The 125,521-nt window shown below is 24.7% G+C and overlaps 12 protein-coding genes across 20 annotated transcripts; 7 read left to right on the forward strand and 5 right to left on the reverse strand.

Annotated features, from left to right (window-relative positions):
* The first annotated feature begins 22,785 nt into the window (after positions 1-22,785).
* On the forward strand, positions 22,786-38,751 carry LOC113554188 (myosuppressin). The gene is made up of 3 exons (XM_026957919.1): positions 22,786-22,924; positions 36,667-36,901; positions 38,214-38,751. Exons 2-3 carry the CDS (start codon positions 36,676-36,678, stop codon positions 38,312-38,314), a joined length of 327 nt encoding a protein of 108 aa, XP_026813720.1. The 5' UTR covers positions 22,786-22,924; positions 36,667-36,675; the 3' UTR covers positions 38,315-38,751.
* Positions 38,752-47,568: 8,817 nt separating this feature from the next.
* LOC113553244 (C2 domain-containing protein 5) lies at positions 47,569-57,736 on the reverse strand. 4 transcript variants are annotated; one of them, XM_026956468.1, is made up of 21 exons: positions 57,564-57,736; positions 56,615-56,825; positions 56,350-56,545; positions 56,134-56,277; positions 55,855-56,068; positions 54,862-54,990; positions 52,874-52,965; positions 51,168-51,329; positions 50,907-51,075; positions 50,700-50,844; positions 50,366-50,508; positions 50,067-50,301; positions 49,809-50,015; positions 49,652-49,750; positions 49,366-49,584; positions 49,198-49,300; positions 48,654-48,749; positions 48,407-48,510; positions 48,147-48,272; positions 47,931-48,077; positions 47,569-47,746 (listed from the first exon to the last, which is right to left on the reverse strand). In XM_026956468.1, the coding sequence occupies exons 2-21, from the start codon at positions 56,789-56,791 to the stop codon at positions 47,684-47,686; spliced, it is 2,970 nt and encodes a 989-aa protein (XP_026812269.1). In that variant the 5' UTR covers positions 56,792-56,825; positions 57,564-57,736; the 3' UTR covers positions 47,569-47,683. The 4 variants fall into 4 exon arrangements, with proteins under 4 accessions (XP_026812269.1, XP_026812268.1, XP_026812267.1 ...); XM_026956467.1 differs by having other exon boundaries at positions 52,874-53,148; XM_026956466.1 differs by having other exon boundaries at positions 52,874-53,154.
* A 1,115-nt stretch (positions 57,737-58,851) lies between these two features.
* Positions 58,852-61,086, forward strand: LOC113551032 (superoxide dismutase [Cu-Zn]). Of its 2 annotated transcripts, XM_026953035.1 has the most exons (5): positions 58,881-59,007; positions 59,092-59,272; positions 59,339-59,435; positions 60,134-60,321; positions 60,657-61,086. In XM_026953035.1, the coding sequence occupies exons 2-5, from the start codon at positions 59,207-59,209 to the stop codon at positions 60,762-60,764; spliced, it is 459 nt and encodes a 152-aa protein (XP_026808836.1). In that variant the 5' UTR covers positions 58,881-59,007; positions 59,092-59,206; the 3' UTR covers positions 60,765-61,086. The 2 variants fall into 2 exon arrangements, with proteins under 2 accessions (XP_026808835.1, XP_026808836.1); XM_026953034.1 differs by having other exon boundaries at positions 58,852-59,272.
* Positions 61,087-62,982: 1,896 nt separating this feature from the next.
* On the reverse strand, positions 62,983-63,723 carry LOC113553353 (guanine nucleotide-binding protein subunit gamma-1-like). Its single transcript, XM_026956652.1, has one exon. The coding sequence runs from the start codon at positions 63,436-63,438 to the stop codon at positions 63,226-63,228; it is 213 nt and encodes a 70-aa protein (XP_026812453.1). The 5' UTR covers positions 63,439-63,723; the 3' UTR covers positions 62,983-63,225.
* Positions 63,724-65,495: 1,772 nt separating this feature from the next.
* LOC113553308 lies at positions 65,496-68,968 on the forward strand. Its single transcript, XM_026956574.1, has 9 exons — positions 65,496-65,858; positions 65,936-66,051; positions 66,242-66,310; positions 66,487-66,525; positions 67,670-67,777; positions 67,841-67,947; positions 68,017-68,075; positions 68,160-68,263; positions 68,327-68,968. Exons 2-9 carry the CDS (start codon positions 65,950-65,952, stop codon positions 68,525-68,527), a joined length of 789 nt encoding a protein of 262 aa, XP_026812375.1. The 5' UTR covers positions 65,496-65,858; positions 65,936-65,949; the 3' UTR covers positions 68,528-68,968.
* Positions 68,969-70,647: 1,679 nt separating this feature from the next.
* LOC113552756 (probable elongator complex protein 2) lies at positions 70,648-76,612 on the forward strand. Its single transcript, XM_026955665.1, has 12 exons — positions 70,648-70,966; positions 71,089-71,278; positions 71,502-71,618; positions 71,758-71,985; positions 72,132-72,389; positions 73,155-73,360; positions 73,428-73,601; positions 74,625-74,802; positions 74,965-75,111; positions 75,471-75,636; positions 75,759-76,271; positions 76,372-76,612. The coding sequence occupies exons 1-12, from the start codon at positions 70,826-70,828 to the stop codon at positions 76,523-76,525; spliced, it is 2,472 nt and encodes an 823-aa protein (XP_026811466.1). The 5' UTR covers positions 70,648-70,825; the 3' UTR covers positions 76,526-76,612.
* Positions 76,613-77,796: 1,184 nt separating this feature from the next.
* Positions 77,797-81,028, forward strand: LOC113553658. 4 transcript variants are annotated; one of them, XM_026957109.1, is made up of 6 exons: positions 77,797-78,730; positions 79,035-79,210; positions 79,927-80,017; positions 80,094-80,349; positions 80,430-80,630; positions 80,772-81,028. In XM_026957109.1, the coding sequence occupies exons 3-6, from the start codon at positions 79,934-79,936 to the stop codon at positions 81,026-81,028; spliced, it is 798 nt and encodes a 265-aa protein (XP_026812910.1). In that variant the 5' UTR covers positions 77,797-78,730; positions 79,035-79,210; positions 79,927-79,933. The 4 variants fall into 4 exon arrangements, with proteins under 4 accessions (XP_026812910.1, XP_026812912.1, XP_026812911.1 ...); XM_026957111.1 differs by having other exon boundaries at positions 78,713-78,730; positions 79,096-79,210; XM_026957110.1 differs by lacking the exon at positions 77,797-78,730 and adding an exon at positions 78,898-78,994 and having other exon boundaries at positions 79,096-79,210.
* Positions 81,029-81,775: 747 nt separating this feature from the next.
* On the reverse strand, positions 81,776-84,533 carry LOC113554505 (syntaxin-10). The gene is made up of 4 exons (XM_026958386.1): positions 84,054-84,533; positions 83,293-83,498; positions 83,040-83,134; positions 81,776-81,922 (listed from the first exon to the last, which is right to left on the reverse strand). Exons 1-4 carry the CDS (start codon positions 84,114-84,116, stop codon positions 81,846-81,848), a joined length of 441 nt encoding a protein of 146 aa, XP_026814187.1. The 5' UTR covers positions 84,117-84,533; the 3' UTR covers positions 81,776-81,845.
* Positions 84,534-84,662: 129 nt separating this feature from the next.
* Positions 84,663-91,400, forward strand: LOC113554504 (DENN domain-containing protein 2A-like). Its single transcript, XM_026958385.1, has 10 exons — positions 84,663-86,207; positions 86,330-86,458; positions 86,554-86,671; positions 88,029-88,222; positions 88,311-88,532; positions 88,645-88,787; positions 89,420-89,575; positions 89,977-90,172; positions 90,241-90,477; positions 91,018-91,400. Exons 1-10 carry the CDS (start codon positions 85,236-85,238, stop codon positions 91,261-91,263), a joined length of 2,613 nt encoding a protein of 870 aa, XP_026814186.1. The 5' UTR covers positions 84,663-85,235; the 3' UTR covers positions 91,264-91,400.
* A 5,028-nt stretch (positions 91,401-96,428) lies between these two features.
* LOC113555203 (anoctamin-8-like) lies at positions 96,429-112,728 on the forward strand. 2 transcript variants are annotated; one of them, XM_026959585.1, is made up of 16 exons: positions 96,429-96,616; positions 96,775-96,900; positions 96,965-97,045; positions 104,452-104,537; positions 105,026-105,192; positions 105,252-105,475; positions 105,572-105,795; positions 105,880-106,068; positions 106,138-106,290; positions 106,373-106,508; positions 106,697-106,752; positions 106,899-106,973; positions 107,061-107,258; positions 108,368-108,565; positions 108,738-108,869; positions 110,833-112,728. In XM_026959585.1, the coding sequence occupies exons 1-16, from the start codon at positions 96,523-96,525 to the stop codon at positions 110,956-110,958; spliced, it is 2,265 nt and encodes a 754-aa protein (XP_026815386.1). In that variant the 5' UTR covers positions 96,429-96,522; the 3' UTR covers positions 110,959-112,728. The 2 variants fall into 2 exon arrangements, with proteins under 2 accessions (XP_026815386.1, XP_026815387.1); XM_026959586.1 differs by having other exon boundaries at positions 96,965-97,039.
* On the reverse strand, positions 99,923-101,842 carry LOC113555204 (HIG1 domain family member 1C-like). Its single transcript, XM_026959587.1, has 3 exons — positions 101,638-101,842; positions 100,329-100,423; positions 99,923-100,261 (listed from the first exon to the last, which is right to left on the reverse strand). Exons 2-3 carry the CDS (start codon positions 100,396-100,398, stop codon positions 100,083-100,085), a joined length of 249 nt encoding a protein of 82 aa, XP_026815388.1. The 5' UTR covers positions 100,399-100,423; positions 101,638-101,842; the 3' UTR covers positions 99,923-100,082.
* A 1,629-nt stretch (positions 112,729-114,357) lies between the features above and the next one.
* Positions 114,358-123,421, reverse strand: LOC113553495 (roquin-2). Its single transcript, XM_026956852.1, has 16 exons — positions 121,944-123,421; positions 121,707-121,870; positions 120,142-120,337; positions 119,648-120,057; positions 119,038-119,371; positions 118,729-118,975; positions 118,534-118,673; positions 118,343-118,466; positions 118,179-118,266; positions 118,001-118,105; positions 117,816-117,916; positions 115,917-116,390; positions 115,765-115,834; positions 115,584-115,682; positions 115,235-115,324; positions 114,358-115,079 (listed from the first exon to the last, which is right to left on the reverse strand). The coding sequence occupies exons 2-16, from the start codon at positions 121,866-121,868 to the stop codon at positions 114,984-114,986; spliced, it is 2,736 nt and encodes a 911-aa protein (XP_026812653.1). The 5' UTR covers positions 121,869-121,870; positions 121,944-123,421; the 3' UTR covers positions 114,358-114,983.
* Between the last annotated feature and the right edge of the window lie 2,100 nt (positions 123,422-125,521).

The following is a 125,521-nucleotide window of genomic DNA, read 5'->3' on the forward strand; positions in this document are numbered from 1 at the left end:
GTAGCTTTAGGATCTAACTACGCTATAATATAGGTTCTCCATTGTACAGTTACAAAATGTATTTTAACTTCTATAATTTGCATTGCCACATAAGATAAACCATTTTGTCTATTTTAAATAAATTACTTTCATATCCCCAATAACCCGTATGTGTGTATGACAAATATTATATAATTATTTTAATATCTTTTTTTCATATTCGTTTATAAAAGGTTAAAATTTTAATAGTACTAAAATATTTATTTATATTTTATATTTATATATTAAAAGAATATTTAATACATTTATTTAATATTTTACTAGACTTTAAAACTATTCAAGTCATAAGTCATAACATTCATAACCAACAAATAGTGTAATAATAAATTCTAAAAATATCATTTATTTTATATTAAATTTTTAAATACAATAAAATAAAGGTTAATTTTAATAGCATCATACTTATATAATATTGATATTAGAAAACTTTGGGTTTTAAGATAATTTTCTAGTTTATATGGTATTGATTTTCTACCCATTATAAAAATGTACAGTATGTTTGAGCGTTTCGGTGTATGTTTTAAACATAATATTTACTCACAGTTCATACAAAGTAAGTTTGAAAAGACAAATGTTTTATTAAAAAAACATTCTTAATATTATTTTTGTATAATTAATGAATAATATGTTTTTCCAACTTCCCAAGTTTTTTCAATAGATAATATTATAGTTATATGAGTTGGATGTTTTGTTTTCCGACCATATTCGATACATAAAATTATAAAATTTATATTTCCCAAATACTTAAAAGTACCTATACATTATCGTGATATAATAATATAATAGCCGATGGCGCCTATTTTACTTGAAATTATTAACTTTTTTCAATTTTTTCTTAAACATTGACTGATGGGAACGTCTCATGCTAAATGCGCATATAAAGGCTATACATCAGGATATAATGGTTTTTTTTTTATTTTAGGCGAAAATGTCCATAACCCTAAGGTCAACTCTTTATTATGGGTGTTATACGTATAAAATATAATTGTTCAAAATTATTGTTAAAATTTCAAACAAAAATATTGTATTGTAAGTTCGGTATATATTATTCTATGTTATTATTAGTTTGTTATGTATTAAAAATGTTTAATACATTGTGATCTTATTTTTGATTGCACCAAAAAACATTTTAAAAATATTTTCTAATATTCAACAATATGTACCTAATAAAATACGATTTTAACTTTCAAAAATTGATTTAAAATTGGTTAGTATGCTTTCTAAAATTTGTTTTACAAATAAGTCATGATTTCGGCAAAAACAAAAATATCATTATTATAATATTGATTTGTGTGTATAATCTTTTAAATTGATATATTACAAAACATTATTTTGTACTAATTTATTTTAAAAGATCGTTTCTTCATGTAACTATGTTTATTGAAAATATATTGCTTATTATTTTTTATTCGTGCAAAATTGATACCTATAGGACCACATCGAATATTTTCTCATTAAAAACTGCATCAATGAACTATAATAATATACGGTATTATTAAGAGCGTTCATTAGCCCGAACGTGATGTTTATTCCGGCACGGAGTTTACGAAGAAACAATTTTCATTCTCGTTGCCGGAAACTCGTTGGTGGTTAATTCTATTTAACAGTATTCAATATATTTTCTTAACACTTCCATTCATGCAAACAATGCAAAATAGAAATAAAAATATGCATTAGGTATTTTGTTTAAAAAACTTTCTCATATTAACTATAATAAACTAATATATAATATAAATATATTATAGTATTAAAGTTATGCATTTTAAATGTACACAGTTACATAACATTGATATTAAAAGTATTTATTTATAAAGAAAGTGCCTCAAAAATACCTTCTTTTATCGATTTATGCCAATTGAATATTTTTTTGTATTCAGCCAAAAAGCATGACAATTCATCTCAAGGGTTCCTATTTCCTCGTGAGTTGTTTTAACAGCTGTTAAAAGATGACGAAAAAACATTGTAAACAACTTGAAAAACAAACATTCCACTATCACTAATATTATCATATTCCATATACACGAATTACATTTTTTCAATATTTATACTTCCTAATTTTAAGTTATTTACCTATTCTACGGTTTACGAACCTTTTCACATTGTTCTATAGTACATCGGTATTGAATTATAAGTTATATGTGATATTTTTAGCAATTTTTAAGTATTACATGTTGTTTTATAGACTTTTATACTATACAAATAAACACCTCAATTTCAAAAAATAATATCGGGTGATTCTTTTAATGATATTGTTTATTATCACATAAGTATTAACGTTTTTGAAAATGAAAAAAAATCAAAAAAGTGTATTTAAAACTGTTGATAGGAGAAAAATTAATAAACTAATACCTAATATAAATTATGAGAATATAATGAATTGGATACATAATATAAAACAGAAATGGAGACAAATAATAACTGTCAGTGTTGTTATTGATTGCTTCTGAATATATTTTTTTGAGAATTGTGTATAACATGGAGAAGTCTTAAAAGAGTTTATCTCAATGAAATATCTTGAGATGTTTTGATAGTTTTACTACTCATATAGTCATATGTAATATAATTAAGAAATAATTTTAAAATTATATTGTAAAATTATTTTTCAATTATTATAAATTGATTCAGCATTTAAAATACACACATTTTATATACCATAAATATATTAGCAAATTATTAATGATAGTGACATGAATATTTACAATGTATATTAATTTAAAAATACATATGCATTATTACAGCGAAGTAATAAGAATACCTATTATGTAAAAAAATTTATGATTGTAATATGGTCTAAGTGTTTTTGAAAAAAAAGGCCACGTATATCATCATTATTTCTAAGCAATATTTATTGTCCACTTTAAAAAATTAGTTTTTTTAAAACGCCACCAAATTCTCAAACACATGTGTACAAAATGACTAAAAACATGTTTATTGTTATTAAAATTGACATTTTTTTATACTGATTGGATCGTTTATTATATATAACATAAGAACTTATGAAAAATGTAAATTAAAACATCACTGCACTATATGGTAGTTATTTTTCAACAATAATATTTTTATTATTATGTGTGTTGTAGAATGTTCACATTATGATGATAAAAAACCTTTATTTATATTTAAACGCTCGCTAAGCAAGCTTATCCCTATTTTTTTTTATAATAATACATTTATTCAAATTTTGGTTTTTGAAATTTCTAGGTACATTGTACATACAAGACTATATTTTTAAATACTTTTAAAATATTTTCATATCGTTTGAGGAATGTTATATCGTATAAATATATATTATAATAATTAAATATTAATAATAAAATAAATGAACCTTTTTGAGGAAAATTAAATCAACCTAATTGAATGAACATAAACACCAGAAAAATAACTCGTCAGATATAAATTCAACGATTACAATAAATAATTATAAAATAATAGAAAACGCCTAAATCATAAAAGTAATTAATTCACTAAAAACAACAAAGCTTCTGGTTATGGCAAAACAACACCTTGAATACTAAAAAAATCGTTATCATATATAATTTCTTCTATTTCCTAAGCAATATAACTTAATGTATAAAAACTGCCCAAATCTATCCAATTTTTTTTTTTTATAAGAACACGCTTAGTGTGGAAAATTATAGACCAACATCATTTGTATAAAATGTTACAAAGGTGTTTGAGAAAATAATAAAATCAAATTTTCATAATCGTCTTGAATCTTAAAATCGCCTGTCTCCCAAACTATATGGTTTGATTTAGACCGTAACGAGGCACTAACTAATCAATCGACAAAGTAGCTGATTCAATTTATACTACAGTTTATACTTATCTATAGTGTAGTCACTACACTATAGATAAAAAAAAATGTGCTACAATATATTTAGACCTGGCAAAAGCTTTTGACACTGCCGAAAATAAATGGTATTATTATCAAAACTAAAAAACATCGGGATAAGAAATTTAGTCTTACAATTGACTGATTCTTACTTATTTCATAGAACTTGTAAATATAAATGGGACAGTAATCCCAGATAAATATATCACATGTGACTTCCACAAGGCACTGTACTATCTCCGCTACAATTTAATGTGCATATAAACGACAACACATCACTTACACTAAACGGATAATTCGTTTGCTGTGAAGATGACACAGTTTTAATCGTAACCAGGTTCGGGTGACACTTCGGAAGAATTTTTCAAAAAATCTAGACTAATATTAAATATATACATTTGTGGCTATTAAAAAAATAGTTTTTTTTTTTAAATATAATTAAAAGAATATTTATTTTACAATACTACCTAATCAACAAAGATTTTACAAATATTTACCACATATCATTACATTCAATTGATTGGTATTACAACCTCAAACTAGTCAAACGTATGACCCTGCAATAAATAAATTACAAATTAATTTCTATATTATAAGATAGAAATGTGACATTATCTAAAACGAACAAAGCACATCAATTCTTTGTCTACAAAAATAAGGAAACTCTCTAACGTCTTAAAAAACTTAGATATCTTTAAAAAAAAAACCAAAATAAAACTGTATACAAGGTACTAGTAGAATCAGCACTGACTTATGGTATAATTGCATAGGGTTAAGAAAACAAAAGTAATTTTAATAAATTAACAAATTACGCAAAATAATATGCTAAAAATCAAATTGAACAAAAACCGTGATTTTCATGTTAAAAATCTGTATGAGGAATTAAATACTCTAACAGTAAAAACTATTTTACAAAACAGCAGTTACTTTCTTAGTTAAAAATAACTTATTTAATCTCATTTCTCATCATTTTTGCACCTGACGGAAATTGAAAAATATTATTACACCTTGAGTGCAAAAATTCACCATTCAATCTTTTTTTCTTTATATTGGTCCAAATATATATAAGACCTACTTTATGATTATACAAATTATGTTATATTCAAATTAATAAATTTAATAAATTGCCTCTTACAACAAACTGCTGATTATTCATCTTAATTATAAATTGTATAATCTAATTTCTTATCAACAATATTTTAACCTTTTTATATTTTTAAGAGCTAAATACCTTAAGTATAGTCTAAATTAACGATTGTATAAATAAAACCTATATTACTATAGTTAAGGCTTATGAACCCCAATACGACCTTACTCAGTGGTGCCCATTATACTACAATGTATTATATTTTATTATATGTAATAATTCGTCAATAAATAATTATAATAATAATTACCTACCGTAATATAAATAGTAAAATAACTTTAATATCAATATAAAAAAACATGCCATGAAATATACTTAGTGATATTATAACCTATAGGTTGACAAACCATCTACGATCGGAATCATTTTTCGTATACAATGATATATCATTTAATTCAAAAATTTAACACATCCATTACAGCAATGATTCATTCGATACCTACTGTACTATAAAGCGATACCCACTTATCCGCCTTTTTTAATTATAAATTTATAAACGTATTAGTCTGGTAAATGTATAATCATAAATATATTTGTATATTTTGATCTACTCTAACCAATATAATATAATACTAACATATAAGATAAAGTGTACACAATTTTTAATCATTACAACATTTTAATTCAAAACTATGATGCATGATATATTTTTTAAATTTCTTTTTCAAAATTATTCAGTACCTAACTGAGAATATAAACTAGTTCAGTGTTTTTCAACACAATATATACAATATACTGCATTGCTGATAAATAATAATTGTTTTAATATAAGTACATGTCCTCACTATACCCTGTAATTAGAAGACAATGTTATAATAAATTGCGGAAATATGTGTTATTATTTGTATTACAACCAATTAAATTAATTTACTATAAAAGTATATTTATTATAAAACACTTGCGGGTATCTAGGTATCAGATACTAGGTATACCTATACCTAATCAATAAAACTTATAACCTATGTATACTTCAAAACAATACTTTAAGAAAGTTTTCAACTTTAAAATTCATCAACAAAATTAAACTAAGTAAAAACTAATAATACCAATGTATTTATGAGGTTTCAGTTACTTTTGTAATTAAGATTTTAATTAAATTTCATAACATAGGTACCAGTTTTTAAACCAAATTAATGATTTTTCTTTATTATCAATTTACAAATAAACAAAAAAAATTTACAATAAATATAAGTAAATGTTTAAACAAAAGAAGATATGATTAAAAAAAAAAATATATTTGACATACAAAAAAAAAAATAAAGGAAATTAAATCGTCTGGATATAGAAAACGGATGGTATAAGCACTTGTCACGTTTCGCTTTACGACTAAATATACTTATGAAAGAAAATATATTACAGTATAATGTAGGGACTGAATGGTGTAGGTATTTAATATTATATATACCTACGATTTGGAAGTATTTCGATTTTCTCAAAAAATTTAGATGTCTAGTCATTGTTTATCGTATAAGCTATAAAAGCCCCCTCATGTCCAAACTTGACATGATATTTAATTGATATAAATGTTGGCCAAAGATTGTGATACAACGCGATCTTATTAACCCCGAAGGTCCGATTTCGGCTACGGAATACCAAACAGAACAGTTAGAAATCAATTGCTTTATTTATTTTTTTACACGAATTCGTTCATTTATTTTTTGGGTTTTATTAGTATATATCATTGTATTTACGTAACTTCAAATTCTCATTAAAATTGTCCACTTGGGAATGTATTTTATATATTATCTTGTTTTTACTTATTTTGATTTTTCAGTAGAATATTGTCAGTTATTTAAAAAAAATAAATATTTCTGTTTCGTAATCAATATAAAATATGAATGTTACTTTTTAAATCTTGATTATAATAAAAACTTTAAAATAAACAGTTTGAAATAATATTTATAACTTATTACTTATTTGAAATTTTATTCCAGTTTAAATGAGTTAGTAAACACTGCTTTATAATAACAACAGTTTAGAACTTATTATTCATTTAGAATTGTATTTCGGTTTAAATTAGTTAGTAAATACTGTTTTATAATAACAATTAAGACAAAATATTCATTTTACAAGTAGGTATCTTATATTAATATAATTTAATTTTAAATACCAATTAACTTATATTTTCATGAGATCTATATTTTCTCACGAATTGCATACTTTATATAAGCTATTTACAATAGCAATAGAAACTACTTTTTATAAATATATTATTAAAATAATAGAACAATTAATTTTATGATAGTGCAGGTATAGTTGAGGGATAAGATGTTCGTTAGTAAGTTTTATTCTAATCCAGTGATATATAAAAAATTTTAATGTAAAACTAAAAAGACATTATTTGTATATTTGTAATATTTAATAAGAACTAGCTCAATGCAATATATCATAAATTTATTAAATTTTAGATATTAAACTCGCAGAAAAATATTTAGAATCTATCTAAGTATAAATAATAATACGCAAAGATAATTATATACGTTTTTAGGATTTAAAATCTAATTAAACCTTTTAAAGTTAGAAATAAATATTAATCATATAAATTTAATTGGTAAAGACAATGAGCAAATCTAAATATAATATAATTTATCTATTCAAATTGACAATGTATATTAACTTGGTACCGTTAAGACTACGAGGCTCGAGGGATTGAAACGAAAATTGATAGAATTAAAAAAAAAGAGAGAGAATGTCAATGACAAGAGGTTTTTTGCACCACATCTATAATAAGTAAACCTTAAAATCCAGAATTGTTGACGAATTTTTAAATTTCTATGTATAGTCTCTCACATTAGCTCTTTAAAATAATCCAACGAATCCTGATTTCTAAGAAGGGATTTTATTTACACGCTCCACGTCCCACCCTATGACTAAATTATAAAAATCTATAAAGATCTCCATAACTACATAATATTGAGTTTATAATACCTATATCATTATATTTTTATTACATAATATGGTTTGAATTCGATATTATGTATTACATTGTATTTATATTTATGTTTCTTGTTATAAATGTAATTGTTACACAAGTTATTGTTTTTTGTCTTGTTTATAATTTTACAAAATATCTATAAATTATAAAAGGACATTGGTGGTACTATAAACGTATTATTATTATAATGGATTATTCACGTTCTTGTCTCTCGAAATCACATAGGTTTAGTTATTATACAAGTTTATATATTATTGCCATATTATTTAAATTTTTTTTTTTTATATAGATAATATAAATGATAATATATTTTATTTATTTGTATTGAATCCTTAATAGGTAGTTATATAATATTAAATTATTAACTATGCATACTCAATGCTCAGTGCCACTTTTTCTTTTAACTATGCATTTATTCAAATTATGATTTTTATATACTTATATTTTTAAGTAACAATATTAAAAAAAAAAAACAACTTTTATATTACTTAGATTTGTTATGCAATTAGTGTCCTGTGACAGTACAAACTTATTTTCTCAAATGCAAACCACCCATTTTACCGAATAGCACATAGATAATATGTGTAAAACATATGAGGGCTGTGATACGTTTAACAATGTATTAGTTTATAAATCAAATAACATTTTATAAATTGTTAAACGTTATGTGAGTATAGTAAGTACTTGTCAAAATATTATGTAATATATTTTATATATTGTATGAAACCGTTATTAAGGAATATTATTCTTAATGCATACATTAAGTAATATATAATAATTACTCCTAAAAATTAAGATTTAAATACGTAATTAACATTATCTAAAAAAAATTCAATAATTTACAGTAAAAAAAGGAAGCAACACTATTTAAAAAAAAAAGTTTATGTCGACACAAGAGTTACGGTTTAAATATGGTTTAAAAGAATAACAACTTGAAAGTATGGTTAAGTTAAGTAAATGGTCCTTTTTAGTATACATAAAATGTTCAAAAATTATAACTTGAATAAATGCAGTATTAATGGGTAAAAGAAGGGTAAGCATGCTTGGTAATTCATTACATACCTATACCTATATTTTGAATAATGATTTAAAAGAAAAATATAAAACTATTTTATCTTATTATTTATTCCAAAATATTATTTAGTAATTTCCCACAAAAATATTACTAAATCAGAGTAAAAATCTTTATTAAGTTTTTGGTTATTGAATTTCAATCAGAGCACTTATAAACTTATTGAGCCGTACGAAGACTAGGTACTATAAATATTAAAAGTTCAATTATTCTTGTGTTATACTTAAACTGCCTTACCAAAATATAAATATAAAACTCAAACTCTAATATTTAATGCAAACATTGGCGAAAACAAACATTTAATATCGTGTAAACAGAATATAAGTAAATTGATACTTTTAAGTTTTAATATACAACAATAAAAATCTTTTCTTTATTAAAAGAAAATAAATGACACACTTTTAGTGAATTATAGTAATACTTACTAACATTTTAAAATACAAATATCATTCTATTTGCATACAACTACGTAAAATAGTATCAGATACATTGCATAGATACATTGATTAATAACTACATGTATTAATATTATTATAATATTTTAAATAATTTTTATTATTGTTATTAATTAAATATTAATAATCAGTTAAATTATTTACAAATTACATAGATGTGAACATAATTTTTTAAGAACAGTTATTTAAAAAATTTAAAAATAACATGATATATAGCTATAATAGTAACATCTAAGTTAAATTTACAAACTTTTGGACCATTTATTCAATGCAAACATTTTTTACTAAAAAAATAATGCAGAAAAAACACACTTAGTATAAAACCAATACATTCTTCACTCAGCACAAAATCAAATAATACGCGAATATCTTTTACACGACATTTAACGCCAGTGTTTCGGGTATGTCAAAAGGATGGGTGTGTTATTATATTAAACTTGAAAGTGAAAGCTGTCGCATTTGAAAGATATTTCTAAAACGAGACAAGGCGTTCCATTTATGAAGTTTTTCAACAAACATTTATACGAAAAAAGACAGTCAAATATATTTTTTTAGTCTGTTACAACTTAAAATTATTAAAAAAATTAATTATATTTTTATATTTTTTAATTTCTTATAGTTTAATTACTAAAAAATGTATTACATGTTAGTTCCATAACTTATTAATACTAGTAATATTATATTTTAGTAGGTATAATTTATAAGTATTTTGAATTTGTTTTAATGTTTTAATTCATAACGATATGTACCTAGGTATTATATCACTATACCAGCGATTCCCAAGCTGTGCACCACGATGCACTAGAGGCACTGCAGTTTACAGATCATAATAAATAAATAAGTATTTTTTTTTTATCTTTCATGATATTCATAGCAGGGCACCGTGGCTGAATTTTGTCTAAAAAAGAGACCCATGGAAAAAAGTTTGGATGTATTATACTATCATTATGCTTATTTTAATAATTATATAAACGTAAATATTATGTTATTATTATGTATTATTATCTGGAGGTTTTTTATGTTTAAAACTAAAAATATTAATTTAACTTCTTAGATATATAAATATATATATATATATTCCTATTTTTCCATCGAAATTTCAAAAATCTCGACTGATAAAGTGACAACTATTCTAACAATTATTAAAAATATTCGTAATAAACAATTTAATATGTATAATCTATTGTGTAAACTGTAAAATGGTGTAGGAAAATGTTCCAATACCTTGTCTTTAAAAGTTTAAAGTATAGCTTAAATGAAGTATATTTATACAATGTATGTGCATCATATGTATTTTTACATTAAATTTGTAAATTTTTTTCAAAAACGTGTATCTACTAATAACGTTATGACAATGATAAGTATTTTTTACTTTTTATGTAACCTTTTTAAAATAGAAATCTGAAATATACATTAAGTTTATAATTTAAAATATAAGATTCTTTCAACGTCAGCACGTAATCAACGTCAGCAATTCAATTCTGGTTTATTTTGCTAAAGGTCAAAGAAAATATTGAGGGACCAGCAAAGATAATATAATCATCTTCATCATATACAAAAAAAAAGGAAAATAAATTGAATTACAAGTAGTGGTGTACAAGCCTTTGGCACATTTCATCTGTCATTATCAGGTTTTTTCTTCACATTTTCTTTGACTCCGCTATTTTAAAATAATAATAGAAACATGAAAATAATAATATAATACATTTTATTCAATATATGACTGTAATAAAAGACAAAACCATTGAAACATTAAAATCATTAAAGTACTTTTGATTAATGCATCTTACAGGTGGAAAATTCTTTTAACTTGTTGGTGTTAACAACATTTTAATAACGAAACTTATCAAAGAACGAAAAAGTAAAAGGCTATAATATGTACGTTATAAAAAAAATCTTTAGTTTCATAAAATGTAATCCTCGAATAGTGGTTTTATAATGCGATGTTCTATGATTACTATGTATAATTAATTTAACTTTGTATAATATAATATTAAAAAAGTGGATTATAGTCGACTCCAAAAATTAATGAATGTAATTTTATTATAAATTTAAACTCTTTAAATCAGTTCTTTATATGAAAAGCATAATATAAAAGCTTAATATATGGTTTAGTTAAGTAGCTTCGTAACAGCAAAAGTATTGAAATTCAAAATAAAAGTATTCATACAATTATTTAAGTTTTGGATTTATAAGTTTATAACTTACAAATACAAACTGTAAGTAATTATAATTTTTTATTTATGTATATCAACATTTTATAGAAAAAATAAAACAATTACAAAATTACAAATGTTTATAAATAGCTTGAAATTAATTTAAATATTTTGAAATGTAATTGTACATAGAAAGTGAGAGTTAAAGTATAAGTGGAATATTTCGAGTTCCTACATGAATATTTTTTGAACTATTTCGAAATAACAAAAGATTTTTGTAAACAAATTTGCAATGTTATACGTTTGAATATTCAATGTTCTAGACATTTTTATTTCATTGGTCAATGCTCATTAAGATGTATTTGGCTTTACGTTAAACCATTTTTTTTTTAACTATACTAATAAATAATTACGAGAAAAAATTGTATCAAATGTTAAGGCTTTAAGCGTTAAAAAAAAATTATGAATTTAATACAACATAATTCGTATATTTTCATAAAAAAAAACACTTTATTGTAAAACCAATGCATTATCATCGCTCCGTTCATAATGTCAAAAGTATAAAATTTGGTATTTATTTAGAAATTGAAGTTTTCTTTGTGAAACTAATCTATTCTTATATATATATATATATATATATATATTTATTTATTAATCATAATATATAAGTGGTCATTTGGATATTTTTATTTACAAAATATTTTAATTACATTATTCCTTTTTTATCAAATACATGCATGATTTAAAATTATATTATGTACATATTTTATTATTGTTTATATTTCCTTACTAAATTTTTATAAAATTAGATTAATTTAAGGGTTTTTAGGTACCTATAATTTTGCATAAACCCATACGGTCCTTTTTTACTGACAATGGATTATTAATTTATTTAACGGTACCGAAATATTTGAATTATATCAATAAATAATTTTCTATAGTTTTCATTGATGTTATTTCAATTGTTTTTTAAAATTAATATTTTCAGTTAATTGTATACAACTTAACATTTAACAATCATACTTCAAGGAATTAATATATGATGAAAAAAAAATACGTAAACGGTAAATTTAATTATAATCTAAATTTGATTTCAATTTATAAATAAAATATGTAGGTACTTGTACCAGTTTATCTTTCAAATTAATAAAAACTAAATTATTTTTACCTATATATTCATTATTGTTTAATTCATTTTTGGGAAGACATTTTCGATGTAAGATTTGTAAATATTACATCATATGTTATATTACAATATAATTTACATAAGCCTACTAATTAAAATCTTGTACATAATTTTTAAAATTTTTTGTTGGCTGAAAAATAACAATTCAGTAACGGTATACAATTTAAAATGTGCCCTATTATTGCACCTAACGACCTAACCTTGCATTCCTGGCTGTTTGCCATCTTATCTCAAGTTGTCAAAATTGGCACGTACCTTATATTCGTATATAATTATATATTGAGTTGTATCTGTAAAAAGGATTGTTTTCCTAATAAAAAAGAGATACCGTTTTTCTTTACTGTTCATTTTCCTCTAAAAATTAAAAATATTTTTTATCTTTTCCTCCACAAATTCTTGGACATTTAAATATTTTTACATGTCTTTTTTCACCAAATATTAAAATAATATATTGATTTTTGAATTATTAAATTTGTTTGTTTTATGAATTAAATTATTATGCAAATTATTTGATTTAAGTTCTTATATGTGTACATTTATTTATAACACTTATAATATTAATAATGTATCATTTTTTTATTCAAAATTTGACGAAAATTTGTATAATATATATTTTAATATTTTGACCTTATTATTATTTAGTTCTAAATTATTATTTATTATATTTTGATTATAATGATGGAATATTTGATGTTTTTATCCTTATGTAAAAATATATAGAACAATATTCTTGGTTGAGAATGATTGGCACTTGTTCAGATTAATAAAAGGGTGAAAATTGAAGAAAATTAATAGTGGAAAAATATGAAATCTCATTTTTGGAAGAAAATGATTACGGTCGTATCAGCCATATCTAAATATCTTCCGAAATACGACTGGTTATACAAGCCTTTTATAATATTTGTATGTATAATAATATATATAGTAATAATAATATAATATATATATAGTTTTCTTGTAACATTAAATAATAGATAGATGAGATTCTGATTATTTAGATTTAGAGATTTATTAAGAATAAATTATAATAAAGATACGTATTGCTTAATATTACATGGTTAATTGTTATATACTACATTAAAACTATGTGTCTATATGTTTGATTAGTATCCACGTCAAAATAATGAGGTCATACAGAAACATATATAGTTTATTCGAATTTGTTTTATATTATGTGCAATTTTTTTTTTTTTGTTTTACAAAGAAATCGATTTAATGTTATGGTTCAATAATGCATAAGTAATCTTATAGTAATTAACTATACATATATGCTTCAAAATATATTTCAATACTACAGTCTGAATGTGTATTAATTACTGGGTTATATAAGTACTTATTAATTATTATATATACTCAAATGTTAAAAATTATCTGACCCTCTTTCTTTCACAATTGACCTTCTACTGTAGATTTTATTATATTTGTATAGTATATTATGGTTCTAATATAAATAATAATAGATTCAAGTTCCGAATATCTAATATTGTCTCTTTATTTTACATCCACAACTTTTTTTTTTCTTTTGCGAATTATTTGCAATGCTACTAATCTCGATTTTTATTACGTTATATATTTATTAGCACGGCCATTTTGATGGACGAAGAAGTATTCAGGTGGCATCAACAACGACGAACCCCTATATTTTCTCATTTCAATATATCGTGAAACAGTAACGGATACTTATCTGAAACTGTTATTGCTGATAAGATTTAAAGTATTAAAGACAATTGTTATTTACTCTTTCCATATCCATTTGAATTATATAAGCTGCACAGTCGTGGCTTAGAATTAATAACGATAAACAATAATGATTGCGGATATACTTTTGCTTTTAGTATTAGGTACTTTTCTAGAAAATTACAATGAAAGTGCTTTAATTCAAACAACTAATATTTTCTTTGAACCATTAAAATGTCTAAATTATATATATCATTATACTTAACAGTTGAATACAAGAGGTGATTCCTTTAAAGGTATACACTATCATTATCTGGAAAGTATTAAATGTTTTGAAAATATTTTATTTTTACGTAATTTGAAGTAATTACAAAGCAACAATTTTTTTTTATTATTTACCTATAATAAAAATAATAAATTAATTTTGTTCATTAAATATTATAATATAAAGTCTATAAAGTTTATAGACAATATTAATAAAATACAACGCTTTTTTAAATTACATTAAAACAGCATAATATAAAGTTAATTAAATTTTTTATAAAATAATAACATTTTTTGATTAATTATAAACAAATTATAATATACATTATAACTACTTACATAACATTTACTGAAGAATTATTAATATGACGTTCAGAATTTTCTAATGGATAAATTCACGGATAAATCTAAAAACAAGTGACGAATGTTGATTTAAAAATATACGTATAGGATATAATATTTAGGTATTTATTATTTAGTACTATATTATGTATTATAGGTATAAATTCAATTATAATTTAATACATGTATTTATATTATAAATTATATTTTATACGTAAATAAAATGCATAGTTCACCATGTTTGCCTATATATAAAGATTTTTTTGTAACGTACGACATTATATATACTATTCCTTCCACAACATATATTAAAATTTCAGAAATATTATTTCTCTTGATTTAAAGTTAAAAAATTATACTTTTATCGTTATCATTTTCCATGTTTTTAACTTTTAATGGCATTAAGTAATTTTCATTTTTTATTATGTATTCCTAAGCAAAATATTATTTAGAGTATTTCGATATATTTAAATCAATTTATATTTAAAAATTAATATTAGTTATATAATAGTATTTACAATTTTAACTAACTAACAATTAATTCAAAATCAAATTTTTTGACATCGGAATACTACATAAACATTGTTGTTCAAAATATGAAATAAAAAATGTATTCTCATAAAAAAAAATTAAAAACTTAAATAATATAACGAGAATGATAAAAACACTAAAAATCTAATACCAAAATATTTAGTGTCTTATGTTAAAAAAATAATTCTGTTTATTATATATATATATTCTGATCTACCAGACTGCAACTGTCTACTCTTCAAAATGTAGATTATTATTTGAATACTTAATGGACTTAATTCAACTTTTAAAATATTAACATAAATTACCTATCTCAGATTTTTAAGTATTTCTTAATTAATTTTTATATTAAAATAAATAGAGTTATTATTAATATAAGTAATAGCTGCTACTTATCAATCGTTATTTTCAGTGTATATTTTAAAAATATAACTAAAAAAAAAAAATCGAAACATATTGAGACACTTATTTGTACACAACAGTATGATTCTTTTAGTTATACTGTAAGCTCATTACTTCAGTTTTTTTAGATAGTTTAGTATCTACATAATTATATCACTTTTCCCCAATATTTTCAACGGTGGTTTTTCAAGTTTTTTTTTAAATTTTTAATTTTATCATTCTGTGTATACCTATACTACAACAATTGGGAAACTGTTGCAAGCGTTAAGGTATATGAAATGGCGTTATTCATGAAAAATCTAAATACTTTATACACTAACTAATTTAAGGTTATAAATAGAGCTGGGAATGTAATGCCCTAAAAATTCTAAATAATGCACGAAAATATGCAGGTAAATTGTTTTTATTTTTAATAAATTTAGTATAAATTTTAAATAATATTTGATTAAATTAATTAATAAAAATATAACTTGTAATGAAAACGATATCATCATCAGATGTCAGTATCGTTTTTATTTCTATGACAAATTATTAAACAGATTAATATATTGTTATAGTAATTCTAAATTACTTTGCTACGCTGTTGCCAATCGTAAACTCATTATCTAAGATTTCCTATTTTAATGTTTATTAAAAACAAAAAAATTAACAAATTTATAAAAAATTCGCGTTAGTGTGTAAAATCTCAAAATACAATTTTAAGTTTGAATTTTGGACCCAAAAACTCCAATAATGTCCTAAAAAAAATGAAAAAATAGCGTTAAAATTAAAATTTGTCAAAAAATTCAAAATAAATTTTCTTATTCTCATTCAAAAGTACAAGTTACGGATTTATGACCAGGCGAGCATCGTAAAGCAACCTCTGGAAAATAATGAAAAGTTCATCAAAATCCCAACCCTAGTTATAAACCATATAATTTATAATTTAACTAGATATTTTTTGAATTCCTGCGATTGTTCATCTATTATATTATTTATAATATTATACTTTATAGAATTACACTTCTACGCATACCAATTACTTATCACATATTCACATGTTGTTTAAAATTTTTAATCATTTTATAATAATAAATAGTATAAATATTTCCAGTTTCATTTACAGGCAGATAATAAATTAACATATTTGATAAACTATTGTAAAAAATGTATATTATACATATGAATTGTATATACGTATTATTGTTTATATTTTAATGTATTTATACTAAACCGAATATTTTTATTTTTCACCCAAATTTCCATTTGGTTCTATATGTGGTATATGTGAAAAATATTTCAAATATACAATAAATTATATTTCTAAAAGTAATCGATATTTTTTAATATCAAAACAAAATAATTTAATATCAATAAATATACTTTAAATATTTTCATTTTAGGATTGTATAAATTACAAGCTTTACAAATATATAAATGCATATAACAGCAGTAATTAAGTTATAAGTTTGGAATTTATTGTTCATACTTCATTGGTGTTATAAATAGAAATTGTATTGACTAAATTAAAATTTAAAAAGCTTTTACCAATAGATTACAATAATTAAAGAAAATCATCATTTCAAAATGTATAAAATTATATCTCTCAGTGATGCTATTATTTCACACTATAATATACTAGTAATTTGTAGATGACACCATAGTAAAAAGTTTCTAATTTCTCCTAAAATATGAATATGCAAATAAAGTAGTAAGTACCTATGTTGTTATTAAAAGAAACTAACAAACGAACTTAGTAACATATAATATGTTAATATATATAAATAAGAAATACTTATAAGTAGGTAATATTAATTGAATAATATGATAATTTACGGTTATTATGTGTAATTTATTAAAATATTTATACATGAGTTATATAATAATAATAATTACAGTTATAATATAGTCATAAGATAAAATAATTTAATTATACCCTACACAATATTTTTTTAGGCTATAATTAAAATGCATTTATAGTTTTCATTGATTTCAATGTCTCTTTAACTAATATTATAAGGATCCGAGGCCAAACTATTGCAAAACCATGACGTGTCACGCCATTTTTTGATAATTTTGAACGGGAAAACCACGTGAGAGAAAAAATTTCATTCGTATTCGTATACCTTCAATGTTGGTGATTCGGAGGTCATTTTAGGCACTAAATGTTTTACGAATTTTCTGTAATTTATGTATCTTTCTGACATATCTATAATAGTTGCAGATTATTATACAATATATAATATAAATAAAACATTATATTAATATACTTTGTCATTTATATATTATTTTTATACAATAACTATATTAAAAAACATTTAAAATGTTTTATTTATTTAGTATATAATCATTAATCATTTTGTCTGAAAAAAAATTGAAACCGGTTAAACTTCGGACAAATAAAAATCGAATGGCGAAAATATGATTTTTCCTGTTGGTTCATTGGATTGTAATTATTTTTTTTACTTGTATAATAAATACGCCAAAATAGCAATAATATTTATGTTATAAGCAATTAGTTGTTTGATAAAAATTGAATATCTTAAATGTTGTCGTATATTTAATTATTAAATAACGCAAAAAATCTTATGTAAGTATAAACATGCAGTATAGTTCATATACACAACTTATACCATTATGCTATTACACCTATAAATATTGTGTCATAATAATTACAACGCACTAAAATTGTCATAAATAAATCTATTATTCATTGCACCATTATTATATTATTATATTATAGTATCATAAATTGTTATTGTAATTTCTATTGACTAATATATACGTTGAGAATTTTAGTATAATACTACGGTAATTTTAATTTATAACCTGCCTAAGTGTAACTATACAGTACCTATATGCGCGTCGTACAACGCTATTTATTTTGTATCTTTGGGACAATGAATAGATAATTAAAGGATCGTATCAAATGATTATTGTTTACCACCACGGTAGTTTATAATTACAATTCTGGTTCACTCGGTCAATTTTGGTGATGTCATTATACCTATGTAATAATTTATCAATCAAAACAACGACGCACGATATACTCAATGTTTATACGATTAGATTATATAATATTATATAATATTAGGTACATATGGTAATTTACGTTCCCAAATTCATCATCTGGATTCTGTAATCCCATGTTATATGTATTTGGAATTTGATGAAAAACCGATTTTCGAAATGCATAAACAATAAACATATGTACATTAACTATTACCATGTACCGTATAATACATATTCATTTAGAATTTCATATTTTTAAAAATATCATATTAAACGTGTGTATCTATTACTTATATATGATACTCATATCAATAATAGTCAAAATAATTTTGTTCACGATTGATATTAATGAAGTTAAATATGCTCTATGCTTGTAATATAATTAATATGATTTATTAGTACCTATGTTATTATAAATTTAATAAATAGATACATTTTAACGGTATACAGTAATTGAGATAATTCAAGTATGTATGTTATTATAATTATAAAATATTTCATATCCATTCATTACATGATTAGGTTAGGCTAGGTTATGTTAGACAATCTTTGCTCGGAATTGTTTTTCGTCATATCCAGTTGATTAAAATTGAATTCAAATTTAACAAAATCCATTTTAGTAATTTACTCAATAATGATTTAGATTTATACTCGGCACCTAATGTATAGCAGAGCGGTATCCATCTATTGCTTACTTTTTTTAAAATTTACTATGACTAAGAAATTATTTACAAAATGTTATACAATGCAATACAATACAATTTGTCAATTTTACATTTAAAATAATTTTAGTATTTTCGTTGTAAATAATGTTGACGAATAAGGAATAACCGTAAAAATCTGTAATATTATAAAGTTTGTATAAATTGTATTTCTGGTGGTAATCGATTTTTTTCGCTGTTATTCTCATTGACGGATACCTTCCGGATACTTATTCACGTTACTATGGAATTATTGTGTTACATATTTTATGACGTAATTAAACCGTCCTGGGGTTCTCGAGTATTGGACGATATTTTACTTGTTTGAAAAAAAATTAAAATATTTTCATAAAAAGATCTTTTTATTATTATTATCATTATATTACTGTTATTTTTATACTTGTATACATATTTTATTCAATAAATAATTTCAATATATATTCTCTCTAATCATATTATTTTAATTGAGTACTAAATACATCATCTAATTTAAATATAATATTCTATGTATATTTATGCAGGTCGTAAATATTTCTAAATAAACATAAGTGTATTTTTCAAAAGATTTTTTTAAATAATCAGTCACGTAAAATACTAACGATTAAAAAATTAAGAAAATATTTAAATAAGAATAAAATAAATAATACAGTTGAACATTGAAGATATTTTATATAATATATGATCATATTATATTGGTAGTTAATAAAATAGAAAACACCTATATTATTATGTCAATACATGAATAATGTAAAAAAACTTATGTAATTACGTAAACAAAAATTTAGATTACTAAACTTCTGAGTTCTGACTTAATTAAAATGAATCAAGCAAAACTTAAAAATATACTTCGATAGCTCGATTTAAACTTCATGTAATAAATTTACATAAAATTTGTTTTAGTTTTATAAACAAAAATCAAGTAATAATTGCCCCTAAAATATTATGTTTAAAAAAGATTTGCTTGTTGATCTATATTATCTAAAATTAAGTTTCAAATGTAAGGCACTATAGAAAGGTACTGAGTGGCACCGTATTTAAAAGTTAAATATATATTCTGCAATACCATAAGATTTTTCAGTGAAATGCCTGAGGTAATAGTATTTTATTTTGATTCCAAAAACCAAAACTCTAAAAATAATATTAATTAAAAAGGAACTAAAGTAAAAAAAATAAATAAAAGCACACATAATTTCTCTACTTTTATTAAAATTATTCCGATTATGGTTGCAAGCCATAATGTCAATCAAACATATTAATAATGTATTAATATGATATAATTATACAAATAAATTATCTAATTTGGTTTATCAATTTTAATAATCTTTGTTTTACTGTTTTTGTGCGTTCTAGCAGCTATCACTAACCAAATTATGAACGATAAAATTTCTATTCGAAATTCATAAATAGAATAAATTGAATCGGATACAGTTACTAGTGTACTGGACACTTGTCTTGTTGAGGTTATCTCTGTGCAGAATAGCAGAATAATGGTTTTTTAAAAATATTAAATTTAAAAAGTACGATAATTCATTACTTTTCTTTGCATCAAAAATTTGAAAAAAAAATTCAAAAAATATTGTTACACTATTTTTTAACAGCCTAATATATTATATAATATATTTATGTTAATAATGTAAAATCTTCAAATTTACAATGGTATTGGAGTTTTTTCCCGTCGTAAGGAATTAGGTCCAAATTTAAAAATGGCCACTAAAAGTAATTTACAATTGACTAACACAATAATTTGATTACTATGGTTAAACATTTAGTTTCAAACTATTGATTTTATAAAACCAAAACTATAAAATATATAACTAGTATAGGTATCAATGTATCATGTGCTTTTATTCAATTTTAATATGTCAACTAAAACTTACTCGTATTCCCGTATGACTGTATAGGTACCCAATTATAATATAAAATATAATAAAATAGACAGATAGACAGACATATCTCATAAATCCATATCACTTAAGAACTATGTTAACATTCAAGTAACTTAAACATTATTTTGGGTTTTAAAATTATTTAACATATTTTATTGTTTGCTATTAGTTAAATTGCTTAATTCACAATTATACAATATACCTCATTAATGAATTAATAATAAAGCTCATAAATTAATCAAAAAATGATACTTAAATACATAAAATATTTAAATATCCCCTGTCATCAGAGGGTATAATATTAGTATCATGTCTACCTATTAAAAAATAAATTAATACTAGGAAATAGTTTTGTTTTCTCAAAGTGACAAAGTCTAATGATATGTGTAAACATAAGTATAATAATATGTAAAAAATAGAATAAAACTGATTATAATAATATCATCTCCTTATAAAACACAAAAATCTGATATTGTTATCATTTATGTTATCGTGGTTAAAATAAAAATGTTTTATTAGATAGGTTTATTCTTTATTCACAAAATCACACTCGTCAGTTATTGTTTTATGTGCATTTATTACATTGTTATTAGTTTATTACATATTGTAATTATTGTATGACGTTTAAAAATTAAAATCATATATTAAAGATCATATCTATACACGTTCTTAGGTAAAAATTATTACTCCCGGTATAGATTTATCAATTATAATATATTAAATAATTAGTTTCAATTAAATTTCACTTTATTTTTAGATTGAGTTTTAGTAGTCGGAAGACAGGAAAGTTATAACATTTATTACATATTGATTATTGAATGATTTGACAAAGACAATCTTCAATAGTGAGGATTAAACCTGTCCGACATCGGCCTCGACCTCAAAAGACAAAAATGCATGTACATGATTTGAAATAATTTTAAGTGTCCCAACATGGCGCAAGCTCTACATTTATTATAGTTATATTATTAATAACAGTTTTTTTATTTTTTTTTTAATTCATCAAAATTTACGTATATGACAGTTAAATATTTTTCGTGCGTCATTATTTGTGAATTCATTGTGAGTGTAATAGCTTGTATTTTGTAGTACCACCGATTGGCCGGCCGGAAATATTTGGGGTATGCGCGTCCCAATAAAATAAGCGAACAAGCGCTCAACAAGTGCCGCGGAGCGTGCGTGAGTAGGTGTTAGTTCCGGAGCTATAAGAGACTGCATTCGGATATCCCGTCGTCTTTTACCATCTCGCACTTCGACTACTCGCGTTCGTTACAAGCTCGATCGTTGTTGATCAACACTAAACCAAAGGTAAGTGAACTTTTATTTTATACATACACATTAAAGATTCGTAAATAAATTTCTGTATGGTGCATATACATAAAATATTTAATACATTTTTTTCTCTGTGTGAAAGACAATAGACTATGATATTTATTAATATTTATTTTAATATTGTACATTCGTGTTTGATCATTAAAAAATAAAAATTTTAATTTATCGTTCAAATAAAACATATTTTTTTTTTATAAGCATTTACCCAAAATATTTTCTATAGTCATTTTTTTTAACGAATATAATCCAAGTGTTTAATTTTAAATAATATGCATTTTTACACATTTTTTACACTTTTGACAATTGATTTTAAATAGTTTAATTTAAAAACAAATCTGATAAAAATGTCCTTTTTTCGTTATGAAAAATTTTAAAAATACTACCTAAATGTAATAATTCCAGTATCCTTTGCGACTATTGATAATACGTTTTCCATATAAATATACTATTCTGTTACTGCTTATTATTAGTTTATTCAATCTGGAGAAATAATTAGTTTTCTATAATTTTATAACTACTTATTTATTACATAAAATACTATATTATTCATTCATGTTTTATTGTATCTATTTTAAAATCATGTATGGTGTATCATATTATGATTATTTACTAAAAATAATTAGTATTTTAATATATGTATTTTAGAATGTAGGTTTATAGAAAGATTAAAAGTAATACAAGATTTATTTGATTTGAGTAATGTAGATATGTAATTGTCATTATCAAAGTTCAAAGTTCAAAAATATATTTTTTTTTGAAAAAATATGTATAAAATTGTTGTTGAAAAAAAAATACGATTTAATAATTACTAATATATAAATTAATTTTAATAAGTCATGTTTTTTAATAATAATCTATAAATCTATAATCAAACTGATAATACAAAATTAATACGATAATACAAAATATTAAATTTAATTATCTTTATTATTATTTTTTTTTCAATGAATAGAACACAATAAGAGTAAACTTTAATATATATCAAAATCAGTAACGTATGTCTTACTTTTTAAACATAAACATTTTTAATGTTTAAATCCAAAATAGTGTTTAATTTGGATTAAATTTAAATTAGAGATTTGTGAATTTCGATATTTAGGTCGATAACAATAGTATTCTAGTAAAGTATTATGAAGTCAGATAGCTGTAAAACCCGCATGAGACAGGTGGCATAATATCGTAGCGTCATACGTATATAGCAATAAGCCCGTGTAATTTACTGTAAAACTAAACTTATAAACAACTATACAAAATCATTATATTATCATATTGCTTAAATTAAAAAAAAAACATTGTTAGGTATACACAATATTTTTTTACTAACAGTAGTAATAATTAAAAATGTATGAAAATAGTTTTCTTAAATTAGAAAATTTATTTTACCTTATTATACAATGTTTTTTTGTGTGTACGGAATTTGAACGATAAAACGTTGCTTACTTTCTCCGATTCTTGCGTCATTATTAACCATGTCTATCCGAATTTTAATTCAAACTTCATTCAATGTTGAAGTTAGACTTAAAATTATTCCTAAGTAATATTTATACTCAGAATATCGAATTATCGATTGTTATAAAACCAATTATAACAATATGTCTTTGAAGATTTCAATGGTTTAAGATAGTTGGCCTAGTTTCATGTGTGTTTATGAAACGGCTCTAGTCAAGGGCGCCCGCAGGAAATATTTCTAGGGAAATAACTGGAAAGACGAAGGACGATGATTTGTTTATTATTCAAAGAATTTTATGTATGGATGTGATGAATGAATGACCTTTACCTTTATCTTATTAACAAGAATGATGCGTGTCAAAAATATGTTTTGTATTTTCCCCAACTCTTAAAATCAGAAGGTACGTTTTTATCTTAAATAAACTATTGCATAAAATAATTTTAAAATGTTTTAATGATTTATTTAATAATTATTATTTATTTCTAATTAAATTCAAAAACTGCATTTTATTTTAAATATTACCATGATATTATTTCATTTATGCATTTTAATATGCATGTTACCTTAAACATCCAAAACAAAAATATTTGACATTAACTTAAGTTTAACAAATTTTAACATTTTATACATTGTATTAGAAGTAATACATTTTATAGACTTGAATCAAAAATACAGTTATAACTATATATATTATATATTTATATACAGTTAAATATTATTCAAGTATAGCTTTTATTGAAATTTAATAAATTGATAATACTTATGCATTTTAATAGTTTTTTGTTTAAATATATAGATGGTTATGAAATAAAAGTTACGATAACAATCTTAAATTAATTATGTATTTGATTTTATTACACTTTTTTAGAATTCCCATTATTAAAGTCTATAAATCGATCTTTAAAAATAATTTTATGATAATTATTTATAACACAAACAATTTTTTAAATAATATGTATTTCTAAAAATAATTAAACTAAACTTACTACATTTGCTTTAGAATAAAATTAAAAGTGAGCATCTATTCTTAATCCATACATTATCAAAAAAATAAAATGATATGTTTTTAGGATCCAATCATTTTATAGATTGTTTGATACATAAATTCATTTTACCTCAAATATTTAAATTTTTTTAATAATAGCTTTGTCGATTGCCGTTCAGAGTATTTAACATTCAACATAAATATTTAATGTTTAATATAACAATGCATTTTTCGAAGTGTTGTTTTGTTATTATCTAAAACGGTTGTCAGTGTCACTTACTAAAATTGACTATAAATAATAAAAATAATAAAAAGATCGAAACACGTTTAACTATAAGAATTTAATAAAAATCTAGTTGACATATAAACGCAGCCAATGTCTGAAAAATAATCTAGTAGCCAGCTAGCTTTTTAAAGTCGGCGTATATTTTTTATGTATTATATATTATATTATTATATGTTAGCACATAGTAGGATTTTTAGAAGATTTTACGAAAATCTATCTTTACAAAAATATTGATTTAAATTGTTATTAAATTGTTATTCGTTTATTACTCAATAGTCAATATATTATATAGTATGTATTATGTATCTACCACACAATATATTATTGAAAATAGATTAAAAACATAGTGTGTATATATTACACTATGTAATACAAAAATGTATTTTGTTTAAAAATTACAGAATCAAATAAAATGTAAATTTATCATTGCAATTTATAATTACCCTTGAAGTAATACTAAATTTTTTAAATATAGGTAAAAGAGTGTACTACATAATAATACTGATTTCACATACAATCATTCAAATATTTAATTAAAAAATAGATATAAAGATAAAAACATGGTCAAATTACAATAGTTCAAATTAATTTAAATAAAATATAAAAGACTACAATTACTTTTTAAAAATAATATTTATAATTATTTTTGTTTTGATCTAGAATTTTTAATCAATGTCACACAGTTGTAATAAAAACTTGTTGAAGGTTTTAAAAATAAATATCGACATATGATTTACATGAGAACTATAAAATAGAGTTTTCACTTTAAATATTACAAACCCATTACTAAACTTCAAAAGTAATATATTAAACTTAGAGAAACATCATGTTGGTGCGTAGTTAAAGTTTAAAAGCGTTCTTATTTTCACACTTCGTAGCTATATAAACGTTACTGATTATTTTTCAAAAGTATTGCAAATATATGATGGTCGATTTTCATGTTTAAACGGAAAATTTATTCACTATATGTAACGATATGATGTAGGTATATTATGTAAAAAATAATAGTAAATATAAAAATATGTTAAGTGAGTTGTTTTTTATTGATATTGTGAAAGTGTTGAGTTAAATAATACACACCTACTATACTTAAGTATTAATAATATTAAAACCATCTAAATGCCCAAAACTTTAAATTCTGTTTTTAATAATTTTCAACTAAGAAAATATATTTTATAAAATATCTAGCTTTTGCTACTTGTAATCGCTAAATATCAGATTTTATTTGTATTATTAAATTCATTTACATTTGTAATATGAAAAATAAATTCAATACTGTATTATTTTTTGTTAATATAAAATTCCAAAATTACTTTTTATGAGTTCTTTTTAATACTTAACTATATATCTACCTAATTTGTTTACTAGATCGCATAGGTCACAATAAATACATTTTTGAACTACCTATATAAAGTAATCATTTGTCGATTCGATTCTATCAAAATTAAGTCATACGATACATAACGACAGTTGACTATTGACAAGTAAATATGTATAGGTTTTAGGTACAATACACATACTTTAACATTGTTTTATCGATATTAAATGAAGACATAATTTTTATTCGTACATGTTATAGTATATTGTATTTTGTATATAATATTTACTATCAGTCAACATCAATCAGTTAACCATTATTTTTTAAAAGTCATTTAGATATTTTTTCCATTTCACTATAATATCTATTTAAATATAACTAGTAAGATTAAGTGATAAAATATTAATTAGTGGTTAAATTTAAATGAATTTACTCAAAATAACCTATGAAAATTAATAGCAGAAACTGAGTTGGCTTTTAAACCCTAGTGTGTGCTTTTCAGATACATATATATTAATTTATAAGAATATAACTTAAAACCAAAAAAAATTGAAATATATAAACGTTCTTATTTTATACTATAGCCAACGTAGGTTTTCCTCCTTTTCATTGTTATTCATAATTTATGTACGATCAATAATATTATATTACAGTATAATCATTATCCATTGATAATACAAATAAAGTTGTAATGTTTTAAATATGTTCATACATAGTATGCTTTTATAATAGTTCCCGCGGGTAACCAATAAGTTAAAGAATTTAAAGCTTTAAGTTCACTCTACCTATCTAGTTAACGTTGAATTTTATTTTGCTAAAGACTATTTTACTTAATCGTTTTATATTATTTTCATATTTATGGTCAATTATTTCGGCTTCGTGTATTTTATTCTTCTTATATGAAACATTTTAAAGTATATTGTTCGAGTATGGCCGTGTGATTTTTAATTTTTTAACATGTAATTCATTATTTATTTTTCTATGCGATTCAAGTACTCGCATTATTTTATTTCCATTTAAAATCTAATGATTTTATTAAGCCTTTCAAGTATGAATTATGTTTTTTCTCTAACCAATTTTAAATATAAATGGATAACAAAAAATTATAATTTGATGTATTTGATTGATTTTAATCATGAAGACCGTGTCATGTTTGTAAAATTAAACAATGTTCTACGTTCCACATACTTTGCCTTTTAATTGTTGAACAAGTTAATCTACATAACATGTATACATTTCATCTCCCATTTTACATAAAAAAAAAAAGAGAAAGACTTAATCCTTTAATCTCTAATCTCATCAAAAATTATAAAATATAAAATGCATTCAGAAAAATAATTTGATTTGATGTGTTATGCAGTTTACAAAAAATAAAAATATAACATCTATATAAACAAATTCAAACGTGTATGCTTTTATTATGTATGAATGTATGATAAAGTTTTAAAATATGTTTAAGTTAGCCCCCCCCCTTATATTATTTAATCTAAAAGATTTACTTAATATATTTTTCGTTAAATTTATTTATAGATATATCAAAACTTATATCATTTAAACTACAATAGATTTTTATTTTGTTTTCACTTACTGTTGTGTGTTATGTATGATATATACAACAATATTTACTCCTAAAGTTCTAGTCTTATAATAATATGGTTACATAATACAATTGTTAATCGTGCTCTATAATTTTATTGTTTACACTAAATAATTTAATATTTAAATGATATGGTCATTAGGAAAATTATTATGATACAAATATTGTTAATTATTTGTTAATAATAGACTTGTGTTTTTTCTTTGTGAATGAACATCGTTATATTATATAATGGTAAATAACATATTGTACTAAAGTTTAGTAACTAAACTGACTAGTGACTATGTAACATTCATTCTAGTACATATTACCATTGAACATAAACTCTAGAATTTATTATAAACATTATTAATTATATGATAGATACATTAATTAAATTTATGTTTTATTTTATTTCATATCCTATTAAAACTGTTATTTCACTTGATTTAGTAAAATACTTTGAGTTTTTTTTTATTATTATTAAAACATTAATTCCACAACATCTAATTAAAATATGTACAAATCACAAACAAACTAAAAATACCTTTTAAGTGAACCACTGGAGTACCTAGTTAATTAAGCTTATTTAAGCTTCTGGATTAAGTTTTTTTTTTAAGTAACATATGTAAGCAGATCATATTTCTTAGTAAAAGCAATATTTCAATCAAAAGTTTTTACTTTGTAGTTTGTATATTATATAAATTAATTATGTTACAAAATACAAACTGATAAAAAAAAATATTTTGAAATAGTTTTAATATATATTACGTTATATGATATTATAAGCATACATTAGATTAATCTTATTAATATATCTTATATAATAAATTATCGAGATATTTTATTTAAAATAAATCTAGGTATACATTTCGGTTACTAAAACATCAGTACTTATATAAATTTTTATTTTCACTTTTAGCACATTTTCTTAAAAGGTTTTACATGAATATAATTTCATAAAATAATAAATTTTCATAATATTCAGTTAATTAAATTTAATTCTGATATTAGAAAATTTAATTTACAACAAATAATATTTACTTATGTACAATGTATACATCATACCTTAATTAAAGCTTTTATATTGAACGACATCTTAAATTCTTAAAAATGATAAAAACGATATTGTTTAATATCGTATTTTATACATTATGAAAATTTTTCTTATATTTAACGTTTAATTGTTTGATAATATTTACTTTAAAACAATGGAAATTTAAAAATAAATCACGTTTAAGACATTAATTAAGTTAATTAAAAAACTACATACTTATTTATAACATTCATAGGATTATAAAATTGTAGTGTTTAGTACATTTTATATAAAATAGTAAAGATAACAAAATAATTATAGTTGTATTATTATATTAATATTTTAAAAATAAAGTAGGTATATAAATTAAATACATTAAATATTAAATGTTTCCTAAAAAATGTAAATAGGCAATAAATAATTTAAAAACATGAACATGTAATAAAAAAATAGTTAGATTATAATAATTTTAATCTTCGACATTAACTTAATGCTCACACTTTAAAATCAATACTTAAAATATTAGATATGTACTTTTATTTCTTAATATTATTAAGTATTATTCTAATAAACGGTTATTATTTTATCATCATTAACTTATGGTATAGTTTATGAATTTTTGTTTAGAATAAAAATGTATATTATTAATATTTTGTAGTGCTTATGTTATTCTAATTAAAATGGTAAATTACATTGTAATTTATTATTAAATAAAAAATAATCTGACAATTTGTTTAGCTTCAAGTGATAATTATAATTGTAATATGATGTATAGTGCTTATGTTTAATATTTTCAAAAGTTTTCTTTGATAAAAGCCATTCAATTAATCTGACACTCATTCCGTGTTCTTAAATTTCAATTACAATGTGTTGTTTTTTATTATCAAGTGTGTTTCTTCTTCAAGTATTAACTATATTAAATATTTAATTTCATGATTACAAATTTTCGAAGCACATTTATTTAAAAAACGTATAACTCAATATCATGTTAAATCCTTGGTTTTTTATTTCTATATTGTCTTTAATTTATTAAAACTATGTGCATTTTAATGTTTTATTTTGAGTATGAAAAATCTTTTTAAACATTATTATCTGAAATATTACTAAATGCAATACAGATGTTTTCATATAATAACAAAATCACTATGTAGGTATTAGGTTGTAAAATGTAATTCCATTTTATAATTTTCGAACAATTTACCATATAAATAATTAATTATAAGTTTAACTAGTAATAAAGTTATAAAAATGAAATAAAATACTGAATTGATCATACAGTTATAGTTTTAATTAACCATCGACATAATTTACAGTTAAATTATATATTAAGACATTAGTTAGATATAATGAATATTAAATATAAAGGTTATAATACATTATTTTTACAATTTACAACATTTCAAATAAAAAAAAATTAATATTTATCTTTAACAACAATTTTATTTGATTGATTCTTATAAAAATGTTTCTCTTTTTATGTTTTAAAAAAGTTAAAAGTTTTAGACGTTAAGTATATATATTATATCAATACTTTTAAATATGAAAATTATACACTTATAATACTATTTAAAATTTAAATTGCTTTAAATAAAGTTGCAATCATGATTCATGATAATAATAATATTACAGATACATATTAAGATGAGAGAGAAGATTTATTTTTTTAAATTATTTTATGATCATACCTCTCAGAAAATAAAAATATACGCACGACTGTACTTGAACGATTTTGTTGCTTTTCTGTCGTAACCGTACTTTCACGATCAATCATCTAACCAATTTTCAGCTGAAAGAAATTCCACCAACGTTCTTTACAATGTTATTTTTTTTATTATTTACATCAAAACGAACAGACAAATTTAAATTATTTCGGTTATAATAAAAAATATAATATAATAGTCAGATAATATTCACATATTAAAAAAATGTTTTAAATTTATTCATAAAAAAACCCCAAGAGTAAATAAATGTAACATACATACAGTTTTAATAGTTTTATAATAGTATTTTTGTTTATTAATGCGATAAAAATACTATACTTATTTAAATAAGTAGAGAATTGAGCAAACCCGGAGAATTTTTAAATGATAAAACATCTTTATTAAATAAATCACATATAAAAACAAATGATTATAATTTTAAATTTCAATCATTTTCAGTTATACAAAACTACATTTTAAACCAAATAAACTGATTGAAATTCAATTGTATAATCTTAGAGTTCAAAAGGACTAACAAATTTTAATCTTCATAAATTACGTTAATAACTGTACAATTGTATAAGTAATCAATATGTCATTAATAGTGTAACGAAGTCTAATTAATATTTAATACTATTTCAAAAGAAATTATTTTAGGATAATAAACAAATATTTAATTTCCTATTAAATTAGTAGTTGGACATTATTTAACAAGAAGCGATATTATCGAATCGTGTAGTGAAGATTGTCCAGTTTATTTAAGGTATTACATATAGTTAGAAAGTTGAGGAATATTGTTTAGATATATAAATTAGATAACTGTTTTTCCTTTGTTATTTGTAAAACAATTGTAAATCAACAATTTCACAATCGGCAATTTATTTAGCTACAATACCTCAAAATAAATAAATATTATTATAATATTATATTTTTTTATTTTTTAATTAGAAATTATCTGACCTTAAATTTTAAATGAAACGAAAAATTGGTCTTACAATAAACTTCTTGTAATATTATTAATATTTGATTTACCATTGTTTTAAAAATATTAACATATTTTGTTATTGATTATTCTACATTCAACAATTATAATCTCAAATTATTGGAAAACGGTTGTATCTCTATAAGCTTTAATAATAACATTATGTAAGCTGGTTATCATTTTTTTATTAATCGTGATTTAATCTCAAACACTTGGTAAAATAGTTAATACTTTTTGTATAAAAGAGTATCTTCGTTTTTTTTATTCAGAGAAATACGTTGGAGAAATTTTAGTTCATTATCTTAAATGTCTTTAAATCTGTACGTGTCTTTTCAATCAAAATATTTTGACCACTCCAGATATTTAAAAGTAGTGTTTTTTTTATTATATAAATTCTATATTGAAACCTACAGTATCTATTGTTCTTATAACTTTGGAGTTTATATTAAAGATAGTTATCGTTATTTATATTGTAACAGCAAATTATATTTTATTCAGTTTTTATACCAGAATTAAAAATAATAAATGATGAAGAGTAAATCCTGAATAAATTATAATCTTTTAAATAAAATGCGCTTTAATATTATATTATCTCACAGAAAACACATGGTTACTATAACAGCATACAGTCTAATTTTGAAAATAGCTAATTTAGACCTATAATATGAATTCTCGACCAATAAAACCGACCGCAAATTTAATCAAATACTATTACAAAGCATGAAGGGACCTATCGGGACTAGCGTGGGTTCTATCTATGAGAAAGACTATAAAAACTAGTAAAGTAATGAGGGTGAAGATCCAAATTGTACGAGTATAGGCACCTATACATTCCTTTATATATAATTTACGGTTTTACTAATTTACTTAAATACAAATAATTTGAAAGTATTAAAATAATAATGTTTAAAATGTTTTCAATAATAATACTAAAGATAAAATTTCAGCTATGTATTTTTTTTTTGTAAATAAATTATTGTTTAAACAATTTTAAACTCCCGTCAGTTATTATTAAGTTCTGAGTTTCTGATATCCTAAAATTATCAATCATTCACATAAAGCTTATAAAGATTATAGAATAATGTATAATAATATTTTTCACTAATCCTTGATGGAATTGATAGAACATATTATATAAAATATATTTTGTAATAGTTGTGACGTCTTTAATGTTTAACCAATGATATTAGGAAAAAAGTAACAAATTATTTTTAAAACCCAATTTTATACATTTGAAATATTCTGTACAAATAACAATTTAAGAAGTAATTACTATAGTATATTTTCCTTTTAGGTTAAATCTAACCGTATTATATCTAAATTATATCGGAATAAGTAATAACAATAACTATATTTAATCACAACATGCAAAACACATATAAATTTATCTATTAATTGGATATATACGAATATATAAAATATAAAATATAATATTGATGGAATAAAAAATATTTAAACCATTTTAGACTATTTCTCTTGATTGAAATTGTTTTTGATTATAATCAAAAGTGCTAGTATATTTTTTGTATAAAAACTTATTATTACTTATTATTAAGAATATTTTTATACACTTTTTGGCACGTTATCAAAACATGATCCATAGTGATAATTTGATATAATAACTATTATGAAATAAATAATATAGACAATTTAAATTAAATTAATTAAACAAAATCGCATTATTTCTGATATTTTGCAAGAGATTACTTGAACTTTACTAGTAATAATATGATATAGTCTCACTTTGTTTGTACTCACAGGCTATCCACAAATAGTTTATTTAACATATTTTACTTTCTTTAAAATATTATTATATGATTATTTTGAAGACTTTCTTTAAAAAAATAGTCTTAAAAAAACATTGAATTAATATATCTCATTAAACAAATAAATATTCAATCAATAAGCATATAATGAAGAATAAAAGTTATGTATTATTTTTATTATTATTAATAATACCCGGAAATATACGGAAATATCGTTATTATTCAAAACTAGCTCATTTCAAACGATCAAATTAACTGTTATAAATTTTCGATAAGAAAAAAATTTTGGTATTTTATTACAAATCTTATATATTTATTTTATATTACATTTTAATATTTGACAAATTTGCTTAACCTCGAAATAGATACATTTTTTTTTATACAGTTGTAATTTATTTTTTTCACAAATACTGTATTTTTCTTTTAAATGTTGAATCAAAACTTTACAGTTTATCTAATTGTAACGGGATTTAAGGAATTATCAGTATAAAGAGCTTATGTGGGTACAATATGTCAATATATCATATCTGTATGTGTAAAGGTTGAATTTATACATGTCACCGCCATTGTCAGAACTCGGTAAATCAAACGTAAATGTTAAATCCTCTGTTGACAAAAAATAAATGTCTATTTGGGAATATTGTCACCAATTTTATCTTTCTCCTCATCAAGCCTTAGTATAATATATTATCATTCTAAATTCATATTATCGAGTAGTAGGTATTATGCATTTTAGTAAACATTTTTACATATGCGGGTAAAACAATAATATCATATAATGGTCATAATTGTATACAAAAATTATTTAGTAATTCATTAATCAATTAGAAAAAAAAATGTATTAGTAATTTAAAAAAAAAAAAACTTATCTCAATATAAACTACATTGACACTAAAATGAATCTAATTGTTTTTTAGAGAAATGAAAGTTTTCCCGTAATTTTCTATCTTATTTATTAATAATAGTCAGAAAAAACACAAAAAAAGGAAAAAGTTTTCGTATGAAATATATAGTGACCTGAAATTTTCAACAAATATTTAAACTATCAGTTTCTAGACGTGATATAATTATCGAAAAATTTAACTATTCGAATTTTTTTTAATTATTTTTTTATTATACGCCTATATGATACAATTTTTGTTTGGAAATTAAATACAAAGTACTTAATAACTTCATCAAACAGTAAAAAGTACATAGAAAATATAAATAAGGGCATTATTATATAATACGTGTGAAGTTTAAACAAAAATTAACTCAAGTAACCGCATTACTAATAATGATACAAATAAAATAAATTGTAAAATGTTCTTAGAAATAGAGGCTGATCCACCTGAGTGATGGCTCAGTTTCTTTAGCTCAAAATTGCTCTTTCTTATACACAGATATTTATCATTGGATTAAAATTAAATACATCTATTACAGAGACCTACTAATTGACAAGAAAAACTTGAAACCTACAATACATCACAGAGAGTTTCCCCGATTTAGTTAATGATTTAATCAAACAATAATAAAACTAATAACAAATGTCAAATATTATAGTAATTTAGTTATTTTTTAATAATAATTATTTATTTTGACGTTTATCAAGAATAATAAATATTCAACTTACACGAATGAAGTAAAAATATTAATTTCATATGACATATAATTATTGCGTGAAAGTACCGAGGACATGCAAATAAAAGACAAGATTTAAATGTATAACCATCAAGTAAGATTATACCAAACACTCGTTTATTAAATATAATACATTATACATAGTTAAAAAGAATGAAAATAAATGTATTTAATTTGTAAAAAATAACCCTTGACAGATATTAAAAAATGGAAATAAGCAATATGACAAGTGACAAATAATTATTATTACCTAATAAGTACAATTTAATAAATATCATATTATATCATAATCATAAACATAAAGAAACTATCATATTTCAAAAAGCTTTACATATTATTTTAAACAAATAAGATTGAACTGTTTTATTAGACTGTATTTCATATCAAATTCACTATAAAAAAAAATAATAATATTACTATACTAATAATAGAGAGTAATCACTCCAAAACGCAAACATTAATATGGTTTTAAAATTATGTATATATATAATCAGTATACTGATTAGTATTAGGTGAAATTAAATAGCCCGAAAGACAATACATATGTACAATAGTAAATACACCTCGCACACCTATTTATCGTGCTGGTGAGATTAAAAATAATATCAATAAAAAAATCTTCGTTGACAAAATATTATATAACTGAATGGGTTTGCGAAAAATAATAGACGCAAAATCGACTCGGATATGTGTATTTCCGACGTAAAACAAAATGGAAGGAAACAAATAAAATACTCATTACCCACTTATAATATTGGTTATTGTTTCGGATGACCTATAATCGTGTAAGAATAATGTAAACGAAACTGTTATAATATATTTGTCTACAACAACAAACGAACTATGCAAAGCGTATATAATTTTATCTTTAAGGCTCGCACCTCGTATCTTAATTAATTGTACACTATACATGAGCAATGATTGTATTTCATTTATCTAACAAGATGCAGTACAATATTTAAGAATTTTTTTTAACTCTATTATAATTGTTTATTCTAGAAAGAAAATATGTCTACGTACAGGACGATGCTGACTAGCGCACTTGTGCTACTAGTCGTGGCTAGCGTGTGCGAGTGCCGGATAAACAACCTTCCCACGCGGTGTATGCCAGGGCTGCTCGAAGACGCGCCGCCAAAGGTGCGAGAAGCATGTTTGACTTTGTCCACCATCCGCACACTTTCAAACGCCATCGAAACGTTTATTCAAGATAAACAGTATCCGGTGCCTATGCCTTGTGAGTAAACTTACAAAGTGTATATATTCAATACCACATCATATATATAATGATGATGTACTTCACTATAAGAGCAGAAATAATAGTACATAATTAATATACGTATATAGAATAGTGCCATATTATGTAGTAAAGTAGGTATGTACCTACGTTAAAAAAATTTAAATTATAACTACTATAATATTATTATTATTAGCAATCGACTAATCGGCTACTACAAGTCTGAAAACCAAATAGGAAATGCACGTTTTTTTTTTTGTGTAATTTTTCATTTATAATTTGTACAATCTATAAATATTTTATTTTATAATCAACACAAATTATATTTAAAGATTAATAAGATAAGATAAAATAAATTAAATAAATATATTACATTTTAGAGATTAAGAATTTAAAAGAAGATATCCAGTGATAGAACTCTTTCGTGGTATATTTTTTAATTTTATATAAACTATAAAGTTATAACTATAATGTAGCGAGTTCGATATGTATAGATTAAAAACTCCACCACCTATTAAAATACGTCATTTTGTTTTTACTTGTTCTTAATTATAAAAAGTCTCAATTCCGTATATTGCTTTGCATACCTATTATGTATTCCAATTTTACATTATACATGTATATTCATTATCTCATTTTTTTAAAACAAACAATCCATGTGTAGTACACTAATATATTTGATATTAACTAAGCGTTAATAATTGTAAAATTAAAGCGTTAAAAACCGTGTGCGTCTTATATACATACTATTGTTGTGTTCTAAGATACAATATTATTTTTCTATCTACAAAAAAAATTTACCTGATCTCTAAAAATATCCTAATCAAACTCACGATACTTATATATATATATATATATATATAATGCTAATTCAATTGTTGAAAAAAAATTGTAAAATTTATTGTATTTAAATACTGTGTATGTCAATAGCTAGCAAAAATTATAACCTTTTTAGACTTTTATCTTATTTTTAATAATTCTAATCTAAATAATAATTGATACATTTCCAATTAAAAATATTTAAACAAAAAGATTTACATTACATTTTATTTAACATTAACTTTTAATTAATTATGTTTTTAATTATTTTTAAATTTTCTCCAAATTATTTAAAAAATACATAAAAGTGCTATAAAATATTTAATTTTAATTTTTTTTATTACAGTTTTCATCTAAAATTAATATTCTATTGATTATTAATATAACTTAAAATCTTTTGTGTATTATATATTATACAATATGTTATCATACATATACTACGTACAATACGTACATTGTTAACAATAATACTCAGGTGATTTTTTTTTCACAGACACCAGAATGTCTGATGGATTGGTCGATACAGCAATGCAAAATGATAAACGCCAAGATCTGGACCACGTATTCCTCAGATTCGGTCGCAGAAGACGTTAAATACGACGCCTTTTTAAAATATGCTTAAGATAACTTCCTTCTTCTTCTCTTAGATCCTAAACAACTTTATTATATTTGTGTGTCATATATAATAAAAAATATATAGTTATTGCAAATAAAAAACGTAGACTACTATCTACACCATAAAAAAAGAAAACTATACTTTAAGATTAACATTTCGATCATTTGTTTGTATTTATATTATTTATTTATTACTCGCGTAAATTGTTTTGATTTACATAGCATACCCAGCAATGTAGAATTTTAATACCTATATCAATAAGATCAAAATTATTGTGAACACATTTTTAAGACTTAATTTATTTTTATTTTTAATGTATTATTTGTTTACCTACCTCGTTAGGATTGAATATCTGCTCATGTTTACTTAAAATAACATACTAGTCTGCTGTATTTTATTTATTTGTTTATTTATTTTAGTAAGAAGACATCTTAAAATGTTATATATATATTATTATTCTATAATTAATAATATTAATAGACCTTATTTGGTACACTATATAGATTGAATTACTGTTAACCATAATTATTATTACGATTATTATTATTATAAAACTATACAAATATATTTAAATATAAATATAAATAAATAAAATTACTTAAAAAAAAAACTATACACAATTACATTTTGTCTACATAATATTTTTCTTCATTCCAAATTGAAAACATTGAATGTTGACGCAAGCAAATACAAATTATCCTCTTTTCCTTCATAAAATACTGTTCATGACAGATGGAATTAACTATTATACTGTAGACAATCCTACAGAATGATTTTAAAACATATTGATTTTGGGTATGAATAAACTTCATTTATTTAGATGAATAAATTCTTATGATTATAACATATTATATATATATATTGCATTACTTTGCAATATTTTAGAAGGATGAGAACAACAATCTTTTCAATGTAAGTAATTTAAATTTAAGAGAACATAATTTAATTATAAGTTATTAACAAATAGTATAAAAATTTGAAATAGAAAATAACATCAGCAATATTTTAGTAGAATAATCGGATAAACATAAATGACAATTTATAAAACAGATAAATCCAAACTTGTACAACGCATACATATTAAAATTGTTTACAATATAATTTTAATGATTATAGTAATAAATTGTCATTATTTAGCTTGGATAATCAAAACTATTCTAAAATTTGTTATAAAAAACTATATTGCAAAAATTATATTTTCCTTATCCATGTAACGTGTCTCTATAACATACATATATGTATGTCCAGTGATATACGTTGAAATTCATTTTAGATGAGTTAATGGTATAAATTATCAGCCTCTTAAACAAATAATTAAAATCTCTTGTATAATTGTCATTTTAAATCGACATACAACTATGAAAGTATTATCAAAACTTACAAGGATATGAAGTATAATTCACCAACCAACCGTCCACCATCCTTATATCCTGTCGCTAGGTAAAGATTTAAAAGAGGACTAAAATAGTAATAAAAGGTATAGTATCATTATATATTATCTATTTTACCTATAATATTAAGTAGAATTACATAGTATTGGTTTAATTAATAATAAATATAAATATTAGTTATAAAAATTACAATAGAATTATTATATATTAAAACCAAAAATAATAAAATTGTATACAGTTAGAAAACTAGCTAAATAATTCCACAAAATAGCATATTTGAGTTTGATTATTTATTTAATATATTTAATTATAATAAAATTAATTATTTATTTTAAAAAAAGTTGTCAATATAAAGATATTATTATAATATAGTAAGTACTTATGTCATATTTATTCGTATATTAGGTATACTATAGTTATATCGAAGACGTTTAAACATCGTCAAGAATTAGGGCGGAAATATATCATAGGTACATTTTATAGTAAAAAAGCAATAAATGGTTTTTCAATTCAATATAGTATATATCATATTGAACATTTCACAATGTCAATCATTCCAAAATAATTGATTTTGTTATCATTTGTATTCAGGTTTTTTGAGTTTATTGGATTCATCGTGACATTATACCAAAAAATATAGTATTACCCGTAGATGATTCCATTGATACGAAATTTATTTGAAAAGCATTTTATTTTCAATTAATAATAATTAAATATACTTCTACAAATTACATCATGAGTTATGGCAAACAACAACATTATGCACTATAAAATTATAAATAATACCCACTCTTATAGTGATATCGTTGTGAAGAGAATAAATGCTCAATTTTTATTTTCTAATTCATAAATTCAGATTCATGTGTAACATAAAAAATATTCATTCAATAAAAGAAATGTTGTGTCCTTAGCTTAGTGAATAGTGAATTGACTTATGGTTAAATTAAAAATTAAGAACATTATTTATATTTATATGTTGGACTTATTATAATATTAAAATTATTCTGCGATACATAAGAATTTTTAAATTGCAATATTTCACATAGGAATTTATTCATAAAATCATAATTTACATAAAAATTGCAAAAATATCGTAAACCACACTTAACGTTAAAACAATTAAATTTGATAATAGGTAAATTTACTACTTGTGTGGCTATATTGTATTGTTGTGCATGTGAATATCAAAAATATAGTATTTTAATATCCTTTTCAAATATTAAATATGATATTATTTATATAGATAACTACTATAAACATTTTTAATTTCACTAAATATAAAATACTATAACAAATGGTTCATTTAGGTTTTTATATCTATCAATATACACTCGTGTGATTACTTTGTCGGTAAATAATATGAAATGAGCGTCTTATTTCATAAGTAGGTTAAGTAAGTACTACCTACCTTTACAAAGACATTAATACTTTTAATTTATAAGGTTTTAATTTTCTCTTTTTTTTTTAGTTTAAATATCAAAAATAAAACGTACACGGATGGCATACAATAATGCACTTAATTAGTAATTCTGGGCTGTCGCTACTGAGCGACTTCCCCACTCGTACCTCTTGATTCCTTCCCTAAAATTTACTTATTGTACATATTATATTTTATATTTAAACAGATTGTGAATTTTTATATTTTAAATAAAAAAAATATATATATATTAGGTATTATTATTACGTAAAACCGATTTGGTACAAAGAGTGATATTTAAATACATGTTTTATAAAAAAAAAATTACAAAATAATAACAATTCGTAATGTATATCGCATTAAAATATGTACCAGACGATAATATTCTTTCAGTCCATATTAATTTATTATATGTTGTATATTATGTAAGTGATCAATATGCTGTTCATTTTGATAATCTCTATTCTCTAATACTAGGATTTATTCATCAATAAACATTTTCCGGATTTCTAAAAATAATTCATATTATGTCTATATGTATATAATATACTTCATAACCATAATATATTTTTGCTACCAAAATTCGACGTAGCGATTGTTTACATTATTCTCTACCACGTTCGAAAAACATTTACCCCACGCTCGCGAACGTTTACTCTGGGTTTTTTTATACTGGCACGTAAATCAGTTTGCTTTCCAAGTCTGTATATTATAAACTATAATGTTTTCAATATTTCGATAAAATTAATATTTTATTATTTTATCATAAAGTTTTGAGGAAAATTCTTTATACATGTTTTCTCCTTCGTAAAAATATGTTTAACCCTCTTTGGCCTTTGCGTTCACATGCAAACCGCGGTAATCAGGAACCTGTGTTTGGAAGTGCAATCTATAACACATTTCAAATGCACCTACGTATTAATACATTATAGTGTCACGATGATGCATAAAAAATATTTTTTTTCCATAGTATAGTATTAAATAATTTGTTTAAATGTAAGTATGAACATTGAACACACGTCTTTTCCATATACCTATCATAAAATAAAGAGCAGATACTTCCCTATGACGCGTAATATTATAAACACTTTACGATATTAAACTGCATAAATAATAAATATATTCACTAACATAAATATGAATGAAATTACCTGGCAAGAAAGTAAATATTTGTTTACTGCACATATTGTTTTATACTTAGTTTACCTGCTTTTATTCTTATATTATTACAATATTGTTTTAAAATATATATATATAGTAATTTCATGTAAACTTTTTACAGCATTGTTGCACATAAATATATAATATAAGTATTATGTTAGAATATTTTTCTAGAATTAGAAAAATACCTACCTATAATATCAATTTAACTTTGTTTATGCAAAAATTACATCGATTTTCAATGCATTTAAGATAAACAGGATATATATAAACGGAAAGACTTACCACACTTTTTTTAAAAACCGTATAAATTCTCATGAGTTATCTAGTTTACTTGCAGACCTGCAGTATCTATGCCACAAAGTGTTCACTAAAATGTTGAACATTATTATTTTTATTAATTAATTATTAATACGTTATTAATTATTAAACATGTCTATAAACATTTATTATAGAACCCCTATACAAAAATAAAAGTATTTTATAGGTACACTGTAAAATATGGTGTATATATATCTAATATATTTATATTTACATTTTATAACTGTATAGGTAAGTATTTTATATTGTTGACCACACGCCAATTCTCAGTTTACTGCTTTTGTCTTTACAATACTGTAAATAAAGAGAATTAATTAAAAATAAAAATAAATTAAAAGTACTGTAGGTACTATTTTCGCACTTACAAATAATAAGTGTTCTATTTCGTTAAACACACTTTAAAACTGACAATTTAATATTATTTATCCGAGCAATGATAATAAGTGACGTAGGTTAACTACTACTCATGCACGTGCACGCTGACGTTGTATTTGTATTATTTCAACATTCGTCATTCAACCACATATACGATATACCTAACACTTAAGTGTTAAAGTATTGTCTCAGGATAACGAATATGATCCAAAATAGATAGTATCAACTGTACAGCATACATTCTTTGTATCTGTACTAGTACTAAAGTATAATGTATAAATGATTAAGGAACTTATAATTTAGAAAATATACGAGTAAAAACGGTATCTACCTTTATTTGAATATAATACATATTCCGATATTTTTTTAGTAATTTAGTATTAATATAATCGTATAGGTATTTATTTATTTATTATTATTAAATTGTTACTAGATACATACCTATAAAATCAACCCATAATACTATTATAAAATTAAAATAAAGACCAGAGATTACCAAACGTGAAACATATTTCATCAAATATTGTAAAATTTACTTACCTAATAAATATTAAATGTTATCATCGAACTGGTAAGTTCCCTTATCGTTTCACTGCAATTACAAATAAAATGTTTGGAAATTTGAATTTTCATCAGTTATTTATTTAATAAGTGATACTGTACATTTATACTTACTGCGGTAATAAGTAGGTGTGAAATATATGAAATTAAAATTCATATTATTTAAAATTAAGAAGGTTTAAAATATAAAATTCATTGGGTTTGTCATAAATTTATAAAACCTTAGCCATGATCAACCAACCAAAATAATTATAAGTAGTTAGGTACCGACATCTTATATCTATAGGTTAAATATTCTTAGTGTATCTAGATGTTTAATATTCTAAGTTCTAACTCTGTTTAAAAAAGAAAATTCAAGGCGCATAATAATTAATCTACCTTTAATAATAATTTACATTGCGCAATTAGTTTATATTTTCCAGTTTGACACTACTAGTAACTAGTATAATACTACGATCAAACTATATTGTGAGAAATGATTTACACTGCTAAATAAATTATCAAACTCAGAAACTCTGGAATGTCTCTCATATACACAAATACTTTGTGCAAATATAATATAAAATTTAAAGGTAGGTACTTATTATAATCATTCGTTATGAATTATATTTCACGTTATATCTATCAATTATTAAATATATAATGGTGGTTCGCCGCGCGTAGGTGTTGTACACACTACACAGCATACAAAAAACTGTAGATGTAACATGACGTTCTCCTACTGCGCCTGAGCCGTACGAGAATGGATAACTGTTGCCATTGCGATGTTATTCAACAGCTTGTAGCTAAACACAAGACTTTTTTTCCGATCACTATTGTAGAATAAATTACTAACAAAGGACGAATTAAAATTGGAACGCATAAAAAACGAGGTAAAAAATGTTGAGAATTCAACAGGATTGAAAAATAACTAAATCGATATTTTACACGAATGCAGACTTCTTATAAAAATATGTCTTTCCGGGAATCTACTTTGTATAAAATATAAATTGCAGAACCAACAAAATAAATTTCCTTCACGCAGTGGATATTGTTATACAAGACAGAAGAGTCGATACTCGATGAGCAGAACTACAATAATTGCCAATTACTCAAAATACATCAATACTTATACATAAAAATTGAATTTTTGTTTCTATCTAATTGTAACTAATTTATTATTATGAATTTTATAGATTCTGGTATAACTTTTTTAAATGTCGCCGGTATTCCTATTAATATATTTCTCAAAAATTATTATTCATAAACTCGTCTTTACCAATAATTATAAATAATGTTACGGGAACTGATGACTTCTAAAATAACTAAAAAATTCAGATAATGTGCTCAAAGATTTTTCTTGATTGCTTTTGACTTTCTTGGTTTGAAATTTGAATAACCTTACAATTTCAAACTCTGAGTGGTATAAACATTAATTTATTATAATGGCGTTATTTTTTTTTTTAACAATAGGTATCATAGATAAAATAAAAATTATTAGAAAATAGAAATAGGTAATGATAATTGATCAAATATTTATTATCTATATTATAAGCATTTAAACTTTAATTAACTCATATAATAAAAGGTATATATAGTATAATTAATTATAACTACAATTTCAAGGCAAATGCTCAATAACCATAATTTAAAAAAAGCGTATTATGCAACATCCATTATTCTGTTATAACTGTAATTGTTACAAAATAAATATTTATTATTTCAATAATTTAATTAAATATTTTGTCGATTCGTTTATAATAATATTGTCTGTATACAATTTGAAATAATTACTACTGTACTAATACATACCTATTAATTTGGCTTTACGACATTTTTTTGTTAAAAATAATTACAAATTAATTAACACAAATGTTGAGGTAAAAAAATTAATTATATCATTATATTTTCAGAAACTAAAAATTATTTACCGAAATATTTTGTTGATTGGAAAACAGCATGGTACCAAAATGGAAGGTATCAAATAATATTACCTATCAATTTGTATAAATAATACAAAAGGTGATTTATAACTCAAATAACTAGTTTAATGCTGCTTACATAATTTTAAAATCTGATCAGAACGATGAATGTATTAATTTTATAATGATGTGTGTGTGTGTGTATGAATGTATTTTTTTTTAATCTTCAGACATTTTATAGCAGAAAAATGCTTCTATTTTCAATATTGAAGATGATTTCTGATAAAAAATTAGATTTAGTTTGTACTACTTCTATCGAATTTAAAGTAAAAATATCAATCACAGAAAACTGGAATATTTACTAGTTAACATTTTTTAATACTAAATATTTATATACGTATTTTCTAGATATTTTATAAATATGTGAATTTTTGGTGCTATTTAAAGGTACTTTAAATTGTTGAATTTATTCAATTTACGATTTATCTTGATAAAATGTGTTAAAACAATCGTTGAAATTTAATACTCGATTGTTTCTAAGTTCTTATTGTCATTAGAATTAATCGAAAATACATAGGTACTATGTAAAATGTTTAATCAAATTTTGACGAAATTCAATAAATAAAATACAAGAAAAGTAATAATTTTAATTAATTTATATAGTAATTTAAAACATATTATTCATAGGGATTAAAATCATTTTTCTATAATTGTACGCGATGTACGAAACTGAAAAGTAGAATGCTTAGAATCATATTTTATACACCAAGATTTATTATTGAATTTAAATTAAGCACATCCATTAAAATAACTTACTAAATTGTAGAAACTCTTCGAAACCTATTTATGTAGGTATACATCAAACAAACGTCATTTTTTTTCATTTCAATTAATTTAAATAATACAACATTATGATCACACGGCGTACTGAATAGACTATTTAGTTACATCACTATCGTCTATCGTGTGTGTCTGTATATATATATGCAAATATTTTGTATGTATACTCGATACCTACTTTATTCCAATAATTATATCAATATTCCGGATAATTAAATAAAACTTTGGAAAAAATTTAAATATTCGGTTGAAATATAAGTCTCTAGGTTTCTTTCTTGATTAATTGCAAAATATAATAAATTATTTAATAGCTGGCATTGCATATAAATATTACAGTTTTTTCATCTTTTTTTTGTTAATTTCTCTCAATTATTAAAAAAAGTATTTAACTTAAAATAATTTGAATAAATTTGTTGTAAAAAAAAGAAAAGTTCTAAGATTTTTATATTTTTGTCTCCCTAAAATACCAACAATGAGCTATGACTATTAAATTTGTTACCAGAAACTATGCTCAAAGTTAAAAGCAACGTATGACACATTCAGACACTCCAAAACCTAATTGTAAGCAAATAAATTAAAAAAATATTTTTAGTAAAGTAAAACAAAACAAATACTCCTCATCAATCTGTCCAAAATCTAAAACTATGATTAAATTATTAAAATCAAGATAAATAAATAATTTTAAAGAGTAGATTATGTACATAACTCAATCTTTTTTTTTAAATGTATAATACAATTGATTAAATGCTGATAATTAAAATAAATTATCAACATTTTTACATATAATATATGTATATCAAAACATCTATTCAACAATATGATATTACTCAACTTACTTTTTTTCTTAATTTTGTTTGATACCTAATAGTCCTTTGTATATAAATAAAATTTCAAGAAATAAATACATCAAAAATATTATTTTACATACAAAAAAAAAAACAAAAATTAAATTGTCAAATAATTAATTAAAATATATTTTAATTTTTACAAGAAATATTTTATAGTTTTGACATTCTTAAAATATGTTAGAATATTTACAAAAATTAAAATTAAATATGAAGTATATATCAAAAAATAATAAATATTTACTACAAAAACATGAGATTATATTTACTATTTTAAAAGTCTATAGTAATTTTTTTTTAAATATTTAATTTAAATTGGCAATACAGACATTATTAATTAAACAATTTTAAAAATGTTACTAAGAATTTTTCTATTTAAGTACATATCTCTATTAAATTATTATTGTCAACTATATAAACATATTGACGTTTAATAACTATTTGAAATAGAATGGTCAATTGAAAATATTTATAATTTATAAAAATCAATATACAAGTATACAACCATAGTCTAATAAGTAATAAGTAATAACTATTAATCCTCATTAAAGTATGATACTTCAACAACATCACCTCCAACATTTAGAAGACACTGCCCCTAAAATTAAAAAAGTGTTTTTTCCAGTATAATTAGTAAGATAAAGTGATTCTATAATATTCAGTTATAAAGAAAATTACATATTATGTAAAAATCCAAGTTAAGTGACAATTATTTTAGCCAATGTAGAAACAAGTAAATTGATATTTAAAAATATTATGTACATTATTCATATACAACTTACTTGATTTTTATGAGGATTATTTAGCAAAATACATTCATTCATAAAGTAAGCGACCATTGCATTTCCACCAAGTGCAGTTACATGTGCACGTACTATCGCCATTACTTCAGCAACAAAACAATGAACAAAGCCACTTAGACCACCACTCTAAATTATAAATAAATAAGTCGTCACAACAAATTAAATATTAATGATGTATCTTCACAATGTTTTTACCTCTCTAATGCATGTGCTTTCACGTATGAAAAAAAAGTTTAAATTTCCTAAATATCGTTCGATCTTGGCACCAGGTATATAAGTCATTGGTGTAATATCCACACCGTATCTGTCTTTTGGGGCAGCCTGTAATTATATTACATGAATATTATTAAAAACAAATAAAACTAATCAAAAAATAATTATATATTAGTGTATTATTATAATACACTAAAATTTTCTAAAACGTCTATTATAGACGTTATTTTTGTTTAACTTACATGAGTAGATAATCTATTTGGACGAGGTGCTCGTTCAAATTTTCTTACTTTTTTTTCCCCGTGTCCTAATGAAACATCTTCTTCTAACTTAAATATAAGTTCTTCTATACAAAAACAATTGATATTAGATAAGATTAAAGTATAAATAAAAATATGTATAATAAAGTATACATTTGATCAAATCAATAAAAAAAAATATAACAATAATTAACTGTATTATAAATGGTCTAATTAATTGCAGACATACCTGTTTTTTGCTCAAAATCTTTTAAAGGTAATTGTCTTCGTTTTAAAATTTGTTTGGCAGTTGTTTTATCAGATTCACCAAGACCTAATGCCATACCTAAAATTAATAATCAACAAATATTTAATTAATTAATGTTGATTTGTCTGATAGTACCATTTTCAACTCATAGTCTCAATTTTTTTTTATATAATAGTCAAAAGTATTCAAAGAAACCTATAAATCCCATTATCTAAGAATCACTACTATCACAAAATGTTCTGCCTATTGATAAAATGGTTGACATACTAGTCATTTCATTTACATACTACCTAATTGAATCAGACCACAATATCTTTAATTGAAAAAGAAGAGAAAAAATAAATAATCTCAGAAAGAATAAATACCAGTACCACCACTGACAACTTAAATTTATAATATAAACAATAATGATGAAATTTAGATTAATTAAGACAAATTATAAATCAACTAACACCAGGAAGCTACTCAAAACTTTGATTGCGATAGATATTATTTGCTGGTCAATGAAAAAATAAAGATAACTAACCAACAATTGATATTTGCAATTCATCTGGTTCTGGAATATCAATCTTAAATGATAGTTTTCCCAGTCCACATGGTGTCATCCTCCTAAGTTTAAAAAATAGTCCCTAAAAATTATAAATGTATATTATACAAATATTTTTCTATTGATTTGTTAGCAAATATGACTTACTTGAAGCATTCGTTGAAGTTGTTTGTCAAAATTTCCATTGGTGTAATGTGCTTTAGATCTCCAAACTTGAGTAAACATTTGAAGATTACATACTGGTTCCATAGGGAAAACTTCTGAGCCAGTTCCAGGAAGAACATCAGTATTGGACAGTAAAAATGAACCAGGCGGAGTTGGTTCTAACAATTGAGATACTACATCTAAATCCTCTGCATCATCCATCTAAAAATAAAATTAAGTTAAATTATTATTTGATAACTTAAAAAAATATGGTCAAGATAATTTATACTTCTAAAATACATGTGTCTCTATTTCCATAACTTAAGTTAATATCAGGTAAAGTAGTTTTTCCAATACTGTTAGATGATATATTTTCAGATTCATCTTCCTATGAATAAAATAATAATAATTACATTTTATTATGATATAGTATACACTAATATTACTTTTTGAATAAGATGATAGTGTTGTCTGTTATTAACCACGGCATCATTTAGTAGTTTTTGAGCACGTAATACTTGTTGTTGATCTGGGTGAGCCCAAGATTTACCAGCTTTTACTAACGGTAATGGTGGTTCAGGCAAACAAGTAATGTACATAGCAGTACCAGTAGCATGTAAAGAGACCACTCGTTCGCCAAGACAAACTTGAATCTAAACAAATTAAGAATTATTAACCTACCAAAATGATAGTAACTTATTTACTTTGAGTCCAAAAATAGCATTCATTCCTTTTACTCGTAATTTATTCAATAACTGACTATGTAATTCATATTCAAGAAATGGTAAGCCATCTGATATTTCTTTAGCATTCATCTCTCCTTTTAATTCACGTTTATTACGACAAACAAACGTTTGCAATAAAGTTCCAGTACCTCGAATAGTAAGTCTTTCCATAGGTTCCAATGAAGATAAAAGTATATGTGGTACTTTATTTCGTCTGCATGTACAAAATTAGTTAAACAGAAAAATATTTAAAAAAAATCATAATTTAAATCTCTTACTTGCACGTAGAACAATATTTCATATTCATAGAAAATGGTACACTATGCTCATTATATGGTATATGACAGATAGAACATGGTAAGGAATCCAATTTTTCATGACTATTACTTGAAGAGTGTTTATGAGTTCTACTATTACATGACTAAAAACAAATTTTGAAGTTTAATAATTCTAACAAATGAATTAAATAATTGTTACAATATAACAAAATAAAATTCTTAAGAGGACAAACGCCAGTGTACAGCAGAGCGGTATCCACTCTCCTACCTTTTTTATTTTAATAATAAGTTTTAATTTAGTAATTATGTCTAAGTAAAATTTTTATAGACTCACATATGTACTTGAGATTAAAGGTTCTGGTATATCTGCAAGAGGTACATTGGGGTAAATTCCAGAAAAATATCCACCGGGATTTACTGATGGCATAAGATTTACAACTGCAGCTGTTCCCATTGCACTCAATACACAAACATCATCACTATAAAAAAACATAAAATATATTTTAATAAATATTTATGTATAATCTTGTATAGTATATACCATATTGAAGTATGTTCTGAATAACCCAAAATTACATTACAAGACAGAGCTCTTGCATGGGATCTCATTTCAAGTCTTAATTCACTCCACCAAGAATCTCTACTTTCTGGTTCTTCCATATTGGACATGCGTTCAAGTAGTTTAACCGATTTGGCATTTACCATACCACCTAAATAATTTTTATTTTATAAAATTTATTTATAATTATACAAAATTGTCAAAATTATTGTGAAGTGATTTAATTTAAAACTATTCATTAACCTAAATGAACAATAAAACCAGGAGGATATTTGGTCATTGTAAGAAATGGATATTCCATTGCATCCAAAGTATCTTTGCTTAAAATTGAGCGATGAAACATTGTATGTCCATGTGATCGATGTGAACTAACTGTTGAACTTCCACTTCCCGCCAAACTGTTACCTAAAAATGTATTAATTTATTGTTAATGTAAGTTATACATAATAGATATATATTATATTGTAAATAATGTTATTGTACATGCTTCACGTTTTTAACAATATAACCATTGCCCATTTGGTATTCATACACAAAATTATTTACTAAATTTTGTAAAACCATAATAATTAAAATTGTTCTGGTAATACTACTGCTATATTAGTAAAAAAAATATGATTATGTATTATGTGTTATACTTTAAATTTTAATAGATACAAAATCATTCAGTATGATTAATGTTTTAACTATATTTTGTAAATATTACTATAATATAAGATCATTCAATTTTATATTTTTAATTCTAAATTATAGCATGGATACCTTCTATTGATTTTTCAATACATTTGTATTAATGTTAATTGTTGTAGACATAATATTTCTTCTGGTAAAATAAGTTTTAAATATTATAACTGGTAGATTATGTAAACAATTATATCGATAATATTTTTTATCTTATGCATGTATGTTGTGTATAATACAATTTATATCCTCCACCTCTACACACTAAACAAAATCCTTACCACCATAGGTTACTAGTTACTACCATTGTAGTAAGTATATTTGTTTAATATTGACTATGCCTTTGTGAAGTTAAGAATGTATAATTCACCAATAATTCGTCATGATAAAGTGCATAGTACACATTGTAGACTATGTAGAATGTAAATTGGGATACAGTATACTAATTTACTCTTACAAATCCCTTAAACAGACACAATAATCATCTTAAGATAAAAAAATTTTTTTAAGAATATGATTAATACATTATTAAATAATTAACCAAGGCGCACATAGAGGAGTAGCAATTATGTATATATTATATTTTATACACTGTATAAAAAATGGTCATTAGCCATGATGATCAACTTTAATGACTAACAAATACTTTGAAAATATTGAACTCAGATGATAAACCAACTGAATAGTCCAGAGAAAAGGGTAATCAAATAGTAATATATGAATATTTTTTAGGAAAAAATTCTTAAACATATCACTGATGAATAGTGCGTAATGTAGAAATGTGCACACAACATAGTATTGTTCTTACCTGAATACTAAAAATGTACTCGTGACTGAAAAAAATGATTTTATATATTTATTATATTTTTATTTTAATAGTTAGTAAGTACCTACAATGTAAATTTGAATAATAAAATTATGAAAATGTCTGATATTTATTTGGAATTATTTTAAAAGAATAAAATATAAACAATTGTGAACTTCATACATAATACAGTTGTCAAACATCATCTTCTTCTCAAAAGACAGTTTAAATAAATAAAAATATATTTATGACAAATAAGATATTATAATAGGTAAAATATATATTAATAATTCATTATTTTTAAAAATTAATAAAATCTAGCTAAATACTTAACATTTTAAAAATAATGACTTTAAAAAAATTCCAAGAATTTAAGTTTTTATAAGAAAATAAAATAATTAACAAACAATATGATTTTAATCAAGGCTATAACATCTATGGAATACATAAACACATAAATTACCTTTTGGTGCATTATTGATTTCTGAGTCTGATGACCTTCGATGCATTGGAAGGTGTGAGGCTTTGCTAGGTGACTCGGCTGTTTCAATGTTCCTGTCATCACAGTTAAAAGCATGCGAAGAACACTCGGATGCAGTTATATTATCAGAGAAAACAGGACAAACATTTTCTTCGAGTTTTATTAAGCTGGGTTCTTTGTTAATTATACATTCTACATCAGAATTAGAAACCATTGGCAAAGGTGGCGTGTTGTGTAAAATTGTACTCTGTGAATTACTAAAACTACTAGAGTTATAAGGTGACACACTTCTGGATGCACATACATTTGTTAAATGATTACTAAGTAAACTTGGTTTAATGTTGCTTAGATGAATAATTTTAGAAATCGGAGGCGTATTGGGTCTATCTGTACACACTATTCTTGATAATGGAGGAGTATTTGGCTTTTGAAATAAATATTCTGAATTTGTGCTCACAATATCAACTGAATCTGAACCAATTGAGTCTGAAGAGTCTGAGTAATAAGTAGGATTATCAGATGTACAAGGAGATAAGTCTCGTACATTAAGTTTTGATATTTCAAACCCGATAGCCATTTCTGACTCAGTTGTAGAATCAGAAATCGAATTTAATGAACTAGAGGAAGGTAAAATTAAATCAGGTACTACTTTTTCACCTCGATCATTAGGGTGAAACAAATATTCTAAAGATAATTTAGAACAATTTGTATCAATACTAGGTTGTCTGGTTAATTGACTTCGTGAATTGTAAGGTTGTGTTTCTTCAGACTCTGAAGGTAAGTCAAACGATGAATTAAAATCTAAAGTAGCTTGTGCTAAGAATGCTAAAGCCGAATTACAAGTATTATAATGTCTATCATGATCTGATGATGAACTAGCAGATTCTACTGAAGTAGAGTACATTTGTTTTTTTTTGTTTTTTTGTTGTGAATTTTGGAAAGTAATAGCTTTTAAAAATCTATTTTGTCTTTTAAATTTTGATGTACGCATATCTTCTTGATCAAATAAGCTTTTCATACTAGACAATTCAGCAAAATCCACAGTGTTTGATTTTAGAATTTGAGGAGACATTTTACGGATAGAATAGGTTTTTTTGTTTTTGTTATTAAATGAACTGCTATGGTTAGTATAATCAGTTTGTACAAATGAGTTATGAAAATCCAAACTTCAAACAAAATAAACACAAAATGCAAATAGTTAATATTTTTTTGAAAATATTTACTTATAATAACCTAATACTTAATTAGAATTATACTGTATTTCTAAATTTTTTTCAGCTACATAAATTTATTTATTTAAAAATATATTTTTTAATATTCTAGCCAGTGGCATGGTGACAAAATCTCAGATCTCAGATCCTGGTACTATTTATTATGAAACTGTTTTCTTAGTCGTTTACACTCACCAGCTACCCTGACTCAATATATTTTTAACTAAAATTGTTTATAGGGCTGGCAAAATTACATCAATTAAACATCAATTTTTGAGTTACTGATTTTAAATTAACTCTCATGTTATAACATATTCTAAGATTAATCATTTAATTGAATGGTAATAATTGTTGTCGATTTATTGAGGATCAGTAATATACTAATATATCAATATTAAGGTATACATATAATGTACAATGTACATTACATTGTACATAAATACATATTTTACTTTGAAAATATAATTGTAAACAAGAAAGGCAATTATTACATTTAATCTTGCATAAATTTAAATTTTTTAAGTATTGAAAATAAATTATATAATATATACTTTTGTAAAAATGTAATTTATTGTTTTATTTGTTTAAAAATATATAAATCAACATAATAGTATTAAAAATTAAAAGGTATACAAGATTTGTATATTCATTATTTTTTAAATCACATATAAAATAATAAATACAACTAGAAGGAAATATTATAATATTGGAAGAAAATATTTAAATTTTTAATTAATAATTCAAAAATAATGTACTTACTCGTCAATTGTTGGCTGTAAATTTAAATTTACTGATGGTAATGTCAAATGTCGCACTAATGTAACTGCAGTTCCAATACCACGAACAACAATTCCAGATTCTCCTTCCAAATCAAAATATTGATTATATCTAAAAAAAAAGTAGTTCATTATTTAATAAATAGTATAATATATTTATTATGTTTACACAATAAATATGTATTCATAGTTTATAACATAATTTAATAAAATAGAACAATAATATCTATTTAATAGTTAGTAGATGTTATTTTTGATTTCTAAATCTCTAATTACCTATAAGCTATAACATTATAAAAAGAATATATTTTCTTTGTACAGTAAATAATAATATTCTATTGTTTTGGGTAAAAATTAAAAAAAAAAAAAAAGCAAATTAAAAAAAGAATTAAAAAAACACCCATAGGATTCAGTCTCAGTGATAAAAACTAATAACTATTAACATAGATTGAATAACACTATAGATACACAATGCCACAAATGCCAACGCAATAATTTATCACTCATTATTTTAATTTGGATTCGACTCACTAGTGACATATAGTGGCTATTGCTATAAATTGCTTCCATAAAATACTAATGAGTTGAGTCTAAATAAAATAATCAGCAATAAATAATCACATTGGCATTACGTATTTATAGTATTATTTAATTTTTGTTAAGTTACTAGTTTTTAATGCTAAGATTGAGTCATGTGAATGTTTTTTTTTACTCTTTTTTAATTAACACAGAATAGATCATTTCCAATTTTTAATTGTTACCTAAAATAATAAAATATTTTTATCTACTATATAAATAAAATGTATTCTTTTTAAAATTATACAAGCAATACATTGGAAATCCAATTGAAATCCATTGGAAATTTTAAATTACTCAAATGTTGAAACATCTAACCAACTATTTTATACTTAATGAAACTGACATTTTAGAATATTTATTGTAACTTTTAACAATGGTACAAAATAAAATAACTAACCCAATTACAGCATTTGCTCCAAGTTCTAAAACCTTTAAGCCTATACGTCTCTGTACTTCATTAGAAAGCTTTAGGAATATGGTTTGTCGTGCTTCATTAGTAGCACGAGGTGTACGAATTTTATCAAGCCACTGATATTCAGGATCATCTTCAACCACTAATTCTTCAACAAAGCCATGCACCCATTCTGTATGTGCTGTTATTCCTGCTCCAGCTGTTAACAAAAAAATCAATTTAAAAACAATATCATAAGCATATTATTCACCAATATGAACTAACAGTAAAAAAATTGAATTCCACATGATGATTGACGAAATCTATTAAAGTCTGAAAATAGTTCTACTTTTATAATGATATGTACTTCACCTCGAATACCATGCATTGTATCAAAAACAGGAAACCATCCAGATACCACAGAACCTCCTAAAATAACACAATATGTTTAGGAAAAATGTTTTATACACTATAAGTATCGGGTATATGTATAATTTGTACCTGTAGTCTGACTCTGGTTTGAAATCAAAGTATCAGCTAAAATTTGTTGACCTGATAATTGAACTACTGTTGGCTGTGGTAAAAGTAATGGATTTAAATTAAAGTATACTTTTCCAATAGCATCATTAGCTGAATATGTATCATGATCCATAATTCTAATTTGAAGAGGCTCATCTTGAAGTTCTATATCATCTAACTGATATCATAAGTAGATTCATGTTAATAATGTTTGTGAACTAAGAATTTATAATAATAGAAAACTCACTTCAAATTTATACCAGTCAGAATTCCATTGAGGATTTAATGACTTCCTACAAACATCAGTCTTGTATGTTGTGCTTCCAAGCTTTACTTCAACATAAGCATCAGTAGTATCACTTGACCGATCCATGACTGGTAAATTTCGACCAGCCAATACACGTACTTTCACTTTTCCTGGCATTTTCTTAATACTAGGTATAACTTATAGCATATCACTATTTGACAATGGAATAATATAAAAAAAAAAATATTTTATTAATTAAATAAAATATAATCTAATGTTTATAATTAACTATTAGAAAAATTTAAATAAAAAAGATTTATCAAATTAGAAGTTTTAATAGAGTTGATTGTTAAAAATATATGATTTTTAGTTACAAAATGTTAAAAATCATTGGCACCAGTGTTTAAATCACAAAGGTTAGATATACATGTTTATATATTTAAGTATATAATATCCTACAAAAGCTTCTAGGGAATTTATGGGACCTCTTTAACAAGTATATTTAGAATTTATGTAGTGATGTTATATAAGGATGTGATGTAGATTTCAGATGGGATACCAATAAAACAACTTACAATCATAAACCTTAAACTCTTGAGTATAAGGATATGCTACAATGGATAACATGTACTGTGTAGAGATTAGAGTTGTATGAAACATAATAGATAGATTTGTTATTATTAATATATTAAATATGACTAAAATGGTGGTTATTTAGTCTATAAGCTAGGAGATATATTACAGCATAGACTATTTAAATTTAATCATCTAACATCTAACATAACCATTAATTTAGATCATAGACCATGGCCTCCCAGTCAGTAGTTTTATAAAATAACCAGGATATATTTTTATTCATGTTAAATAACTTTTACATTTGTCAGTAAATATTATTCTTAAAATCAAATAGCAGTAGATTACTCATAAATGTAAAGCAAATAATTATTACCTCCTTGAAGTTATTAATGACACACTGTACAATTGAGGTCAACTCTAGATGTAAATGAAGTGTTAAATTAACATATAAGTAAATTAGATTAATACCATAGATACCTTAAAAATATCAACATTTAAAACAATTCATTAATCATAATAGGTATAAATCGAACATTAATAAATTAATTGAACATTTTATGTTTATCAATTTTTAATTGAACCGGTTTAAACTTTAAAATACAAACTGATAAAAGATAACAGAATAAACAGCTGTTCCTTAACATAAACTTCGTGTTCAACCAGTCAGCGGTATATAACTCAATATAAGATAATATAACCAATAGCCATGAACTTAGTTCATAGAGTAGTATTAATAATATTACATTAATATTACTGTATGACTTAGTTACTATATTTAGTGGTTATTAGTACTAGTTGTTAGTACCTAGTTACTTCTTTTACTTCTTAGTTCTTAATTCATATTAATAACATGCTTACAAATTTGGTATCATATATTCATATTTAATATTTATTATTTATCACTGTCGATTCATATAAATACAGAATATATTATGATTGATGACGGTTGTCAATTGGTGGTCTGATTTTATTGTACTCATAGGCCTTGTTAGAGGGAGGGCTAAAATTATAAACAGTACAAGCTCACGGAGGGTTTCGCCCCCCAAACCACCTACATATAAATTTTACAATTTTATTGCAACATTTATTAATTATTATATACAATGTATATAAAAACTTCAAAATTATTTATTTAACGGCGTATAATACATAACTTTTTATCGTTATCGTTATAAAATATTAACGTATAGCTCAATCATTTTAATTTTATTACAAATTTACCATACAAAATGCTTACATAAAACTTAAATTCTCATATAACAGTTTAACACATACCTATCGGATATTTTGATTAGGAATTACGTTTTACATTTTAAAATGTTCTCTAATAAATAACCTTAAATTTCTTGAAAAAATTGAAAAATGTAGTGTGGCTAACTGGCTAAACTAAAATACTAAAATAGTATTGTGAAAAAGAACTTTTGGGAAAAAAAATGTGATAAAAAGATTGGAAATAGCATAACAAAATGACACTTTTACTATTTTGGTCGTTAGAATCGTTAGATCAATAGGTACGACTACGCGATCTATAAAGTAAACATTTTAGGAACACGCGGATTTTAAGTCATGCTCTATATATTGTCGCTAATGTCGGTAGTGAACTTCATATTTATGAAGTTATGGCATACAGCCCATTACTCATGAAATACAGATATTAGATAATACTATGATATATAGATAGGCACAATCGGGAGAATACATTTCATTATTTGAATTTTATTAATTTTGTATTGGTATTTTCGATTCTTCCATAGTTACATTAATAATTATCGTATTTTCTGTTTCCATGTTTCAAGTCTCATAATTACATACTCGAGGTCACGTATTTAGTAACGTTGCATAATCTTTTATAATTTATTAATCATTATTCATTAGGTCATTAATCATTATTATATTTATAGACTAAAATCACGTATTGACGTAACTTTTACTTCTTATTACAAAATTACGAACATTTTAACGCGTAAGTTAAAAAATATTTTGAAACGTACTTACTGAAAAAAATAATTTTTAAAAATGGTAAAAGCAGTATGTGTATTAAATGGTGAAAATGTGAAAGGTACCATTTTTTTCTCGCAAACTGTAAGTACACGACAAATATAGGTACTACAGTTGTTATAGTACTTATTAATTTATTTTTATTTTTAGGATGAAAAATCTCCTGTTGAAGTTACTGGTGAAGTAACTGGACTATCTAAAGGCCTCCATGGATTTCATATACACGAATTCGGCGACAACACTAATGGTAAGTTAAATAATATATTTGTTCAATTCTTAACCACAATTTCTAGATTTTAGTTTTTAATTTAGTTTGTTATATGTTGTCACATTGTTACTGACTAAGTTATTTTTTTTTACCAAGGTTGTGCTAAAGGACTTCAGCAAAGAGAGCAAGTGCTATAGGACAGGGTGCAGATATTTTTATAGGTGTCAAATTAAAAGATTTGGTTTTTTTGTTATTTCATTTAAAAAAAAACATTTGTTCAAATTGTCAATCTGCAATTAATATGCAAATCATTTGAGATTATAATGTTAGAAATCTTGCAGTCTTAGTTTTTAATCTAGCATGTCTAAACAACGGAATATTATTAAACACAGAGCAAAATCAATTAGGAATTATCAGTAAAAAAAAAAAAAAAAAACATTTGAATTTTTCTTTCTTTTTATCTGAGAAATATCTATTCAACAAAACTTTGAAGTCTTCAATGAATTATTATTGATTTCCAATTTGTCATGTATTCAATTTTAGTGTTACATAGTATTTTTGTTTCTAAGATATTATTTTATGGTTAACATATGAGTAATTATAATCCTGTACCAGTTAAAATTAAAATAAATAAGTGTATTTAATTAAATAATTCTAATTTTTACCATAATATATAAAATACAAATATAATAAATTCTTCAATCTTATTAGTGGATATAATATAATATTGTTTTTAGGTTGTATGAGCTCTGGTCCACATTTTAATCCTTTTGGTAAAACCCATGGAGCTCCCGATGATGATGTGAGACATGTTGGTGACTTAGGTAATATTGAAGCTCCTGGTTCATCGGTGACAAAAGTAAATTTCCATGACTCAATCATATCTCTCACAGGACCTCTCAATATTATAGGTCGTACTTTAGTGGTAAATATATATATTTTTTTAATATGTAATGCAAAGTTATATGATACACATATAAACTAGTTAAATACTTAAATAGTTTATTGATTCTAAGGATTTATTGGAATTAGGAATTAATAAAATTCATATAATTGTTTTAAAACTATAATATTTTAATATTTTATGATAATTTCATTATTTTAAATTACTAAATTACAAAATTCCTTATTATACACACTAGCTATCATTAAATTTAACTGTTTAAGCTATGACCATTATGACATGATATTACTAGGTATTATATTTACTTCACTCAATCTAACAAATTTTATTTATTTTAAAATTTATTCTTTTTATAGGTACATGCTGACCAAGATGATTTAGGTAAAGGAGGTCATGAGTTAAGCGCTACTACAGGGAATGCTGGAGCCAGAATTGCTTGTGGAGTTATTGGAATCACCAAATAAATAATATCTGCTATAGTATAAATTGTGTTTGTTATTAAATGGATTTATAACATATTGTAGAAAACAAATATTTATATATTTTTATCAATCAAATACATAAATAAAAACAAATTAGTATACATTTTAATTTATTATTAATAGTAAGTAGGTGATTTGTTTTATTTTTACTGAATTAACTTCTGAAATAGATTCCAAAAATTGTTACTAATAAAAATTTTAATTGTTTTCAATATATATTTTTGGTGTGGTTATTTAGCATTATTATTTGTTAGTATAAGAATTTTGATCAAAAATAACATTTTAAATATATAAAAAAAGATTATTTGTATTTTTATTATTTTACTAACAGGCACCTTACAACTATGCACCAACATAGGCGGACATCAGGGAGACTTAAAGAGGCTTAGACCCACAAAAAATCAAAAGTAGTATATCATATTTGTGTATAGAAAGGAGGTACGAGGTCATTTTACATTGGATTATTATAGCCCCCCTAAAAATTCAACTAAATGTCCGCTTATATACGTCAATTGCAAATCTTAACAAACTTGCTGAAAGATCGCAGAGAAATGTTTTAACTTAAATTAATTTATGGCTTATTAAGTGATTATGTTACTTGTCTTCTCTTTTAATCTCTATTGAACTTTAAGTTTCTTAAAGTATCTCATTCATAGATACACCAGATCAATCACATGGAATGTGTGATTTATTCTTAATTCAAACCTACACCACCAATTATTCAATAAACTAATAAAGTGACTTAAGTAAGTGTCTTAAGTAAAGTACCAATGCGAACCTACTTTTTGTTTTAGGTATATTTAATTATCATTCTGTATTATTTTATATTGTAAATTTTTTAATACTTTTAAATTATAATGAATATTGTAATTTAAATGTTAAAGGGTAATACCAGTTGAAATATAAATAAATAATTATAGGGAAAATACTCACATTTCTTTAGTTATGCATTTTAGTAATCTAACGTATTGGTTATCTAATTCAGTGGTTCTATTTAGTGATTATTGTTTAATTTATTATTTAACACAAATGAAAAAATTAATATTATTTTTATTTGTTCAAGTATAATGTATAAAATGTAAAATCTAATTATAAACCTAAGGTACTGAGATTTCTTTGATAAATATTTATGTACAAAAATATAATTGTGACAATTCTGTTTATTTTTTTAAAGTTATGGAAGGAATGGTCATGACGAGGCAGCCAAAAAATCACTGTACTGTTTTCCTTCTTTAAAGCAGATGAAAAACTACTTGCATATTCAATATTAAGACAAAAAAAATTAAACTAGCTATTTTGATTGAAAATTATATAATAAATAGAATACAATTTGAAGATATAATACACATTTTCATAGAAAAAAAGCAGGTTAAATAAATTAAATAGAATGTTATTTTATACCAGTAAAATTTTATTTTTCCATTCATTTATGTTGTAAACAATTTGTTTAACTTCAAGAAGACAAGAACTTAATTATTTAAGTAAATCATAATAGATCTATTATATAAATATTAAATACATTAATTGTTTTAACAAACAGTGACGCCAAACTTGGGGTTGAAGTCTAGTCATGACCATACAAAATTTATAGATGGTAGGTGTGGTATATGAGTATCGATTAATTTATCCTATAAATCACTATTATATTGCTAATATTGTGGCGAGATAGGTGGTAAAATTTAAATAGGGTGGCTGTGACCAAAACATTCAAAATTTTGTTCGACATCAATGCCACTGATTCCAATATTGTACTGGATTTGGTATCCTATTTTCTTGACTAAAACAATGCATTGGGTAATACTCTATAGAACAGTGTCAGAAATCAGTATGTTATTTTTGACAAATAATTTCAAAAAGTACTTAAAAAATATATTTTACTTGTGGTTAAGTTTATAGGCAAATAAAATTCAACTCCAAGCCATGCAAGCGGTAGTTCTATAAATCCATCTCTGACCTAACTAATTTATCTACATTCCATGATTTTCTCATCAATTAATTTAACAAAGAAAGTTCACTTCCTAATTTTTTTTTTTTTTTTAGGGGAGGAATCTATTACTTGATTATTTACTAATAGTAACTTTTTAATATATAAATATGATTTAATGAATTATATCAAACTCAAAATGTATGTGTTTGGTATTTTACTTCTATCCACTTGTGACTAAGTACAAATTAAATAAACAAATAAAAAATATTAATTGTCGTACAAACATTTTATTGCTTTAAAAAAATGAATCAGATAATACACATTATATAATATAATAAATTTTTACTGGTACATAGCTAAGCAAACAAAAATTTGTAAATGAGAAGTTAAAATAATTATAATTGATCAATAGGTACTCGTTAATACAGTAGATATAGTATAAATTGTTTATTTTTGTTTCTTTTAAAATTTCAATATTAATTGTAAGTAGTTTTAACTTTTAAATAATACATAAATTTAAATGACTGCACAACTACTTTTCTCTCTGAATGGATTAGCTTTCTGTGATGAAAAACCAACCATTAGACAATCTTCCATTTCTCTTTCTCTGATATACTTTATAATGTCTTGTATAGCTTGTGAAACAGGTATACGTTTCACAGCTGCTTCTCGGCGAAGCTGTTCCGTTATCTGCCGCTGCTGTTGCAGATTGGAAATCATCATGTCCATGACTGCAGTATCGGATAGGCCTATTTTCGATGGGTGTGGTCACACTTACAAACAGAAATACAAGTCCAATGTAAGGACTAGAAGTGACTTGAAGTGGGCGGATATTGATCAATATAATAATTAACAAATCAGTTTAAATGTTTTTAATAATAATTGTATAAACAATAAACAAAATTAAGCTGTACTTTATTGTTTAAATTATAGTTGAGATAAAATAGTTAACACTTCACATTCAACAGTAGTTACTAAATGCTAAAGCTTAGCAGTATTGATAATCGCCTTGGGAGTTGGTTTAGAATATAGACTGATAATGTTTGTCAATTGAAAAATGTTATCAGCAATTCACCAAAACACCAAGTTTATAACTAAATAAATTTTTTTTTTATTCCATGCATAATTAAATTAGCTTTCAACGGGCTAACATTGAAGGACAAAAAATTGTATAAATATATTTATAGTTAATATGTATTATTGTCACAGAAAATTATATTTTAGAGTGGGTTTGGACTCTCTAGCCTCTGTTTATGCATATGCCCTTTCTATTTCCTCTGAAACCCTCTGGTAGGGCCTCACCACAGGTTGAGCCAAGGGGCTTACAAAGCCTAAATCCTGCCTTGTGTATCACAGTAACTATAATAATGCCATCTCCGGTTGTTTGTATTACTATAATGTATACGTCAGTGGCGTATATAGTGGGGGGGTAAGGATTTAGGGATTCAAACCTCCGGAAATGTATGGTTGGTACAGACATTGATTTTGATCGTATAATTAATTGGAATTTAAGAATGGACATTTTTTTTAACCCCCCCTGAAATTATTTTCTATATACGCCACTGGTATTCGTATGCTGTTCATCGAAATCGAACGAAACTTAGAGCTCGATCAATCAATAGTAGTCTGCGCCTGCTGTCTGCAGCAGGCAATTATTTTAATAGTGAATACTCATTATCTCAAAAAGTATTAACGTTTTTAAAATTATTTATTTTCACATAATTAAAACCATTACGAAACAAAATGTTTGAAAAAATAATTCTTAACAAAATAATTTATTTTAAAATGAATATTAATAAACATCAAAGCAAATAGCAATCAAATTAGTCCAATTACTCCGATCAAAATTTTGAAAAATAACGACACAATCAGAGGCGGATTTATAGGGAGAGACGTGGTGATCGCCCTCCCCTTTATCGCCCAATACAGTTATAAAGACTAACAACAAAATAAATTTCTCTAGCTCTTCTACCTCAAATTTGGAAGCTCCAAACCACCAACTTCACCAAAACCACAACCAACCAAACAAAAAAAGGTTAAAAAAAATATTCGCTTCACAAAATCGTTTCAAAAATCCTTAAATAAGATGGAAATCAGAAATGACGCGAGTATAATTTATAGATAACACAAATATTATTCTTAATCCTTAGTTAAATTCCTTATTATTAATGAATAATTACATTAATTACATTAATTACATTAAAATAATAAAATAAAATAAAACACTTAACACTGTATCCATTTTTAGATAGTAGGGGGCTTGTTCATCACAATTTAACTGCAATTACACCATTATTCTCCCGTTAAGAGCATTTCTTGTATTTAATTTTATAGATTTATGTTACGGTAAAAAGTACGAATGGTGCATGTATATCATATCATAGTATCATTGTAAAAGTCGTTAGGTGTTAATTCGTAAAATAAATAAATATTGGAATTAGATTACAAATTAGTAATTGTTTAAGATTTAAAAAAAAATTGGAAGAACTGGTAATTGGAAATATGTCGTTGGGAAAATATGGCTGTAAGAATATTAATTTTTAATTATTTATTAGATTATTAGGATAATTGTCCAAATAATTGTATTTCTAAATAATAATTAACTTTAATAAAAATATTATAATATTGTAGTAATATTGTACCAAAATTGAGAAAATCGTGCATTAGAACTATAATATTTTGGGAGAACTTGCCCAATCTCAAACATAGTCATGGTAATAGCCATGATTAAAGATATTACTTAGGTATAGAGGACAGAGGTATATCTTTAATCATGGGCAGCAGCTGCTGCTATAACATATAATAACAATAGGTCTGCCTTGTCTTGCGCAGACTTGAATCAAATCTAGACCATTGCGATCATACCATATTTGTCTCTGCCGTCTGAACTACTTAAAAAATAAATACTGCAACTGCATAGTCAGCACTCAGCACTTCAGAATTTATCAGTTGCTAGTCTCAAACATTTCACAGACTACGGTCACGGATAACACTGATTCTTCAATATTCGACATTCTTCAATTTTCACAAAATAACTTAATATTTGACCACTGGACACGGACACAAGATAAACTATTAAATTGTATTTAATCATCTTTTCTTCGCGTTCGCATTCAACTCATCATATTTTGTATAGCATCAAAGCATAAGTATATTTATAAATTCAGTAATTTTTTGTCTAATTTTATTTAATAATTATTTAAGTATTTGTTTTAAATTAAAACAGATACATACCTGAACATGTCTAACGTTTTCATTACATTTAAAATTCGCTATGAAAAAGAATTGATTGAACGTAAAATAATAGCACCTACAGATATGTCTGGATTCCTTGAAACGCTGGTAAATAAATAGTTTAATACTTAACAGTTACATTATTAATCAGAAATTTTACCAATGCCTCTTGATTTTACTTTTTTATTTTAGATTCTAGTGCTTCTAGTATTAAAAATTACTCATCATTTTTTAATTTTTTTCAATATGATTTATCCTATCAATTCAATTCAATTTGTGATATTTTATACTTTTATAGAAAAATGAATTACTATTGGAGGAAACAGATGAGTTAGTGATATTGTGTCCAACACCTGACGGGAAAATAGTAAGATAATTCTAATACATTTAATATTATAAACTGTTATTATTAAAATAACCCTTAGACTTTCGACTACTGCATTAAATTATGATTACATATTATACCCGAGTATACTGCATTAAATTTACTTAAAATTTAATTTAAGTTTAATTTAATTTAGTTTAAAATTAATTTTTTTATAGATGGAACTCCAATCAGATGATGATATTGAATGTTTAAAGGTAAAGATAAAATAGTATTAAACTTATTGAAACAAAAACATTTTATTTAGCTCATAAATTATTATATAAGTTAAAGTTTTATTTTTATTTCAAAGAAAACTGTTGACGTTATTTTTTTGAGTTTTTACTACTTTAATTATTGAAGTAGATTGGCATCAAATTTGCTTTTTTTATCTTATAAATTTCATTAACTTATTTTAAAATATTGTTTTTTTTTTTTTTATTATTAAAAATAAGATGTTCCTTGGCTATCTGCGCACCTAATGATATTTACAATTGTACATTTTTGGTTATTTGAACATGATTAATAATTAAGATAAGTAATTTAACTAGTGAGATAGAATATTAAATATCTACAATTACAATATATACATTAGTGATTGTTACGCCAATTGACGTAACTATAATAATTTAAGTAACAGTGAACTGTTTAAATAATAATAACAATATGAGACATAAATAATATAGACATATACAACAATAATGAAAGCATGTCCACGTTTTAATTTACGTTGAAGTGGATGTACGTGAAAATTATAATAAAGTGAATCAGATGAGTTGAGCATTGAGCTATGGAAGTTTTTTGATAATGTTTTTATGTGGTCTACGATTTCTTGGGTTTGAAGGTCTTTGTGCAGGTTTATATTCCTTATAAACCAAGGAGCATTTGTAATTATACGTAGTACTTTATTTTGGAAGATTTGAATTTTACTGATGTAAGAGGTCGCACATTTTCCCCAGACAGGATTAAAATATTGTTAAAAATTAAAACTAATGAGATTAAGCATTACATTTTTACTGCATAAATAAGTAAAAGAATTTGAATTTGAAAATTGTCAAATTGTTTTGTGTTTATTTAAATATTATATGTAATCATGAAATTTTAATTATTAATTTAAAACTATTATTTTAATTAACTTTAATTTGAAAGTTTTGTAATGATTTATAAAAAATTTCTGAGAAACAGAAAGTTATCTAGTGGCAGAGTGATAAATTCTGTATAGACATTAATAAACAAGTACTATTACACAATTTTGTTATTTTGTTAACTAATTTTTATGAGTTTTTTAAAATAATTGTTTTATAGTTATAGAATTATATACTTAACATTTATTTACTTATTAACAGTATATATTAATTATAGCAAACAAAACTCTCCTATAATGCTGTAACCAAAGAAGTTTATTGCAATGTAGAACTTGTAGTAACTATAATTCGTAAATTTCCAAATGACACAAGCGCTCAATTTATGGTAATGTAAAATGTTATTTTATTATTTTATTTAAACATTAACTACATGTAATTGGAATTTCAGATTTTATCAAATAAAATTGACAACTTAACATCTAAAATCGATAAATTATCAGATGAATTTATCAAAAAAATTGATGAAGATAAAACTAGTACTTTTTCTACTATTAGGTATCTTAATATATTATATGGATACTAGTATTTATAATCAATGATATTCATTTTAGTATTTGTGTATAGGTCGATTTTGGCAGAGCACTTACAGATAGATTCTGGAAACAAATTAAAGGATTCCTTGGGTAAGTTTGACATTTTGAAGTTATATGTGATATAAAGTTCTAATACATAATAATTTTTAAAATAAATATATTAATCGTATTTAGGTGAAGGAGACATAAAAGAATTAAAGCCCAACGTAGATGTACATAAAAAAAAAACCAAAAAGGACAAGGAAAAGTTATCATCAACAACTACTCCTACTAATAATGTAAAGTTACAATATCATTTCCACATTAATTTTATTTTATTAAAAACTTATTATATATTACAGAACTCATCAACCATGTCCGAAACCATAAAATTAAAAACACCTAAATCCGCTTCACGTCCTATATCTAAAGATATTGATGTTTTATTAGAGATGTTAGTAGCAGATGGATTTACCAACACGATACAGAACATTATAGTGTTGAAGAGATTTGATAACGATTATGAAAAAGCCTTAAATTATTTAAAATCATCTGTTGCATGAAATCAAATTCATTTTAAAAGAATTTTCATTTTATTTCTTCATTATATTGTACAAGATATATTAAAAAATCTGTAACTTGTAAATGTTTTTAAATCTACAATCTTTATATAGATGACAAATGTATTGTGATGGCTGTATAATTTTCTAATATTACCTGGTTGACTCCTGACAAGTGTTATCAGTAATGATAATTAATTTGTTCTGTGGTATTATTATGGTACTATTAACTCATTACCTAATTACTAAGAAAATACTTTAATTATGATGTGTGTTATTATTTATTTTGATTCATGATCATGATCGAGGTGTACACTATTACAGGAAAATAGAAAACTTCCTTTATTTAAAATAATGGTTAAAAACAAAAATTTGTTATTTTTAAATAGCTGTCACTTGTAACTTGTTTTTTATAAATAAATAAAGACCAACATTTTTATTTTATTGTTCCACTATTATAACTATGATTTAAGATACTATAACTTATAGTCATGGGTGTAAATATCTTGTTAGAAGGGGGGAGCTAAAATTATAATCAGAACAGTCCTTTGGAGGGTTTTGTTCCTACACCCCTACATATAAATTTTACAATTTTATTGTAACATTTATTATATAAGATACTAAGATTTGTATAAAAACTTCAAAATAATCTACTTAACGTTGTATAATACATAACTTTTTATCGTTGTTATAAAATATTAATGTATAGTTCAATCATTTAAATTTTATACAAATTCACTATACAAAATTCATACATGAAGCTTTAATGTTCACATAACACATTTAACTATCAGATATCCTGATTAGGAATTACGTTTTACATTTTATAATTTTCTCTAATAAATAACCTTAAATTTCTTGAAAAACTATAAAATATAGGGGGATTAAGTCTCCCCCGAATTTACGCCTATGCTTATAGTAATACATGTAGAGAATCAATGAATTGGGTGCCCGCAAGATTCTCAACATTTACTTTGTTAGCTGTGATATATTTAATATTTTTTTTTCTGTATTATTTATAAAAAAAATTTATTTTAATTTATGTAATTAATAATATATATATGACATTAAAAAAAAAAAAGTGGTTACCACTGTTGTACATTAGGCATTTATAATGGACTATTATAATGAAAGTTATTAAATTTGAATTTAATGATCGAATATCATTGTATACTAAAAAACAATTCTAAGCTGACGATTTAACAGCCTAGAACATTTGGTGAAAATTACATAAATCTACGGTTAATATTTTTAGAATTACAAAAAAAAATCAAATTAAAAATTTTCGTTAAATTTTTTTGTTTATTTATCCTGATTATTTAGAAAAATACTGGGCATTTTTTACTCTTGACCCTCCCAAAGTACTAACTTGATTCACTTTTCTACCAGAAAATATTATAACCTGCCTTAAAAAGTGTTCTGAGAAAAGATATATGCATTAAAAAATCAATATATTCTTCGTTCCGTTCAGAAATCAGAATCGTAAATGATTTATTAAATCTAGTTTTTTTCGAGTATAAATAATATAACATTATTTATGGGCCAAGCAGTCGTATTGTTTGATAAACAGAATGTATTATTATTATTATAATTTGTATTACAAACATTTCCATTTTATAAATAATTTTAATGATATATCTACTAATTTAGTCAACGTTGTGGTATATTTTTTTTATAAAAATAATAACAAACTAACATTTTCTTTAGTATATCTTAAATGTAATGGATTTTCATTAATTGGATATCTAACCATGGTCCCCATGATTTAATTAAAATTATCTACTATAAATTATATCATAGATTAAACATACACGATTTTTGCTTAGACATAATATTACATTATTATATTCTATCATTTCATGTCTGGATTTTAAATTTTTACGATATAAAAAACTCTAACAATAAATATTATCAGTGTCAGGCTCATAGAGTAATCGTGGTTTGGATTTATTCTGGGATTGCATTACACAGCTGGTATGACGTATGAACATAGAATATCTATATCTGTGGTGTTGCATTCCTTTCGAACCGTGTTATTACCTTATTACCATCGTTACTGAATACTGATAATAACTAAAAAAATATCATTGAACACGTGCTCTATTATTTTTTTTATCTATGGAAGCCGGAAGGATGATCTGTTGTGTTATATACAAAGTTTATCCTATATACAGTAGCAAATAATTCATATTAAATTTCAAATTTAAACCTGATCGTAATTATTAACAGTAGCTACTATTAATTATTATATGTGTTGCACATTTTTTTTTTTAATTAGTTATTATATTTTGATATAAAAAAATGGACACATTTGAACAAATTAAGACAGTGTATGTGTCTTCTGCTGTAAACAGCACACCAAATTGTTTAGATTGGGGTGTTAATGGATTAGTAATTTATGGTGCTTGTAATGCTATCCATTTATATGATCCTCAAATAACTGTAAGTTTATTGAAACAATAATTAATGTTTTTATTTAAAACTAACACATAAACTGAATTATTAAAAAAAATAATCAATAAAAATAAATATTGTTTTTAATGTCATCAATAATATGATTTCAGAATGAAAGTGATGGACGAGTTATTTCTTTATTTGTTGCACATACAAAACGTGTAAATAGTGTTAAATGGGTACAAACTGTAGACAGCTGTTGCCAACAAGACTTTGTTTCTTGTTCAACTGATAATACAGCTATATTATGGGAAGATATTCATCCTACAGGATCCTATAAAGTCTATGAAAGACTAATTGGTAATTATTCTCATGGCTAATTTATATTTTATGATAAGTATGGTAAACAGACAAATTGTCCCTATCAAAAAATTGAGTTTATAGAAGTATCTTCAATGTTTATTGATGATATGACTGAACCCCCTAGTTTTATAAATCAATTCAATATTAGTTAATTATTTCTTGACAAAGTTAGGTAATTAATTAATGTATATATAATTTATATTTAATAATTTGTATTTAGGACATTCTGATGTTGTTACGATAAGTGATGCCATAAGACTTGTTAATCAGATGCTTATTATTGTAACTGCTGCTGGTGATTGTACTGTTAAAGTTTGGGTTAAAAATAAAAATGAAAGTAAGTATTTTATTATTTAAGGATTTTAGTGTATCTCTTAACTTAAAGTTCACTTCATCATTTGAAAATCGGCAATTATTTATGACGATTTACATGTATTTGTTCTAAATATCAGTGCTGATGAATTATTTATTTTCAGATACATCTCAATGTGTTCAGACTATTGATTTTGATAGTATATTATGTTTGTCTCTAAAAATAACATTGTTATCCAACACAAATTGTCTTCTATTAGCATGTGGTTTATCAAATAGCAAAATACAATTGTACATGAATGATTTTAGTAATGGTGATTCAGTGTTTGTTCCTAGCCATTCTTTAATAGGTCATGAAGATTGGGTTCGTTCATTAGATTTTATATCTGAGGGTAAATACTGTGTATGATTATAAATTTTACAAAATTAGTTATAATTTTTTTTGAATGTATGATCATTACATATTTACATAATATATATAAATATGTTTTAACAAAATATATGCACATCAAACAGCTTACATAAAATATATTTTTAGATAATTTAGGGAATCTACTTCTTGCAAGTGGTTCTCAGGATTCTGTGATAAGATTATGGAAATTTACAATGGAAGAAAGTTATAACACTTACAAATCAAATAAAGAATTTGATGATACATTAAAATTAGAGAGTAAAACTTTTAATGTTACTAAACAAGATGGTTCTGACTGTGTTTATGTGATTCAATCAGAAACTGTTATATCAGGACACGATGGGTGGATTTATGGAGTGCACTGGAAACCTAATTTTTGCATGGGTAAATTTAAAGAAAATTAATTATAGTTAACTATAGCAATGTTTCCCAATCTATGGTACACAAAATTTTTTTTAAATTTCAAAATTATATTATAAGATTAAAAGATTTAACTATACAGTGTGATTATTTTATCAGACAACACTCATTTTTAATTTTTTAATGACAAAATACATTTTTAATTTCATATTTTGAAACAGAATTTTTTTTTTGGAGTATTCCAATAAATAAAAAGGTAAGTGAGTACCGCTGTGCTATTTATTAAATGTCGAATGGTTACTATCATATAAGTCTGTTAAAATTGAATTAAATTATATATCATTATATATGAAAATAATTCTGAACGAAAACGGTCTATTTGCTTAGGTAATAGGTATATCAGTATATCACTAACTTTATTTTATGATATATTTTTTAATATTGCCAAAACTTAGTGTACATATTAAACATCATCCTGTAAAATCATAAAACTTTAAAATCCCTATCTTAAAATAATATAAATCCTATCAAATAAATAAATTTCAAGTATTAAAGAATGTTATTTTATGAAGTTACAAAACTTTTTACTCAAATCTAATATAATATAAACTTATGAAAGGATAATTTTTATTTCTTATTTTCATCATTTCCTTTTTTTTTTACAATTTGTTACAAAAAAGAATCTAATTGATTTTCTTAAAAAACAGCTAAACATTTTTACAAATTTCTTATTATATAAAAACAGGCCAAACACTAATTATATTATGTTATACCTATATTATATTTCAGAACAAAAAATGGAGTTACTTTCAGTTTCTATGGATAAAACATTGGCGGTTTGGGCTTATGATGAAAACAGCGGTCTTTGGGTTGATTTAATAAGATTGGGGGAAGTTGGCGGTAATACATTAGGGTTTTATGGTGGAAAATTTTCTCCTGATGGTAATAGTATTTTAGCTCAAGGACACAATGGATCATTTCATCTATGGACAAAAGTATGCAATAAAAATAAATTATGAAAACTAATTAAACATCTTTTATTTATTGGTATTTGAACTCTAGAATAATAATGGAAGTTGGACTCCTGGAGTTACAATTGGAGGTCATTTTGGATCTGTTGAAGATATTACTTGGGATCCAGAAGGCAAATATATTGTTTCTGTAGGTTCTGACCAAACTTCTAGAATCCATGCACAATGGTTGAAATCAAAACCATCTAACAATTTACATTCTGGTGTAAGTTATTTCATATCTAATTACAAATTTATTAGCTCATATAGTCATATTATGTATTTTTATTAATTATGTAAAAAATGCTGAATTCAGATGAAGGGCCATACAAGTAGTTCAAACATATAAATTCTCAGTATTTAATTAAGTAATACAGTAAATTCCCATTACAACGAATACCAATACAACAAAAAATCTTGCTATAACGAAAGTCCCCTGCCCAAAAGCAGGGCTTTTAAAGAGCTTATTCGAATTTTCGTTAAAACAACATTTCAATTATAACAAAAAAAAAATTCAGTCCCCTGGAGTTTATTGTAATAGGATTTTACTGTATATAAGGTAACCTTTCAGAATTATCTTTAAACTTATGCGTTGACTTACATGAGAACGACTTTATAAACTGGTCCGTTTCTGTGAATTGATCCCCTTTCTATGTACCAAACCATATTAATCGAAAGTTGTTCGGCAATGTAAACATTACCAAAAGGTATCATTAACAGTCTTGTATATGTAACAGTAGTAGTGATTTAATGTGATACATTATATATTCAATATATTTTTATTTTTATTCATTCAAACAATAATATCTCCCATTTATTATGTTAATAATAAAAGAAAATTGCTTGTATATTATGTACTATACAATAATATAACCAATGTGGCGACATAATACATTTGCTATGTGTTTTTGTAAGCCATTGTATGCATACCACCGATTCACCGTTTAGTGGGAATGAAACTATGTTGGAGAAAAATCTGGCTGGTGGTACTAACAAACTGTCAGTATCGATGCGCAGATTACGGTCGTTCTTTTGTAGATTGGAGTTAATATAATTTTACTGTCTTATACACATTAATTTTAATGCTTATAAGCAAAATATTTTTAACCTCCATATTTGTACTACTAAAGCATGTGACATTGTAACTAGTTTTTAATGAATAGCACTATCAACATGATTCTTAAATTATATATGAAAGAAGTTTTAACAAAATTAATTCTCAACAATATGTATTCAATATTTGTTTTAGAATTGGCATGAAATGGCGCGACCACAAGTTCATGGATATAATATGTCTAGTGTTGCTATGTTGTCGAATGTAAGTTTTGTATCATCAGCTGAGGAAAAAGTTATTAGAGCATTTCAAGCACCTTACAACTTTTTAGAAAATATGAGTCAACTATCTAAAATTAATTTTGACTCTGTCGGTAAATATAGTTTTGCTATTAAAAATATGAATTGTTTTAAATTTTATATTAATATTGATTCGGTTATTTTTGAATTCAATAACATGGTTATATATTTATAACCATAATAAATATAATATTGTAAAATAATATTGTACATTTGTACTATTAAATATTTTTAAGATATTACAAAATGTCCACTTGGCGCTTCTGTTCCATCTCTTGGGTTATCAAATAAAGCAGTATCTGAAGATGACTGTAAAAATATTACTAATCAACCAAAAAAGAAAGATTATCCTGAACATTATTTTAATCCTTTATCATTAAATCGTAAGTATTTAAAAAAAATATAATTTACATATGTAGATTATAGTTTTTTGTATTCTTAGTAAATTTCTTAGTAGTTTAAAATACAAAGATATTTAATAGAATTTGAGTTGTTATTGAACATTTGTAATTAATGAAAAACATTAGTCTTAAAATATTTGTAGGAGATTGATTCTGGGCACTCTTAAAATTGTATATGTATATTGTATATGTATGGATTTTTAAAGAACAATTTATTTTTATTTAAAATTTAGACGATATTTTTATTGTTATGTACCATTCTCATTTCCAATATAACATATACTTTTTATACATTTTTAAAATTAATTAAACTCATGTTATACAATATTATTTTATATTAGAACCTCCAACTGAAGAAGATTTAATTCAAAATACATTATGGCCTGAAATTCAAAAACTTTATGGTCACGTTTATGAAGTTTACTGTTTAGCATCTTCATCTAATCATAAATGGTTAGCTTCGGCAGCAAAAGCAACCTCTTTAGAGCTAGCTTCTATTATAATATGGTAATTTAAATAAAATTAATTATGTAATAACTAACAATATATTTAATATAAAATTTAATTAGTACAAAAATCAAGAACATTCTAAAAACGTATGGACTAATTTCTTATTTTGTATTTTTTAGGAATACAGAAAATTTTCAACAGGTACAAAAATTAGAATCACATAATTTAACTGTGACTCAATTGGCTTTTTCACCAGACAGTAAGAATCTTCTCTCTGTTTCACGTGATCGTACTTGGTCATTATTCGAATATGATATTGATACAAATTCGTTTATTATCATAAGTAAATCAGATAAAAACACTGGTATTCATACAAGAATAATATGGTGTTGTGCCTGGACTCATGATTCTGTATATTTTGCAACTGGATCTAGAGATGGAAAATTAGTAATTTGGGGTCAAAATGATCAACGTATTGACAATAAAATAACTTATTGTGCCAAAATCGATCCTTTAATAGTATCAGAAAAGAGTTTTACAGCTGTAGCCTTTGCTCCAACACTAATTAGTGAATGTAAAAAAACTTATTTTTTGGCTGTTGGTGCTGATTGTGGAAGTATTAGTTTGTATAAATGGAGTTATGAAGAAAAATCTATTACACCTTGGGTTAAAGTTGCTGATTTAATCAACGAGTATCCTTTTCCATAGGCTAATGCCAATAATTTATAATATAAAATAAATGTTGTATGTTCCTTTAAATGCATATTGTTTCCTTAAATCTTACGATTTTAGATTTAGTCATCATTTAACAGTGAAAAAAATTAAGTTTCAACCATTACTGTGCAAGACTGATTTGAGATACAGAGAAGGTGTTCTACAAATGGCGTCTTGTGGTGCAGACATGATGGTTAGAATTTATGATATATTTTTAAAAAAAATTTCTTAATTGTATTATTGTGTAAATTAAATTAATTTTACAATTATTGTTATGTATATATATATATATATGTGTGTGTGTGTGTATTTTTCTCAAATTAATTAAATATCAATAAGCTAACTAACTTTAACAAAATTGTTTTACTAGAACTTGGAGTTTTTGATTTATAGCATTCAAACATTGTGTCATAAAATAAAATCCTAAATCATTAATCAATCATTTTAAAGTCAATCAAAAATTTAAATGACAATCTCACTATAAAGCCAAATCTCACGTGTATTAAATTTTGTTTTTGTATAGTAGCATGTTATAATACAAATCAAACTTTAAGCTTAATATTAAGCATACCTAAAGGTTGAAATTATTATTAAATGTCAGCTATTATAATAATTTATGATTATTTTAAAACCCATTTAATTACTTATACTCGTATTATATTTAAGACTAAATAAATTATCAAGTAATAGCTATTTAATAAGTATAATCATTAGTTGGTAAATACTGAAAGTCTGTAAGTACCTTTACTTGTTTTTTAAAGTCAGTAATTTAATAATCCTCATCATCTATATCCAAATGATGGAATCTAATGTTAAATTGATAATTATTACCATATTGTATGCCTATGAAAGTCAGATTTTTTGGATGACAAGTTTTAATACAAGTCTACAACCATCCTTAATTTTGTATCCACATAGTGTCTCATGATCATAAATCACTGTAAAAAAACAATACTTAGTTATGTATATTATAAACAATTTTGTGATTGGTTAAATTATCCAATAAACGAAAAATCTATTAGCACGCGTTGTTCAAAAATATTAACGGTATGGGAAAACATTTTTATTTTTTTTTTAATTTTGTAAATAAAAAAATTGATTAATGTTTGGAACTCAAAGTCAAACATATTTTGTAGCTCATTGATCATTCCAATTACTTTCAATATTCACATCAATATAGATTCAGACGTACAGTTGTGAAAGATGAAAATGAAAGTAATGAAAGATTATTTAACATAATTAAGAATTCAATCAATTCACAACAGAGTACATGGGGTTATGGGAAAAATATATTAATATATTAATGGACGAATACAATTAAATAAGCTGCTTATAGCTTGTGTTTCATCAAAATTCATTTAAAACTAACAAAATATACATCTGATAATACATTTTTTTTAAACAAAATTACCCCAAGAAAAAATGTTTTTAGGGCTAGGAACCCATTACTAATACATGAACTTTTTTTAAACTAATTACAAAATGGTGGTACCTATATGAATCGAAAAATTGGTTACAAGTTTAAAACCCGTGCATTAGACTTTTCTTTAGATGGAGATTGACGGTTAAGTAGTGATCACGGTTTCCTATAGTTGCCACTTCAACAAACGATTAGGTCACGATTTGCAAACTCCAACCTGTATAGATAATTGTGGCAGTAATGCAAGTGATAAAGGTACCTATTATTCCACTGCTGGCCGCGACAAGACGCTGCAGTTGTAGTGCAAAGAATGAAAATAAATTATAATAGAGTTAATGAATTAAAAAGGATCTATAAAACTCGATTTCAAGACGACCCAATTATGTTTTATGCGTACCCCGACATAGAATTATAGGAAAATTCAGTGACCATATATTTCATTAAGGATGTCGACGTGTCACGTAGCCACAACACCGATTTTCGTCATGGCACAGCATGTTCTTTCCTTGGATGGAACAGAGAAGAGGACAAAATCTCCCAATTATTTTATACTTTTAATTTCTATAATTTGAATAAATAAATTTAAATTTAAATTAATTATCTATCTATGTAACCCTTTATTAGCATTAATACGCTCGGATCTCGGAATTCTTTTTGCAGCTGCCAGCTAGCAGGGTTTATTGTAAGACGTCATTCGTCGGTTGTACACTTTTCTTGAGAGTCTTACACATCTTGCAGTTGTGCCGTTGTGCGACTCATGACTCATGACTGATATAGTGAATATGATAAGTATGCCTTAAACCTTTATGAATTATGATTGCGTTATCCATCTATTTATAGCTTATAATATTATATAATTTGACATAAATAAATCAGCATTGTTACTTATCGGTCCATCGGAAAAAACATTTTCATATTAAACAATATTTATTAATATTTTCAATTTTGTATTTGCGTAACATGATTTTCCGGATTGAGCGATTGCTCAAATAGTCAAATCATTTCAGTAATTTAAATGTAAGTCTTGTCATTTTAAACAAAAATAAACTCTTATTTTAGGAATTTCCATCATTATCACTATAGTAACTTAAACCGTTACAATAATACAATAAAATAAATATAATTAATAATTATATTCATCTAATATCTAATAATAAAAGTAATATAACTATAAACATTATAATTTACTTTATAAGTAGTTATTAGTTAATAATATTACATTAACACATTGACATTCTGTCGGATTCAATTCATTGGTATACATCAAATTCAAAAATCAAAGTATATAGTATAATGTTATTTTCAATTTTTCCATTGCTAGCGAATATTTGTTTGTGTTACATGGTATTTACATCAATTCCAAATTCTACCTAACTTCAAAGTGGTCAATTGATGGACGACACGGTTTTCGATTATATACTTATAAAGAAGTAGTAATCTACTAACTGTTCTGATTGTATTGCACGTCTGCGTCTCAAAATATTATATTGGCATTAGGTACGTAAATTAAATTTGTTTTATTTTTTTAACGATGTTAGGTATTTATTAAATTACTCTGATTATTATCAATTTTTAGTATAACATCATGTCATCATATATTATAAGGATTGGGTTAGTCATTAATCGTTAAACTATGGCTTTGCGATGAAACCCAAAAATGTAAATTGTCTATTTTTTTCGATTCACCAAAACCAAAAGTTTGTTTTGCATTTTTGAACCTTAGTAGTGGTATAAAAGCGCAAAGATAATTTATATACCCTAAACAATATTGTACCCATTACACTATATTACACATAGATTTCAGTTTAAAATTTAATGCTCATTATATATTATTTTTTTAAATACCTAAATACCTAGTGTTTGTATATTTCAAAACCGATAGTGATCCTAACCTAACCTTGAACTATTTAAAAATTGTGGGCTTCAAATTTAAGGTACTTAATTATAATTTAAGTATACATAAGTTACAGTTGTATACTAATTACAATTTATAAATATGTAATTTTAACTTATAATAATATCACTGTAAAAGCTTTATAAATAATAATAACTATATGATAAAATACACTTTATTTTTGTGCATTTGGGTTGTAGCATTAAAGTTTTTTAAAACAACAAATATTAATTTAATTTTTGATTATCTTATGCACATTTATTAAATTAATATTATTATTATTAAATTTTGGTTTTTGTATGAGCAATATTAATTATAGCTCAATCATGAATGATTATTCTATTGAACCAGTAGTTGATTCAGAATTGTACGAAGTTGAAGAAATTAGATATTTATATGATCTTTTTGATGTAAGTTTAAATGAAAATTTATTACTCATGTATTAATCATATATTTTTATGAATCATTTAATTATACTAATTTCAGGTTATAAGTGTTTATAAAGTACAAAATCCACTGCTTTGGGGCTTATACACATTAAGAAAAAATGAAATGGAAGTAAATAATAAAAATATAATGGTAAACGAATGGCTTTTATATCACGTTACAGCCACTAAAAATGTTCAATCAATTGCTGAAAATAATTTAGACTGGCGTTTCACAAGTCGTTGTCGATATGGAAAAGGTGTATGTTTTTCATATTGTCCTTTGTATGCCAACAAATATGCATCATGTGCTCAAGGTAGTTAATTGATACATTTTATTTAATGCAATCAAATTAAATTTTGTACTTTTATTAAAATATATTTATTCTTAAACCAGGATCACTTTCTGCAATAGACTATGATGAAAATGTAATGCAAATACTTATTAATATGGGTTTTCCTAGAGAAGCAGTCAAACGAGCATTATTTTATACTTATAATCAAGGTTTAGAATGTGCAACCAAATGGCTTATGGACCATATTACTGACGATAATTTTGCTGAACCTTTTGTTCCATCGAGGCATGATTTTAATTGTGGTGAGTTAATTATTATTATTTTTTAATGCAGCTATAATAGTGTGATCTATTGTTTAAATATTACTATTTATGTATTTATATATTTTAAAGTCTAAAGTCGTTCCTGTTTTATTAATTTATTAGCAATTTTTTTTTTTTTAGAAATTTCAATTGAGCGAGCATTTATAATTTGTCGAGTTTTAGTTCAAAGAATTAAAGATGTCAGCGTCAATTATAATTTAAATGTTATACCTAATTTTTATGATACGGCTAAATCAACAAATGGTATGGTTTATGTAAAATTTAATGATTATGAATTTTATCCTCAATACATTGTGTATTATAGAGAACATAATTTATCTCAATATGCTGATCCATATTCATGTAATTTCAATTATAAATATGGTATTGATCAATGATACTAGTATATTATAAATTGACTAATTTTATATTTATTTCATAAAAATTATTGTTATCTATTTAATTTTATCTATATTTTGACTTATGCATATTAATAGCAGATTACAGAATTCTTACTATCAATATGATGTATTAAGTATATTTATTAATTTATACTGAATAACAAAATATTAGTTATTAAGTGTGTGTGTGATTTAAATTAAATAATTACAAAATAAAAGTAATATATTTTAAAATACCTTAAAAATGTATTACATGTATTTATTTTTCCATCACTTTATTAAATAGAAAATGTTAAAATAAGAGGTGTATTATGTTAGTGAATATCAGGTAAACAATACCTTGGAAATTTTTTCATGCTATTAAGAAATTTATTGAAAATAAATCCCATATTAAATATCAGTGTGAATAGAGTACCGCATAAAAAATAGAGAAGGTGAAAGGTATTAGAGATTTAAGTAGTTTAACACCCAAAAAGAAGATTATAAAACTAATATAAAGGTAAAATTAAATAGTACATCAACATATTTTATACACATCTTTTGACAAATTATACAAATTGCTAAACAATCAAAAACAGTTTATTAATTTCATCATTGTTAATATTATATTATTATGATATTTAAAGATATAAAATAAAATATATTCAGAAAAACAATAAATTAAGTGATAATATAATTTGGACTAGATTCTTGAATATTAAAATGTAGGCACTATGTCACATTTATCATAATATGTTAATATATTTTATGTGAAAAGTAAATATTATACAAATAAAATCAGTCTTTTTTACCAAATATAATGTTTGAACATAATTTACAAAATTATTAAAAGAATTATGGTTATTAAAATAATACCAACTAAAATCCCAATTGCCATCCATTGTCTTCTATCTATAACAAAAAGTACATTGTTAATATGATACATAACTGAGGGATATAATTGTCTAATAATGAAATAACATATTTTATTCTAATCTATTTTTAATTTAATAATTGTTACTATTAATCAAAATATACTCTAATAAAAATAAGTTTTTACATTTTAAGTTCATTCAATTCATCAGGTATTTGTGTCATAACATGTAAGCTGCACTGGTTCGCAGTGGCGAAATTAACGTGTGTAAGATTTAGGGGTGGGCGGGTGCCAACATGAAAGTTGCAAACTATAACTAAGTGTTAGTATTACTGGTACTAATATTTATTAAAATTTATAGAAATAGATTATTTTAAGTGCGTTTTGCCAATGCTGGAATGTACAAAAAATTATATATATTGTAAATATATGTACACAAAAAAACAGGTATTAAAATTATAATTTAACTCTCATCTTGGGTATAATATATTATTATTGTTCTATACAAAATATTTAAATAATAAAAATAGTATATTTATTTTTTATATATATTGTTCATGTTCCCTTATCTTAATGGTTTTCTTATTAGACAGTTTAATAAAAATTTATTGAATAGTTAATGGCAATCAAACATTAAAATGTATGAAGAGGTTTGAAAAAATAAATTAATAATACATTCATAATAAATATCACATATAAATACATAATAATCACATATAGATAATTGAACAAAAGAGGTCAAGAAAAATCCTCTTGGTAAAACATTCAAAGGTATTCAATAGTATTGAGAATTAAAGGAAATAAAATAGAAGTTAAAAGATTTTTAAAGCTGGCTTTTATTGCAGAGGGTTTGAGACTGTACTGAGGATTTTGATAAGTAAAGCTTTGTACGTTCCCAAAACATGATTTGGTAAGTCAGAATTGCTTGGTTAGGCTCACCAAAATATAATCATTGCCTTGGATAATATGCAAGCTATACTACAGTACTTTCGACTCATCCTAAAAATACCTAAAGGCAAGGCATATTGAGATATATCTATTCCCAAACTATGTGTACGGTGTTATGAATCCCTCATTGTTCTTAAGATTTAGATGTGTGTATATTATTTTTAAATTTTAAAAGTAAAAATTAAAAAAAATTAATTAAAATATTACCATCAGACAATTGTAGAACTTGTGCCACCTTTTTTGATACCATATCTAATCTTGATTCAGTTTTGTCTAATTCAGTGCTTAAGTTTTCAAGCATTCTAGAAAAAAAAAACATTTCTTTATAATATAATTAATTAAAGAAGTTATTGTTTCTATGAAAATGTGGCACAATATAAAAACAACAATTTATGATGGAAGTAAGGGTGATTAATTTAAACTATTTTTGAAGGAGTCTTATAATTTAAAATCTACTTACATGTTTTGATGATCTAACTCAACACTTATATCTTCTGAAACATTTTTCAAAGTTTTTACTGAATTAGATATGAGGTCAAGTTTATTGTGTTGATTATTCATTTTATGAGAATGTGAACTCAGCATATCAGCTACAAATGTTGATGTGCTTGGGCGGGATGTAAATAACACATCATCTGGATCTTCAATATCTCTTTCTAGCAAAGGCTAATATAATAAAAATTATTAAAACAACTAAAAATAGTGATATGTACATTAAATAGTTTTTTATTTTTAAAAAAGATATTAAATATAATAGCTGATTTTAGATTTGGTGTACACCTATTTTAATTATGATATAAAACTCAAATGTTCAAACACAATTCAATTAACTATTATCTATATATCATATGGCTATACTTGAAATTTTTTAGGAAATAAATTACACTCTTGTAAGAAAACTAAGGAGGTAATAATGTTGTTCAAATTTAGAATTGTAGTAATAAATGTTGAGAAATAAAATATAATTGAAATTCAAAATTAATGTAACATAATGTAAATAGTAATAATTTAGACACTGTAACTAATGTCCCTTGCTGCAGAGTTGAAATATACATTATTACCAAAAAAAAAAATAATAATTATTATTAACTGAATTTTAATTCCATTATTTCGTAAAGTGGCATAAACTTCAATAAGTTGTCTTTATTCCAAAGATATCAACCTACACTGTTTGATCATTCATGTTTAAAATAAGTCAAGTTTTTATGAACTTAATCTTACCTCACTATCTTGAGTTCCTGAATTTAATTCCCAGGAATAACCATTTTTTCCTCTAGGCATCATATTTTTTTTGCTATTATAATCACAATAATTTATAAAAGAAATATTAATTCTGTAGTTTATTATCAAATCAAACGCCAATGGATAACATGAAACTTTTGTTTTTATATAGAAATAAGAAAATATGATGTAGGTACACACAAGTGAATTGCAGAATTTTAATAAAGGTTTAATTATAGAATAAGTATATTATAAATATTGTGAACTACTAATTATTAAAAATAATAATAGTAACAATGGTTAATAATCGACGCAAGGAATAGGAATGAAGGAAATTGTTCGGAAAAACATAATATATAAATCATAGAAGTGATAAAGTATGGAAAAGAACCATGAACAGCCGAACAGGTGGTCTATATATCTATAGAATAGTCACTATGATAAAAATCTACTATCTATTGTTAATGTATCACATCATTATAGGTGGTTTTACCCATAGAACATAATCTATTTTTTGATATCATATCGTAGAACAAAATTTACATACGACCACGGTTTAAGATATATCTTAAACCGTGCATACAACCAACAGCAGCTGATGAGTCGTGAATCGTGATGCAGTCATCTCTTTTCATTAACCGGTCTAACTCGTCGTATATTAAAATGGTAACAACCTAATAGACCACAATATAGGATTAATGGTAACAACAATAGTACAATGCGCCGTGCATGCGAACACCGAATATTGAATAATAATAATAATACAATATACCGAAAATTTGATAGTGTATAAATAAATATATTATAATTATTCATTTTTTTTTTATATCTAATGATGTTGCGTTGATAATTATTATTAATTATTAATTATTATCATATAGTGTTTATTAATAAGCTGCGCGTTTCATAATTCGTTATTATTGGTGTAGATTAGACATCGCATTGAGATGAGAGATGACAGAGTTCAGTTCACTCGTGTGCACTAAGCACTTGTGTTCGGTGTACGTGGTTGATGAATGCTATTTATAATAATTATCCGTAAAATAATAATATAATATAAATATGTAATTGTTTTTTTTTTGTTTTTTTCTTTCAACGAGGTATTTTTATTATTATTATTATTTTTTTTCATAACTATTCGTTATAAAATGTGACATTTTCACCGATGATACTATCAAAATTATGAATGAAACGAACGTAGTTAATGTAGACGTATTGACAAAACGATTCGAATCTTTTCAAAGTTCTAAGAAACCCGGATTGGATGACAAGAGACGACACGAAAATAATGCGAACAAAAGAATTATTAAAAGAACTCCCGCGTTCAGGCGGGATGTAAACATTTCGAGAAAACTCGTAGTGGATCATTCACAGGCCGTGGTGGTAACTAATAATGTGAAACAACTTAGTAGTATTATTTCAAACACTAGCGAGTGTAATAAAATCACACCTATTGATTCTCATAGTTATAATAAGACTGACAGTTTAAATCAAAAATTATACCTAGACACATTTGCAAAAGATGATAAAAATAAACTTTTAACTGACAAAAAATCTCTCATAAATTGTTTGAAAAAGAAATTAGAAAATAACAATACTACTAGCTGTAAACCAAAAGTACTAAAAAAAAATATTGAACTTCCACTAAAAGCACATTTACCAATTGGTCCGCCTCCTAAAAAGCCACCAAGAACATTTGCTCATGATAAACAAATAGATTTAGATCTTCCTTATAATTGTACAATGGAATCTCATACAATTTCTAAGTCTGATCCAAAAGCTATGTTGGAAAAGCTGGAAAAATTTATAACTAAAAACTCTCATACATATGGACCAAAAAATGAAAATACTACTGGACAAGATTGTAATTCAAATATAAGTTCTAAGAAATCTAATTTATTTAATTTGGCAAAGTCTTTAAATCGTTTGGATAGTGATAAAGTGTATGGCAATTCATTAAAAATACATCATACAGATGAACAGAATTATTTAACTAGAAAATCATATAATGAAAATGATACAGAGCATATATATGATGAACCAATATTCCTAAAACCTAATTCAAGGCTAAACATTGATAGTGTTAATAATTGTAATGCGCTTATTGGTAATGATCGGGTTTGTGATTCCGATAAATCTAATCTACATTATATGGTAAGTTCTGAATAATAATTAAAATAATAATTGTCTATTTGATTTTTTTATTTATCCACTACTAAAACATTTATCATACCTATAAATAATATTAAATCTATATTTGTTATGTTTATCTGTAGTCCACACCAATTAAAGATTACAATTCTGAAATTAATTTGAAAGAATCTGAACCATATTTTCAAATCGATACTACAGATGAAATTGATTCAAAAACAAACAAAAATATGACTATGAGTCATAAAAGAAAAGTATTATTTTATAAAAATAATTTATTTAATATTAGTTTTTATTTAATTTGTACCTAGTTAAATTAATAACTGTCAATTCTATATAATTTTCTAAGATTCAAATGTTAATGAATGAAGCTTATGGTACCTTTGTTAAAAGTCAAGATGAAAGTGATTCAGAATCAATTTCTAATTGTGAAGACAGTTCTAGTGGTTCAATAAATAATCTAACGGGTAAATAAATAACTTTATAATTATTTTTGTTCCATTTCAGATGTATAAATTTTCTTTTATTTAAAACTAATTTGTTAGATAAATAATTATATGAGTCCTTAATAATTACATAAGTTAACAATAATGAATACATTCATTTGTTACAATTTATTATACATGTGATTATGATAATATATATTGTTTAATGTAGGTAGGTATCTATCTACTTCATTTTAATTTTATTAAGCACCTATTATAGGTCACATAATAGGCTGCCGAAAGGACTAGTAGATTACATTAATGTCCAATAAAACTGCTTAACTTAGTATTATTGATCCAATTATAATTTATAATTATTCAGCTTATATTACTTAACATACTAACAAGAAATTTTCTGTATTAACAACTCCAATATTACTTAGAGTTTTATCTCAAATTTGTAAGTATAATATGAAGTATACAAAAAAATTTTAATAGTTAATTTTTCATTGAAATTATACAGGGGTCAATAAATTAAAATTGCTTATTGTACTATCTATTTCATAAAAAAAAAAAACCAATTTTGAAGTCTACTAAATGAAATTGCATATGTTTTTTTTATTAATATTGTTAATGCTTATTGGTTATTGCATTGTACTTATAAGATAAATTTTTATTTGAATCTTAAAATTATGTTTAAATTATATCACAAATTTAATTGTAATATTTAAGTGTTATTATATATCCTAATACATATATACTTCGCTTTTTAGCTAAAAATAAACTATCCAAATATGTTAAAAATTAATAATTTATTAAGTGATCATTTTTAAATTACTTAGACTGTTATGTTTTTTTGAATGCAACATTTTTAACGTTACTTTGATAACAAATATTATTAATATTACTTTATTATATAGCAATTAGTTTATGTTTATAACATTTATGAAATTTATTGTATTACCATTTATACTCTGTCCAGCGAGAGAATGTGCCACAAACCGACCAAAATCAGTTTTTCTGCACATTCCCCAATGATACCCAGTCATAAGCCAACCAGTTTTAATATCATGGTGACGCGGAGTGTTGCACAGCATCAGTGCGTTCTCTTGCTGGACAGATTATAGAATAGATTGTAATATCAGAATGAAGTACTCAACTTTAAAACTGAGTAGAATGATTTTTTACTTCTACCATTTCTTTTATTAAATCAATATACTATACTTAGTTTAATATTTCATTAAAAGAAATATGTCAAAGAAATTTTAATTTATTTTGTAACCAGATTTTTATAAACAATTTTGTAAATAAATTATAATAATATATTTTATAGTAAATTAAAAATGTAAATTATCTACATAATGTTAATTCTAATATATATTTATGTAATTTTTTTTAGATAAGAATATTAGTGAACAAACGTTAGAGCGTAAAGGGTATTTACGTAGAGTAGCTAAACAAGTAGCAACATCAACATGTTCAACTATTGTTCATGATAAAAATCATCTATTTCAAGCACTTTTATTAATTGGACTAGACTTAAGTTCAACTAAAGAAAAATTACCTTATATTAAACATAAATACCCTGTACAAGTAATAATTGTGGTTAAATAGATTATAATTATTTAAGTGTTCTTTTTTAACAAATATATGATCATCAATAATTATTTTATATTCTCAGGCTGAAATACCAGAACAATTTGAGAATTTGTGTTTTCCTGATGCACATGTTTGGCCATTTACTGCAGATGATTGTAGAACATATTCATTAACTGTTACTGATGAAAATGGTCGTCGTAACTATGGGTACTGTTATAGAGTACAGCCTGAAGGAGCTGCCTATTGTTTACCATTGGTGTATTGTATATATTCTTCAATTAAAGCCAACAGTTTTTACTTTAAGGCATGTATTTAATATTTTCACTGTACATTTTTAATTAGATTATTCAACATTCTAATTTCAAACAATATATTTCTAGAACATAAATATTAATTAATTTAAATTTATTTGACAGATATTACAAGAAATTGAATCAAGACATGGTTTATCTGAATTCAATATGAAAATGTTTATAAAATTACTATATGATCAGCCATTTCCAGAACTTGGTTCTACAATTTATATACCTCTTGAACCTGCAAGTTACTGTACCGAGTTGTAAGTAGTAAATAAGTTGTTAATAAAAAATGTTTTATTTTATTATATTATTTAAGATGAACAAGACAACTTTGTGTCTTGGAAAATTTAATATAACAAACACTATAATTGTAGAACTTTAGTTAGAATCTAGATGTTAGTTACAAAAATTGTATTTTTCTTATTTTAAAAATGTTTTTCTAAAATCCATATACATTTTTAAATTTTAAACTATCATCTCTATTTTTAATATATAATTTAAATAGATAATGATTAATTTAAAATATTGGTTATATTATATACTTGATGGTTAATCTTAAAAAACTTTAAGTAGTTAGATGCATACAGTATTATACAGGATCCACAATTATTTTAATAATTTCTATTCTTTATTTGTCTAAAGTTCAAATATTGATTTTATTTTCTGTATTTAAAATTACTTATGCTAAATTATGAAGGTATAAATAAATATTTTAAAAATATAATTGATTTAAATTTAAAACTTTTATAAAAAGTCTAGATTTGATGTTTTTTAATACTCTGATATTATTATTTTTATTTTTAGTGTTTATTTGTTAAATTTTATATATTATTATATATTTATGTATGAACCATATATTTTTTTTATATAAATATTGAATTACATTTTCTAGTTCTACTAATGGAGAACTTCATATACCATTTGATATTCTACGTGATCAAGATGATCTACTAAAACTTTTGAACATTATTAAACCAAATACATTTATACAAATGTTAGCTACAATGTTGTTAGAAAGAAAATTGATACTCCTCAGCAAATCGATAAGGTAATTAAATATATCAAATAATTTAATCATGTTTAAAAAGAATTTTCAAATATTAGACTATTATTATTTTAAAATTTCATTTTATTTAACTTAGAATAAAAAAATTATTTCCTGAATGTTTTATATATTTAAATACTAATAAATAATACCTATATAGTTACAAACTTTTTGAACATCTTGTATGTTTAATAATGTATGTACTTGTAAACTATAAAAATGTTATTTGTGTTGCTTAAAAGATCACTTATAAATATAAATTTAAATAATTTAAAGTATAATAAAATTCAGTTTTAATTAAATTTGAATAATTTTATTTAGTTATTGATTAAGAGAAATTAAATATTTTGTTAACTTTTAATACTTGATTTTTAAAAATTATTTTTTTAATCCTTTTTTTATAGTTTGCTATCAAGTAGCATTGAAGCTCTTACATCTTCCTTATATCCATTTACTTGGCAACATACTCTTGTATCTGTTCTTCCTTCTCAAATGGTATCTGTTGCTGATTTTGTTCAAGCTCCAACACCATATATTATTGGTTTGTTGAAAACAGAAAATCAATCAGATATATTCTCTCAATTAAGTGAAAACGATCAAGTAACTACTATACTTATATACATAGACTATGTATATTTCTTTTTCAAATAATTATGTTATTTAATTAGGTTTTCATTTTTGATTTGGATGCTAACAAAGCATTGCGTAAAGTAAAAGATGAATATAGCGTCCTACCATCAAGAATTGCAAAAGGTTTGAAAAATGTTATTGGGTTAAAAGTGGAGTTAGATCAATCAACTAAGGCAGTTTTAGCATCAGAGTCTCTTATACGATTGTTTGTGGAACTAGTTGGTCATTATAAATCTTTTATTTTACCAAATTCAGAAAATAAATATCATTTTCAGGTATTGTTGATAAAGTATTTTTTCTATTTTTACTTTTTAGTATTAATATTTTTTCTGAAAGAAACTATGAAATATATTATGTGTTAGAAATTTGTAATACAAAACATAGAAATAATGATTGTTGTATTACACTAAGTGATTCTGAGAAAAGTCATTCTAGTTGTTGAAAACATTTTAAAATAATAAATTAATAACAGCTATTATTGTTGATAGTTATTGTTATTAGATAAATAATTATGATAATACATTTATATTTTATATTAAATTTAGTTAATTTACAAATAGTATTATCTATATTTAGTTTATATGTAAATTATAATTAAAAATTACATTTTTAACTTTTATACTCTAAAGTCATATTTTTTAATCAATAAAACTAATGATTTTATTTTAATTAATAGTGAATTAAATAATTATTACAAATTAGCTTAGTTCATTATGATTTTCAACAAACTTAAATCAATATCTTTTGTACGTTTTATACAAAAAAAAAAACTTATTGTTTTCAGTTTATAAAATATATGTCTTATTATGTTTTAGAAACAATTTTTCATTGATGCTGGTATCAATACTGCACATAGAAATTTTTTGGAATGGTTCACAGAAACAGCTATGTTTACTACATTTCTAAATAATAAAATGCATAGCAATATTGACAAAAAAGACGTGTTTGAGTGCAGATGTGATGAATTTTCCAGCGAGCTCAATAAAATTAAACGTAAATCAAAAACTCTTCAGTCTATGAAGGCAATTGGTGATCGGATTAAAGAATGGGCAGTTTCATGAAGCAATTGATACTATTTAATTATAATGATAAAATTTATTTTAATATAATTATTATATTAACCAAAGATCAAGATTTTCTAAAAAATGTTATATGTATGAGAAAAATAGAAACACTGAATAGTATTACTAAAAATATTGATAATTTTTATATTGTTTATATTGTATTAGCATTCATTTGTTAAAAATATTTCATTGATATTTATTAAATTTTATTTATGCTCATATGATTAACATAGTGTATACTATATAATATTAATTCACTATATTATTTTGTGTTCTTTTTAAATATGTGGTTTTTCTTGCTGATAGGTGATATCTTATATATATAATTCTACTGTACGTGTGTATGTCACTAACCTCCTCCTAAAAGGCTGGACCGATTTGAATGAAATTTTTTATATGCGTTTGGGAGACGCCCTGGATGGTTTAGTTTTACAAATCAGCCTGATAAAGTTAATTATTAATGTGCCCCTACATAGCTTAAGGAACCTCATTTTGTATTGACATAATCTAATTTTAGAAAACATGTCAATTTATATTACCAAGACCATTTTTCAGGAACTTATTCAATTTAAAAAGTGAGTTTATTACTATATTATGATCTAAATCAGTGGTCTTCAACTAGTGGGTTGCGTAAGCTTTAAAATTAGGTCACGATAAGTCTTCATTTTAAAATAAAAATAATGTTTAATAGGTAAAATAAATGTCAAACAAATGAAAATACAGTTTATATAATCTATATCATAGTTTTTTAATTATTCAGTTACAATAGCACAATTACAACGTAGGCAGTGGCTTAACCAAGATTTTATAATGGGATGGAGGCCAAACCAAAATATAATTAATAATTAACAATAACAAATTTTTATATATAGTCGATACAGCCCCTTCTCTCCCCCCCCCATAGCTACGCCACTGTAAACACAAATACTGTTTATATAAATATATAACATAGATACATAGTGCATGGTGAAAATAATTTGGGAAATATCGAGTCTGCTGATGAAAATTTATAATGTAATAGATACTTTGTTACTTTGGATTCATTTACAAATACACGTGGTTTTGAAGATTTCTCTAACATTGTTAAATAATTTGAAGTACTAAATCCAAAGAAGACAGATGAAAATCTTAAGTGAAACATTTATCAAGATTTTATGAAGTTGACATAGATGAAATGGGTATAGAAGTGAAATACCGTTCATTTTGTCTGGTTTACCATTTCCTATCAAGTTTATAATGAAACTGAAACATTTAAAATTAAATAAAGTGTTAAAGTTCATAATTCGAGACGTGGTTTCTTCATATCCAAATGTATATACTTTATTGTATAAAATATAATACACACTTCTAGGCGGCGAAAACTTCTCAAAATATACCTTCGTTCAACTATGACGACCGGCTATCAAATTTGACAATATTCAACATAAAAAGCAACAAGTTCTACATATTAAAAGTTTGTATTAAAATATAATATAAATAAGATAAATTGCAAGCGTAGAAAGCGAATTTGTAATGCATAGGTGGTTGGTTGAACCTTATCTATACCACTGACTTCTTGTAGCGTAGGTAATACGTAGTGATGTAGACAAACAAATTGAGTAGATACGAAACAAATACATTTTATGCTTTCAGTTTCTTTCATAAATCACAAAGCTGTAGTTTTGAAATTTTATTTTACATATAAATGCATATTTTGTGTTATTTTTGATTTTAGGCATATTTTATATTTTTTACATTTTGAGACTTATTTAACTTAAATCAATGTTTTCCACACCAACGTTTTAATAATTAATATTTAATTATTTAATAATTTAAAATAATACAGTCAATATGTTTGGATCAAAATTTTTAATTTTTGCCTTAATATGGTTGTTGACAGTCCGCCGCGCGTACTTTTTCTAAAAGACCTTGAAGGTCATCGATAAGGCTATAAAATTAATTTACTGTACCTAATTAATCTTATTAATACATAGAATCAAACAAAGCTGTGACTACGGTGAGGTAAGCGAGGTGCTTGCCTTGAGCGTCTGAATGCCTGATGTTGGTGGGGCATAAAAATTTAAAATATTAAATGATTAACTTGAGTAAAAATATTAATGGCAACACCTACAGGTTACAAGATTTTTCATCGATTTATATTTTATAGATATAATTTTGAGAATTAAAATAGAAGGTACTTGTGGCTTAAAATTGTATTTCTTGTTTTGCTCTAAACCTAATAACTAATTTCAGAGATTTCCTACTATTATTAAAAAATATTAAAAACTACAAGTGTGTCATCCCCACATTACTAGAGTTCTGCCTTACAGTGGCGTAAATTGGGCTAAATTGATAGGGTTGCAATCAGTTTCTAGGTTGGACAGAATTTGGGGGGCTTCGCCCCTCCCCCCATACCCCTCTAAAATATTTTATTTTATTCTCGATTTAACATTACAAGTTCATAAACTCAACAAAACTATTTTAACCTTAAACAGTAAACACATATTGTATCTATTGGTAATTAGTATATATTATGAATATACGCCATGAATAGGATATATAATACTTACTTTCAATAAAATAAAATTTTGACTTTAAGTTAAGGTAATGTTTAACAAAATATCCTTAAGAGGATGTTAGCGCACTGTTTGTTTTCTCTCTCTAGCCCATGCGCAACGTAGACATAACGCATTTACACAATCTGAGTAGAACTCGCTCAATTTTGATTCTAGAGTAAATATACCTATTATAAAATTAAATTTTGATAATATTTTTGTGTACAAGACGATGATTATTTTCCATTATTCCCAATACAACGTTAATTATATAGTTTAGAAATAGCTATAAATTACATTTTTAAATAACCTTAAACTTTTCAAAATTTTAATTTTTTTTATAAAAACTCATCGTCTTGTACTCAAAAATATTGTCAAAATGTAATTTTATAATAGGTATATTTACTCTAAACACCAAAATTGAGCGAGTTCTGACATCCTCTAAAATAGGTATTTAATGATATTAAATTAATATAAATTGTAAATGAATACTAAAGATATGATATTAAATTAATTATTAACTATATTGATCGTTTTCTTGTAGAATGGAGGTTTTCTTCAAAAAGGCTAACATTTTTCTCAACATTTGTATTAATATTTTTCTAATAATCAGGTACAACAACTAATACCGAAATAATACAATAATATTTACAAAAATAAATTTAATTTGCTCAATAATATAATATTAACTTAATAATTAATATTAAAGTTAAATTACAGATCAAAAATAAACTGTTATATTCGTCAAAATTGTAGTTTCAATATAATATTAGACTTGATTCGGCCGATCACAATAAATATACATATTGGTTTAATAATATAAAATAATTAATAACAAAACTATAAATAAATGTGAAAAGGATATAATATAATAATAATATCAGTGCTTCAAATCAAAGTTAAACATTGGTTCTCAAAATATAAATTAGTTAATTTGTTATTATATTGATATTTCAATTTTTTTTAAACTGAAATCGTGATTTTTTGGAGTCGCAAAAAGAAACTCTGCCGACCCCCAGATATTTTCAGGGGTTGCAAGTGCGACCCTGTGTGACCCTCAGTTTACGCTACTACTGCCTTAGGATAGAAAATGTGGCTCGTACGGCTCTAGAATCAAATCGTAGATAATCGTAGATAGATAGTCATTATTTTGTAATTTTCTGTATTTTTAATTAAATTCTGTCAATTATTTTTTTTTTTGTTTTACACTGGTTGTATATAAGTAACAAGTACGTCAAATATTCAAATATGTATTGTAAACTTCAAAATCAAAATTAAAATTAAATAAATTTTTTTATAATTTTTTTTTTTTTTCATTAAATAATATATAATATAAATATAAAAATTAACCATTTTAAGTGCATTTTATACTATATAATTTTTGGCATATTAGTCATTTTAAGTGCATATTTTATTGCATTTTTTTAAGGTTTTTTAGTTAATTAAATTCATAGCCCTATTTATTATTTATTTGGTAAGTCGTAGGTAGGTGACTTTATTTTTCAATTCTCATTTCTCAATGTATATCACTTCGGGTTCGGGGCTTCTTGCATTAGTTGCATTTACATTTTTTATTGTAGTGATCGTAGATTATTCTAGGTGTGTTAATAACACAAATTATAAATTTGATTTAGAAATTTGTGAAATTAAATACTAATTTTATATTTGAATATTTCTGAATATATTTTGTCATATTTTTGAAAAATCGAATGTAAGCAATATTATAGCATATTTGTATATATTTTGCATTTTTTAAAGTTGTATATACGTAAAATTGTCGGGAAAAATCATACTTAAAAAAATAATAAAAATTGTATGTATGTTATAAATTGTATTATACAGAATAACATAACACTAATATTTAAATTAATTTGCAAAATTTCATATGGGGTTATTTTTTCGGTGGTTATTTTACCAATAAAATCTAATGACATCTAGATTCTAAATTGTACAATGAAATGAAAAGTAGCACGTACTTATTCGTTTATGTACCTACCTAATTTTTAAATTTTTATTTTTAAAATTATTATATACTTTATGCGTTTTCAAAAACAAAATAAAAGATTAGTTGCATAATTGCAAGCATATTTTGATGATTTTAAGTGCAAGAACTTCCGAACGAAGTTAGGTCACTCGTTACTATACAATAAAATTACAACTAATTGTATCTATGAACCTAATCATATTTTTTCACTCAATCAGTACTTTTTGTATAATAAACTGTAAATTATTCAGTATACCTAACTTTTTGTCCCGAGGGACAAGGGTCCTAGATAATGGCCGGTTTATAAGATATGAGGACTATGGAGATTTAAAAATATTTAATTAACATAATCGGTATTCTTTAAACATTAATGAATTGTGAAAATTTTGTTCTATCCGAGTAAAACTGTTGAGCCCTTTCAAAATGGCATACTAAAATTTGGGCAGTCAGAGTTTCCATTCTGATTTAATCTATTCTGTGTATATATATTAATAGCATAGAATAACAATAATTATAATAATATTCTGTGATAGCTATAATTTCTTATCAAGGGGCCGAACTGTACCCATAAATTGTAATTCATGATGATAGCAGAGATAGTAACAATTATTGTTATCAGTTATCATTTATTGAGTTGATTTTAGTTTTGTACCGACTTTTTTAGTAAATTACTGCAGATATATCTGCCAGACGTCGACAATTGTTTAAATTTGAAGTACAATTACATAATAAATAATAATGAGCAATGTAAATAAAATGCCAAAAACAACTATTAATTTGCATGATGTTTGTAAGAAAAATTCAAAGATTCCAATTACTAATCATGGATACAGTAAGTGGTTTAATTAGATTAGTTCAGATGCATTGTTAAACATCTATGATTTATTTAAAATATCTTAAATTAATTAACAATATTTTAACTTATAAATTGACTTTGTTTAAGTAATATAAATTTGAAAACTAAACTTATAGTTTACTTTGTTTTAATAGAATCAAACAAGATAGACAATGAACTAAAATCTCTTGAACTATTGACTCTACAATCAGCAACAGATCCTAATGATTTATTAACATGCTCTAATATTTCAGTTCCATCAACTACTACAAAATTGACAGGTAATTAAAATTTCAAACATAATGTTCTTTAAAATAATAATTTTACTGTTTATATTTTTTTTAGAAAAATCATCTCTAGATAAATCAAATCCAGCTGAATCATCTTCATTGATATTGGATACATTCAGTCAATCATCAGGTATAGGTAACATAAATATGAAAATTTATTATATAATTAAAAACGTTTGTTTAGGTTAGGTGAGTCCAAAAACATAGTTGAAACAAAAAGATTGTTAATTATTATGGTCAGAATCATTTTTTTTATGTTATAAATACTTATTACTATTTGCAAACTGAAGACCATTAGTAGAGTTTGAGACTTAATGCACTGAAATTCTTAAAATATGCAATTAAAATTACTAAAATATGTATAATTTTAAATGAAACTAAAAATATATTATTTTTAGATTTTGAGAGGTGCGATGAATGTATTGATTTTACAATTTTTTTTTTTTAATCACTTTTTTCAGTAGAAAAATACTCTGATCATTAACGTAGTTGGAGGTTTCTTGTAGCAAACAGGATCTAGTTGTTACTTTTGAGTAGTCAAAATTGAAAATTCTGTTTATTTTTAAATAATGGGAAAATACTGTTTTAGTTACCAAAAAATGTGTGTTGTCATTCAGTATTGTTTTTTTTGTGAAATACTGTAATAATAAATAAATTAATTAAATTTAGTATATAGTATGTCCCAAAAGTCCTGTATCGCCCTTAATGTCTCCATAGAAAATCAATATATTTAAACGTGGTTTTTTTACAGTACTAAGTATGGATGATTGAATGGCATAAAATTCAAAAATGTTTAATGCATTTAAGAATTTTAAATTTTTAAGATAGCAATTTTGTTGACCACATTTTTTAAAACAGTCAAAAAAAAAAAATATTAAAATTTAATAAAAATTGACCGAGTTAGAGCAAATTATGTTTTTGAATAATTGTAATAAAAAAATTGGTATTTTCCTGTTATACGAGACTACGGCTATTTTCGCGACTTCCTCACAAGACTACCTCTGTTATATAAGACTACCGCGGTTGTTTTGTGAAACACCACAATCCTGTTAGCTAAGACTACCAAAATTTACACTATTTCCTATTATCACAGACTACCTTAGTTTATTTAATATTTATATTTGTATAATGCACCTGCATATTTAATGCTTTGATATTTTTTTTATCAGTAGGTATTATTGGGATGGCTATATTCGAATTATATATATAAAAAAAGGATTTAAATACCTAGTAATCATTTGTAATGTATTACACAACACACGCTACATATGTGGCGTACGGTCACTAAAAACAATAAAATAATAATTATAATAAATACAAAAATAATAGTGGTAAAAAATGGTAAATCCACAAATAAAATAATAAATAATGATGGCCACATTTACGAATTAAATATAAAAAAAAAATGTATTAATTAATAATATTAGTGTCGACAGTGTCGTATAATCATTTTAGATGTTTCTACATCAAAAAACTTTTGTATCATAAATTGTTCTCTATTTTGAATATCGATGTGATAAAATGGCTGTAACATAAATTTTGAATCACTCTGTATATATATATATATATTAATAGTATAATAGATAATATAAAAATTGTGGTAGTCACAATAAATGAGGTAGTTTTTGGTGGTAGTCACAAAAATAGCCGTAGTCTCATATAACAAGAAAGTACCATTTTGGTAGTCTTAAATTACAGGATTGTGATTTTGTCAAAAATCATGGTAGTCTCATATAACAAGAAAGTACCAAAAAATCAATTGTTTCCAGTTGTAACCAGTTTCGATGTTCAGCAAAAGATAAGACACTATTATTTGTATTTCTATTCAAATCAAAACTTTAATTAGGTATGTAAAAGTATTGTTATGCTGAAATAAATATTTTATTATTAAAATGTGAAACAATTGATTTTTTTATTACAATTATTCAAAAACATAACTTGCTCTAACTGGGTCAATTTTTATTGAATTTTAATATATTTTTTTTTGTACTTTTAAAAAATATGTTCAACAAAATGGCTATCTTAAAAATTTAAAATTCTTAAATGCATAAAAAAAATTTTTGACAATTTTTGAATTTAAAAAAAAAAAAAATTGAATTCTATGCTATTCAATTAAAATTTCCATACTTAGTACTGTAAATAAAACTGTGTTTAAAATTTAAATATATTGATTTTCTATGGAGATATTAAGGGTGATACAGGACTTTTAGGACATACTGTACATTACAGTATCCACTCGATTACAAAATACATTCATATTCTTACTGTATAGCAAAATGGTTACCTGCCTTGTCCTTTTTTTAATATTGTTCAGAGGTTTGCTATACTCATATGTATTGTCTTTGTCTCTAATGTGTTATAGAAAAAATTTACATACAGAACTTCATGTCAAATTTTGTTGTTTTTATTTTTAACATTAGTTAATTGACATATAACATTTAGAGGTCACTACTTTATTTCTTTTCTCTTAAAAGGACTTTTTCAATATTTTTACTTAAGCTAGTTAAGTTTGTAAAATAAAAAAATATTTATTAGTTTTAATATATGGATTCTGGACAATATATAACTGTCAAATTGTATTATAGAATATCTTAAAACTTATAAATTAAAAAAAAACATTTTGGATATAATAACCCAACCTCTCCTACCTAATAGTTATGCTACTACTTATATATGGTTATGAAATGAAACTTGTGGGTACGTTTTCTAATAAACTAGCCAATGATACAATTTTAGCTGAATCATTTAAAATTGTAGTCACTATCTTATTCTAATTGGAAACAATTTATTTAAATAAATAAAATTTTTCTATGCTATCCCGTGCTCACAAGTTACAATTTTTAAGAATTTATATGCATACTTTTATACATTGCTTATTTAATTCAAATGTACAATATTGGCCAACAATATTTCTAGTAGTACATTAACACCTATAGGTTTAAATATAATTTTTAAATTATTATAGCACTTAAGTTTTATAAAAATTAAGATAAAAATAGACAATACTGTTTTTAATCAGTAAACTAAAAAACACAAAATGAGTGTACATTATATTTTAGTTACATACTTATAAAACAATACATTTACATAAAAAAAATTAAACAATTATTAATAAATAATAATGATTCTATTTAATAGATAAAACATTTTACTAACAAATCATGAGTTTAATTTTAGCTTTTTTTTGAAGTTGCTTCAGTAAAAATATTATACAGCACACCTACTCCAATGATTCCTACAGCTGTTCCTTGAGCTGCTAATCTTAATTGGATAAGATACAAAGATGTACGTCCCTTGCGAGACTTAAATTTATAAAGTCCATAGGCTGCTACTAATCCAAATCCCAATATTCCTAAATTTAAAAAAAAATACAAATATTATAAACCTCAAAGTAAAACTTATTTTTCAATTTTACATACCAACAGGATATAAGGGCATTTGTTGAGATTTTTTGGTGAATCTACTAGAAAAAGAATTGTCTTCCTCCATAATTTTATATCAAACTTAAAATTTACTGAAATGTAAATTAAATTAATATAAACAAGGTCATTAAATAAATTGTATTAAATAATAAATTACTAAGTTAATGACTGAGTTAGTTGTGTAGTCTTTCAGTTTTTTTTTTTTATGTAGTGCCATCTAAAGATTATAATAAGTCAAAATTGTATCTACTAATAATGACATTGATTATTAAGATTTTTTGCTAGAATTTCAGTCTTTTTTATTCTACAGACAAGACTATTTTAATAAAACATATTTACTTTTGATGAAACCAAAAAATAATTTTGAGCAATTTAACTAAACCAACAGTTTATCATAATTTATTCAACTTTACTTTTTTATTTTCTCACATATTATATGAATACACTTTCTTTCATAGTTTTTGAATTATACCATCTTAAATTTAATATTACTTTGTTTAAAATAGCAGTTCTAGTATAATTAGTTAGGGCAGGCAACTTATATAATTTTTTGATACCTCGTCGTAAAAAATGTCTTATTATAGAAACAATTAAACAAAATTCAACATATTTATTTGTCAAGAGAATTGTTATAACTTATAAATTATAATACATACATAACATTTGTTTTCTAATAATTTATTATTTAAATAAACAAATATTATTTGATGACTATAATTGGTGGACAATGATTCAGTTTTAAATTGAATTAATTGAACCATAGACTAGCATGTCAACTAATATATATTAGTCCAGAGTTCTAACTTCAACTGTGAAATGGTGCATTTAATTTTTGATAGCAAGATAAAAAAAGTGTATTATGAGATTAGGAATAAAATAAGTCAAACAAAATGAAGAAGGATAAAAAATTTGAACTAACAAAGTTCATAGTTTATACTTAACTTATAATTATACTTGCCCGTACTAAATGTAAGTACTACAACCGCCCCTGCCCTTGATATTGGCTAATCAAACTCCTAATTCTTTAATTTATTTATAAAGATTACATAATTTAATAAACAATTTTATGAATATACTTAGACATGTTTTAAGTTAATTTTTATTTATTTTTAATTATTGAGGAATTGGTTTATGACAATTTACCTCTTTCATCAAAGATACATAATATCTTTTTAAGAATATTTCCATTTAAAAGGCATAAAATTAAAAATATTATGGAAAACTGAGGTTTAAAAAGAAAATTGTGCCTGACCAATATTTAATATAAAATTAAAATAAATTGTAATAGATAATTAATAATACTCACCAAGTATTTATGCTCCAAAAAATAAACTAATATTGTGGTTCTATTAATGTTAAACAAGAAAATAATGTCTTCACTTGAACTAGTTGTACTAGGTCATAGTGTTGATACTTGTGAACTTGAAACTTCAGTCTTCACAACAGCTATCATTCTAATATACTAATTTAATGTCGTTTGACCGACGCGCATGACACATTAGTCATTACTACTTGCCTTGTATTGTGCAAAAATTGATAATAACTATTAAATAATCTTTGATAATGTTTACTGTTATCACTTATCATGGTTCTTTGATTTTAGGGCGTATCAGGTTGACAAACATTTGTGCTTTACTTTCACAATATATCATTGTTCCATTGACATACTATGTATGTCTATACTATAATATATCTATTGTTTTTGCATTATTCTGTTTTAATAATATCCTAATATGGTTTATATTGTTTACAACATACAGAAGGTTATTAGAAATGTATTTTGCTCAAATTTTATCACTTCGTCTATTAGCTTAAAACATATTACATATATTACATTTACGACATCTACGTGCAACCATTCTATCTTTAACCTTATTCTTGAATCTTGAGCATAATTCTGAGACGGAAGATTCGTAATAATAGGAATTTTGATTGAACTGTGAGTAGGAGTAAACCATACTCTTTGGGATGACTATAAATAATTATGAGTTTTTCAAACATAAAAAAATAACATGTTCAAAATATTTTTATTTTAAAAGTAGGCTGATGCGAAAAACTATAAAATATCATTGTATATCATACGGTGACACGTCAAAGTATCATAGTAAAAATATCCCCGACAATTTTTCCCGAAAAAAATATCCCTGACAAAATATCCCTCGTAAATATTAATTCAAAATTTAAACATTTTATAAAAGTTACATAGATATTAATACAACTTAATTATTAATTAACGTTGATAAAATACAAAAAAATTAATTAAAAAATATTAAAATGATGTTTTTTGTCAAAAAGTATTTTACTAAGTATTATTAATATAATACTAAGATATGTGCTATTGCTTTTAAGTATTTATTGTTATTCATCCCATCATATTTTCTTACAATAGTATTTATTCACTCATTCAAATTATTTTCGTACCATTATCAAAATAACTCTTATTCACTTCAGATAAAGTTCGATTATTACATCTAACCGAAACTTGTATAATAAAGGTTAATAATTTAAATTATTAATTTATTATTTAATCGGGATATTTGGGTTTAGGGATATTTTTGAGGAGATATTTTTACATGGTACGTTGAACCATATCATACATTTGATATATAACGCAAACATGTTTAAATGTTACGTGTTTACCTAACTATAATCTTTACTATTGGTTAAAAATTGGTATTAAAATATGTACTTTTTAATATTAGTCAACATTCATTACATTATGATCCATCTTTATAGTTAATTATGTGGGAGTGTTTTTTTTAATATACCAAATTTCAGTACTTCCTACCTCAAGAAATCATTTAAAGAAAATTCCTAAAACTTTTCTTAATAGTCGCGGAATACGGAAATATAACACGAGCGATCTGTGTCTTTGTAGTGTTTACATTATAAAATATAAAGTCATACTTACTAAAAACATAATTTACAATAATATGTAACAAAATTGCTTATGATACAAATTAAATAGCAATTTAAATCTCAAAAAGGTTTATAATAAATGGTAATCGGTAATAAACGTTAATTTTGGTTAAAAATATTATTTATATATATATATATATATATATATTAAATAAGTAATAATATTATGTTAGTTATATTTATAAAATATATAAATGATACCTGTGGGTTGCGAATTGCGATAAAACAAATTTTATCGTTAAAAATTTAATCGTATTTATTATAGGATTATGGATATAAACTATAGGTTTCATTATACCTATTTTATGTAAAACGTTAGCGCCATTTACATCTTGATCTCGATTTTGATGTAAATACATGATAGATTACAGTACCTAATTCAAATTTTTTTTGGAAAATATGGAATGATTATGATCGGACCAATAACCAAACAGAGGGGTGGAATCATCAATTCTCAAATTTAGTGGGCTATTGTCAATTGTCATCCCTCTATATGGGTATTAATAACAAAAATCCGATTAGAGATTGAAAATGACGAATCAAAATTAGCACAAAATTCACTGGGTACATTTTTTAATAGCAATAACATATACTATTAGATATATATTACTTATTTATTTTATTTAACAATTAACAATTGACTTATTATAATATATATAATACTTAACTAATATTTGGAATTTTAAAGTTAAGCATTTAACATTTTTTACATTGTCGTTTTTTGCCTTGTCATATACTATTCGATGTGATAATATCTATAATATAATCTATATTATTATTTATTTATTTTATTAGCCTAACCTAACCTACATATTATTGCTTGTTTAATATAGATAATTAATAACTTTTAATTAAAATTAACGTTTTTTTCTGTGTCGTTTTTCCTAAATTTATAATAAATATAACTAAAAATAATAAAAAATTATTAAGTATTATAATCATAACAAATAGAAATAGTTAAGTGAAATACAGTTTTACAGTTGTCCTGTATAACTTACAAAGGATTAAAAAGAGTAAAATTTTAAATTAGCATTTCATTAGGTAACTTATAAAGTTACATAATTATGACTGATGGGTATTTATATTATACTTTATACTTGAAATTTAAGTACATAATATATTTTCTAAATTATAATTCAAAGTTTAGTTTCTTTAAATATTAAATTTGTTTATATGGTTTTAAAATTAGTTTGATTTTTAGCATCAAAATTAATACGCAGAAAAATACCAAGAGCAGGTCACTTAATGACTCCACGGCACTTATGGATCCAATCAATTCCACCCAAAGTAAATAAACATACAATTAGTTCATAACTATCTATAGACAAAGCTAATATAAAAATTACCAACAATATTATAAATCATTTTTTTTTAACAGAAAAAAAATAATATATAGTAATTATAGTTATCTATCTTCCAGTAGTGAATTCAAGGGGTGTTCGAGTACCTCCCCTATACAGTTATAGCATTGATTATAGAATAGAACAATGTATCAAAATCAACAATAAAAAGCGTCATTTGACCAAAATTTTACTTAAGAATTCATAAATTAAAATTTCCTATGTTGCACAATAAATATGTGTAAAAAATAAAAATTGATAACTAATATTTTTGTTTTTTATTTTCTTTCAAAATTAGGGAGAGTATTTTGCCGCCTTTTGTACAATTAATACTGAAAAATAAAAATAAGTTTTCCCTTCTATATAATATATAGTATTAATTAATTTTAATTTTTTTTTTTAAAGTCATTTATTATTTTATTTTATTGATTGTAGGCTTGTGATGTGGTTTTAACATTCACCAAAACTACAGACTATAAGACTATTGAATGGGTAAAATCACTAATAGTAGATGAATCTAATGGTTTCAGTTTATCTGTAAATGTCCAATATCATTCATCAACCGATTCTTACTGTTTTTACTTAACAGCTTCCTTTCATGTGTAAGTTATTTGTATTAAGTGTTCTAATAATATGTAAGCAATTCATATTTATTATTCAGTTTAATGAAAGCTGCTCAAGATGTACATTTACCAAAAAAAGTTGTTGGCGGTGGTGGCCTAAGAGAATTTATACTCTCTGAAATGAATATATTTGAAGGAATTGAGGATCGTTCAAATTTTTTCACTATGCAAGAAAGACAAACATTGATTTTATATATTTTAAACACACTTAGAGTACAAAATTGTGATTGGATCACTGAACTAGTCGAAAGCCAACCATTAAGTAACACTACATTTGTTATTTATTTTGTTTCACTTAAAATATATTTTATTATTTTATTAGATATTATATAATTACATTATATTATATTTTATTCAGTTTCAGAATGTATGTCAAATGGAATAATTGAGCATTTATTCCCAGTTCATGAAAATAAAACATTAAAATGGTTGCGTATTATCTGGGTAAAGTCTTTTTTCAGCTTGCAACCTTTGGATAAGGTTTGTGATTATTTTGGTGTCAAAATTGCCATGTACTTTGCATGGATTGGGCACTATACTGGTTCATTAATATACCCAGCTATTGCCTATTCCACATTTTGGGTAAATATATGTATTAATATTATTAGAGTGGAAGTAATGTCATCTAATAGTTTACATTATTTAATTATGTATCTTATCAAATAGTTTGGATTTGGAAGGCAACTGGATCAATGGACAGAAGGAGTATGGTTTGTTGTGTTGGCCTTTATGAATGTTCTCTGGCTAACGGTATATTTAGAAACATGGAAACGCTACTGTGCTGAGTTAGCTTATCGATGGGCTACACTAGATCAAAGACATCAGTTTTTGTTACAGCCTCGCTTAGAATTTAAAGTAAAGTTTAACAATAATTTTTGTGTTATAATATTTTTTTAATAATTTTTTTATTGAACTCCTTTTTAGGGTCATCCACGAATTAGTCCAATAACTGGTAAGGCAGAACTATGGTATCCAAATTGGAAACGAAGGCTGTTCAGTTATTTTGTCAGTGCACCTATCATTGGTCTATGTTTGGCAGTAGTCTTTGCTTTAACAATATTACAAATCAAATTTCAAGTAAATTTATTTGTTGATTTTCTTTGATTAATTCTAAAGTGGAAATTACATCATTATATACTATGTGGTTTGATTATTTTAGGACTGGTGGGACTTGTATATTGAAACAAATGAATATCCAACATATTTAAGTTATATTTCTAAAATTATGTTAGCACTTATTATTGCTGTGCTTGATGATATTTACAACATTATTGCTGTTTGGCTCAATGATTGTGGTAAGCTTTTTTTAAATTATTTAAATACTGTCATATTGAAATGTCTACAATTATCTTTCACACATGTAATAAATACAATTTTAAAATTAAACTTGTTAAACGGACCATTATCATAAAAGGTTATTAAAAATATAGATTGGTTTCTATTGAATTTGAGTTCACTGTTTTTGTACACATGCTGCGTTTAGAAAATTATAGGCTGGACACTGAATACGAAAACCAGCTGATCATCAAAGTTACACTGGTTCGTACCTGTTTGAAAACTACTATTGTAATTAAAATAATAATCTGATAATAATATAATAATATAATTATATATATATATATATATATTAGTATATTTTTAATCAATACATGCATCATGAATTAATTCAAGTTAATTGTTTTTAGTTTCAATTTGTCAATTCGTTCCTGTCTCTCTTTTACATCGCTTTTTATTTGCAAGACCAGGAAAGACTTAGAACGGTAAATAAAAAGTTGATTTATTATTTATGTTACTGTATATTTTTTTTCTTAATCACTTGAACAATATATACAATTTAACACATGTAGCAATTGGCCGTGCTTTTGATCACCAGACAGTTGATTCGCAACATCAAAGAATCGGCGCTTCCTTATGTGTTGGAGCAAATCCGTTTTGCGAAAATTAGCTTTGATTTATTCGGTGCGTTGACGCCATCCGACGGCCCGGCTAAACCAAACGGCGAGCGCGTCGTGTCACAACCGGAACTTGAATGTTCAATGTTTAAAGTAAGAAATTTTTCTATTCATGTCGGCGTGATATGCAATCGAGTTAACTAAAAATAATATGACGTATACTCCCTAAAACTGTATTTATATTTCGTAGAAAATCTATAATACACTAAAACACCCTTCTTCAAAGAATGGTGATTGTGAAAGTGGCAGTTCAGCAGTCTTCCATCATATATTGTTCTTGGTTTATTTATCGCTTAAGATCGTGGATATATACATTGTTCTTTAGTTCATTTTCTATAACTGGATCGTTTCTAATTAGTTATTATAATATGAAGAAATATGCAAATTTATAACTCACTTACAATAATCTATGACCACTACCAAAAAACATGCAAATACAAGAAGTCTCGAACCCTACTAATTACATTAATATTAATAAAACTATGTATGAACGATGCTAATTAGTAGGTAATAGACTTATTGTATTACTTAAAGATAAAAATATTATCTGTATTATCCCATTGGTTTTATTTTACGATAATTTAATTTTTAAGTAAGTTATGAGTATCTATTTTTAAATGTATAATAAAATAACTATAAATCATTTTAAACTTAAAACTTTGTTAAAATCAACAAAAAGAACATAGTTACATACACATATAGGTAAGGTTCTTCAAGTGAATTTATCCTGATATTTAAGCTACAATAATTCACAATTATTAGAAATGTTGAACTCAATTTTGTATGTTGTGTGTTTGTATAAAACGAAGACAGCTCATGATGGTATATTGGTATGACGTTCTCTTAAAACTTTTATAAAAATAAGTACTTATATTTATGTAATACGAATTTTGTAATAATATGCTAAGACAATGAGTTTAAACATTTAATGCTCACTCTCCCCATCCCTAAAAATGATTCAAGTTATGTTCCTGTCCCGCTATGAAAACTGACATTTCCTTCGACCAAATATCGATATTTTGATAAGTAGTAAGTGCTTTTTACTCAGCGTAAAAGTAATAATGTTTAAACATCCATAACTTTTTAATCTTCAGAAGCAGGTCGAAAACATCTAGAATAGAAGTAATTTAGTGGCGTATAAAATAGGTGTTTATCGCGTTTATCATTGTTAAAATCCTTAACTTTTTTTTTTGTTCATGCAGTTTGACGGTACATTCTCCGAACACTTGGAGATTTTCATACAGTTTGGTTATGTGGTAATGTTCTCGTCAGCGTTCCCGCTGGCCGCCTTGTGCGCGTTCCTCAATAATCTGATTGAAATACGCAGTGACGCATTCAAAATGTGCTACGTGTACCAAAGACCGTTTGGTCAACGGATCAAGGACATCGGAATGTGGCAGGTACGAGGCTGTCTCATACTCTCATCAGTTATCGACCTATATTATATTATAATTGAATAATTCATAACATAAAATATTAATATATATTATATATCATGTTATATTTTATGAGATAATTGATACCTAAACCTGCGGAAAATTAAAAATAATTGTTGTTTTTTGTTTTGCGTAGAACATCATGGAAGTTATGGGATTCATCGCGGTGCTTGTAAACTGTGCTTTGATTGGTCTTAGCGGTCAAGTTCACCGATTGCTGCCTGATATGACTGCCATCCAAACTGTTTTATTAATCGTTGCCCTTGAGGTATGTCTCATTAAAATCATTAAATAATATATATTTAGGCGTTGTTAACTTAAAAATGTTCATAGAGGCTGTTTTTATCCATGCAATATCCCCAGTCCCCAATCTCGACACTTCACTCTTAACGACACGTGTCTAGTGTACAATAGTACACGGGATACGGATATCCCAAGTCCCCGTTTCTTTCCTCTCTTGTGTAAGTAAATTTTCTGTATTTCCATCTTTATATAGATCTACTTGATAAACTCGTTGATCTTATAAAATCTTAAAGGTGAATGTTTCTTATGAATCCTTCGATAAGTGATGTTACTGATATGATCGTATGTTGTACGAGATATATAAGCTGACCATATATTATTGAATTACTTTTTTATCAACTTTTATAAAAAAAAAATATTTATAATAAATGTAAATATTTTTACAAAATAAACTAATTTTCACCATTGGTTACCCAAACATTCCAATTTCCAAACTATATTTATTAATAAAAATATCGTGTTATAGAAGTCAAAATTCTTATATTGGCTATGCCAATGGTAGCAAATTGCCTATTCGGCATTTCGGCTTATATTCCCAGAATACCTATGATTTCAAACGCGTTTATCCGTTTGAATTTTAACGTATTTATAATTTCCCATTACACTATTTCGTCATGTTAATTACTATAGTCACAAGTATAGTATAAACACTATAAACAATGATAGTTGCCTGAATTGACAACTCAAAACCTTGTTTTTACTGATAGATATTTTTATAAGGTTATAAGAACAACCTTTGTAAAATTTTATAGAAAAATAAAATTGAAAATTTCTCATGTCTATAAATAGCTCAAGAAGAGTACAAACATTTTACCATTTACACAAAATAATTGTATAAAGACTTAGTGAAAATTTAAAGTTTCTACGATTATTCATTTTTGAATCATAATAAAATAAAGAAATCAATTTTATTTAAAACTCCTGATTTAAAATAAAAAAAAAATTGGGCATTTTTTACTTTTGACCCTTTAAAGTTGAAAATCAAAGCATTTTTATCGCCTCAAAAGGTGATAATATAGACAGAAAAAAAATACATCGTTGTAAAATTAATACATTCATCACTCTGCTCAGAGTTTAAAATATGGTTTTGAATTACACTTGCACGTTCTTGTGTATAAGTATTATCTATAATCTATATGTGCCTAATTTCAAAACCATATGGCACTCTGAGTATACTTATAGACATATAGTTAAATGGTATACATGGCTATTGATTGTTGACTCTCACACACGCGACAGGCTCAATCATTATATTTTATTTTATTAATATTTATAAGAGGTTGTTAAAGGAAATTTGTGTAACGAGTTACTTGGCAAGGGCGGATCCATCATGTATTTACGGTCGAGGCACTTAATTAGAAAAAATATATAATATAGATATATCCCCCCACAAAAAAAAACAATATGATAAAAATTTATGTTTGTTAATATGTATTATTTTTTTCTAACGGGGGTGGCACTTGCACCCAGTGCCCCCCCCCCCTGAATCCGCCCTTGTTACTTGGGCCACTTTGATCTCTGGACTTTTATATAGTTATATAGACCTATAGTCTACACATACTGCAGTCTATAGTATATTATATATTTCAGGCACGTATACAAAAAAAAATTTCGGTCGGGGGGTTTACAAAATTTAGCAATACAAATTGTGCCGCAACATAAAACAATTTTTTCCCCGTTACTCGTAATTAGTTTTTTTTTTGGGGGGGGGGGTTGAAGCCCCCTGTATACGTGCCTGATACATTTATATATAAATATAACTAATAATAATAAAACACAAAATTTAGGTCTATTAACGTCTATAATTACGTGTTTGCACGTGGTTTGACGGTATTTGATATAGATGTTGTATTGTGTATATGATACCTCTTATAATAATACGCGTTACAATAATTTTAATAATATATTGTAATCGTGTTACTTTGTAGCATATAATGTTAGCGTTCCGATGTGCATTAAGCTGTCTGATTCCGGACGTACCGCAATGGATTGCCACCGAAATGGCCAAGACTGAGTACATCAGACGCGAAGCGGCGTCTTCAAAGTCTCAGTGAAAAGGAGGGCCCACAATCGACCGTCAGCGATGATGATGGATTTAATGGATCTCACTGGATTTTTGTTTTTGTCTACTTTTTGTTTCAAACTGATGTCAAATAGTTTTTAGTCCTCGTAACTCGCAATGGTAGTTGATGTTGATGTATTATGTAGCCGATGTAGGTATCATTATTCGTTGTGCATATTTTCTATGGGCATTGAGTCATTGAAGGTAGGTAGGTATGCAAAGCCGTAACTGGAAATTAATTTCGGGGGGGGGGATGGGGGTTAGCAAAAAAAATTGTGTTTTGATTAAAACAGAGATTGAAATAGTTATTTTACAACCACATAATATAACACGAAAAATTTCGGGGGGAGGAAGTTGAACCCCCAAAACCCCCCTCCCAGGTTCGGCCTTGTAGGTTTGTCACATGACTACATAAGAATAAGATAAGATAGGCACACGTGTTTTAAAAATGCTAGAACAGCGTTCGCCGTTCGTTGTAATAATATATTAATATATCAGCCATTATTTAAATAACTTTATATACCTACCTAAAAACATTTATTACCTTGTCGTTTTTCATTCGCCATATTGTTTTCATGATTTTAATATATTATCACTAGGCAGTTGTTTCCAATGTTTCCATACATTTGAATATTTCCATTATTTTATATCATATATACCTTATAAGTTAAAACTTAAAAGAGTATAATAGTAGTAGTATAACTACCTATGATTTATAATATATATCTACTTGCAATGAGTTTTGAGTAACGTGAAATTGATGTATGTCTATCTAGTATCTACATTCTATACCGTATACGTCAATTGACAATTATTATTATTACGAATAGTCTTTATTGTACCTACTGTTATGGTCTCACCGGGTTGATCCGCCGAAACCAGGTATCGTTGAGTTCGTCAATTCGGAAGTCTTTCGAAAAGGAAGATGAGATGTGATAATACACTGATATGTTTAGTTATATAAGTAAAATTATTTATTGAAGACAAAAATTACTACACACTATCTATAACTGACGCAGACATACATCGACTGACTCGCCCGTACCGGACGGTATTACATTGTACGTACGTCTAATGTCGAGTCAGTGTTCTTTCCCCACATTACAAATTGTTCATATGGTAATAACTAATAATATTATAATGTTAAGTTATATAATAATAATAATAATAAGCGGGCTCATAACACTACCTATAATTAATAGCAAATTACCTAATTTGCAATAAACCTAACGCGCGTTTTACAGGCTACCTATATATTCAGTACTTATGAGTTATGGCCATTTGAAAAAATATTGTAAACCGGCGGTCCATAGTTATATCACTTGTATCGTTGTAGTCTACCTACTCGATGTGACTCGCTTGTGATGTATAATTTTTTAACTGTTTAAAATACAATTTTTTTTTCAAAAGTTAATACATATAATACTAGTAGGTACCTATTTAAATGTATGTACGTTTTGTCATCGTTGGTTTTCAGGTATTGAATGTAAGAATAAAGTTGTTATACTTTTTATGCTAAGCATTAGGTACCTACTAACCAACAAAGCGTTTTTACTGATTTAAAAATAAAAAGATTGATAATTTTTCATTTTTCTATAATATATTAGGTAAGTATTCTCTTTTTATATTATTATAAATCAATAAATTGCTGTGACTTTCTACTCTTCACCACGCCACAACTTTGTTCGTAAATAAAATAATTCATGCCTGAAGTTTCTTATTTATATTTGTTCCATGTTCGTATTTATAAAACATATTTTATTTGCGTGAATTGTTTTGTATCTTTTATATAATAATATATATATATTATATACGTTATGCACTTTTAATTATTATACTACTTATATATTATTATATTTAATGAAGTTGTATTTATTCATGTTTATGATTGATATCTACTGTTATTTTTAAAATTAAATACAAGACTGATATCTTTGAATCGTCTATTGTTTTGTAAATTATGGTTTCTCTTACAATTGATTAGAATATTAGAATGATAATTAACAAGTATCTACATTGAGTTACCTATGTATTTTAAGGTATTTAAGAACTTCTATACAAGCTAGTTTAAGAAGGTAACTAACATATGTTATAAATCAAATTCATGAAGTGTGTAACAATGAGATGGCTGATGGGGCACACCGGCGGACATAGCCAATCTTATAATTATTGATTTGTATTAATTTCCTATAGTAATTTTGCTGCGTACGAATCATAGACATAATATTATGTCTATGGTACCAATATTCTATACAAAAATATACGTCGTAACAACCTAGTTACGTTGTTTTACATGTCTGAGTTGCACGGTTGCATCCGCAACAATAATTGTTATTCTATTTCTAAAGTTTTGGTTAAAAACACTGCGAAATTAAATTAATAATATAATAATGAAACATCTTGAAATAGATAATAATTAAAATGTTTAGTGACAAAAATAAATAATTATATTGTATTAAATATTAATGGATACAAATTTGGCTTTTCAAAAATGTTTAAATGGATATTTAAATGATCTTTTAAAAACAAAGAGAGGATGTATAAAAAGATACAAAAAATATGTCACATTTTGAGTTTGTTTAAAAATTGGAGTACATTTACCCATTAATTAGAAAAAAAATCATTTACTTTTTAGAATAATAAATAATATTTATAATGCCTAATATATATTTTATTTTTAACCACACTATATAAATGACAGTTTGTCAAAGTGAAAAGGAAAATATGTTTATATCAATATAATTTATGGACGCAATTCAAATGCGTTGATTATTTTATGTTGCGATAATAATAAAATATTGTACCCCAATTATAATAGCTTAAACGATCTATAATTAAAAAAATAATAGATGTCAATAATATAGGTCAATAATATGTCATTAATAAGTGAAAATAAAAAAAAAATATTAATATTTCCCAGAAAAGCCTAAAGAAAAGATAGAACTAATAGAAGAGGAACTATGTAAGAGACTGATAGAGACTGATAAATGCCTAATATTCTGAACATTATTTACAAGGCAGAGCTATACGGTGATAACTCAGACTAAACAACACTTAGTGTAGTATTTTTAATTAAATTAAATTTTTTGATCTTAGAAAACATTTGATGATTTTAATTTATACTTTAAAATATTTCCGACTTACACAATAATTAGGTTCTTGCAAACACATTGCAAATAATTGACATGAAAATGAAGCATATACAAGCACATATTTAAAAAAAACCAAAATTTACTAAAATTTATATTTTATAATATATAAAATAGTTTTTTATTTAGCAACAAGGTTGGGTGTGTATGTATAATATATTATATATATATATATATATAAAACAATAATAATAAATATTTATTTAAGTGTTAAGATACCGATACCACCGATTAAAAATTATACATAATAAATTTTTTGTATAAAATAAAATAACTAATATAATTTTACCCTCAACATGTAGTAGATTAATATAATCGCGTAGTTAATATAAATTTTACGATATAGCCATAACATAAAAAAAAAATACAATTATATTCTTAGATAACAATAACTCATGTTTGACATGATAAAATAATTTGACAATATAATAGGATATAATAAAATCAACGCTTATCGCAACAAACATTATGGTAACTATGAGAAATTTAGTTCGGTTGCACATTTATAAATTACAATTAATTATTTAAATATATAGATTAAAACAGAAAAAGAAATAAATCACAATATATTGTAACAAATTATTGTTACTTATACAAGAGTAAGTTATACGTGTTCATTGTGTTTTGGTCAGATCGACCGTTAATTCATAAAAAAAATAATAAAATACAAGAATAAAATTTCATGTCGTACAATAAAACATTAACATTATTAAAAATAATAACTATAATAATAATACAAATATCACATTATCTCAAAAAATTATAAAGCATTATGTTGTTTGGCAAATAAAATTGGTAAAATTCACGAAATACAAATATATTATTTCAATAGTTAAAATATAGTGGACCAAACATTAATACTATAACTTTAAACTTCTTCTACCACAGATTTTTCTGATTTGTTATCACCACCGTCCCATTTTAATTCCGCTTGTTTAACATTATTACTGTTGTAAGCGTCGTCCTAAAATAAAAGATAAGACAATGAATCTTATTTTAATTAACATACGTTATTTGAAAAAATAAATAATAAAATTTAAATTAAATTAAGATATTGTTTAATAAAAAACATATATTAATATTAAATAATTGTTATTAAAATAATAATTGATAATTTACTTGTTGAGCGGTAAATCCTGAAGAAGTGGTACTTGACCAGATACCATCACCCCAAGTAGTTATAGTGGCCGTTTCAGAATAACATTGTGTCTTAAAATAATATTACAAATCAATTTAATATTATGAAACAACTAAATTATCAGTTTAAATTTAAATCTATAGTTAATAAATTCAAAGCATAGAAAATAGAATCCAAAAAATCATTTAACAAGGCTAAATAATCTAAATTATTAGTTGATATTCTGTATAGATTAAAAGTTTTAAAAACTATAAAAATGATCAATTTATGTTAGATTTACTTTTATTATAATATTATGTACTCAAACTTAAAACCAAAAATAATACTCACCAAAAATTGCTGTTCTTCTGTTTGAATGTCCCTTTCAATTTGTGCTAGTTCTTCAGACAATTTATCAGTTTCTTTAGCAGCTACATTATGTGTGGCAAGCTATACAAAGAATTGTTAGTTATTATTAAATTGCTTCTATCATTAATAAAATTGAAAAAAGTAATTGCGAAAAGAACATTACTTTAAGATCATTGATTTTTTTTTCCAAATTTTTTAATTGATTCTTCATTTTTTGTGACTCTGCCATTAAACTGAAATAATAAAATATGTTGTTATACCCTATAATAAAAGTATCAACAGCTATAAATATTATTAATACTGTCAACTACTGACCTTTTGGGAGCTTTATGACTACCAAAAAAGTTTGGTGGTTCCATTATACCAGCTGGACTATGTATAGTAATGTAACTTTGTCCAATTGCACCAACAGGCGACGCAACAATATGTGCAGCGGCTGGGTAACCTTGAGGTGAATTAAAATACCAAGATGCAGCTACTGGACTATTACGTGCTCCCCGAAGTGTGCCTAATGGTGTTGTTATCGTCGTGGTTGTTGTAGAACTAAAAAATTGGGCCTGTGCAGCAGCGGCAGCAGCTGGTGTAGGTATTGATAATGTACACGGTCGCCTTAATGATTTGCCATTCTTAGCTCCAACTGTCTGGTTGTTATTAACCACTGTCGATGATTGTGCAGGTGGAGGAGGTGCTACAGGGTTACTACCGTTACCCCCAATAGGGCCATACTTTCCATTAACTGCTAACTCAAATGGCACAAATTCATCTGGATCAGCCAAAATCGAATCGGACCTGTCAACATCAATTGAGGATTTCAATATTTATTGCCAACTATTATAATATCAAAACTAGCACTTTAATCTTATACAGTATGTGGTATAACAGTTAACTTTTTCAACACTGCTAATTTATTACTGAAACTTAAATAATATTAATGTCTTAGGAAACTTAACACTATACAATAGATAGATTTTTGGCCTACTGGGAAATTTTAAAAAGGAGCCCCACATGAAAAAAAAAGTCTAAAAAGGGCCTCATTACCGAAATACGAAGGGGGGCCCCCACCAGGAAATGCCCGGTTTCTCGGTAGGCCTATCTGCCTATGAATTATGAATGATATACATAGCTTATCAACAAGACTGTGTAAGTTATAGATAATATAAACTGTATAATATGCCTTGTAAAATCTATTTAACTAAATATGTCTGAATAAATGAAAGCATCTTATTACGATAAACTAGTAACAACGCAATTTGAAATTATAGAAAAAATAATATTTCAAGGAATATTATTATGACTAAACATTATCAATAATATAGTACCATATACAGTAAAGCCAATAAGGATATACAAGCTATCATTAGTAATTGATGGACAATGTTTACAGTTTATAAATTAACATTTTAATAATTGTGTAAATAAGTTAAATAATTGGTGATAAAAAATAATGGTATGTTTCACTGTACCAAATTTTTAAAAGACTATTACTCCTCACTCCCCTTAAAAACAAGAATAATTAAAATTAAATAATAAAAATAAAATTTATTTCTCAAGAACATATTGTCCATATTGATATATATATATATTATACATAGCTATATAATTTCCAATTATTATTAGGTAAATAAAAAATAAAACATACTGAATGTTACTAGTAGTAACATACATTCATTTTATTTGTTATTCACAAACCTAATAAATGAGTTTATGTTCTACCGTTTCTTTATTCAAATACTTATATTATTAAAAAAGAAAAGATGAGCAATACATGTACAAAAAAATCATTGCCTTCTTCAAGAACTCGTCTGAATGAGCTTATTTCTTGGCGTTTACTCAAAAAAAACCCATCAGGTGCACTGATATGGGGAATATTTGGTGCATCATTAATAATAGATAGTTATTTTTGGGTTCATTTTTTGAAGCGTAAAGAATATCAAGTAATTATAAAACATAGAATTGGTTATCAAATATTAATTAACTTTTGAAAAATAGGTTGACCATAAAAAACGAATGTGGAATGAACGTTTTGAAATGCTTGAAAGACCAATAAAAATGAAATTATATTATTCATCTGATGAAATGGAGCCAAAACCATGTCAACCACTAATTGATGTTTACAAAAAAATGCAAGAGGCAGAATCCGTCAAATGTAAGATAGTTAAAGAATGTATATGTGCAATTGATACTAAAAATGAATAAATATATCTTTTTTTTTACCTGATTAACATGGGACGTCCAGTTTGTATATTGACTGGAGAAGGCAGTCCAGTTTTAGCATGAAATAATCCATTATCCCACATTGAATAACGATCAAAATCCTTTTAAACAAAATAAGCATTTAATAATTATATTAGTAACTGTATGTTTCTCTATTGTTACTATGCAATTTGAGAAAAACTTACTACTTGATCAGGTGTAATAGAACATGCTGTCATTACTCTATCTATTTGCCCCATAAGTTCTTGTTTACGATTCTGAAGAGATACTAAACTTGATGATACATTTTTCTAAGAAAAAATAATTTTACTCAATTTTAAACATGAAGCATTACAATATACTTTTGTAATATATAGGCCATACCATTTTATTAGAATGACCAGGAATGTTTTGATCCATATACATTTTATTGTTTGGATTTATTAGCATACCGTGTGGATGCGGTCCAGGACTAAAAAAATGTTTGCGCATTAGTTTTGTTTCAATGTTACTACAAGCAGCATCAATTAAATACTAATAACACTTACCCATATATTTCATGACCATATTGTCCTACAGGATATATTTGTTGTTGACCATTCTGATAATAATTTTGTCCAGTTGGTACAATATATGAATGTTCTACAGGAATAGGTGCTAAATCTTGAGTGTCTAAAAAATGAAAGGCCATTAATAAAAAAAAATTAACATTTTAAATTAAAAAGTGTATAGGTCATACTTTCAGGTAACATTATTGGTTTTTTATTATGAATAAAATCAAACTGTTCTTTTGGCATAAAATTAGGTTTATTTGTCAAATATTCATGATCAACAATCATTGGTGCCAATCGACTATTTTTACGGTTTTTATTCCTGTACCTAAGAGTAAAATAATGATTATATGTAAGAATTAAATATGTATAATAGTATTTACTTTTCTAATTCTTCTTCTGAATGAGCAAATGTACAACCACCACCTCTTGGACATGTACCTCGTATCATTAAGTCTCGACATAAACTGACTTTGTACCTAGGTACATTTGTTTGATTTTGTATAGATTCATTCTTTAACCCTTTATTAGTATTTCCATGGGACTTAACAAAATCAGTCAAACCTGCGACTACTATTCTAGCACTTTCAAGAACAGAATGTAATTTTTCCCAAGTACACCATTCTAAACCTATGTTGAATAAAAATTAAATTGTGGTGAATTCAAATATTTAAGATAATAACTAAACTTACTAGGATTAGGGTCAACTGCAGCCAAAAGTTCAAAATTTGACCTTAAAGATGATAATTTAGCAGGATCACCAGTCCGCTGTAAAGCGATAATAAGTTCCTGAACAGATTGTGAAAATGACTGTGGGCTTTGTAACTTATCCATAATACTTTGCATGTGCGATTTGTGAGCAGAATCACCATAAAGAAGTGCTGACCATTGGTCAGGAGCTATACGTAGTCCAGCTTCAGTAGCAATTTCTACAATTTGAGCATCATGTTCACGTCTTAAACTCTCATAAGTACGAAACTCTTCTTTTAACTGCATTAATGATGAATCACCATCACGTTTAGAAACCTAATAAAATAATATGCTTGATAAAAAGGTAGTTTATAAAAAATTATAAATATATTTATGATGGAACCCAAAAATAATAAATTAATAATATATAAATGTGCTACAGTTATTAAATAAAGAAGCTTACAATCAATTTCAGTATGTCAGAAACCAGTGCTTTCTATAAAATATTTCCTGGTGTCATAAAATTAAAAACGTGGTTTCCAATCTACATGGTTTAAATTATTATGTGTAATAGGTATTGACTTTTACTCAAATAATAATCATTTAACATACCTTAAAACACGAAGCTCTGTAAAGTAGTTGAACTACATGACCAATACTAGTTTTAGATGCTTGAGGAAAATGTGGTTCTAATCTTTGAACTACAAACATTACTAAGACCTTTCTCGATAAAGCAGAACCATCCTCCAAAGCTAGTAGAACCAGTTTTAATACTTCTTCTTGCATGGCTGGTCCCAAAAACTGACAACCACGGGCTCGAACAGCAGCCCATAAATTAGTAGATAATTGTTGAGCACTTTGATGATGGAGTATAAGTTCTGTCATACTACGTTCACCTAGAGATCTGGCTGCTCTGATGGCTCTCATGCGGCCTTCATTTTCTAAAAGTTGACAGTTCACTAGTGTTACCAATTTACGTTGCATAGGACGTGATAGTCCAGCACTTGTTGATTGACCACCACCTAAAAAATATATTAAAATATTTATTTTAATATATTTATACAATATACTATATAGTAATATATCAAATAAATAATAAAAAATACCAGTTGCAAATGATTTAAGGTATAATGCAAGATGTTCTACACATTTCTTTGATTTATTATATAACAGCCGTTCATCAGATGAAATATTTTTTAACATGGATTTTGGAATGTTTTCATTGTTTGGTATTGATGCTCCCACCAATTGAAGTAAAGCATAATTGATTGGAAGTTGATCAATTTCTATGTTTATTAAATTCTATAAAAAAAAATACAAGGATACATTCTAATTATTTAAAATATTATATTTTTTTCTATTCATATAAATAAATATAATGAATATAGTAAATTAATGAAATAGGAATACAGTAGAATTTTAGTAGCTAGCTTAAATATGAAAATTTCTCCTTCAAATGCCATAAAACTGAATTTTTTCTTTTTTTATGTCACAAAATTATATCTAACTTAAATTTTTTCTTCTTTGAACTTAAAACTACCAAAAGTTAACTAAATTATTATAATTTCATTAAAAATAATTAAATTTTTATTTACATTGTAATTAAAAAATAAATATATAATCGGTACTATTATTAATTTATGACCTACTTTAACATCCCGAAGCAAGTAAAACAAGGAATCTATTAATGACAAAGACAAGACTTAGATACAGCATTTTAATATTTTAGCACATACCTTCACAGATAATAGAGAATAGGATTTTGAATAAGAATAATAACTAATTATTAATAACGAACAAATTGAAAATTGAAAATTATCAATTAAAAAAATTATTTAAAATATAAACTTTGGTTTTAAATTTTAATTACCTATGTTTGGTATAATTACATTAATTATATTTTTAAATATCAAAACTTAAATTATTTAAATATAAATAATAAATTCCGGGAAAAACAAAATATACCTATTGATATTAACTTATTTTCAACATTCATCATTAATCATTATTATACTCAATATGAGATAATAAAATATTATTTAAACAATACTAAATATTGGATAACATTTTAATTACAAAAAAAGTTTCCCTAATTTTTATTTAAATGTATTATTTTGTTATATAGCAAAGGAACAGTTCAGACAATGTAAAAAAAAAACATTTGGATATATAATAAATAATTTTTTTAACACATTTGGTGCATCTGCCATCATAGAGCAGTGTGTCTTATCGGATAAAACTAAATGATAAAACATTACTGAAAAGTGATTTAATAAAAATATATGTAAACTAAGATAAATAAAGGGTGGCTTTTATTTACAAACTACCATACAATTTCTAACGATTAGCATACATTTATTATATTTATTTTGCTGTAACATGTGTGTTAAGCAAACCTAATAAAATCCAGTGCAATTTATTTAAAACCGATACCAAGGAAGTCCAATTAACAATTTAAACTTATAAGTACTCAACATTAATAATACATTAATACATATTATCATTATCTGGGTACTCTAGTTCATTCAACTCGAGTACTGTTATGGAACCAAAGACAGTAAGTCTCAACTGCGACATTTCAATTTATTTTGATGAATTAATAAATTGATTTGAATAACAAATAGGTAAACCAAGAACAATGTCAATTATAAATAAATAATTGCCAACTCACTTGATCAAAGGGGCATTGTTTTTTAGGTAAATTAGACAGGCATGATTTGCACACTGTATGTGCACATCCCAAACTGATAGGATGTCGGGTCTTAACGTCAAAACCATTACAGCACACAGGGCACGCCAGAAAATCGGTCCACTGCGGAGCTTGGATTGGCATAGCTGAGAACAAAATCATATTATATCGCACACATAATTGTTGGGAACAAGGGAAACTATTCGAAATATCTCTTACCTGTTGTTCACCTTGTCGTCTCGTCTTGTGTTTTATGTCGTGGCCGGACTTGTTAGGCTCGATCATTGGGGTCGCAAAAAACAGAACAAAACGGCATCAGACGCGACGGTCGATCGTAAGTGATGATGTCGACATCACAGACTTTGAATAATATTGAATACGAAAGACCTTGGGTAGCGGTTTAGAACGCAGTCAAAAAAAAAATAGAACTAAGAAAGGCTTCTTCTCTTTTGTCGACCGACAACGACGCGTTTATTTTTACACGGGAAATACGCAATTAATACCGACAAATATCCGTCCGGAGGTAGGCGTGATGGAAGGTGCAAAGGTTTTTTTTTTATTATTTTACTTCTTCTCTCCTTTTATCTCGTTACTACTCACCGTTAGAGGCACTTAGAGTATGAGACATGAGTAGTAATGACAACAATAATTGAACAATATAATCACTATTATCACGTATTCGCGTTGTCGAATTCTATTTACACACTGTTTTCATAGTTCCGTACGTATTTTCACATTATGTCGTCATCTGATGATCTCACGACATCGTCGACGCTTGGTGGACGGACGTCGTTATCACGATCACACACACACACACACACACACGCAAGCACGGCAGGCTCACCAGGCGATAGGCACCAGTTCAAACATCAGGTGGCGTTGTGCAGCTGATCAAGTGGGGATTGAACTCGCGGGGAAGCGGTGTGTGTGTGTTACGTATTAGCGTAGTAGCGTGCACCGTACTCGTGTAGATAGTACGTCTTATACTCTTGTTATAATTAATAGTTATTCAAGTTATTGTTAGCCAAAATACATATTTTGTCATGGTCTAGCGTACGTTTCCTAGTATTCTGTGGTCTTCTAACTTTGAACTTGCAACTAACTTACAATATTTTGTTCTGTGGTAATATTACCACAGAATAGATTAAATATATTACACCGTGCTAGTATGGATAGTGTGGTGTACAGGCATACAGCGATTGACCGGTCTGAGATGCAAACTTTCGCGATTACCCGCGATGACTGCAATTTCGCGTGTGCGATTCGGTTTATGCCTTGACAATTGTAGACAGTTATTGAGTTGTCGGCTGTGGTCAACTGGTCGAGACGAGACTGCGAGTTGTGTTAGTGATGACGTAGTCAAGTGTGGGCGAGAGATGGCGGTGGCTGAGAGAAATCGACTGGAGAACGCACGTTGGCCGTGGTGATCCGAAAACTCTTGTCACGTAGGCGGAGGTCCAGTCGTATTTGTTTTATTTTTCAGGAGATTATGGACATGATGATATTTATTTGAATTAAGTTTAAGTTTATGGGCAAACTAATTTGCATAACAGCCATTATCGTAACTCATAACTACTGTTTACGAAAAAAATTGATAAAATGCATGGAGGTACCTACGCTAAAACGATGTCGCTATAATATTAGAAAGCCGTTTTTGGGTCGGTTAAAAATGTGATGTGTAACCTTGATACAAGTTTTTTTTAATGTTATTAATAATATTCGTCAAACGTGGATGTATGAAATTTATTTTATAGGGTTTAGGTAGTGCCGTATTTCCCAGAAAACACTAAGCCAAAGGCGCCAGGTTTTATAAATGTCATGGGGGCTCACTATTTTATAAACACATTGACAGTTTTACCTAAGTAATTACTAAACATTATTGATATAAGCACGTGTTTACAGACGATTTACAGCGGCTAATTTTGAATATTTACAATTTCCTTTATTCACAAACTAAATTTTGTTGGTGATTTTTATTTATACTTATTAAAATACTTAAAAACATTTTTAAATCATAAAATTACTATTTATGAATAAAAATTAATAAGGAAAATAATATTAAAACTGCCCGTCGAAGCGTCTACAGTAACATCTATTTTTGTTTTTTTTTATAGCGGGTTCATGATTAGGTCTCTCTCAATATTATTGTATTAGTAAAATATTTTGGAATTCAGTTTTAGAGAATTTTAATAGTACATCTAAAGTAGAGCTTCTAAAAAGTAAATGTTGACTGAGTAAAAGTAGTTAAACTAGAACTTTATCAATCATTAATTAATTTTATAACATTTTATAACATCAATTCGAAATGACGAGTTATTTATGGTTTATGTAGATTTAGCAAAAATCTGTGAAGAATATGAATTTGATAAGATAAGAATTAAAAACCTTAAACTTAAAGTTTACGAACTAAGAATAATCAACTTCAAATAAAAATGTTGAACCCCCCCCCCCAGGTTAGGATTTTCTTTTAAACAATCGTTTATTTTAAACTTATTGAACAACATTTTTAATTTGTCAAGATAACTTTATAAAAACAAAAAATAATCCAAGTAAAATAATAATAAATCAGGTGGATACAGCTTGAGCAGTAGAGCTAGATAAGTCAAATAAGTTAATGCAAGAGGCAAGACAATGGAAAATCGTATGAATAGATATTAAGCCTATTATCGAAGGCTTCAATTTGAATCCATAGATTTATGCGGAATACAAGACCTAGGTTAGGTCTTAGAGTCTAGCACTTAGAGGATACAGAAATTCTGATCAACTAATAATATAATTATCTGAGAATGTCAATAAAGGAAATTTCTGAGAGATATTACGATACAAGGCACTTGGTGACACATATAACACATTTGAGAAATGTTTTTGAAAACCCAGAGCATCAAAATAAATATATTAGTCCCGTAAGTCAAAACGCTATTATTGATTCTTTTAATAATGTACCTATTGTTAAATTTAGCAAAATGTTTCACTATTATATTATCAATGAAACCGCCGATATATTAGGTGTCGAACAAGTTTCGTTATGTGTTAGATAGGTAGATTGAAAAAAAAACATTTTACGGGAACCTTTTTTTACAGTTTGTTCTCACTTATGATTTATCCGGAGCAGGATTAGCAGATTTGACCAGAGAAAATTTAGAAAAAATTGGTATTGAAACAAAATGAAAAGACTTAATGGCCTCGCTTTATTATTAATTCAACGACAGTTAACATTTGAGATCGATGAAGTGATTAATGATTTAGCAAATAAAAACAGAAAGCTTGATTTTATAATTTGACTACATTTATATATATAATAAATATAATATTATAATGTAATAAACTTCCCCTTCCCATAAAAAAGTTAGTTATATAAATACGCCATTGATCTAGTTGGTTCTTTTGGTAGGTCAAAATTGGAAATTCTTAATAATACCTTAAAATAACCGAAGCTCAGAATTATTTTTCATGATTTACAATGATATAATATTGTATTCAATATAAATAATACATTATAATTGATTTTTTAACATAATATAGGTATTGTTAGCTGAATAACGACTTATGAGGCACACTCGACACCTATACTTCATAGCAGAGCGCCAGAGTTAACTTGACAGCTTTTTTTATTTAATTGCAGTTATTTATTCTATAAAATAAATCCATAAATGTGAATAATAACATATTATTATATTAATATTGTATAGATAATTGATTAAAAATATAAAATTAATTATAGTACATATTATTTTGTGCATAGTAGTGAATGTGATTGCACTAATAACTAGGGTGTCCTGTCTAGATGTCACTATTAA

The sequence above is a fragment of the Rhopalosiphum maidis genome, chromosome 2 (assembly GCF_003676215.2).
Source record: "Rhopalosiphum maidis isolate BTI-1 chromosome 2, ASM367621v3, whole genome shotgun sequence".
Lineage (NCBI taxonomy): Eukaryota > Metazoa > Arthropoda > Insecta > Hemiptera > Aphididae > Rhopalosiphum > Rhopalosiphum maidis.

Excerpts from the sequence above, each read along its gene's own strand:
- LOC113554188 (XM_026957919.1), top strand. The coding sequence starts at position 36,676 with ATGTCTACGTACAGGACGATGCTGACTAGCGCACTTGTGCTACTAGTC. Across the intron at positions 36,902-38,213 it reads GTATCCGGTGCCTATGCCTT|ACACCAGAATGTCTGATGGA; the intron begins GTGAGTAAACTT and ends TTTTTTTCACAG.
- LOC113553244 (XM_026956465.1), bottom strand. The coding sequence starts at position 56,791 with ATGCCAGGAAAAGTGAAAGTACGTGTATTGGCTGGTCGAAATTTACCA. Across the intron at positions 56,278-56,349 it reads AAACCAGAGTCAGACTACAG|GAGGTTCTGTGGTATCTGGA; the intron begins GTACAAATTATA and ends GTGTTATTTTAG. Across the intron at positions 48,078-48,146 it reads AAAGCACATGCATTAGAGAG|AGTGGTGGTCTAAGTGGCTT; the intron begins GTAAAAACATTG and ends TTTATAATTTAG.
- LOC113551032 (XM_026953034.1), top strand. The coding sequence starts at position 59,207 with ATGGTAAAAGCAGTATGTGTATTAAATGGTGAAAATGTGAAAGGTACC. Across the intron at positions 59,273-59,338 it reads CCATTTTTTTCTCGCAAACT|GATGAAAAATCTCCTGTTGA; the intron begins GTAAGTACACGA and ends TTTTATTTTTAG. Across the intron at positions 59,436-60,133 it reads ATTCGGCGACAACACTAATG|GTTGTATGAGCTCTGGTCCA; the intron begins GTAAGTTAAATA and ends TATTGTTTTTAG.
- LOC113553353 (XM_026956652.1), bottom strand. The coding sequence starts at position 63,438 with ATGGACATGATGATTTCCAATCTGCAACAGCAGCGGCAGATAACGGAA.
- LOC113553308 (XM_026956574.1), top strand. The coding sequence starts at position 65,950 with ATGTCTAACGTTTTCATTACATTTAAAATTCGCTATGAAAAAGAATTG. Across the intron at positions 66,311-66,486 it reads CAACACCTGACGGGAAAATA|ATGGAACTCCAATCAGATGA; the intron begins GTAAGATAATTC and ends ATTTTTTTATAG. Across the intron at positions 68,076-68,159 it reads CAAATTAAAGGATTCCTTGG|GTGAAGGAGACATAAAAGAA; the intron begins GTAAGTTTGACA and ends AATCGTATTTAG.
- LOC113552756 (XM_026955665.1), top strand. The coding sequence starts at position 70,826 with ATGGACACATTTGAACAAATTAAGACAGTGTATGTGTCTTCTGCTGTA. Across the intron at positions 71,986-72,131 it reads ATTAGATTTTATATCTGAGG|ATAATTTAGGGAATCTACTT; the intron begins GTAAATACTGTG and ends ATATATTTTTAG. Across the intron at positions 72,390-73,154 it reads GAAACCTAATTTTTGCATGG|AACAAAAAATGGAGTTACTT; the intron begins GTAAATTTAAAG and ends ATTATATTTCAG.
- LOC113553658 (XM_026957109.1), top strand. The coding sequence starts at position 79,934 with ATGAATGATTATTCTATTGAACCAGTAGTTGATTCAGAATTGTACGAA. Across the intron at positions 80,350-80,429 it reads ATATGCATCATGTGCTCAAG|GATCACTTTCTGCAATAGAC; the intron begins GTAGTTAATTGA and ends TTCTTAAACCAG. Across the intron at positions 80,631-80,771 it reads GAGGCATGATTTTAATTGTG|AAATTTCAATTGAGCGAGCA; the intron begins GTGAGTTAATTA and ends TTTTTTTTTTAG.
- LOC113554505 (XM_026958386.1), bottom strand. The coding sequence starts at position 84,116 with ATGATGCCTAGAGGAAAAAATGGTTATTCCTGGGAATTAAATTCAGGA. Across the intron at positions 83,135-83,292 it reads GAGTTAGATCATCAAAACAT|AATGCTTGAAAACTTAAGCA; the intron begins GTAAGTAGATTT and ends TTTTTTTTCTAG. Across the intron at positions 81,923-83,039 it reads AGTTCTACAATTGTCTGATG|ATAGAAGACAATGGATGGCA; the intron begins GTAATATTTTAA and ends TTTTTGTTATAG.
- LOC113554504 (XM_026958385.1), top strand. The coding sequence starts at position 85,236 with ATGAATGAAACGAACGTAGTTAATGTAGACGTATTGACAAAACGATTC. Across the intron at positions 88,533-88,644 it reads CCAACAGTTTTTACTTTAAG|ATATTACAAGAAATTGAATC; the intron begins GCATGTATTTAA and ends TTTATTTGACAG. Across the intron at positions 89,576-89,976 it reads CTCCTCAGCAAATCGATAAG|TTTGCTATCAAGTAGCATTG; the intron begins GTAATTAAATAT and ends CTTTTTTTATAG.
- LOC113555203 (XM_026959585.1), top strand. The coding sequence starts at position 96,523 with ATGAGCAATGTAAATAAAATGCCAAAAACAACTATTAATTTGCATGAT. Across the intron at positions 106,069-106,137 it reads AGCCTCGCTTAGAATTTAAA|GGTCATCCACGAATTAGTCC; the intron begins GTAAAGTTTAAC and ends ACTCCTTTTTAG. Across the intron at positions 106,974-107,060 it reads ACCAGGAAAGACTTAGAACG|CAATTGGCCGTGCTTTTGAT; the intron begins GTAAATAAAAAG and ends TAACACATGTAG.
- LOC113555204 (XM_026959587.1), bottom strand. The coding sequence starts at position 100,398 with ATGGAGGAAGACAATTCTTTTTCTAGTAGATTCACCAAAAAATCTCAA. Across the intron at positions 100,262-100,328 it reads AATGCCCTTATATCCTGTTG|GAATATTGGGATTTGGATTA; the intron begins GTATGTAAAATT and ends TTTTAAATTTAG.
- LOC113553495 (XM_026956852.1), bottom strand. The coding sequence starts at position 121,868 with ATGCCAATCCAAGCTCCGCAGTGGACCGATTTTCTGGCGTGCCCTGTG. Across the intron at positions 119,372-119,647 it reads ACAGAGCTTCGTGTTTTAAG|GTTTCTAAACGTGATGGTGA; the intron begins GTATGTTAAATG and ends TTATTTTATTAG. Across the intron at positions 118,976-119,037 it reads TGCAGTTGACCCTAATCCTA|GTTTAGAATGGTGTACTTGG; the intron begins GTAAGTTTAGTT and ends TATTCAACATAG.